The 144,179-nt window shown below is 42.9% G+C and overlaps 3 protein-coding genes across 9 annotated transcripts in view; all 3 read right to left on the reverse strand.

The window, feature by feature from the left end:
* Positions 1 to 4,014: 4,014 nt before the first annotated feature.
* ABHD10 (abhydrolase domain containing 10, depalmitoylase) lies at positions 4,015 to 16,606 on the reverse strand. Its single transcript, XM_075435110.1, has 5 exons — positions 16,457 to 16,606; positions 12,838 to 13,021; positions 11,891 to 12,002; positions 10,822 to 10,959; positions 4,015 to 9,735 (listed from the first exon to the last, which is right to left on the reverse strand). The coding sequence occupies exons 1-5, from the start codon at positions 16,599 to 16,601 to the stop codon at positions 9,394 to 9,396; spliced, it is 921 nt and encodes a 306-aa protein (XP_075291225.1). The 5' UTR covers positions 16,602 to 16,606; the 3' UTR covers positions 4,015 to 9,393.
* Positions 16,607 to 17,728: 1,122 nt separating this feature from the next.
* Positions 17,729 to 86,814, reverse strand: PHLDB2 (pleckstrin homology like domain family B member 2). 7 transcript variants are annotated; one of them, XM_075435143.1, is made up of 20 exons: positions 86,751 to 86,814; positions 78,026 to 78,135; positions 73,295 to 74,643; positions 63,727 to 64,110; positions 61,268 to 61,411; positions 60,256 to 60,393; positions 49,833 to 49,961; positions 46,029 to 46,184; positions 45,161 to 45,271; positions 44,325 to 44,414; positions 40,674 to 40,817; positions 39,585 to 39,758; positions 38,757 to 38,897; positions 38,066 to 38,165; positions 30,295 to 30,502; positions 26,951 to 27,041; positions 26,367 to 26,513; positions 23,622 to 23,841; positions 20,408 to 20,493; positions 17,729 to 19,662 (listed from the first exon to the last, which is right to left on the reverse strand). In XM_075435143.1, the coding sequence occupies exons 2-20, from the start codon at positions 78,072 to 78,074 to the stop codon at positions 19,522 to 19,524; spliced, it is 4,002 nt and encodes a 1,333-aa protein (XP_075291258.1). In that variant the 5' UTR covers positions 78,075 to 78,135; positions 86,751 to 86,814; the 3' UTR covers positions 17,729 to 19,521. The 7 variants fall into 7 exon arrangements, with proteins under 7 accessions (XP_075291258.1, XP_075291245.1, XP_075291250.1 ...); XM_075435130.1 differs by lacking the exon at positions 86,751 to 86,814 and adding an exon at positions 85,775 to 85,956; XM_075435135.1 differs by lacking the exon at positions 86,751 to 86,814 and adding an exon at positions 85,416 to 85,472.
* Positions 86,815 to 142,646: 55,832 nt separating this feature from the next.
* Positions 142,647 to 144,179, reverse strand: part of PLCXD2 (phosphatidylinositol specific phospholipase C X domain containing 2) — a 22,217-nt gene continuing 20,684 nt past the window's right edge. Inside the window, exon 4 of the mRNA XM_075435192.1 lies at positions 142,647 to 144,179. This exon is cut by the window's right edge and continues 4,188 nt beyond it. The gene's annotated coding sequence lies outside the window, so the exon portion shown is untranslated.

The following is a 144,179-nucleotide window of genomic DNA, read 5'->3' on the forward strand; positions in this document are numbered from 1 at the left end:
CAGTTTTAAAACCCTGTGAAGTACGTGATTACGTAACTCGGAGCACACTACGCGACGGGGACGCCACGTGAGCGCTTTCCGTCCCAGCAAACACGCTGTTGGAGGCACAGCAAACGCACAGGAACCAAGACTGCAAACCAAGCCTGGAGATCAGAGGAGCAAACTGCAGCTATAACAGTAAAAGGCAGTCCATGAATTTGATGTCCTTTCCATTCAAGCCATTGTTAAGGGCTTCCACTCTTTGGCCAGTCCCACAAAGAATAAGCAGCTTTATTTTGCACTTTCAGATCTTTCTGCGTTTTTCTGTTTAGAAGGGAGATTCCTAGGTTGCTTGGCTGTTTCTGGCCACATGATCAGTGCTCACTGGCAATGAGATTTCATGAAAACCTCCTACCTTTGCATCAGCCTCTGACCCCGTTTCCTAACTTGGGGGCAGGGATGGGTAATTTAACTCTCCTAAGCTGCAGAGCAGAGGTCTCCCCCTTCACAGATGTTGGCTATGCAACCTGTTCTCGAGGGACCGTTCCATACTGTGAAAGCTGAAAAGCAAGCTGGTCCATCAATATCAATTTTTAATAAGGCTTTGAAAACCAGGAAAGCTGCAGAGGATTGGAAAAATGCCAGCCCCCCCCCAACATTTCCAAAGCACAAGTAATCAAATTCTAAGCCTGCTTCTGTGCCATCAATCTGGGGAAAAACAATAGTATGATTTTTTTTTTTTAAAGCGATAGTGTTGATGCAATTTACTAAAAGCTCTGTTATACATTAGAGTTGGCTACTGCACAAGACATTGATTAGGGAACTTAACTGATTCTGAAACAACATGACACATTAAAGATACTAAAGCTGACTAACTCGTAGGTCCCATAATATGACTGTAAGAAAAATTATTCATGATTTATATTTTTATTCACAAAAATGTGTTCCCAGGCCTGATCTAGTAAATGTTATTAGAAGTCACAAGAAAAGCCTAGACTCCTAAGAAGATCCCAGTGTATGCGAGCTGTGATAAGTGAACAACAAAAAGAAAGCTCCTTGAAAGAAGTCTACCTGGAAGCAGGCAAAAATGTGTCTCACTGCAGCCAAAGTCTAGCCACTGTCAGAAAAGTGCTTTTTCAGAATGTAGCACTCTGTCCTACAAGAACAGATGTAAAAAAGTGCAGAGGGTGATGGAAGATAAGCAGGTGGGCACAGCTGCTGGGTAAGACACCGTGACCGAAGGGCTTGGCCGAGTAAAACGTGGGAGGTGCAACAGCAATGAGAATATCATATCCAGTTCTGACAATCACTCTTCAGAAAATGTGGTGAAAGAATGAAATAAATTCGAATACTCACTCCAGTAACCAGATGATTGAAAACTAGAGCCTTTACAGTAATCATTTCAGAAGGATTATCTGTTTAGCTCACCAAAACCAGAAGTTAAGAAATGGCAAGCACATGTGGCTACAAAGCAAAGAAGAACTGAAGGAACTCAAGTTCCTTCTGTTGGACACAAGCCTATTAAAGCCTGATGGGTAGAAATGTGATGTGGGAGAAAGGGGCAGGTTTTCAGCAGCAAAGGTACTACCATTAGAACACTTCACCTCCTGCTTCCGATACATTTTGTCCTCCTATTTTTCTTAGTAACACAAGACTGGAACTTACGACTAAAACTAGAGATGAAGCTTGAATATTTTAAGTAGGATTTTCATGCCTGCAAGCACTATGGCTCATCTCATGCTTTTAGATAATCACAATATTACCCTATAAATTTAAAAAGCTTTATAAAATCTATCAAAAATGCTGCCAACAACAACAAAACCAACATTAATTAGCCCACTACTCACGTTTAGATCCAGGGTAATTTGATAGCTTTCAGTGTCTTCCAACTGCACTGACACTCCAGTCTGTGGAGCAAGGCAGCTCCTATGGCTGCCATGACCAGAATTCTTAAGTCATTGACCACCCTCCAGGCAGCCTGCCAGCAGAAACAACTACCACTTACCACTGGAAAACAACTCCTGTCGATACAATTGCTAGCATTCCCAATACTCAAGATGACCTTGGAGGTAATTTGTCCATTGTAATTCTCAGGACATTTTAAGTCTTGTGCTGGATTGACAGACTCCTTGAAAGAAAACCAACACATTTCATCATATCAATTTTTCATCTGTCCCCAATGAAACATGTTCTGAGAACTACTCCGGTTTGAAAATTACACATTGCAATATGTATTTACCAGAAGAACAGAAAAGAAGTAACATCTTTATTTCACTGCAACAAAAGTCAAAAAAGACAGCAAGATTTACAAACAAATAAAAAAAAAAATCAAATCCCCTAACTAAATAAATGCTGCTTCTTATGATCAGGGATTCAGCTTTGCTGTCGGGGACTATTTCAAAGAGTTACTGTCCTAAGGACTAGCACACCCTGGCACACCTTCTGCCAGCAAACCATATTCAATACAGAAGCAAAGGTAAGGATCTCCTAAAGCCCAGACCTGATCCCAGGCAGCCCACGTCCTTCAGGGACTGCTTTTCCAGGATCAAAGTCTGGGCAGGCCGTTTACATCACTCCAGTCTTTAAGTGTGCTACTGTTCAGCATACCTTTTCCACAGATACGAGCACCTGCTTCCACCCTGACAGGGAGCAGTGACCTTCTCATGTTGCCACGTGGGAGGCAAGTGGACAAAATGGTGCAGGTCAGAAGGCCCAAAAAGAACACAACCTTTCATGTGCTAGCTAAAAAAACATTTTAAATTTGTACCTTAGTTTCAGAACGAAGTGACTGGAAGTTTTAGCAGCTGTTAATTGCTTTTCATTCCAAACATAAATGCAGAGCTAGCCGAAGCTCCTTGCCAAACACAAAGTAAGACACTGTAGCAGGCTGAGAACATGTCTATTCCTCACCCATGAGCAGATCACAAGCTACAATTACTGCGTCGTATGAAGGACGCTCATTTCTCTTTAATGGAAAAGAAGCACTGGACTATGTAACATACATATGCAGGGCCTGAAAGAGAAATACAAGGTCAAGCCTGCAACTAGACTGCAACAGATCCTGTAATTTAGATTTATGCACAACATGGCCAAGGCTGTAACTAACATTCTTCTGTTCCAGGCAAACATATATTGAAGAGAGATGAGGTCCTACAGTCACAAAGTGAATCTGAGCTATATAAACTGATCTGTGAGCAGTAAATCTGTGAGCAGTATATTTTTGTCCTTCATCTCTGTCCCTTCTCCCCAACGGTTATAGCAATCTCTTCCCCTACAAAATACCTGCCAGGAGAAAAGCAACACGCACAGTGACATTAAAACCACGTATACAGCAAGCTCCCTGCTGTTAAACAGAAAAATGGAGTTCCTTCTGCCTTTCCTATCCCTGCTGGGCTTGAGAACAAGGGCAGAAGGGCAAGAGTGCGCACTGATTTTTGGTATTGCTCTATTTCCTTACACAGTTGTTGAATTTTCACCAAGCTTTAGTGAAATTCTGCATTCTCACACATCTGACTGAATTTGTACATCAGCCCAAAGCAGAAACTGCTGATCTTAAGAGACAGGTGAACACATAACCCTCTTGTATTTCCAGGGAAGCCTTTATCTTTAACATAACTTTTTAGCACTGCAAAAAAGAAAAAAAAAAAATCTGAAAGGGTAAGGTAGGCCTCTCTATAACAGCACAACTGAGTAACCTGCAGATCAAGGAAGTTCAAATCTCATTATTTCCCTGAGACCCCCCACCTAGAGGGAAGGATAGGGACCCAGGAGAAATGACCAGCACAGAGCTAATGTAGTGAGTCTGGCTAAGGCACTGGTTCAGAATATGTTTTAACTCTGTATTGCAGTATGACTAGAGCATTGAAAACATTTGAGCAGCTGCAGACACATAGCTGGTTGAAAGTTTCTCTCTGAGCACGTTTTAATTTGATATGAAAAGTATGGTACCATAAATCTCTCAGCCTCATTGAATAACAGTGTGTCCAGGAGAGCACGTAATTTAAATTAACATTAAAATGAAACAGCAGGAGGCAGTTCTTCCAAGGCCTATCCAGCTAGGCTTTTTGTGAATATTGCTTTATTTGCATTTAGTGTTGATGCAAGAGAAAATAAGTTAGCTAAAATGGAACTACATGAAACACAACACCATTATAACTCAAAAAAACCCCAAACAATTCAGCTGAAGTATGTAACACGAAGCAAACAACAGAAGAGACAGAACAAGTAGAATACTTGACAAGATAAAAATACATGTATATAAAACTGTATTAGTACAGCTCAATATACACCGAATCAGAGCAACTGTTTATTAGGAAACAAGTTGAACAAGCTTTAGAGGCTCTTTCAACACCTACTGGACTATTGCAGAGTCTAACCCAGGAAAGCATGCCTCACCACTTTCTTCCTTTTTAGCAGGCAGAATAGTTTGTTTCACAAGGTAAGTCTCATTGAGTTTGATTTTGAAGCAGATCTGAAACGAAAATTTTGGTAAGGACTAGGGACAGTTGAGGTCAGCTGGCAATGCTTTTCTTTCTTTTTAATGAAAACTATTACCCCCTTCTTTGGTATTATATGCTAATCAAGCTTTCTGCCTAGCTACAAAAGCTTTTTGTCATTTACTCATGAAACTTGAATAATTCCTCAGCAGGAGTTAATGTAGTGTAAGCATTACATATAAGACAAATACCTCGAGGTGCTTATTCAGCTAGTGTTGTTTGACCAAAACCATCAACACAAGCAGCTGAGTTGCTTAGTTAGTGTCCAGAGCTTACTTGTACTGTGACAGCAGTGTCAGCCCCAACATGTCCGTACTACGCTCTGTGACAGATGAGACCAGAAGCCATTTCCAGACCTGCCAAAAGTGAAAGACAATGACAATGCTAACAACTTAAGCTAAGAGTGCTACTGAAAACAATGAAGTGTAGATTAAGGTAATCGGAAAGAAACAACCCTCCCCCAGCAGCACAAGACAGAGTTGGTCAATTTGAAAGCAGAAGACACTGATTATTTCACGCGAGTCAAGCATATTGTTGAGGAAATGTATGTCATATATGCACAAAACACACTTTGTATTTGGCAGCAAATTAGAATTGTGTAAAAAAAACCCTAGAACATCAGACTTCATTCTAAAGGATTTTAAAAATCTGCACTATGCAGAGTTTTCCAAATATGTAATACCCTAGTTTAATACAGTATTTCTACAGAGAAAATACATACCCGTTTGTAAACATGACTAATACTGAAAAGAATTCACTATCTAGGCATCTACTGGCAAAGACAAAAGAGATGCCACAGGCATTATAACTCAGGGGACAAAACATAGCACTGAATAAAATCAGAATGACACCATAATATCTGAATATTACATTATTCAGGATTGCCAAAACTTCCCGATAAGTCAAGAGCTAACCATGGGTAGGATGTAAATCTCCCTGGTTATCACCTACCCCTTCTTTCAGGCATCTGAACATGCCAAGTTGACAGTAATGAAAATGCTGGCAATTTCCAGCATGAACAAAAGGAAAATGCTATGCTTTCAAAGTGAAATACCAATGGAACCACCATGGCAAAGTTAGCAGAAAGTTATGCATAAGCTCTGCCTCAAAGCCACCTCTTCGTATTTAAGAAATACAGACTGAATTTAGAAAACAGTAAATGAACGCAGAGAGAAGGGCACTAGAATTTTGCGATTCAGTGAATGATATCTGGAATACTGTCTCTATGAAGAAAGTATCGCCTTTGCCTTTGCATCTCACAGAATCACAGAATGTTAGAGGTTGGAAGGGACCTCTGTGGGTCATCTAGTCCAACCCCCCTGCCAAAGCAGGGTCTCCTACAGCAGGCTGCACAGGACCCAATCCAGGTGGGTCTTGAACTTCTCCAGAGAAGGAGACTCCACAACCTCCCTGGGCAGCCTGTTCCAGTGCTCCGTCACCCTCAGAGGGAAGAAGTTCTTCCTTATCTTCAGACAGAACTTCCTTTGCTTCAGTTTGTGCCTGCTGCCCCTTGTCCTGTCGCTGGGCACCACTGAAAAGAGCTTGGCCCCATCCTCCTGACACCCACCCTTAAGATATTTATAAGCACTTGTAAAGTCCCCTCGCAGCCTTCTCTTCTTCAGGCTAAACAAGCCCAGCTCCCTCAGCCTCTCCTCGTAGGAGAGATGCTCCAGTCCCCTCACCATCCTCGTAGCCCTCCGCTGGACTCTCTCCAGTAGCTCCTCGTCTTTCTTGAACTGGAGAGCACAGAACTGGACACAGTACTCCAGATGGGGCCTCACTAGGGCAGTGTAGAGGGGAAGGAGAACCTCCCTCGACCTGCTGGCCACACTCCTCCTAATGCACCCCAGGATGCCATTGGCCTTCTTGGCAGCCAGGGCACACTGCTGGCTCATGGTCAACCTGTCATCCACCAGGACACCCAGGTCCCTCTCCGCAGAGCTGCTCTCCAGCAGGTCTGCCCCAAGTCTGTACTGATGCATGAGGTTGTTCCTCCCCAGGTGCAGGACCCTGCACTTGCCCTTGTTGAACTTCATCAGGTTCCTCTCTGCCCAACTCTCCAGCCTGTTCAGGTCACACTGAATGGCAGCATAGCCTGCTAGTGTTATCCACCACTCCTCCCAGTTTGGTGTCATCAGCAAACTCACTGAGGGTACACTCTAACTCTTCATCCAGGTCATTGATGCAGAAGTTGAGTAAGACTGGGCCCAGTACTGACCCCTGGGGGACACCACTAGTTACCAGCCTCCAACTAGACTCAGCGCCGCTGATGACAACCCTCTGAGTTCTGCCATTCAGCCAGTTCTCAATCCACCTCACCGACCACTCATTTACGCTGTATGTAGCAAATTTGGGGTGTACCTGTAATGTAAATGCTACCACTAATCTCCACTTAGCAAGCAGAGAATGAAAACAGAGAGAAATGCAAGTGCCACGCAAAAAAAACCAAAGCACCAGACCTCCCTAGGATTAAGTTTCAGTAATGCTGTGGTTTGAGTAACTGATGCTGCAGTTTTGTATCCTCAACAATTGTCAACCATGCTGTGCGGCATTCTCTCACCTGTAATGTTAATACAACAGAATAATGGGAAAAAAAACCCACAAAAACCACCACCAAACAACAAAAAAAAACCCCTTACTGTCACAACTGCTCCCCTTCACATTTTCAGCTATCTTGCTCTAAGGCATTGTAACAAAAAGACCTTACCCATAAAGCATCAATTATTTAATAAATGCTATGGTGAAGCTTTGAATGGATACAATGCAATTCTGCCCGGAGAAATACACAGCTGCAGTTTATGCAGACATATAAAGACTTTTCCCTGTCTGAAGTATCACAGAAATTGAAAGTTTATAGGTGTAACTCCCAGTTTAAAAAAGTAGCTCAAAACTTTTCAGTTATTGAAACAACTAATGCATGTGAACAAAAAGTACATCTATCACAACTGGTAACTTTGGGCCTTAATTCAATTAATTTCTTTGGATTTACTGCAGTCTACTTTTTGCAAGTTTTTCTTCCATTAAGAGACAAAGCAATCTACGAAATGTAACAGAATTGGATTAAAAAATTGTCATAGGTAAGCTAAGAGCAGAAAGTTCTGAACTAAATTTTGATTTGACTTTAAAACTCACAAAATCTATTTTTCAGGTTTTATCGGATGCAAATCATGTCAATACACATAAAGATGCCAATTGTTTAACAATACATAAACACGAACACTGCTTAACCTCCAGGAGTGGAAGTAGCTGAGCAATTTGCATAAGCTATCTGAACTAATTTTTGTCACAAGTAAAAAACACATTCAAGAGGTTTTAAAGCTTAAGAAAGTCATGAACTGCACATTCAAACAGACAGAAAGAAGTCGACTCCAGAAACAGGAAACAAGATTTCACAGAATGTTGTAATTCCTCAAACAAGTATCCTCAGCTAGATTAACTGAGTCAGGGAATCGGTACAATTGAATTAGGTCTGCATCTAAACTAGAGCCATCTTTTTTACTCTGAGAATTCAAAATTTTTACATCACATCTGCTTGGTTTTCGCAGTATTGAAGCCTAAATCAAACTGTACTTCACAGGAACTCATCTGAAGTTTAGGGGTTTTTTGGTTTTCGGTTTTTGTTGTTTGTGGGTTTTTTGTATCAAAACCCACTACCTTGGCAAAGCTTTATACAATGCACTTCTACTGACAATGCCAACACTGAAACAACAAACTCTTTAGAAATACCTTACTGCCAGGAGCTTCAGTCTTTTAAGGTAGCAATAGTGATGCCATTTACACTGCTTAAAATAATAAAGCCAGATACAACTGTATACTTTTGACTGATGTTTCATATTAAAGCCAGCCTGAACTAATTCCAGCCTCTCACCTAAGTTGTTCTGTCTCTCTTTCAAGTGTACGAATGGCACCGTATTTTTGGACAAAAACCAGTTAACAGTCACATTTGCAATTAAATCCATTTACTCTCAAATTTGATGAATTTCCATTACAAGCATTACCCAATTATCAAGTTTCATTAACAAGTTTTCAGGCTTGTACTCGTGCACCTCAAATTCCTAACTCTGAAAGACGCTGTTCCTAGTAATCCACAGTTCTGGAGTCATAGAAAAGAGGCAGTGACGCTCTATGGTGCTGTACTCACCACTTTAAAGAAGTTACTGTAAAAATGTCACTGTATTGATCCCAGTTTCAGTTTACACCAAGATTATATGTAGTTCCTTTAATAGCAGGCCCACAAATTAACTATTAAAAAGAGACAGCCTGGAAAAGAGGACATAAACCCCACTCAAACGCAGATAAAAGACCTCTATCTGCACTTTGAGGCCCTGCGTTCTTAGAAGTTAACTTCTTCCTTATGTAGTACCAGAAGTACACCATCAGGGTGTGCCTTCCACATTTCAACAGTACTTAAGAACAGTATAATGCTTTATCTGAAGTCTGTTTGCTATGATTTGTATTGTTCACTATTTCTAACAACAATAACTTCAGTAAACACTCAAGTTGTATTTTCCCTTGCACAGATGGTGTCAGGCATAAGATACAAGAATGTTACACCAGAAGGACAAACTGAGAAGGTGTCAAAGACGTGAAATTAAAGTTATACTGTACAGGCCAACAGTAACAAAAATGAATCAACATTCCAGTACAAAAGCATACAAAGCTTGTGAAAAAAGGTTTAAGTGGTGAAGGAGAGGTTCTGAACACAACAGCAGCACTCCTTCGCATTTTGGACTATCTGTGCAAATGCAGCATTAATAAAATATCTGTATTTACAAAACAGAGATAAGGAAAAAGCAGATAAAGCTCAGTTCCTACTGTGATAGTCACAGGCCTGGCATGATCTTGTTCAGAACAGGGCTTCTGATACACATGGAAAAGAGTCAGGTGTAGAGTTCATGCACTTAGGCTACTCTGCAGCTTACACTAGTGTTGCCAGCTTGTCAATTAAATCATCAACAGTATTAACAAGAAGTTTTATATCCTTCTTCTCACTCATCCGATGTTGGCCAGTCTTGCAGAGGATAATATCCACATCTTTGCTCAAAACACGGTCAGCAACTTGCATAGAGATCTGCCATGGGACATCATCATCCTTCATGCCATGAATAAGTCGTATGGGACATGTTACAGGAATAGGACTATTTAGCACACAGTGATTTTCCGCTTCTCTGATAAAGTCGTACGACAAGGAGTAATACCCCTCCTCATTATACTTTGTTGGAAACTTCCATTCACCTTTTTCTTCTATTTCTTTTTGTGCCTACCAAAAAAGAGAGCAAACAATAGACAAGACAGATGTTGTGAGCTCTTTAGAATCCCTCGACTTACTTCTGTTCTAAATGCAGTAAAACTTCCCCAAGCGTAAAATTTCACTTTGTCCATTTTCATTAGCAGAGGGGGTATATTCCTGTTCACCTTCCAGCTTTTGAGAGGACAAAACCCCTGCTATGTCACAAAAGCTACACTGCACGTCTGTCCTGCAAACGAATCTAGTCAGGATTCACCAATGAAATTCAGTTTCTCAGACAGAATCTATCAGAAAGAAAAAGATGTACAGCTACAACGAACAGTAAGTCTCTCTGGCTCCAATCAGTTCACTGAATCTCAAACAAGGACCATTCTAGGAAAAGGGAATTATCCAGTGTCTATCTTTCCACTCTTTGCCATAATAGCTGTGTCGAAATACTGTATTTCCAGAATCCTACCTAAGTCTTAAGGAGCAATACTGACTAGTCTACAGTGTCTTACAAAAAAAACTATTCATTAAAATATTTTAATTATTCCAAAGTATGAGTTATTTATCGCCATGTTTATTTGTCACATTATGACACCTGATCTTCTTTCCTGAAGACTGGACATTATCATCACCACGGAAGCAACTCAGAAAGACACTTCCCACTACCTAAATCTTAGTCTTTACAAATACACCGATCTGAAGAATTCCCCTTCTACATACACAACCTGGGTCAGATTCATTTCATCCAATGTCATCTCAATTACTTTAGCAGCTACTTCTCCATCCTTGAACGCATAAAGATCCAGTTTGAATGCAAATATAAGATATTCAACACTGAAATCTAATGGACTGCTCAACTGCAGGGATCTTGCTTTATGTCCTATATACCACAGTAATAGAAACACAGTCTAGGTAGTGCTCACACTAGCTTCTGACTAGAAGCACAGTATCATGTAGACTTTAGATTTAACGTAAATTTTCAGCTTATCTCCACCACAAACATCAAAAAATTACTGGAACACTTGCAGGAAAAGTACAGTTTGAACAACAGAATTTCTTAAACGCTTGACAGACTTTTAGATTGCACAAAAGCCAAACATCAACATTTACCTCAATGGAAAGCTTCTTAAAAGCTGTTACAAGATGGTCTGCTGCTACAGCTACTCCAACTAGAGCAGCCACTTTATCTGGGCGTGCTATTGCAGCATGAAGCATTAGCCATCCACCCATGCTGGAGCCCACCAGAATCTGAAAAGAGAGAAAATAAGATCTTATTTTACAGGAAACAGCTAATTTCTTTTCTTTCTTATTTTTACAAAGTATCAAGTTTTCGTTTAGTTTAACTAAACTTAAAACTTAACTAACTTAAACTTTGGGCATAATCCTGCTGTCCTTACTCAGGCAGAACTGCTGTCACTTCCAGTGGAAATTTTGCCTGAGTAAGCAACCACAGGATCTGGTATTTTATTATTCTTTTTGTTTGGCATGGCTGGCTATTGCTGTCTGAAACTGAAACACTGTAAACAAGATGAGAGTTGAAATAATTCAGTATCATATGCATACTTTATGTTTCCTTCTTAAAATAAAGGCACATGGTAAATGCTCAGTGCAGTGAAAGAGGTCAACAAAGCAATTCATAATACAAAATTGTTTTAAACACAATACTGGGTATTTCCAGGTTGCAGGAGGTTTCAAGTTTCTCATAGTCATTTCTAAAGTAACTGAAAAAGTCAAGTGATCCTTCCGCTGATTTTTTTTTTTTAAAGATATTTTATCATGTAGAGTATATTAACTTCTAATGTGCCTACAAATCCTTTAATTAATGCATCAGTATTGGGACAGTGACACACTTTTTCATTAAGAGGGCTGTGCCGTACTGGAACAGTTCCTTGCTCCCTATCAGGTGGAACCTCCACCACGAGGTGATCTCAGACTCCCAGGGACAACAGCCCTGCTCTGAGCAGGAGACTCTAATAAACGACGTCCAGGAGGTCCTGCCAAACCACACTTCCACAACTTTGTGATTTACCTACTTGTAAGAGGTCTTACGAATATGACCTCTCGAATGATTCAGTCTGAAAGTGAGCAGGTGAAAGCTGTTAAACAGAAGCTATATATTTTTGATTAATGTTCTACCTTGAGGACAGAAAGCATTTTATATTTAAAAATAAAACATAACCTGTGGTCCATCTGTAAGTTCATCCAGTATAGACAGAACATCTTTTCTCCACTTCCCAATTGTACACTCCTCAAATTTACCACCTGAACTTCCACATCCTGTATAATCAAATCTGAAAAATTAACCATTAAAATGAAAGTCATGGTACTGTCTACAGTAACACAAAAGCTAACTAAACAGTACTGTTTAATCAAATTAAGCAGGGGACAAGATACTGCATACTCACTTGGTCCTGCATATATATCACTAGCACCAGAAGCCACATGAAAAGAAGTTTAAATACAACAGATACAACTAAGTGGATGCAGCGTTCTCTTGTCATTTGATATACTGATACCCAAATTTACCAAGATATTTCCCAAGTAATTTCCATTACAGCCAAAACCCAACATACTTCAATTATAAATGTATTTTTTAAAAGTACAAACTCTTTTTCAAACAATATTCCCAGCTACAAAGACTTAAGAAATTCAGCATTCAACCTTGTCTGTCAAAGGAGAGTACCACCAAGCATGTGCATGTTCCTCTAAACCCACAGAAGGCACTGGATAGCTTTGTAAACTTTGGCAGTTAAGAAGCACACTTATAGTGATAATTTACAGAATTCAGAACTCCAGGTCGTAAAAACTAAAATTTCTAAGGTCGTCTTTTTCCTTTCTTTCTCATTTTTGTGCCTATAGCTTTAATGTAACACATAGCATTGGCTAGACTATAGAAATTTACCAGAGAATTTTCTGAACGACTTTCAGAATACATTCTCCTGATTTACCTCAATCTCTACAGACAGAATGTCCAGATCTGAAATGGAAGAAAGACACTTCTTACCTCGTGTACATCACAGCACACATGCCAATCCAAACGCCAAAGTTTACATATTTTTCTTAAAACCCCTTCCCACAACCCATGATACTATTTTCATCTTCTCAAGAACAACGCTCTATATGTACCTGATGAAGGCATGACCTAGAGAGTCGCAGAAATCTTCAAGGGCAGTTGCTTTCCGACCACTCATGTTTGAATTCAAGCCTGGAAGGAAAATTACCCCTGGATTCCTGCCTTTTAGTTTGCGATAAGCAAGATTTGGTCGATCTGGTCGAGTAAGAAAGCTGACCGATGATTTCAGCCTGCAAGCTGATAAATTGAGCTATTCAGTACAACCATCACGATAACCTTGGCAGAAATACTGGTATTTTATAAAATCAGGATTCAGTAAATATGGGCATATTATATGAAAAAAAGATACTTTAGCTCAAAAGAAAAGAAAAAAGGTATCTCCTATACTCTCCAGTGACTGACTAGTATTGATCACCCTTGTAGGGGAAACTGATTGTGATTCATTCTCAAATCATTAAATGCCAACCATGTAAGGAGTTCACTCAGCAACCTGGCCAACTGAAGCCATATGCTAAGATTTCCTACACTTCATTTGTCCTCATGTTTTATGCCATCTTGAATACACTTACTCCTTTCACATGAAATAAGATTTTTCATCTGCTTAAATATTTGTTTTTCCAGATTGAATTTCAAATAAAACAACTCTGGGACTAAAGCACTGTGTGCAATGGTAAGTTTACCAGTACACGAGGTGACAAATTTCCGATTAAACAGCAAAACTGAAGGTCAAAACTTCACGTGCATGAAACCTCCAGATCAAGAAGATCTACGAAGGCGATGCACAATGGGGAAGTTCAAAAGTGGGAACTGGGAAAGAATGATGTGACTAACTTCTTCAACATGAGGAACATAAAACAACTTTAGCATTGTTTAAAACCAAATGAAATAAATAACATCTAGTCTTTTTCACCCTATCATCCACAGCTATTTCTGCTTAAGCTAAAGATTACTGCCAGGAAGACTGAAAAAAAAAGCTCACCACCATCTTAACATCAGTCTTCTTCTCAGATATGAAGCACAGAAGGTAAAAAACAAAATAAAGCCACATTTTCTGCAAATACTGAGCAATACATTAAACACATCCCATAAGAAGAAATAGAGTTGATCACTGCAGAGCTCTGATTTTCTTATGCATCTCCAAAAGAGTCACAGATATCCCATTACATGGTTTGGTGTATTCTTGCTGGAGACGATACATTCTTCCAGTACTCATTTATCCACAATGAAATAGCACACTGCAAACCTAAATATTTTGTAAATATTTAAAAAATGAAAGATTGTTGAGTGCAACTTCTGTCAAAGTGATCAGCAACACATTACATGAGAGAGAAGTTTTCCTATCAGCATAAACTTAAAATTATTTTGTTTTCGTTTAGTTCAAGATAACAAACCAGACATAACTAGAAGGCAAACATGAGGTTGGACTCTGTTATTCACACTAATAACAGTCACAAAAATTGAGTTGGTTTCAAAAAAAGGATTAATAAAGGAAATGTTAACTAATGAATAACTATGCTGAGTCTCGACAGCTGCTGCGGTATTTAACCTAAGTTCAGCAGTCAATTGTACCTCTGCTGTGGGTGAGGGCAAGTGATTCATAGAGGGGTGTTATGCAGAATTAATCCACTCCATTGTCCCACTAAGCAATACAACTTATTAAGGTAAAAGCTTGGTCGAAAATTCTAAGACTTTGACTTCTTAGATTAGAAGAAAATTGGTTCTTCAATACTGTAAATCAATAGTGGTGTAAAAAAAACTCTGCAACCCCAAACACACCAGGACTTCCTAGTGGTATAATAACTGGATAAATACTGCAAAAACAGGCCCTGGCAGTATCACACCACTTTACTGTTCTGCAGCTTTGTGTTCTCTTTTCTCACTATCAGAGAGATTACGTTCAAGGGGTTGGGGGGTATTTGTTAGTCTTTAAACTTGTATGTACATGAGTTAATGTGGATGCATAACAGATGCAGGATACAGCTAGTATCCAGCGCTTTCTTACAGTCTAACAGAAATTGTACCGCTTGAACTATAGATCAAAACCATTAAATCTTTCCTGAAATGATGGGACAGATCTTTATCCTATTGAGGCACTAGCTATTATAAAGGGGAATAAATTCCACAATAAAGGTATGTTTATTCAGATACATTCACACTATGGCTTTTAGTTTGTGTCTGTCTCAATCAGTAAGCCAGTCACTTCCTTCACCTGGCAGTAACAGTGAAGACACACTGAGAAGTGCTAAACTTGATAGAAAAAGAATTAGAAGTATTTTTCTCCCCCTTAAGCCCTGATAATCATTTCTGAAGTAACTGGTTTTCCATCCTGCAGCACTCTGGAGGCTCCCTCAAACCACTTCAACACTGGGCAGGGTTTAAACTGTACTTACAAGACACAATCGCTGTCTAAGCTATTCCACAAACTAGTATTCCACATTTAAGAAGTTACTCTAAGTGTACCAGCAGCAATCCTACCCTGAATAATGCAAAGCCCTAAAGCAACAATGCCAGCTAATCCAAAAGCAAGGCTTGCTGGAGTCATGCTCTCAGCCTTCCCTTCAGACAGACAAAAACATCAGTAACTGAGCAGCTACCCAGTAATTTCTCCTCCTGATTTCAGCAAAAGACCTTGGTAAGAGCAGGGAAGCACTTCTGAAGAGTACAAGGTGGTACTCCGTATTTATAAAAACAAGTTGCAGACAAATGGAGCTAGCTACAGGAAGACCACAGCACCCTTACCTGATGCTATGGAATTCTCTTCATATTAGAATCACTGTGCAATTTTAATTGCGTTATGACCAACAGAAACTGTGATTAAGGCCAGTGCTACATGTCAAAGCCAAAGAAATCCCCCACACAACTTTGGGAATGCTCCAACACCGTGACCTACCCACTGCCAACAGCAGGAGCAGATCAACACGGCTCTGGTAGATAACGGGCTCTGCTTTGTCCACACCTCGTTCCATGCAACTGCCGACGCTGCGGGAGGCTACCAGTCCTGCTCAGCCCAGTCTCAGAGCACCCGACGGCACACTCCATAACCAGCTACTCTGATCACACGGGATGTCGAAACATGAACGAACCACCACTGCACTCGCGTCCTTACGCAGACACAAAACGTTCACGCTTCGTGGCAAGGACATTTCCCTCACTTGCACACCCAGCCACCGCAGGCGAGGTTCATCACCTCATCAAGGGGAGCAGCTGCCCGTCACATTCCAGGCAGCCAATAACCCCAACGAGCACCGAGCCTGGCTCGGCAAGGGGCACCGTGCGTTTGGGCAGAGGATCACCTCACTCAGCAGCGGGTGCCAGCAAAGCTCTCCCGGTGCATGGCGAAGCCCCGCACACGGGCACGTTTCACGACCCGGCCCGGTCCCTCGTGTTCCCGGCTCCCGCCGAGCCGGTCGCAGGCCGCCCCGCAGACCCGCACAGGGCCGCGCACCGCCTGTCCTCCCCCGCGCACACCGACCCCCCCCGGGGCTCGGCGGCGCCCGTCGGACGCCCCGGCCCCGCGAGAGGAGCGGGGTTTGGCGGCCCCATCCCCGCCGCGGGGATCGACCGAGGCACGACCGACTGACTCGCCCTTCTCCCCGGGCTCCCCGGCCGGCGGAGGAGGAGGAGGAGCAGCTCTGGAGCGCCGGCGGAGGTGCCTCGGCACCCTTCCCTTACCCGGCAGCCCCAGGGCCGCCCTCAGCGGCGACAGCAGCATCACCACAGCAGAGGCACGGCGGCGCCCGCCGCCGCCCCGCACCAACCCCCACAGCGAACCCGCCGCCGTCATGGCCGCCGCCGCCGCCGCCATGGCCGCTGCCATCGCCCCTAGCGGCGCATGCGCCCTCCCGCCAGGCCCCTCCCTGCGCATGCGCCGTCCGCGGGACGGGGGCGGGGGCGGAACGTTGGTTCTCCCGTGAGGGGGTGGCGGGGCCGTGGGGTCGGGTCGTGAGGCGGGAAAGAAGGCCTGGCCGGTAAAAACAGGGGGAGGGGAGGGGGCTGTGCTTGAGGGCCTCTCTGTACCGGGCAACGCCGGTGAGTCCAAGTTTGGAAACCCCCGCCATGAAGGTTGCCTGTGTGTACACGGGTATAAACTGTTACCAAGTACGCATTTTGATATATATATATATATCTGTAATGTAATGCACATAATGCCCTGGCCCTTACGGCCAGAGAGGGCACTGGAAAACCCCTTGCCCCTCCCTCCATGGCCTCTCCAGTGGCATCGGGCCTTGGTGGTCGCTTGGCCTGCAGGGCTGTTGAAACAGCTCTTACCTCCCCGCCACACCCCCTCGGCCTTGTTTGTGTGGGCACGGTAGCCAGAACCTCGTCCCAGGTCAAGGGGCGCAGCGGCCGAGGTTTTTAAGACACGGCCTACACGGTTTTCAATCGGCCTGAGATCCCTCAGGGTTAGGGGGTACTTGGCTCCCGTGGGGGTAAGCGCGGAGGGCTGGCGGGCTGATAATGGTTTGCTTACGTTGCCTTGATGTCCGCCACCACAAAACCTGCCACGCTTTGTGAGTGTGACAGCAAACTTGGTGAAAAAGTCATAAAACTGCACGGGCTTCTACAGTGAGCTGGTTCTTCCTGCAATTTAAGCCACGTCCAAGTCAAATATTGGGAAAACTGGGAAACCCTTAAACTTCAGCAATTTGTGTTTTGCAGTTAAACAAAAAAATTATCTATATCCAAGACTGGCGATAAATTCTTCAAACAGGGTCATAAAAAATAAGAAAGGTATTATGTGCACGCAGTAAAAAGACTACACTCCTAATTTCACTGCCATCAGAAGGATTATTTTCCATACCTCTTTTATCAGGAAGCACATGTAACGGTTAGATTAAGCATTACTAAGAAATACAAAACTGCTTGCACAGCTGCATATGACTATTTAAAAGACAAGTAGAAATGTCTCACGATGAAGCACCAAGTGGATATTTAAAACAAGTGTATTTTTAAAAATGTTTATTGAAATGCCTTCATTGCATCATGCAGGATACAAAAATCATTATTAGAAAACCTTTATAACCGTACTTAGGAGTAAAATCAAGATACATCAGGGAAAAATAATAATTATATAAACCAAAGCAATTTATTTCTGATAGTGTTTTAAATCATTAGATTACAAGCTGTGATCTGCACAGATGATAACAATTATCTTGCAATAACAGTCCCTTCTTCCATAATTCAAGTCAAAACTGATGGTCATCATGCTAGAGCAACCGTATCACCTGTGTACACCACAAAAAATTCAACCTGTTCATTAGATACAGGGTTTAAAAAGAATGACAAAAATATTCTGCCAGCATACCTCTGTTCTGCTTTCATTTTTTTATTTGTTCCATCAAAAGCCATTAGCTTTTCATTGAGAAAAAAAGAAAGGCTAATGTGCTTTCTTCTGTTACACAAACCACATAGCACATAAGCTTGATTACTGAAATAGAACCTCTTTAAAGTCATAAGAGACTTTCTTGAAATCCAGTTCGATTAAATAATTTTTTTTTTTGCAATATTACTCAAGGACTTGGAAGAGATTTTAAAATGGGAGACCACTGCACCCTCAGTATTTTTGTTGTTTTAGGAATCTCAGTCTCTGCTACTTAAAATTTTCAGGGTTTTTTATTCATACACTGCTTAGCATAAACTCTTAGAACTTGCCTCTTTTTGTTCTATTTGACAGCATTATTCTGTGCAGATACACTTAAAAACCCAACTCTCCGGGGCTGAAAACTTGGCTCCAAACTATTTAGATAGGTAGAGATTTTGATGCTGGTTTCAAGGGGACCAGCATTTGAGAGGTTTCTGTAGAGCATTCACTTGGCACAGAGTAAGGTTAGAACCATACTAGGACCTTACTACATAAAGGAAAATTGCCGTAGGGTCTAGAATCAGCTCATTCTATTCAACAGGGAAGATTACAAAAAGCCCCTCCTGATGAGGAAGTTAATACATGTGTTTCCATTTCATATCCTTGTGGAAAAATGCATCTTTACAAAGCCATCCTTCTCTTTTTTTTGTTGAGCTCCATAGATGCAAACTTTAAACATGCAGTTGGTGTCACTGGGTGTTTGAACACACAGAATATCGTAACGTTTTAATTTCTTTAAAAGTCATGAAGGGTTTTGGCACTGTCCCCTTACAGAAAGTTACGTACAAGTAACGTTTTGAAAACATGGTAAGGGAATTGTATGACTCTTTGGTTCTGTTGTAATACTGAACTACTAAGGCAAGAACTGCGTGTACCTTAGGGTTGCTTTTTTGTTTATATTTTTATAAAATACTTGTCTGAAAGTTTTAAAAAGTCACCTCATCATCTATAAATGTCAAATGCTGCATATTAAAATATATGCTTGTTACACCTTTTTGTTCCATTACTAGAATTTTTGCATACTGATGAGAACACACACATTTGTAAACTGTTTAGTATGAGCTTATGAAAACATTCTCCGTATAAGAGAATTAGTTGAAAATTATCATTGAATCAAGATGCTGTAATTTAAATTGCCCGATTATTCATTCTGGAGCTCTGTGGTTCTCTCAACAGCTTTAGCTCTTTCATTCCTATAAAGATCAACTAAAACAAATAACAAGCCCCCCTTTTCAATGCATTTGTAAAACCATCTCATTCTGAGGTTTCGGGTGCACATCATGAGGAGGACATTTCAGAGTATTCACTGGCTTTCACTACATATGGCTAACTTCATATGTTACGTTATTGCAGTATGCCCTCTTGCCTCCTTTTATTATAACATGAAGTGGGTGTAGCCTTCTGCTCCTGTAACAATAACATCCATCCATATCCTCATGGCTTCTGGCGAAGGAGCAACCATATAGTATATCCGGTCATGTGTCTTAACACTGAAAGTGAGCAACGGGTTGGGACTCTGAAACAAAATAGAAAGAAGGATATCAGAAGAATGAAGCCAAAGCCATTTACTGGCACCAGAATAAAATTACTTACAGGGAGATTTCTGATAGGGTTAAGGAGAAAGATAAAATGCAAAATGCCGTACCACTGCATCCTGCATTGCAGCCCTGGAAGCAGAGATGTGTTTAAAGTGCGTCCAGCACAAACACTTTTTACGACACACTTCCGCTAGACTATTACACAGTAGTACCGGGCCCCAAACTGTTGTTTCATGCCCAAACAACTAACTCTCCCACTCAGTCCAGTGGTCAGTGCCACTCTGGCTTTCGCAAATCCACGTGCCGAGGATATATTCAGCTTGTCCACAGCTCATTTAAATTACAGATGAGAGGCAGCGTGTGCCACGAGCTGTGGGGACCAGTTAACCCCCTCCTTGTGACAGATGCATACAGCCATTCCTTGATTTGCCAAAGGCACTCACTTCAGTGGGCTCGCTGCTGGACTAAGGGATTCCTCACAGCAAATCCCATGTGGGACCATCACTCTGCAGGTAGACGCTCTCTTATCTCTGCTTTCATCAGTATAAAAAACCCCAGGTCCTAATCACTGATCTGGCTTCATCTTCCTTTTCCTCTGCTCCAGGGTTTTTTGTTTGTTTGTTTGTTTGTTTGATGTCAGCTCTCCCTTTGACTTTACAGCAGGTACTATACTTTGGGTACTGCCATATGATACTCAGTTAAAAAAACAGTATCAAAGTTTACCTTATATGCATTCTTTAGATGATCATAATAGACTTCTTCAATAGCTTGAAAATATATTACACCTTTTAATTTAGTTTCATGTTTGTCTAAAATGGAAAAGAGAGAATGACTTTTGAGAATCAAAATAAACAGTACTTCAAGAAACAAAAGCTTAATTCACATTTCCATATGTGTTCAGCTGATAAGTAACTGGATTAACACTTCTGCTTGTGAAATTCCACAGAAACCTTCAACCTTTCTTCCTAGTTGTTCCATTTTGTTAGAGATGCATTTCCTGCTTTAATATGTTTTCTTTTCCACCTGGTTTCCAAGGAAATAAAGCTTTTGCAATTTCTTCATCTATTTGCAAGTCATTCCCTTCACTGACGTATCTAATCATTATGGCTGGTATTAGCCAACAGAAGGACAGGTGTCTCTGAGATACATCCAGTCTTCCAGTTCCATGAAAGCCAGACTTCACATAGCTTGCAGGCTAAGACTTACAGTTTGCCTTCAAAGGAAAACTGTTATGATAAGCAAATTTGAAATACAATTTGATAGCAAAAGCTTTACATTAGAACATCATTTGTGCTTGTACTTACTAAAAAATGCTTCTTCCCATTTATAATAATCTCCCTCAGTCTCAAGCTAATACTTATGATTCAAATGTGAGGTTAGCAGATCGTAGGCAAGTTTCTACGAGCTCCGATACATGGGAAAGATTACAGGAGGTTAGAAGTTCCTGGGCACTAGCTGCAGCATCATAATTGTCTGTCTGGTCTCTCCTACTCTGACAGCCGAGGTAAAAGCCAAAGTGACTAGATGCAGTTTGCCCCTGTTGCGAAAGGGAACTCCCCATTTGCTTCAGTGTGCCCGAGGTGGGAACACCTGAAGGGATAGTTACTCCAGGGAGGCTGCTAACAGGGAGTAGGTTGTTATCCAGTGGTACTGTGTTTCTGGTACCAATATCCCACTGCAGCAAAGCTGAAATACAGGGTGGGAGTCTTACTTAAGTTTTGATTTCTACAGCAGAGACACAGCTGACAATATCCCTTTAAAAGCAATGGAAAGCAACAGATGCTCGCAGGGGGTCACTTCTAAACTATTTTAGACATCTTCTGATATTGGCTTCTGGCAAGGAGGATACAGACTGTGAACTTAACGTCTCAACAGTCACAACTATAATGTTTCACAAGAAAAAGGAACAGGGCAGATAAGCATTTATAGTACCCTCCATTTTCCTGCAATGGAAGAGAAATTGTTAAATAATCCTGGAGGGTGTTAAGAAGCATCACAACTGCCTGTGACACTGAAGGGCAAACTTCCTTACACTCCCAGTACTTCTATATTAGGGGAATATAATGCCTTCTGACCCCAAGTTAGTATCACCTTAACGCTGCACAGTCACACAGAACATCTTTATCAGTCCCATGAAAGATTCTGCTGTCATTTTGAACACTCACGAAACTCAGCTTACATCCTATCGGTAGCTGCGGGCAGTTTCCAAAGCTTCATATGATGGCAAAAAGAAATCCCAGAGACCAAATGATACAGCGCTGGGAATCTCCCTGCCAGTCCCCAGGGGACCAGTAGAAGTACTGAGGTGTAAGATTACGACGTTATAGCACACATTATACTAAGCTAAATACAATACTATACAAAGTGTACTGTCTATGCAGTACAAGCAAACAGTGATCCACTCTCCTTTCAAACCCCACCTGGCATTTGGCTTGCAAGAGCATTTCAGGTGTCCACAAGCACCCACCACAACAGTCTTTCTAGAGATCCCTGTGTGCTTCAGGTCAGAAAGCGCAGATGCTTCAGTCGCTGCACTAAATTATCAGACTTCAGGGTAAGTTCTTTGATCAGTACACTTGCAGAACTAACACAATATCCCAGTATATTCACTTAGAGTTCAATTACTCTGAATTTTCAGCACCAATATTTATTTTGGAAGTCTACTATATATTTAAAGTTCTATACAGATCCTCACTAATACAAGCATCTGCATTTTTGTGCCACTGGTACAGAATTCTCATGAAACCATGTTTGTTGGCTGCGTCTTTGAGACATTATGAAGAGTTTTCTTTGGTAATTAAAATTGCATTATGGCAACTGTACTGCACTCAAAACTGAAACTGTTAACTATTAACATAACTACAAAAAAAAAAAAATTAAAAATCAGTACCAGATGGGAACACTGCTGTATCTTTTAGTCCTTGCTAACCAATAAACCAGATGTTGAGAACAAAGTAAAAAGAATGTTTGTCACATTCTTCATAGTATTATTGCAAACAAGTAGAAAATACTTAGTGGGTATGTAATGAACAAATGTAATGAATTCAAATGTGTGTTTTAAAAAAGACGGACTGAGCAATGCATAACCCTACCATCAATTTTAAGTTCCTTATGAGTTGCTGGAAAGCAGTAGTGTCATGAAAGGAAATGGAACTATTTGGGTAGGTTTTGTACTTGATGTTTTCTTCTGCTTCTTAGCAATGACCATCCTACCTATGCCCCTGTCTGGCCTCTCCTAACAACAAATATTCAGAACATGGAGTCATTATTTTTCTGGCTTCCTCTGAAGCTTCCAAGTCTACAAACATGTAGATTTGCACAGCAATCAGACACACATATGTTCTTAAATTCCAAATTTCTGGGTTTCCCCTAAGATAACAAATTAATGTAATGCTTATCATATAACACAGTGTGCAGAATTTAGAGTATTCGTGTTGTTCATCTGAAATTGCTTAGACTCTCAAAATATGGCAAACTCAAAAAGTCTACTCCTGTATACTTTCCTGAAAGACTTTTCAGCACATCAAGCAACAGGACTGCAGAAGCATTCCATTTAATTTTCATGGTAAGTATAATAAATTATATTCTTGTATGAAAGGTATAAGAAATCATTCTGTCATTGGGCTAAGTATATAATATTTAAAATTAAATTATGTAGAGCCATTATTCTGTGTACTAGGAACCTGACGGACTTCCATTTTTTCCTCTTGCCTATCCACATCTCTCCCTGTGTCTGTTATGCTCATTTCTCCTTACCTGGCATCAGGATTGAATGCTACAGGGAAAGGATTGCATGCACTCTAAGTGCATGTGCAAAACACCCGACAAAATGGAAATGTAAGTTTTATTCAGGACTCCCTACGTGTTCGTAACTCAGCTCAGGTTGACAGGAAAAGAAGAGAGCCACATGTACCCTAGTAGTGACTCTGCAACCTACCTGCATAATATGTAAAAGTTCTCTTGTTTCTGTCAAAAACAAACCATCGCTTTTTCCATGTTTTAATTTTTCCTCCCATTTTAATCAGAAAGCCTCGGCAGGTCTTCTCTGTGAGGGAGACATGGTAACAGGTCTCTATGTTGTGACCAGCTGTTTCGATGTGACTTCGTAGGTCAAAGTCTTCCTTTCTAATGGGCAAATAGCGAGTCAGGGGACGGGCCTACAATAAAGAAAAGAAAATCATATTATTTTTAACAGCAGTCTTAACTTCTCCTTCACTCTTTCTGCTGCAAACTGCCCACAGATTCTAAGAATTAACATAAGAAAAATAAAGAGCTTTGCCTGCAGCCCTGATTTTCTTTAAAAGGAAAACACTTAAAACTTGTAACTTTACAAAGTGTTGGATAACAACACCAACAAAACAACAAAAGTCAGATTAGAGCATAGGCATTTCCTGAAATCATCAGTTGATAAGCTGGTAAAACAGGGGGCACAGCACAGCAAGGTTGTTTTATAATTAAAACATTAATTAAATGTAAAGGTGTGTTGCTGCTTTAGATGAAGTGTAAGAACTTCATTTGCATGATGTTAAGCATACCCTTTACTTCTCAGGGCTAAACACTCACTACGCATATCTCACTCATTAATATTTTACTGCTACAGGTATTTTAATGCAAAGTATAATATAAATAATAAGAACATGCTATTACGGGAAAAATTAATAATGAGAGTGAGCTGTAATCCCTAGTTAGTTTCACAGAGATTGCTGTGAATGAAATTCAGAATTATTCTGAACAAATTAAATGTGGTATCTCGTTCACAGTTGGCAGTATGGCACAGAGAGCCAAAGCGCACCCCTCTGCAAGAGAGAGCAAAGCAGCACAGGAAACCGTGCCCCGCTCTGGGTCGCAGTTCAGGACTCTGCATCAAGCCCAGACGATGTAAGTTGGGAGAACAAGCAGGAGGATGTCGTGATTTGGGACCTCTGCTAGCTGAGGGAGTATGCTTGTTTCCTGTGCTTGGAGGCTCTACGCACAGGCCTTCCCCCCCCCCCCCCCCCCCATTTTAACCACAGAAGACAAGTCACCCAAGGCTCCTGCTGCCGTCAGGGCAGACAGAGGCTTCATCACAGGGCGATTCAGAGCACAAGCTGAATTTAGGTGCTCTGAATGACCTGTGAAAGGAGCACTTCCCAGTCTCTTCCTTGACTTCAGAGAAGCCGGTGACCTGGAAAATCTAATCAGCCATGCCTAAAGTTAGCCTGTTAAACCCCACTGTGAGTCACAAATCAAAGGGACTTTCCCTTATTGCATTCTCAAGAACCTCCTGGCACAACAAAAGCTGTGTTGCCCACACAGACTCTTAGCACCCTTCTAAAATTATGCAGTCCTGTATGATACAAGCTGGCATCAGCTCTGGCAAGTGCAAAGTCACAGTTCCTTCCCCTAGTTCATGTTTCTAAGTGTCAGGAAGTGCTGAAAAAAATTAAAAATTTGGTCTCACTGTACAAAGGAGAGAAAATAGTTAATGTATCTAGTAACGTATCTAGTTTTTGACAGATATGTGTTGTGTTCCTGCCAATTCAGTCTTCAGCCTCTCTGCCAAGTTTGCCAATTAGCAGTAAGTGATAGGACATTCCATTACAACACATGCGTGCTCCAATTTGGGATAAAGATATAAGTGTGGCATTGTTGTTAATGCCATACTTGAGCTGTCATTAAAGTTTCTTAGGAAAAAAGAAGGCATTCAAGTAAAGTATGCATAAATTTTAACATTTGGTAATTACATTTTATATAAAACCAGAGGAATGGATATATTTAACCAGAAACAACTTAAAGTTCATCTGGGGTTGTCCTATTGTTGTGATTTAGTGTTGTCAACTAGAAAGGCAAGTCATGTAGGAATGTTCGTAAAAAAATACAATAGTAATTTATGAAACAAAGATCTAGCAAAGGTAGCACAGATAAAAGCAGAAAGATACTCAAATATGATACGGAATCTTCTGCACTCAGATACCTATATTAAGATGGAGACACTCTCTTGCTATACTATACTAATGATAAAATGACTGCCTAGTCTATTTGCTGTACCATGTAGATCTTATTAGTTGTGGTGGAATAAACAACTAGGTAAGATCTCTAAGCCTAAAGAAAGCTCAGGATACCTCTAAGTCCTAACAAGAAGCAAGATGATGTAGGAGGTAATGCTGTTTTAATTCAATAATGTTTCTCATGTTGTATAGTCCCAGTAACATTAGGAGAATACTATTTCCTCTCCAGAGCAGATGTGGAGCTGGAAAAGCTTCTTTTTCTGTTTTTTTTCAGTCAAGTATTTAGAAGTGACAATTCACATTTCAAGATATTTTATGTATTAAAAGAAAGGAAGAAACCCACCAATGGTTTATTAAAATAACACACTCGCAGATTTCTGTTGCTCAGGCTAAAAAATTCTGCTCTGCCCATACTTAGTAACAAACCTTATAGGATTAGTATTTGTACTTTAGATATAAGATGCTAAATAGATATCTATGCTATTATTTAGCTTTAAGTGAATACCCAGAGATCTATCTAAGGCTCCAAGAGCCCAAACATAGTTTTAGTGGCACAGTTACACCTCAGAAATACTAAATCCATCTGTTCAGCTGAAAGCACTTCTGTTTACCATTGGCAGAAATGCACTTAATCCCTTCTGTATATCAAGGGGAAGTCTTGCACTTAAAAACCATTTCATGTCAACATATCTCACCTGTGCTCTTTGTTTTTCACGTATTTTGACTTCCTTTTCAATTAATTTTTGCCTCTGGCTAGTTTCTTCTTCCAATCTTTTCTCCAGTTGCTCTCTGCGGCGCTTCTCTTCTTCCAGAGCTCGTTTTTTAGCTTCCATCTCCCGTTCCTAAATACCACAGCACATGCAGAGCTTCAATTATATGTGAAACTATAGCTGATAATGTAATTACTAATGCAGGACTAAATCCCTTTTTGCCTCTTAAGTAGGCAGAATATATATCCAGCAAAGTGAACCAAGAATTGGAATCAAAATTGCAAATATCACCACTTTAGAAATTAATGTTCTTCTTAAGCAGCTCTCCTAGCAGGTGTAGGAGCAATGCTAACCTAGCTTCTGATGTGATTTTACCATCAACTCACCCATTGAGATAGCAGCTATTGCATATGTACTCAAAGATGTAGCATGAGGGTGAAACCAGACAAAACTAAGGGGGGAGAGGTAATTTTTAAAGTGTCTATTGTAAACTATTTAGGGTCCAATGCTGCATTTAGGAGGATACTAACTAACATGCCACTCAGTTTTACTCATATAATTATGCTTACCCTGGTCTCAAGCAGCCTAGTCTTTTCAGCATGTGCTTGTTTCAGAAGTCTCTCCATCTCTTCTATTCTTGCAACATTTGAAGTGCTAGCACTGCACAAAAAATCAGTTATTTAAAAGAATACTTGGTATTTAAAGACATACTTTACCATCCAACATTAGGCAGTTCAAGAATGAAGTTGATACTGTTCCAATCCAGTTCAGTGCAGTAGGCACTAACAAAAAATGATGTATAAAGTATATGGTACACTGTCAATGTATACATTCCCCGTGCAGAGCTGTGAAAAATGCATACTCGAGTGCCTAACAATGCATCTTGTCCCATGATCTGTCATCTTCTTCTAGATACCAGAATATGGATGGAGGTGATTACCATGTCTTAACAGCACACAGTACCGATCCTCTGAGCTGGCATTAGTAGCCATCTGAATACCTCTCTCTCTGGCTGTAGACTGTCTCTGTTCTGTGTCTCACTGAGCTCATCATCAAGAAATGCTCAATAAAAGAGAGGAGTAGAAGGTCTGCATAAAGGCCATCCAGTGACAGAGCAGTGTCAGGAAGGATCTACTAAAGTAACCGGCAAGTCAGAGAAATAAGAGTAATCACAAAGAGTGCTAGATCCTGGCCCAGCACAGCACAGCTATCACCTCTGCCTGTCTTTTTTTCTTTTGTTTCTTTTCTCCAATACAATTTCTTTGTTTCATCTCAATTTAACAGCCATTTCAACTGTGGCACTTCCATGGCATGTTCTCTATTTTGTTTTTCATCTTAGGCTGTTCAAGAAAAACAGTTGATGTTAAATGTTACTGTATTACCATTAATAATGCTATTAGACTAAAGCACAATGCAAGGAAATAGAATGGATTCAAAGGTTTAGGGCAGAGAGGCACTTGACCTGGGATTGTACTGAAAACGCTATCTGACCACTGAAGAGGAAATGGGTGTCAGATGGCAGGTTTATTCATGCTACTTGATAGCATACAGACCAACTGTGAAGGGACACAGGTAGAATGAAAGCAGTGGAAATGTGTGTCCTGGGCAAGGGGAAAGAAAAAAAAAAAGCAAGAACAACATTCCTCATTTTCTGAACACACCTCTGACGCTTAAGTCTGTAAGACCAGGATTTTTTTCAGAAACATGACAGTCTTCAGTAGACATTTCTCTGTCTGATACTGCGGATATGTTTCTTGAGAAGATACCATTCAATAAAAAAATAAAATACCTCATTTAACCCAGGCTTGCAGAAAAGGTATAATCCATCTGAAATCCAAATGAGCTCTAAAAGCTTATTGTTTTGGAAAAATAGGGGGCCACTGACTTAGATGTCTAAGCCTAGTTTGGCCACACTGTGTTTAGTTGATGGGCCAAGATGGGTCAACTAACTTCAGTAAGAGCAATGGGGCCGTAAATCAAGTCATGTGAGCAACCTGGTAGATAGTCAATTGTATTAGGTTTTCCCACATAAAACTTGCCAATACTTCAGCTTAGTTAAATTCTTTCATCCTTGATTTGCTTATCCTGCTCACAGAAATCAATGCATAGCAGAAGATCATAATCGCTGACACCTCAACCATGAAAAAAGAAGTGCTAACAAATCTTTAAACAACTACTGTTTGGCGAGGCGATGAATGACTACAGTGGTTCTGTTTCTTCTGTAGTTTGAGAACAGACAGATTTTATGCATTTCCAGAAAAAAAAGGTCTCTCTTACCTTACACAAGGCATTATAGACCTTATATATTTTAAATGTGTCAGAACAAAGCAAGGTAAATTATTTTCCTTTAAAGTCTGATATGGCTAGAAAAGATTCTCAAACACTATCTAAAACAATCTAAATTCATTTTGCTTAAGGGAAGTTTTGCCAAGGAAAATTAACTGCCTATCTTCCAAGACTTATCATCAAAATCAGCCCACGCTCTTTTCTTCCCTCACCAATCTTTGCCTTGTGGGAAACTGAAACGTCTGTTGTAATGGGTCCTTTTCTGGTTTTTCGATTAGTTTAGTTTTTGGGGTTTTGTTTTGGTTTAGGTTTTTTTTGTTTGTTTTTTTTTTTCTTCTGGCATTGGCTAGAAGCTGCAGAAGAGCCAGAGGGAGACAGACGGGCATACAGCATCAGTGAAATTCAACAGCTGTTGGGGCTCCACAGTCTTGGGCTAGAGGTCCTATGAGATGGCCTCGAGGTAGCTCAGAGACACACCATCTTCCTCCAAAATCGTCAGAGCAGCAAGTAAAAGAGAGACAGATTTACAGATAACACTGCCATGTCAGGTTACTGCAGAGATAAGAGTTAGTTCCCAGCCTGTCTCCAGCTGTCAGAAACTTGCCGACTGTGTATCTATTTAAAACAAACATCCTCAAAACCTGAGTCCTAATGCTTTTACTTCAATAAAAAAAAATAACCCAAACCAAACAAAAAAACAGCCAGCAGAATCAGCACCACTGGTATTTTCTGAAACCCTTAACATTGCATTGCTAAGGACTACAAGAGGAAATCAGAGGGCTGATACCCTGTTACAGGAAACAGATGCTGAATAAAACACAACATGCTAGCCAAAAAAGCTCTCCTTGTGTTCACAAGGGATTCTTAATCCTGTGACATTGTTGTACTTTATCGGCCCTCTCTTATGCTTGTGAAACTGCTGGGGCAGGACTGTTAGCAGAAATGAAAACACTATCATTAAAACCAGACTGTCAGAAGAAAACTGTTCGCACACAATTTTGAGACCCAGCTGGCCTTTTAACACAGATCATTGATGTTCCTTTTATCTGATGAGTGGTGCCTGAGCTGACAGCCTCTGAGGATGAGAAAAGCAGCCGAGGGCTCTAAGCCTTTCAGTGTCACCTCTTCGTTTTCACTCACGCAGAAAAGGGAGGGGAAATGGCAAAAACAGATCACGGGATGAGCCCTAAGTGCTTCAGCATAAGGCTTTAGTAAGTGAACATGCTGGACATGCAGAACGAGTGTACTTTGTTGCCAGCAGATGCCTTTGAGAAATTTCCTGTCACAGGAAGTCCCTAGTGACCAGGGAAGGAAGCTCATGTGTTACCCACTCCAAAAAAAGCATCAGCAACTTCAGAATTCCAGTTCAGGACTGACACTGATTTCTCTGTGGCCTTCAACATTACCACTTAGCCTCTCCATATTTTCATTTTCCATCTTTAAATAATGATAGTTAAACCTGATGATGAAGGGCTACACGAGCACAAAATATTATACCTGTCTAATGATCATATATTTTCTTAAGCAGTTAGCAGCATTCACATTACCATAGCATCAACATGCACATATTCTCTTTTTTCATGATAACCCTATGACCATTACAACATCAGGAAGAAAGATGACTTACCTGGAAATGTTATCTGGTGAGCATGCCGATATGCTTGTCTCCATACTGTCAGAGCTGTCTAAGCTTAGTGTATCAAAGGCATGGTCCTTGTAACTACGATCTGGGTAACGGAAACTATTCAAATACACATTTGATTCAGATGCTGTCCTGCTGTAGAATTCAGGAGACTTCTGCCTTTGGCTTTCACAGATACGCTGATGGTTATACCCTACAGAGTACAGAGGAAACATTTATTTTCCACAGAGATTTTGTGACCCAAACATAACGTGTTAGCAGCACAAGCATTTTGAACATCACCTCAGTCTTAACTGCACTGTGACCAAGGTAGTACAATATTACAGTTCATTTCACAAGTTAATAATAACTGATTTAAATACCTGTTTTACCTGTGATGGACACAAATATATGCAGATTAGTATGGCTGACTTTTCAATACACTTGTATGTGTATTATGAAAATTTGATTTGAAAGAATGAAATTTTCATTTTGAAATGAAAATTAGGCCTAATCTGGAAAGCAATGCAGTTAAATTCAGGGATTTAGAAGAATTTACACTGATTAAAGAGAAAAAACAAAAGTCCAGATATTCAATGGTCTTGAGTACTTGTTTGGTTGATTTTACTAAATGGGGATTATTTTTTTGTCTGTTTGGGGAACTTTGCCTTCAGGTAACTGCAAGTTGGGCTTTTAGTTTCAGCTGAAATAATATAGGCTACTTGTCCCATTATCATAGTTACTAGTGTAGAGGTACTTTCCTGGAGTTTTGAAACTGCCGTTTACTCTATGTGATTGAAGCAGGTCCCCATAGCTCAATGACTGTAAAGAAATACAAGGTTTATTTAAGTTCTTTGTGCCATTACTTTTCCACAAAATCAGCCTTTCTGAAAAGCCATCCTTCGTGAACACAGGGAACTTATGTTTGACTACGTCTCCTTTAAAAATTACTTCTTCAGCATTATTTTTATCTGATGTCTCCACTGCTCTTTGTAAACAACAGTATTTATACAGACTTATGGAGAGGTTGTTGAGCTTCCCTGATGAAGAGGGGAGTATAATGGCAGTTGTCGTTTTAACTGCTGAAGTTATTTCACAGTGCCCTTTTAAGGTTGGTTTAATCTACGTGATTACAAATGCAACTGCTCTGCTCATCTTTTCCTTCAATCAGTGCAAGAAGTGAGACTTTCTCACAGCTCTGATGCTCAGTCAAGTTGATAATACTCTGCACATTCCTGACCCAAAATCTGAGCTGGTGGCAGAGCTGGAGATTAGGAGAGACTGTTAGACTACATGGAAACCTCCTATTTGTACAGGAAGGTAGCCACTGACATTCCACATATTTAAGATAAACAGACACAGGAGAAATGCTGATAAATGTACAAATGCAGCAAAGTCCAGGTTAAATATTTACTAGACACCATTAAGACACTGACATTAGGAAAACATGCTTAAAGTGGGAATGTTTTCCTGTGTTATTCTCTGTCTGCACATACAAGGCTACTGTCTGGTATTTTTTGCCAGGCTGGAGAGGGGAGAGTCTTAGTTCAGGGAGCCAACAACTGCAGGTCTGCCTTGGAAAGGCTACAATATTCTCCAAAATGTATCTGAAAAGCATGAATGAAGCTGAATAATTAAAGCATATTATTAAGGAAATCATGCCCTACAAGCATTTCCAAGGCAGATAGCTTCCTCTTTCCTCCTCACTTCCCTCTGTACCATGCAAAGGTTTCTCACAGACAGTTAAAGCTGGTTTCTAAGGAACTAATAGGACTTTACTTGCCATTTGAAAGAACACTAAATTTCAAAAAAAGTTCAATTGCACCGATTAGTAAGAGCGACAAATGGGACACAAATACACCTCAGCAGTCATACATAATAGCATCGCACAACACAGGTGTTACTGATTCACATGTGCACTTTGGGTTTTTCCCATTATTGTGGCAAATGCTGCTGTTCTTGCAGATAAGCAATTACCTTTCATACTCGAACCTTTGGAATGACTAATTGCTCCTGTGAAATGGTTATCAATTATTCATGATGGAAAGAGAGAAAAAAATAAATTACTGAAAGAACTTTATTCAAATGCGTGTTTTTCTACTGAGCCCTTTGCAAAACCTTGCCTACTCAGAAATCTTAATTCCGTATCTTATATTTCACTGAAGAATAAACCCATCTTAAAGGCACAGAAAAACACAGCATTTTTACGAACACTCTCCTAAAGGAAAGTCAACCTTCCATGAAGATAAAGAACCCATTTTTAAGTAAAACATTTATCAGTTAGATTTCTGTAATCATGCAAACGTTACTAAACACTGCAAGAAATATACAGTTGTTAGGCGCATTCACGGAAACAAAGCATAACGCGATGTTCTCATTCTGTCACAACAGGCAGTTCAAAGCTCAGGGTCGGCTACGTACTGACACCAAGAAGCCTCATGACCGACCTGCCTCCGTTACAGCCCCACTCCCACCTCACACAGGCACAATCTGTTGCTTAGGGAATTTTTAACTGCTCAGGTGCCTATTCACAGAACATGCACTTAAGAAATATTAGACTCCTTATCAGATCCAGTGTTTCACTAAAAGTTTCCCACAAGCCAAGACTTTTATCAGCCAAATCTCAGCTGATAGAAGAGCTAAAATGTTTTAGTTGCATTGGCTTGTATTCTCTGTAGTGAAACAGTAAACTTAACACTGTTAACAGCCATACTGTTGAGCAAAATATTGCAAATTTCCATAAAGCCATACCGTTTAAAAAAAATAAATCCAGAAGAGTTATTGCAGAATCACAAAAGCCAGATATACCACCACAAAATTATGGGGAGGTCAGAACCACAGGTGAAAGCTGTTATTAAAAGTGGCACTGTCAAGTCTGTCAAAAAAAATAGTCCTTCATAAAAAAAGTCATGGTACAACATTTTCTTTTCTTTCCATTCTTTCTTCTTTTTTTAAAGATTGACAGTAACATGTGAAGATACATTTTTTGGTATGGAAACATGCCAAAGTGGGAAGCACAAGTCTGACTACCTTGTCATTGTCACCCACAGATCTGCAAAGATTTCTGAATTTTCTGCTCTATTTGTGTGGCTATGAGCAAAGAAGCAAAAATTAGGCCTGCACAAAGCTGCAGCTCTGCAGATATTAGCATTAATCAAAACTTTTGTTGTGACAGGTTATTTCACAGCAGGAAAAAAAGAATTTTTGAAGTGCTATCATTATTTAACAATTATTTAAAAGTTTTCCAAGATTTTGGGAACAACTTGACAGTGCTGATGCAATTGGTACTTCTGTCAAAACATGACAATGATAGATAGGGCCAGGTAAAGGGATGTTTTCATACCTTTTCTGACTTTTCCTGAGTTCGATGAGAGAAAGTTTTAAAAAAAAAAAAAAAGAAGGCAAACTGCTCTGAAAAGCTTGTAATTTATTTGTACAATATATCTTTCCCTCAGTATACTGTTTTTTCTGGAGAGCTTACAAAGAATACAAATACTGATCTTACTGGTGCCTAACTTCCCTGCCCCAACAGTTTTATTCCCAGTGCCGTGTCTGGTCTCACATCGTAACTCCCAGCTAACCGTTCCCTTGTGGAGTCCACCCTGCAGACCACGGGAGGGAACTGGCTCACCCTCCCTCCTGGCTCCTGCCTGTCCTTGGGCAGGCTTCGGGCACCCAGCGCCCTGTGGGAGCTTCCTGGGACCGAGTTTCGACCGGTGCAGAGTGAGGTCTGTAGACTGTACCCAACAGCAGCTTCTTCATTCTTGTTTTCTGCACATGGTTTGCTTCCAAAGGCATATACACAGAAGGTGAATTTATAAATAAAGTCCTTCAAAAATACCTCATGAATGGCTGCTAACAAGTCACTCTTTCAACTAATCGTTTATATCAAAGATGCATCATCTTAAACATTTTGTAAGTGGCTCTTAACTCAGGCTACGATTCCCGACAGTGACTGTAAATTCCAAGAACAATTCTTGAACTCCGATGACTGACTAAACACAGTTTTGGTAATCCTACAATAAAGAATATTTAGTACTTAAAAATCTGTCCTAAAATATTTCCTACTGGATCTGACCTAAAATCTATTCACAGACATTACTTGTTCCTGTGCAGAGAAAGAGATTGAAAACCATGTTCAAACTCAAGTGGCTGGTCTTCATTTCCTGACTTCATTATTTACTTTAGATTTTTTCATCTCAGACTTTTACATTTACCTTTCTGGACTGAAATTAGAAAAACTGGAGAAAGCAAATTAGAGAAAACTCATTTTATACTATTACTAATTTAGTGGTGATTCTCAGCTGATATTTTCAAACTAGCCGAGCTGCCACTTCTTCCTCCAGGCACGACTGAATATACTTTTTTTCAGCTGTATCTGAACACGCTAAAACATCTGGCCTAAAAGTTTGCTCAATGCTTTTAAGCCCTAAGGAACGCGGTAAGCTACTAATAGTGCCTCAGGACAGCATCATGCTCTTTGTGTAGCAGTTTGTGGGACACCGCATGATAGCCAGTGCTCCGGAGTGGACAAAGTGGCATTTATCGTGTGAGACCCTGGATGTCCGCCGAGCTGAGCACACCCAGCCCCAGTGCACCTGGTGCAGCTGCATGCTCAAGCTGAGACTCCCTTGTCGTTTGCAATACAGCACCTTGAACACAGAAAACTGATGGAGTGAAAAACCTGTCAAGTGGGAAAAGAAACACAAGGAAAGCCAGCAGTGGTTCAACACATATGACAAGGCAAGAACACTTTTTATTCATCACCTCTTGTAGGTGAACAACTAATTTTTGGAGCAGGAAGAGAAGTGAGCTCATATTTATCAGTATAAGCAGTATTGATACATTTGCAAAGTTCCACTAATTTGATAGAAGATCTTACTCCTCCAAAATATTCACTTAGTCCAAAAAGACAAATCTAATCTACCTCCAGAACATTTCTGTAAGAAATACACTGTATTTATTGTTTAATAAACATTCATCACAGAGTGATGGAATAAAAGAACATCACCAAAGATGTCCACCGACATCAGATTTGACTTAGTTTTCAATGATGTATTTAAGGATGTCTGCTGAAATTAATCTTAGTTGCACAGACTCAGTCTCGCTGATTTTAGTGGAAGCCACATAAGATTTCAGAATTTTAATTGACAATAGTATTCCATTTCAGTTGTACTGTGTGATTTGTTTAAATACTACACCACGTTCAAAACATTTCCCAAACCTCACTGTCCCACAGAAACGCAAGTCCTTCACTCATGACTTGAAAGAAAAGCTTGTTCTTCCTCCGTGCGCTGAGCGTGGGTGTGAGATGCTAGGGAAAACCAGAAACGACACCAAGTTGAATGCAGAGCTCTCCCTGCTCATACCACGACATTCACTAAGGCTGTGCCTGCAAGGCTGAACGACAGACGCCCGAGGATTGTTCCCCCAGCCTGAGCTGACGCAGCCTGGGCTGGCGGCTGTCTCACGGCGTAGGGCTGTCCCCTTCCCAAACCACATTTGTTGTGGACAAAGCTAGTCAGGGCAGCCCAGAGCAGTTGGGGGCGGGGGGAGCAGAGGGGAATGCTGACAGACAGTTACACAGTGTGCATGGCCATGTGTGTCCAGCACGCCCTGGCCCTTTCGTACAGCTGGACAGAAGTGCTCTAGGATCTGATTCTAGCCACCTGGCTTGGACATCTCTCTCCTTGCTGAGTTCTGCACTGCAGTGGCATACCTACGTGCCAGCAGAAAGAGCCATGCAAAAACGTTTGTGGTGTGGTACTGAGACAAAGAAACCCAGAAACCAACAATGGCACTTAAGACCAAGAGAATGAAGTTATAATCTTCAAGCTCCTCCAACAGCAAGAAATTCAGAGCTGCATGTTGCATGCAAAGGGAATAAATCCTTCACTAACTACTATGAGAGGTAGTCAAGCCACAGATAATCCTTGCATTCCTATATCCTTCATGTTTTGACTCTATCTCTTACTTTGCAAATCCTGTGAGAGTTCAAGGAAAGCACCTGTCAGCAGCATCATTTCCCTTTGACAAAGCTGATGTTTCAGAACAGGCCATCTAAAACTGTCTTCTTTCCCAGTACGAATTAATCCTGCAAGCCTCTCTTCATAACTTAGTATTTCCATTCAAACTGTTGGATCTTTCAAAGAATAATGGTCATCTTGTAGTATGGCAGGCAGTATAGCACACATGATTCTTCATGGAATATGACAAGTACTGTGCCAAGTGCCTTAACAAATACATCTCTCTCATTCTCCCCTGCCTCTCTTCACTGTCAGGCCATAATTTAGTTTAGGTTTCTGGGGTTTTATTTTCTTTCTCACTCTTAAGTCAAGAAATCTACCTATACTCTTAGGATTTTCTTAATTGCATGCTGACAAAAAGAAAGAACATCAAAACTGTTCAATTTATTTTTAAAACTCTTTGCTTATATTAGGTTTGGTAATACATTGTAATTGTGTTTTAGGTCACACACTAATGCTCCTTCGCAACCATTTTACAGAAGTATTTCCAGTTTTAAACACGTGATCTCTTGTCATCAAAGTTTCCTTACTGACTTTCAAATTGAAACAAAGTGTTTTCTGCACAACGGCATGACGATGAGTATGAATGTACTTGCAAGCAATTCTGCCCTCACAAACACATTACATTAAAGAAGATTTCCAAGCCAAGCATGAAGCTCCTTTTGTATCACATTCGGAATACTTCAAGATACGTTAGCCACAATGTGGTGGGTTTGGAAGGCCTGCTGCATAACTAAAGCTCAAAAAAACCAAATCATAACTAGATCAGCTCTATAAAGTGAATGTAGTAAGTCATGATCCCTTCTCAGCGAGCTTATTCCATCCCTGTATTGAGTCATCTTGGCGCATATGGCTGACCTCAGTCGGGCTCTTTCACCTTTAACATCTGCTCGCTCTGACAAGTCCTGTAACAACAAGATGGATCCTATCGCAGCTCAGGCTTAGTCAGTGCAATTCTGCATAAGGACCTCTGGCACTTCTATTGATAACAATGCTGCAGATGCCAGAAAGAAAAGAAACTGACAGATGGCACTGTAGCAACTCTGTTTGAAGACAGGACACTTATGAATAATGCATCTCGTTAAAGCAGAAATTAAGTGTATTGACTCAAGCCGACAACCAACAGACACAGAATGCCATAGCCTAAAAGCTCATGTTTCAAAGATGTAACTTCCTTCTGGATCCAGACTAGTCATGTCCCTGTTACAAAAATGCAGCTATCTATCCATGATAAAACACCTCTCTCCTTTCCTATTTTGTAGCCCAAGACCGGTGACAATAGCACAGTTACAGATCCTCAAAGGTAAGTCATGATACTGAATCTCTGTCTGAGCAATTACTTTGTCCAAGCCAAAATATATGCCCATGATAAACAATTTTTAAGATCACAACGTGAAAAGAACTACTAAAAAAAAGGAAGAAAAAAGAAAGCAACAAGTAGTATCTTTAATACATTGCCTCAAAATCACTCACAAAATTTGCCCAGTTAACGCAATGTGTATTTTTCAGTATCCTTTTCTTGTTTACTTCATTATATTTGGTGACCACGTAGTTCAAAACTACATGTTCAAAACTAAGTCATTATCTTAACATCTGATGTCTGCAAATTACATTTAGAGCTGCCTTTTTTCACCAAGAAGGAGACTTGTATTTACAGCTCTGTTGATTATAGCAACACCAGTTTCAGACTGATTTTCTGAAAAATTCAACACTGACTTTTAACAGCAATGAATCAAATAAAAAGGTCTTACCTTTGTGCATCCTTCTCGACTCTGACTCTTTGGTCATGGTTGCCAGGCAGTGAGGAAGTACGCTGCCACAGCTGTTGCTCTGTCCCAGTGGTAAATGTCCCTGCAGGAAATTTTGTAAATGTGTGATTAAAACTACTGTTCAAGACTTTTTTTGTATCAGCACCTAATGGTAAAATAACTTGCTTTGTCATGGGTATTAATGTCACATCATATCAGCCAGACATGGGTATTTTAGTTGTGCACAGTCTCTAACTGACCAAAATGTTTTCAAAGTAATATCTCCATCTTGCTGCTGTTTGTTGATTTACCATGTCACAAACAAAGAGTATTTTCACTTTATACACAACTTTAGAATTTAGAGGCCTTAGTTAGGAAGGAAAACAACCTGTTGAGTGTCTACAATGAATTTAAACTAAACTAGCCTGGAAATACAATCCTTGAGATACATTAATCCAAATGCAAGATTACTGTTACAGCATGGCATTTCCAAAGGTCAGAGTAAAGGCTGGGAGTACGGAAGGCTTTGTGGATATTCCCATATGTTAATAAACTCGAATTTCTTTCCAAGTCATTTTCAGATGTGAATTTAGGGGGTTACGTAATGCTTACAGTGCTACCCAACCTTGACTCTAACATAATACAGGTTTTTATAGAGACACTGGAAGGCTATTAATAGCATGCAACTACGTACTTTAGACGCAACGCTTCGTCCAAGCGTAGCACTATTGAAGTGCGGCGATACAGACGGAGTCGTTTTCTTGCGAGGTAAAGTATCACTCATGTACATGCATTCTCTGTGCTGCTTCTTTCGCTCTTCCAGATTTCTGAAATGCTTCAAATGTAATTTGTTACATAGTTTTGACAAAATGAATTGACCTACTTGCTCAGTTATGCTCTATATGGAATACACTGAAGGTGATAGTCTGGGAACTTCACTGGAAAGAACCAAATCTAAAATACACAGTAACTCCTGCTTCACAATACTTTCCAGGATTTCTACAAATATCACATTAAAATCATGCTGATTAAGAAAATACATTAAATTCATGTGCACATTTTGTGCACATGTCCTTGTACTAAATTTTTTTAAAAAGCTCAAGTCTGGTGTACAAGTGGAATCCAATTACACAGCAAAACATTTATTTACAAGTTATTGTAACGAACTGGTGGCTTAAAACTGATACAGCTTTGGAGAGCATTGTTCAAAAGTGTATGAAAAATTAATTTAGGATTTCAAACACAGCCACCAGTTCTTCATTGCTGCAAGTCTTGTGATGGTTACAATGGCTCCTAAATAGTAGTATTTGCCTCTGGATTGTTTATATTAGGAGAATTTTTGTTCAGTAACATCGTATAATGCATTGTGTTGATTTTTAAATGAGCAAAGCCTTTAAGTGCAACACTCTGCAAGTACAATCAACTAATGATCTATCATATTACACATAAATCAACCTCATGGCCACCATAACAAAGCCAAACAAAAATAATAATCCCAAGTCATCAGCTTTGAATCTGTTACCTGTTGTTGCCTGCGGTGTTTCTTAGCTGGTAGAGGTGGAGGTGTATCAGATAAAGGAATAGGATCTACATGAGTAGCCATGACCTCAGGCCAATGGACTGATGGAAGTTGAGCAATAGAGCGAGGAGAAAGAGAGTGAGGAAACACAAATCCAGAACAGAGAGGTGATCTTAGCTTTATAGAAAAAAGAGAAATTACACACAGAGTTTTCTTTTTGGAATTGCTCAGAAGATACGGCACATACAAGCTGCAGTTTTAGCACTGAGTTTTGTTCGAGCGTTTAGCAGGAAAGAGATGGGTTGTATTGCAACTCTCAAAGCGTACTTAACTACCAGAAGCAGCACAGAATGCCAAACTCTAAACCAGTTGCAACACAAAGATAAGTGGCTTTACATTCATGAGATTATTCCACTCCTTTAAAAGGGGGTTTATTCAAAATTTGCTATGGTCATTACAAAGTCAATAACATCGCAAAGAATGAAGAAAAGAAAGAGTAGGCTAGAAGACACAGATTGGACAGACTCTGTGAAATAGCTTAGATAAGTAGAAGCTACCCATCTCCCCCAAATATTCAAGATATACTACTTCTACCACCTCACAGGAAAAAGCAAAAAAAGCTACAAAACATACAACATTAACCTCCAAGCACCATCAAACGAGTAATCATTAAATGTGTCCACGGTTCATTTCTCCAAAGGTGCATTACATCATAGTGTTTAACAGGTAAAGATTGTCACTTATTGCTGCTTGGGTCATAAGCATTCAGTTTTTCTGGTCTTTGAAGTCCCATCTACATCTAGAGTCATAGGTTGGAAAAGACCTCTAAGATCATCAAGTCCAACCGTCAACCCAACACCATCATGCCCGCTAACCCATGTCCTGAAGTGCCACACACAGTTACAACTGGAGCAGGCCTTCAGCTTTACTCTTAAATCATCATCTGTCTCGGTAACTGGCAGACGGCAGTTTGCCTTAGGGTCAAATCGTTACATGTTGAATTATCAAAAAATGGAAAAAAAAAAAAAAAGAAAATGAAAAGGCAGCCATGAAAGAACAATGCAAACAAAGGGAAATGTCTCTCAAACAAACCTCTTTATTTTGTGGCTGGCTGGTCAGCACAGCCGTGGAAGGCTCAGTGGCAACTGCTTCAGCATCTGTGGGGGGCTGAGTGGAAGGGGATATATTCGTGGAATTGCCATACAGCTCACTAATTTCACTTACACTGATATAGCCCTAAAAGGAGGAATTCAGAAGTTAAAAGGAGCAAAAGCCAAAGGACGTGCAAGGGTATTAATGTATCCAGTACGATGAAAGTTAGTTTAGAGCGATACAGCCAAATATTAATCATTGAAATACTTTATCAATACAATAAAATTATTGTCAAGCTTATCAAATGTTGACTACTTAAGATTCTGAAAATTGTTCTTCATTTAAACAAATACATTTGTGTAATCAAGAAGCAAATGTACATTAAGTGACCAAAAGACTTTACTAAAATGTAAAAACACTTTAGAAATTAAGTAGCTCTTTCTCAGGAAAGCAGATTGGGGGAAAAGGAAGAACAAATCTTATTCACCCATCTTTTTATTCCCTAAATTTTGTTTTGTCCATGTTCAAATCAAATAACTTACCCTGACTGGTTTCTTGCCTAACTATTAAGCTAGTCTGAGTAAGCCAAATGACTAATAGAACTGGGAAGAACTTAGATAAGGACCAGCCATCACTATTCTATAAATTACACTGACACTACACCTTCCATTTACATTGTTTGGAATTCACTTCTAACCTTCAGGTGTTACCAGGAGACTTGGGTAAGATGCTGTTTTATTTTTTAGTCCTATAGCCATTACAATTTGCCTCTTTTTTTTTTTTTTTTTTAAACAACCATACAGGAGACGGACTGAGGAAAGTCACGGACATCAGAGTGTGCTTCTGCCTGTAAAGAAGATTTATGCAGGAAGATTTGAGATATAATGGCCGAACACAATTATTGCATGTGTTCTGGTGTTAACTGAATAAATGCTATTTAAAAAAAAAAAAATGGATTCTAACCCATAGAGTATAGGGCACCAGACTGTAAAGAGTCAAATGTGCAAACTTCTTATCCATAGAAAGCCAAGCTATGCGAAAGGAAGAACAAATGACTGTTGAAGCAATGTCACAAAATGAGACAGAAATATGCTTTTTTTTATATCAAGATGGTAAGCTGCTTTTAAACTGAGAAGGTGTTGAAGGTGTTACGTTTCTACTACTGTACCCGCACATTGACGTGCCAGTATGTACGCTTCGGCAATTCAGTAGGAGAAGCCACAGACTGCTATAGTATTTCCTCTTTTAAAAAATGCATAAATTTACCAAAGATCACAGAAGGCAGGTTGAGAAAAATACCAAGTTATCCATTAGCACAATATTCAATGTATTTTCTCAGCTACTTCAAGCAGATACACAATTCTGGAAAATTAAGTATCATACAGTGAACACAGCACTCTAGAAACAGAAGGTGAACCTTGACTCAGATACCATGTGATGAACTATTAAATGAGAAGGAGACTGGATAACATACGAAAGTCTCCCTCCCAAAACATGTGGCCATATTACAGTAAAACAGAGTCCAGCATGATTAAATATAAAACTTGCTTAACCATCTTGTAGTAGCAGTGTACCAGCAACCAAAACTTGGCAAGTCTATGAACACAGTGTCGCATTCATTTTTCTAGATGATAAAAGCACCTTCACTATTACATGAAAAACATTCAGTTCAGACTCACAACCCCAACGGGGCTTCACCATGGGGTTAAAAAAAGCAAACGAATGACTTCACTGTGCATTAGCTCAGGGCCCTATTACATTAGATTAAATAAATGGTCTCAAGTCTGATGAGGCATCTTTATCAATGCTAGACTTTGAAACAGCATTGATCTTCCTCAGCTATTTAAGTACTAGGATAAGCAGTAGGCATCCTGCCTCCCTGCGTGGGGCCGTGTTAACTCTCTGTTGCTGTGCACGCAAGGAGTCAGCTCCGCGATGGGTGGGAGGGTCACAGACGTGTGCTTTGGGGAGGAGGCGCTGGGAGATGTTGGGGCGCAGGCTCGACTGATACATGAGCAACTCTGTGGCTGCTACATGAGCAACTCTGAAATTAGCTTCTGTGTGCAGAGAGTCTGTTTAAGCCTGTGGGCCGTTTGGTGCCTGCTTTTTAAAGGTGCCTGAACAGTCAGAGAAAAATAAAACTGAACCGAGACAAATATAACATCTGGCAAGGAAAGGCATTTCTTTTATAGGAGGGAGCCTATGGGGACACTGAGCTTAAAACAGATAACTCACGCTGTTCGTTCTCTCATTTACCTTAGAGTAAGTCCTAACTGACTTCTTTACAGTGAACAGAACATCACTGCTGAATAACCCATTTCAATAAAAAGAGTGTCAGGCTCACTTAATGTAGTTGCATTTTGAAATATCTGATTAAATGAACCATTATGTGGATACAAAGATAAAAATCGGAGGTAGCACCCACTCTCTAGCAAGAAAATGAGCAGATCCATCTCAAAAGAACAACAATGAAGCTTAGACTTGTCAGATGTCCTGGTGGGAGGCCAGATGTCCAGGTCAGAGCGCAACCTAGGACACTGAAAGTCTAAGCATCTGCAGCACGGCTTGCAGTGAGGAAGGGTGCTCAGCCCCACTGGTACTTGCTGGAGGTCACCTGGGTTCACTGGGAACTTCGAGGCCAAATAAGCAATATCACATTTCCCAGATGCTGAGAGGACACGTGGTTACTATAGACGTCAAGATCCCAGCTTCCCACGGTGACACCTACATCATTAGATGGGGCAGACCTTGCTCAGGGCTTCAACACAAGCAGATCCAGCAAGTCCAGTCAGGTCACTTTAGCGAAGGTTAATGAAGCAGCCACAGATACCCATCAGTGTATTTTAAATGCTAGATTTTCCACTTCTCCATTTATAACTTCATGTTTATCTGCAATCTGCAGATTCGTCGAGTCAAGCCAAGAAGATAAATATGGGGAGTTCTTGCTAATATCGTACGTGCTGACTGAATCTTTGCAACAGGCTGTGGCTTACCTTACACTGACTCTGCTCCTGGACCTTGAGGCTTAAAGCTACGATGTCTTGGCAGCTGCAGGTAAGCTCTAGGTCTCATCATGCATTACCCAAACTCAGTTTTTTCAGCTATAAATATTTGACACCTCGAACTATTCAGAATCGTTAAACAAATAGCTCATTAGGTATCTTAAACCCAAAATAGCCTGAAGTCTTGAATTCAATACTTTTTGAAAAGATCAAAATGCTTTACTGTAGAGCCTTAGAATAGAGGAAGGGAGGAGATGGTAAAATCTACAGTGCAAAAATAAGACTGAACTGTATTCGCACTTGAACAGAGTTATTGCTGGACCTCATTCTTCTTCACTTCAATGAGGTTTAATTGTCTATTTTGAGAAAATTACACACCCGCCTCCACACAACCCTTCACCTCACGTAAAAACAATCATTTTTCCAGGGCAAGAGACTAAGGCAATACGAGTCACATCTGGGAGAATGCCAAGAGAAGCTATTTTTGCTCACCCATGCATTTGGACTTCCATGAATAGCTCTACAAAGTAATTTCATCACATCTCAAAGAAATTTGTATGAATAGGATTCACTAAGTACTATAGTGCTTTTGTATGAAGTGTTATTAAAAGTTACTTATGGTAAAGTAAAAAGCAGTGAATCTTTTTACCTCTTTTAGACTATTGGGACTGACAGGAAATCCCTTTCCTCCTGAAAGCATGGAATATTTCTTTTCCAGATTACAGAGATTCTCTTTTTCCTGTTAAAAAACAGATATTTTACATTAAATACCAACAGCCATGTAGTGAAAATAATTGCTAGCCATTTTCTTAGGCGTGTAAAGAAACACGCTGGCGTAGAAGGTTAGAAACTGCACAGCACAGCTTCAGCTTCTCCCACTTATAGCGGAACTGACAAAAAAAAAAAAAAAGGAAGTACAGAATGAAAAGCTAGTGGAAGATTTTATTTCATAACCACAGCCAAACCAAAAGGTTTTTCCTTCATCATTTTGAAAATGCTGGTTCTGCTTAGTGAACGAAACATGATGTCTCTCACGATTAAAAGCAAAACATAAAATTGGTGCAAAAGGTTCATGCCAGCTTCTTATTAAGCAGGTGTTAGCTGATGTCACGTAGCTCATCTTGTGACCTAGTACAGGCTGTTACAAGTAAAAAATCTCTGCTGCCTGAGCACACTTCCAGCAGCCACACAGGGAGCGCAGGCTTCTACCAGGTGCCTCTGGCTGAGTGATCGGAAGGGGGACACCTCTAAGACCCTCTCGATTATCAAATGCCACTAGTGTTTTCTTCTAGGAAATCTGCTGATTAATCACAAAATATTTCTTTTTTATTTTTTAAAGGTTAATGGATACCAAAGACTTCTAAGGCATTAATACCTTGCTAGCTTCTGCACAACTGATGCTCTTCTTGTGCTCTACGTTCTTTTCTTCTATGAAACACTTCTTTATTACATGCTAAAAATATTTGAAAGACAATGAATACTTACCCTTTGCAGCATCATTATTAAGTTGTTTTTCTCTTTTACAAAATGATCTTGTTCTCTCTGCGCTTGTTGGACAATATGATTGGCTTGTTTTTTGAGCGCAGATATCTTTTCCTAATATAAAAGGAAAACAATCACAATTTACATGTTTTATTTTCAAAGCACAAGACAACCTTCAGCAAGGATCCTATTCATGAGAGTTCACTCACTCATATGAGTGAAGCAGTAGGAAAAAAAGTTTTTACAAGACAGCATACTGCTCTGAAGGAGATAATTAAGATTTAGGCAGTAAAGTGGCAATTTCTTCAAGAGACGAAACAAATGAACAACTGCACATGTTCTTTGATAATATGGTGATTAGCTTCCATGTACTGAACAGAATGGGTTTAGAGATGCAACATCTGATCTCTGAAAAAATGGCATTTAATTGGTGAAGACAGGACCTTTACAACTTATTTTAAAGATTAAGATATTTTCTTAATCTGGTATTATATTACTAATTTAACAAAATCATTTAAGATCAACACCTATCATTAGCATAAAATAACTGTATTTTTGTCCACAGTGTACGATTCTCCTTTTTCAACGAAGAAAAAACAACGTCTCGGTACTTTTTGTAGCAAATTTAAGGGTTTTATTTTCATATGCAAATATAGAAACAGGGCATGGAATTTTATTGATTTACTTCCTTTTGGAGAAGTGCCTGATTTGATGTATGTGGGATGTTACTGGACCATCACCTTTGCTCTGCTGCAAAGGCTTTTTCAAAGAGGGAAATTTTGCATTATTTCTTACAGATAGGCAGGTCATAGATCCATTTCATGTCCTTCAGGCTCAACAACAAAGAACAAAGGAATGGAGTGTTATTTACCTTTCTGCTGACAATGCTACGCTGGTATTCAGCTACTTCACGCAGGAGCTGTTGTGTCAGGTTTTCTTTCTCTTCATCTAACCTGCTTTCATGTTCAAGCTGCTGAAATTCCAGGTCTTCAAAGTGTTTGCTTTCTATGTCCAAGAGATCAGCATCCTTAAGCAAAAAAAAGGAAAAAAAAAAAATCATGCTTTCACTGACACCAGAGTAGAGCTACTTACAAACACACACAAAAATCACAGTCTAAAATGGTATTTACATATCTCGTACAACATGTTCAAATAAAAGCTCAACACTTTTAACGACCTGCTGTCATAATGAGAGAGCAAATAGGGCTAATCATTATTTTGATGCTGCTTTCTCCATCACTCCTACTGTCCCCCCTGCTGAGAAAGACGAAGCACCTGCATGGTGAGGGAGCTGCTTTGCAGGGTTTGGAGCAAGCTGGAGCCTCTCGAGCCCCGAGCATACCCTGGCTGGGCAGATCACTCTGCGGTAGCCTAGCTGTGACGCCACCAACAACTCAACCCCTTTGGTGAGGCTGTCATGTGCTAACCTGCGAGAGCATCTGCTTACCAACCAAAAAGGACAGAAAGTAGCATCCCAGTAACACCGGAGGACTCCACACTGAATTAACTAACTACGGGAATACACATTCAGCTGAAGGAGTCTGAACTGCAGTTAGAATTTCTTCAGGTCTAGCCCAAGTACCGGCACTGTTTTTAATAACAGATGTACAGTCAGATAAGATGAAAGGTATGGGGAGCAGTGTGCCACTAGCACACTGCCGTCACCTCAGAAGTGATGTCCAGCCATGCCAGTTGCTCAGCCAGAGGCTGTTGGTGGACCACTGAATTGGAGCTGACAGTTTGCTCCCTGTGCAAACACACACTCAAGGACTCCAGCCATCCACCCTAGCCAGCAGGTGCATGACTTCAGAAAGGGCATCAGCCCACTTTTATGCATTCCCCTAGACCCATGAGAGGTTTTGTCAGGAAAAGAGGTGGAGTGGTGCAGAAAAGACCCAAGAAATAAGAATGCACATGCCTTCCACGTAGGGATGATGAGATAAAACTTACAGCGCTGTTCAGCACAAGAACTAAATGCTAATCTTTCTCCTGCAACATCTGTGTTTTCGTAACACGAATCCCTACTTACAGGCTTCAAGCTTCTGAAGAAAAAGGGATTTTAAATAATCACAGTATTATTAAATGCTAAAGCTCTCAAAAATAGGCACATTGTACATAACTTGTTACATAAAAATACCTATACCCTGTAAGCAATTTATCATTTTCAGAAAAGGAAAACTTAGTCCTTTTCTTATTTCAACCTAAAGGTTAGTGACTGAGATAGGCAGATAGGTCTCTGTGAAGGCATTCAAAACCACTTTCCAGGGTACCAGGGAATGCAGAAGCTGAAAAATCCAAGTTACTATACAAAATACCAACATCTTCCCATTGTTATTCAAAGACGTGCCTTTCACTTGTAGGAGATAGTGAAGAGATCAAAATATAGAAATGCTTCACTCAAACCAATCAGCCACCTTCAGCATTCAAAACAAACAGAAGGACTTTGTCTGGGCCATGAAAGGCAACAAATTCAGTCTGTTTCATACACTTAATTGCTACTGAGGCAGATAAACAGACTTCAGAGAAGGCAACCGACAGCCACAAATGCAACTGGTAGCCAGCTGAGCTCACGAAAGGCCATATTGAGAGGTGCAACATGGAACAAGAATTTCACCACATTCTGTACCCCTGTGTCCACTGGGGAAAAACAAACATGCCTAATTCAAAACCAAGTCCGTTTGCAACTTAAAAACCCTCTGAAGGGTAAGTGGCAATATCTTAGCTCTACCACTGGTTGCAAGCGCGTTGCGGTGAGATCACCAGGCAGGCAGGCCCACAGGGACCAAGACCCCGGGCACAGCGGCAGGGGCACGAGGTCTGGCTCTGAGCTGTGCCCACAGAGCCCTCGCCATAACCTTCACAGGAGTCCTACTCGGCAGCATAGGATTTGTGGGAGGATAACTGTTGTCGCTGTAGGTAATGGATTCCTAAACCAAGTAGCCAGCGTATTCCCTCCCTTTTATTAAAACAATTGACATCAAAATACTGTAACTTATAATCTATAACAAACAATCTGTATCTTGTTAACAAACAACAGACACAGTGTTTCCATATTGGATTTCTAAACCATAAATTTCTCTGGCATCTCCATTACTTCCGTAATGGCACTGGAAAAAATCTGATGGGAGAGAATCTGGCTCTTACACTTTCGGATGTGGTGGGAGGTCCATAGGCCCACAACACCTGCAAAAATTAGTAGAATTTTATCTGAAAAGAAAGGCATTTCCTAGCACTGGATAGTGTCTTTTTAGGACTCTGCAGGAATCCAGGCATCTACTCTCATTCTCCTTTCTATGCGTATCTCTATAAACCCAGGCACACGAGAACAAGCAAGCTTTTGCGCTTGCACTTGGATGAAGAGTGATAATTAACTTGAAATAAGCCATCAGGAAGACCAGTGCTTTCCCTCAGTGCCTTCCACAAGCCCCCAGGTTCCACCAGTCTCTGATGACGTGTGCTCCCTGCCCCACAGGGACCGCATATATTCGTTACAGACGCTGGGAAGCAGCAACCCCTCAGCAGTCCATACAGAGTTTCCTTTTAATGTGTATGAGACATTACATAATACTGATTTTTTTTTTTTAAGGTTACTTACAAAAATTCTTATGTCTAAAACCCAGCAAACTTCTCAGTTAGTACAAAAGAATTTAACATAGTTATTTCCAAAGTTGGACTTTCTAATTCTTTGCTTCTTGAAAAACAAAATAGAATTCTGCAAATAAAACAAAATCTAAAGACTTTTTCCTGTAAAGCAAAAAAGCCTTTTTTTTGGTCACTGCCATTACAGACCTTATTCTCAATATGAAGACTCAAGCCAGAAAAAAAAAATTCTAGCTTGACTTTCAGGTGGCCTCTTGAGCTTGCTGTACTGATGCTTTGAAAATGATTCTCCCCCTCAACTAAAGTTAGCTATATGTGCTGCAGAACCCACTTAGCGTTAATAAATATGAAAATCTTTCCACAGAAACTAACTGTATCTTCACAGACAATATTGTTCTATTGTTGAATATTCTTGTAACAATACGTCGGTTTCAAATAATGCAAAATAAAGTTACAATCAGACTTTACGCAAAGGTTATTATACCAATGTGCAACTGTTGAAAATGTAGGAACAAATAAAGCTATTAAAATAAGTGATATAGTCTTAAAAACGAATTTTTCGAAGCACAGTTAAGGCTAACAGCTAAGTTATGTACTGAAACAAAAAGAAGTTATCCACAGCCTCACTGAGACAGCCACTTAGAGCATTGCAAAGGAGGTGTACACAACACGATCAGACGACAGTGACAGGAAAATGCTGCTAAAATGGCTGATCCCACCGACCAAAGTTCAATTCCTGTCTCTGCTCCACTGTCCTTCTAAACATCACAACAGCTTCCACACCACCCAGCCTGCCGAAGGTGCTAATTACAGCCAAGTAGCCCAAAGCTTTAAAAGACATTCAACACAAAATGGTTTCTAATCCGCCCATTTGCACTCTACTCCTTTGCCACCGTGCACATTATCTATTACAAGCATTCCACAAAAACACATAACCCTCGTGACTATTAACATTTATAAGTTGCAAATACGTTCAGACACTGGATGGATACTGGAAACAGAATATGTTACGCTTAACTCTATTAAAAAAAAAAAAATAAAAAAAATTAGTGCAATCTTGAAACTTGCTACTGACCCTCTTCAGCTGCTGCTGTAATTGTTCCCTCATGGACTCAGGGCAATTATCAAGCTGCGTCTTCTGCTCGGAGTAAAGCTCCTGAAGCCTCTCTAGTTTTTCCCTCTCAGCATCAAGTTTTAATTTTTCCTGAAGCATGAACCAGAAAATAAACACAATTACCTTCAAACCCAAGCAGTTGTTAGTGATTATGACTGTGTGGCAAAACCTTCATGAACAGTGGAAGCACGAAGGTCAGAGACAGAAACCTCTTGTTAGTTGAAATGCAATGGTGGGATGCGAAATTATCAAACCAAAACATTAATTGTTTTAGTGCGGTGATTAATTCTCTCCCTCATCACTGTGTTTTGTATCCGTGCCTGGATGACGCCATTAAAGCCCACTGCCCAAACACTTGTCTCACCTAATGAAAAAAAAAAAAGAAAAAAAAGATGAGGAAATGGTAGCCATGTTAGTGAGGTAACTGATGAAGGAGAGAAAAGAGCAGCTTTCAGAAAGCAAAATGGATGGAAAATGACTCTAGTCTGGCAGTGAGGGGAAAATGGATCTTCCCAGGAGAACGAATTACATGCCTATGTGCCTCTGTACAGTTAAGTACATCTAGCAAGCAGTGAAAAACCAGACCAAGACAGCGCTTTATAAAGAAGTAACTTGGCCAGGAAATCCTCTTGCAGCAGAAACACCAAGTGATTTAGCAAATTAATTCATTTGCTTCAGGGTATGGGAACTGTAACCTGTTCTCAGGGATCAAAGGGGACTGCTCGACCTCCCTGGTGTCCTCCAAACAGTTCAGCTTTCCTCTCGCTCCACTCCAGGAGCAGTACTTGGCACACTGCTTCTCACCCTCAAAAGCCTTTAACCTTTAAACCTTTGTAATAAAATACTACGTGATTTACTGTGCAGCACTGCTCTGAAGACTGGTGTAGATCACTTAAAACTACCTTGTAGACTATTATTTATCTAAACTACCTTGTAGACTATTATTTATCTACGGACCAAAGTTTGAGAATGAATAAATCAGAGTGCAAAGAATTTTTTCAATGCCTTTTACTTGCATCTACACTGCCAACATAGCAGATGCCTTTTCTTCAACCAAGCAGTTAATAACTGGAAGAAACCAACATGCCTGATATGCCAGGCATAAATAATCAAGTGAGTCCCTGAAGCCCAGTGCTCTGCTACCTTCTAGTGTCACACTGGTACAGTTCCCCTTTCCTACTTGTTGCTCTATAGTTACACATCTTCTCTCAGATGGTCTCTAACTCTCTTAATACTCAAAAATTAACAGTATCAGCCCCAGAATTTCAGCTTCTATTGAATGCTCCAAGAACAGTTGAATTCTGTCACGGCATCCACTCGTTTGTCCTCTTTCCAGTCCCAACTATTATTCAATTTTAAAATCACATGCATGGCTCGGCAGGTGCTGTATGATCAGACACTCTGCAGCATCCTGACGGCTCATGCCGTAGAGAAGAAACTTCTTTTAGTATACCATCCTTGCCATTTCAACTGTGGGATGGCCTTTCCCCAAAACCTTCTCTTTGTTCCTGACAAGGTTCTCAAACCCTCACATGTGGTACAGGAACAATAACAAACAAGTGTTAGCTGCCTGCTTTCTTTATGGTTTTATCTCTAAACTTGAGAGGGATCAGCAGCTGCGATTTCATTTTCCCAGTATTTAAAAAAAACAACAGGAAGCATTCTCATCAAAGCCCAATGTCAGCCGAATTCCCAGCTCTGTTATTTTCATTTACACTTGCAGCTTCTCAGCTCACAGAATCAGATGAACAAAATGCTGAACACAAAAGATTATTTATTTTTTTTAAGCTTGTAAAAATGAGCAACTAAGCCAGCATATTCAATTACCCGGATTTCCTGTACTAGCCTCTGTTTTACAACAGTAGTGGCAGGGCTCAGAAGTACGGAGGATGCAGCACGTGTAAGCGGCACAACGAGGGAGAGGCATGCAACTCTAGAGAGGTCACCTCTAGACATCTGCCCCAGGGGACCCCACTTGCCCAATCATCCTTACTTCTAACACGGAAGGAAATCTATGAATAAACTGGCAATTGCCCTCCTCGCAAACCTTGCTGTCCATTTAACATTCATCCTACAGTCTGCCACATTGTTTCTCGCTTTTCTTTTCTGCCCACCTAGCGATCTAAAGCAGCAAGGACTGCACTATCGTGCCTCTGAAGCTATTAATAGCTCTCTAAATGTCTATGCGCTGTCATAAATACGCTCACTCATTAACAAGCAAGTCCAACCTGAAGTGTGAGGAGACATCATCAGCAAGCACAGAACTCCCCGAGAATCCTGCCAGAGATACCGTTACTTCCCTCAAGAAATTAGAAATGTACTCCTCTGAGATTGAAAGTGATACTCATCTGGTCTATCTATAGTATCGGAAGTGCTAACATCCCATCAGACCGGCTCCCTTCAAAACGTGCAGTCTGAGCAGGAAATCTCCCTTTCAGCGAGGAGAAGCATTACGTGTTCTGCAGCTGGGGAGTTCAGTGCGCTGACATCTCTGGCTGCGCATTGGTAAAGTCCATTTAATTCTCAAAAGTAATTTGACAAATAAATGAATAATCAGAATTTTTTCATACGGTCCTTTCTACGAACAGATCAAGGCAAGTCCTTTCAGAAGGGAAAAGATTAATAATTTTGCAAGCTACGTGGGAGGCGCAGCTGAGGCGAGCCTGCGGCTGACTCCCTTGCGCTGTTCGCTCCGGAGCAGCCGTGCTCCAGCTGCTCATCTTAACCATGTGAGCTTGTACTTGTTAAACATTTCCCTGCAGACAAGCGCTTCCCAGCCCCAGTGCTGACTCCAGAGTCGCGTTCACTGTTGTCTGGCTGAATTCTTAACATCCCGTTTCCAGAGAAAAGAAGTACAGCTCAGTAAGGCATAACATCTGATCTTAGCCTACTGCCCGACTTGCACTGTGGTCTGCTTCTAGACAGATGTTAAATGAACTTGGGGTCAGCTAGGATACAGAGCAGGACTGACTTGGTTTTCGATGATGCTGGGGCACAGCTGGGATCCGTGTTGGAGGATACCTGAATATTGTGAAGGACAGCAGCAGAAAGAATTGATGTGTCACACTGTCCCCAAGAGCACAGCCGCAAGATGTCAGCAGAGCACCCACGGTGTGAACACAGGCCATAAGTGACCGACGTGGGTCACAAAAGGAAACCAACCTTTAGATCTGGTAGAACTGATTTGAGGGCAAAAAGAGATAGAAAAAAAGAATACATATCCAACATGTCTCATAGATGATGAGGACACAGAGGAGGTAAAAGGACAGTATTAAAGACAATTGTAACCCCTAGAAGAATGTGAACAGCAGAAAGAAAGAGACCAATTGCCCCAGTGTAGTCTCCTGTGGTTAAGGATGCCCTATGCCTGATCAATACCGCTACTTAAAACCCCAGCAGGTCCCCACATCCCTTCTGCAGAGAAATTCTGCTTTTCAATTTGTTGTTCATCACATTTTGCTACTGCAGGTGGGCAGGCTAAAACTGTAGAGCAGCCTATGTCTGCATGTGTCTGCGCCTTCTGAACCAACCTTCCAGCACAAACTGGTAGACTCTGCAGAAATGAGTCTGAGTAAACGCAGATGGAACAGAGAAAGCCTCTCAAAAATCTAGATAAAATGGGAAAAAAACATAGCAAGAAACCTATCATTTTTACCAGGTCTCTGTGAAATGGATTGTATGGCTAGGTGAATTGGGCTCACTCTACAACCTTCCAACCCCATACACCACCCCCCTAAAAAAAATCAGAAAAAACAAACAAGCCAAAAAAAAAAACCCAAAGTATGTGTTATTTTCAGAGAGAAAGAGAAACTGCAAAGAAACCTACAAGCCATAAACAAAGAAAAAAAAAAATACTGAATGCCTTCCTATCCAACAGGCTCTTATACTTTAAACGTTCCAGTCTGAAGTACTCGAGTATCTTCCTCAGTCCAACTCACCTGCAAATCATTGTTCTAAGGTAGCAACACCTCATTACCCACACCCAGCTTCAGACGTGCACGCCCTGTCTCTCAGCATGGAATCCGCTAGTCTCACAAATCTCACAGGTTTCTGAGAAACAAGCGGAAGCACTTGCAGTCCTTTGTTCTGAATAGCTTCTTCATCTCATCTTCATGCTTTCACCTCTAGCCAAACTTTATTCTTTCACACTCCAAAAGAACATCCCTCCCCTTCTCCAAAATAATCTACTGCAAAAGCTAGAAGTGGAGGAGAAAGAGCAAACTACAGAAATGATTCCTTTCTACCGGGAGGTGATGTGATGCTACAGAGTTTGTGCATTCAGTAAAACATTTTGGAGAATAAGTGGAAAACCAAGAAAATTTTACTTTAACAACTCACTGATGGAATTGGCCTAAGCCTTGCCACAAATTTGTACAAAAATAGACAAGAAAATAGTCTAGTCCCTAACAGAAAGCAGGCTAGGAATTGTTATCTGCTCTTCAGTGGTTACTTACTGAAAGGGGCAAAGGGTACATGTGGGGAAAGTGTGAAACTTGAGGTCTACCAACTCTCCCAGCGCTCTTGCAAACCGAAAGCATTTCCAGTGCTATGGCTGATACAAATCAGAGCACATACAACTCCGATTAAAAAAAATACTGTTGAAATGAAGCAGATCCTCTTGTGCACAAACTGTATGCGCTCCACTTCTGTATCTTTCAGACTACTCTTTCTGGCATTCCTTGATCTTTTTAAGGATAAAACTTGTCATGATTTAGTTATTTGTCACTAAATTCCTGTGGGTTTCAAGAAAGAATCCATTAAGAGAAAAAAAAAAAAAATGCCAGACATATGAAAAGGAGTGTAATATGATAGAAGAAGGTATTTTATAATAGTTCTTTTTACTATATGAGTGGTAACTAATTTATTATATGCATCATAACAGATTGTATACAGCGATGGCCTCTGCGTGAGAGATCTCAATGGTTTTCTTTCACATGCATGCATAAAACTAATGTTAAAAAACATTTTAAACCAGACTAAGCAATCCCTCTGCTGTAAGTAAAAAAAAAAGTCACAATAGCTGGACACATTAACTTGCTGCTAAGACAACTCAAGTCTTCTGGAATTTCTAAACTCTTTCTTCGACCATTGCAATGTGTTGCCCTAGTGAATGGGGAGGCAAAAGAAAACCCTTAAATCTAGAGCACTGTTCTTTCATGAATGTGGAAAAAGAGGAAACAATCCAAACCATTAAAAAAAAAAATTTTTCAAGAGAAAATTAAAATACTGTATAGTCTCCAACATCTAGATGACCATAGGAGGATTTCCCTTCGTGGTAAAACCCATCCTGCTATTGCTCCCGTGACTGTTTTCAAAGAAAGCTTGTGACTTCAGATTTTTCTCCTTGAGTCTCCACAATCATCTTTTTCCTCATTAGTGTTCTCTCTACAGGATATGCTTATGTGGATATACCAAGCAGATGCAGATTCCTCGGAACATTTAATCTTATGTATCATGTCTTAAGGAGGTTAATAACGTTACAGACATGATAACTCATCCATTTAAAACACTCGCTTACATCTTCCTGAACTGGAATCTCACCAGGAAAGATTTCAAAGACTATACTATGAGGCATAAATCTGCCAGATTCATCAGGACCAAAAAACAACAGCAGGAATTTTGAATCCAGAAGAGAAAGGACTGAGGAGAGACCACCATTATATTTAACTTCCATTGCTGGTGTCCCCCTTCATACAGCTCATCAGACAGCTGCTCTTTCCTTGGCTCAATTCATGCAAGTCTTTGCAGCACTAATTCAGTAAAGAGGCCGAGATTCCAAACGTCTTGGCACGTCTGGGATATTCTGTTAATGACTGAAAAATATTTCCACAAAAGCATGCGGACAAAATTAAATGTATTCCAAAAAAAGATGAGTTATCCGCTGCCAGCTGCTCCCGATTTCTGCACTCGAAAACGGACAGGAAACCCAGTTTGATAAAAGAGTCCCAGAGCATGTATTTCCACCATGGCATTAGGCAAAGGTCCTCCAGAAAAAGAGGAATAACCTCCCTCTCCTAAAATGCAGTCTAAACCTTTGCATAAATAATTGCTTTCAAACTCTCTGCCAAAACTCCCACTTAGCTGTGATTACCTCCCACAGCACTTCTGCTGAATTCATTACTCATTTTCAGTTATTCCTGTTTATTCATGCTCACTGATTTATTCTTTGTTTCCCCGGCTATGTTGTTACTTTCCACCTCATGCTTTAACCTGGAGACATCAGGCACAGCGAGTCATTAATCACCCTTCTCCACATACGCTGGACGGCACGTTTGAAAACTACACAGACTAAGGAAGCACTGTATGAAAAGAAGGAACTTTGCATATCTGGATTACATTCAGTCGGGTAAATACTATTTTCTCCAGCTTCCTTGTAGACAAATGTCAATCCTGAATGATGTCTCGTGAGCGAAGAGTCATCGGGAGGAAGTCATCATCATAAATAGCCCCGGGGAGCTGAGGCGCTACTCCACTGGGAACAATAGCGTCACTATTCTACACCTACAGTACCGTAACACGAAGGAGTGCCGCAGTAATCACGGCAAGCTGGGTCGGGTGGCAGGGAAAAAAGGAGATGGCTCACCTGCCTGCGTGTTCCTGGGGACTGCCCAGCTCGGCTCCCTCCAGAGCAGGCTGCGCTCTGAGTAATTCTGTCAATATCTGTAGCAAAGCTCTTTCCTGGAGAGTTTCAAGCTACATCTGTCGAATTGTGTTACTAGTGACTTATCAGGGCTGTCCCTGCATAACTGGAACTTGCAATTAATAGCTTAAATGCTGCTATTCAAATACATAGTTGGTCATCTTTTTCTGTATACAAACCTGCAGTGCATGGTAGTTAAAAAAAAAAGAAAGAATGAGATGATCGTAAGCTGTGCTCAAGCACGACCATGGAGGCAAAGCTAGGCCTTCCTCCATACACTGCCATGATGCCCAGCACAGCTGAAAGCACAGGCCATGCCAAACAGCATTCCCATTCCCCAGCTCTGGACGTAGCTACCCCAGCCCGGACAAGAGAGCCCTGTCAGCACCTGTACCTGGCAGAGCTGCACCACAGCCAGAATTACAAATTACACAGAGTTCTGCAATGGTGCTGAAAGGCTTTGTCATCTTCTTTTCAAAACAGCAACTCCTCTTATTTCCAAAACCCAAGTAAATCAACACCAATTGCTTCGTTCCTTACAATGTGTGGTGGCATACACACCAAGGCAAGGGAAACGCTTTCAACCCACCACAGCGTGTGCGCTACATTGTCTTCCCCATCAATTCGTTCCTCTTCCTCACCGTCAGCCCTGCCACGTGGTCAGGTAGGGCTGAGCACAGGACTCAGAAGAGACCAGGATGCAGCGTACCATGTAACGTACAAACCCACTTGCAAAAAGCACTCCTGATTTACAAGCAAGATGTTGGGACACAGAGACACGGTACCACAGCAAAGAGCACACTGGCACAGCCTAAAACTGAACTCACAACTCTCTTTGCCTTCTGCCTTCGAGTATGTTTTCCAATCGATTCTCTTGCCTCACATGGACTAGAAACTTTTTAAACTGTGGCTTTAAAACTGTGCAAAAGTTGGCAAAACTTTTTGTCCTCATCTAAATGAATTGTGCACAGGGCATTAAAAAAAAAAAATCAGGTAGAACATAGCACAAAAACTTCCAGTCTATTTAAAGTACTTGGGACGGCACAGTAATTCGCTTGTGAAATTCTTAAAAAGAGAGATCATAAACTGCAAGTTTTTCAAACAGGTGCATGGGTAAGGATGAAATACAACCAGGCAGGGGTTTCCTGTCCAACAGGTGCCAAGGTCAGTGGCAGATTCCGGCAGACGCTCAAGTCACTCCAGAGACAAATGCCATCCTGGACACCACTAACGCCCCAGCATCATTCATCAGTGAAATTAACTCTCCCTCTCACCTTGAGACAACACCATGCAGTGAATTCCCTTACCCTGACGGAAATGTAACCACTGTCCGAGTGGTGGCACCTGACAGCTTCTTGCCAGGAAGCACCACCGGTATTATACTGGGACACTCGTCCTTGCAACAAACACCACAGAAAGTACCACCAGCAGGGTAAGAACTACCGGCCAAAACCTGAGCCTCAATGCTGTTGAGGAGGTCCTAAGTGTCAAACTATTTCAGCAACAAGGTCCACCTAGCCCTTCCCCCCAGGCACCCCTTCTCTGGTCCTGCACTACTACAGAGCCAAGATGCTGCCTACCTTGGATCCGATCTGCAGGGCTGCAACCTTAAACGGACAGACACGCAAATCCAGCTTCAAAAAAACACTGTTGTTTCAAGTCAACCAGAACTTTTATTTGTGCATACGATGAGTGCCATCTGTTTTGCTGGCTGACACTACTTTCTCCAGAACACTTCAGCTGTCACTTTGCATCTTGCCTGTCTGCAGAAGCTTGTCTCCCATTTCTTCTTTAAACTTTCACTTTTATGCAATACTTTCAGACATCTTCCAGAACAAAACCTGTGGGCTCTCTTAGAGTTTATTTCTACAAAGATAATTTCAGTATTAACTGAGCCATGGCTTTAAGTCTAGAGCACGCATTCACAGCTGGGTTTTTTGTTTGTTTGTTTAAAAAAAAAAGGAACACAGAAGAAAAGACAAATAAATATTGTAAGTGATCTGACTAGTGGCATGACTCAACTGAAAAAAATGTTTTGAGTGAACTTGCCTTTTAAATAACCAAAGTGCTCTTTCTAGGCTGCTTTCCATGTTTCAGTTCAACTGAAAATTTAAACTGGACCTGGCTTTTAATTTTCTGACTGCTACACACTAATGTTCCATCACATGATTGCAAGGAAGTTTAAACAACCTACAGGTTTTAGAGTAATTTCTGTTAGTTTCATTGAACTTTCAGGCTACTAGAGAACAAATATAAAAGGCAAAAGATCTGTTGAACTTCTGGATATGTTTTTTGTTACCACCTACCAAGCAAAACTCCTAGCAGCGTCCTTTCAGAGGGTATCTGCTTGCACTACCCTATCTGCTCTTACCAACTTTAAACTCATATTTATACTAAAAACCCAGTATGAAACACATTCCACGGACAACTTGAAACGCGACCACAGGCAGCACCAAAAGCTGAAGGATCACAGAGAGGTACATGAGAGCAAGGAAAAGTGCAGGCAGGAAAGTCCACAAAAGTCCCAGCTTAAAGTGGATGTCTGTTGTTACTCCACAGGGCAGAGAGGTGGGAGCACCACTCTCCTTCCCAGGCACAGGCTTGATGAGTACAGCCACAAAACAGCATTCAGGCTTATGACAGGGTTGGCAGAAACTGAAGACAAAAAGCTCAGATAAAACAATGCCAGCTATAAGGCGTGAATTAAATGGGAACTGTGAAAGAGCTAAGAATGTGCAGCTTGTCTAGGCAAAAGCAAATAATGCAGAAGACTTCCAGACATTTCTGGAAATTTTTTTAAAAAAGGGGGGGAGACTAGCTAGAGTATCTCCATAAGCGACAGGTTTAAATTATGAGGTAGAGGATGGAATTAAAAAAGGAAGCATTACTGGCTGAAAGCCCTGGAAAAAACTTCCTGACCTTGAGATACTACGGGCCGTGGCACATGCCCCGTGGGGAAGGGACCTGCCCGCCTGGCGAGGCCCATGGAGAGACTGCTGGAGGGAACCAGCGCTCCCTGCTTTGAGAGGCACAGCTTCATCTTGCAGGCCGTTTGCATTTCTGCACTTAAAATCTTATTACAGTGCTATCCTATTTTGCAGATATATGCTTATATATATTTTCTACGTATTTGAGAGCAGTGAAGTATCTGACTGTATAGGAGAACTAATTAATACCTTGGACTTGATCACAGAGAGAATGTTCTACAGTATTAAAATTGTCAGTCAGTAAATATAATAAACCAACATAATTACTTTAAAATTACATAGTTGACAGACATCTTGTATAGCATCCTATATAGTAATAGATAAAATCTTCTTCTGAAACCACAGATGACTTTCATTCTGTGCTTTTGCTGAGATTTTTTTTTTTTTTTAAATTCAAAGTATATAACCTACAATGGAGGGCAGCAAAACTGTTCAATTAATACTGTTTTTTTTAAACAACAGATAACCCAAATCCAATCCCTATATAGACTTTTTTATTAATCAAAAATATCTTCACAGTTGGCCAGGTCTTTTTACTTATGCACACTGTAATTTGATTGTCAATCACACCTTGGGAAACAAGACTGTTACAGGGAGATGATGACGAGACAACTATTTTTTTCTTCCATATTTGTCAAGTAAATTTACTTATAAATAGTACTTCATAAAATAACCTCCATCAATATGTTAATCATACAAATGCATTTTGAAGATCAAGATGAACAGAGCACACAGCTAGCTAGGATAACTCGGTTACCTTTGTCTTTTCACCAATAACATTTCTCTCCAGCTCAGCTATTTTTCTGTTTAGATGATCCAATATTTCCTTCTCTTTCAGCAGCTCTGTTGTTTCAGATTTCTGTTCCCCATCCAAAAGGGCACATTCCATATCCAGCTAGGAACACAAAACAATTTTCAGAAGCAGTCCAGATTAAGAAGAAATCTTGATACACATTATTTTCAGGGGGAAGGGGAGCAAGTTAGTGATTATTCACAACAGAGAAACTTTTTAAAAAGAAAAAAAAAATTAAGTTTTACTCCGACAAGAGAAAGTTAAAATAAAAGAGATCACAAATCTGAGGAAAAGTAAAACTGCCACATAAAATACTGAAAGATAAAGTCCAAACCAACTTTAGTTTGAAGATTCTTTTTTCCAAAACTTTTTCTTTTCTAACACTTCTCTGTGCTTCCTCCTGTTGTGATACTGTACCGACTCTCTGTGCCCAGGCTCCGTAGGAAACCCTTCTGGAACAGCTGTTTCTTTCCTGTCGCTGATAATTGGAGCAAGCACAACCCAAATGCCTGGCCAGCTTAGTCTGCAACTGTGAGATTCCACAAGTCAAGAGGGTGCCAACATACCCTTGCCACCGTAAAGCCAAGGAGGTTTGAAAGGAAGTTGTCTCACTTCCTTTCTCTTTAAACGGTCACAGGAGATACCACCATAAAACTCCCAAGTGACACAAGGTATTTAGATCAACTGAGTGACCATTAAACAAGCAAGACTGTTCTAATTCCACTTAGGGGTATAATGGTTATAGCTGGTAAAGGCTAATCCGAACATCACATCCATCTCCTCTCTGGGGAAAATTAACCTTCTTAGTAGGACACTGCCAGGGTCGTGATTCTGTGCCTAGTCCTGGTGAAAAAGCACAAAATATGAAGGCTACATACGTCCATGAGTTCTCTACGTCCTTGCTGAACCCATCAGACTTATGCTACGTAGACATACGCGACAAGAGAGACATTTAAAATCAAAACATATTTCATACCTCTCTTGAGGATTCATCCATCTGGTCATTTAAATCTTTGATCTTCTGCTCAAGTTCTTCCAAGTTATTTAGTATTACTATGCGCTCCTCCTCCAGTCGACCAAGCTCTTGCCCTCTTTGCTCATCGCTTGTGCATTCTGGTATCTGCAGTTGCAGGTTACAAGAGGGTCATCAGAAAAAGAGTTAAATGTTGTCTTTCCTTCCCCCTTTCACATTGTGCTCATTCTCGACATGTATGGTGCTGCTGGTTTTGAACCCATTGCACATTTCATATCTACTATATTGCTATTGCTAAATTTAGAAGGTATACAAGAGAAACAAACATGATACTTTACTTCCAGTGCCTGGAAGTAAATACTATACTTAACAGTAAATATTATTCATGCTACAGGAATTATTAACACCTAAGCTTTGAGAATACTTCACATGCTGTGCTATTTAGGTTGTAAAAATCCAATTTTTCCCTTATCAAAATAACACGGATAGATGAAGATTCTTTTTGTGTAAATTTCATCTGTTCCTATAATAAAAGCCAAGAGTTAGGACAGGACATTTTTGTCACCAGCCATTAAAATGGGCAGCCTCTGTAAACTAAGCACAAGAGTTGGTTCTGTCTGCCCAGCTAGCACTGAGGAAGTAGTACCCTTAACGCTGTTCTTTTCATTGCCACTTACTGACTAGATAACTGTGCCAAGAATTAAACAACGTTATTAAGAAAATACCTGTGATCGTATACCAGCAAAGGCTTGATCAAAGAGCATTGAGTTTCAAAGGTATTCTTCATGTTCATCTGACCCCAGGGGCCTGCGATCCCATTACTCTGGTCAGGCTGCTCGCTCATTATCCCCCCGCAGAACTAGAAGTGGGCTGCGTGCAGGGCTTCGCGTTAACCACTGGACCACGCAGCCTGGCTCAAAGGAGGCCCCGCTCGGCTACCGCACGGCTATTCTGAGAGCAGGCATTTTATCCTGGACAAATCCCATCTCGATATTTTAAAACAATGAGCTGTGTCTCATTAACGCAGTTGCTTGTTATTGCTTTTCTCCGGGCTTAGCAGAACTCCCTTTACAATGAATGAATGAATGGTATTCCTTGATTAGCGTTAGTAATCCCAGCAGGAAAGCCTCTTTTTGTCCGGTATCCTGTTCAGATAATGCTGACATAACGTCTTCGATTTCAACTTCCTAATAAGAATTTAAAATAGGATCTCTGACTTGCACGAAGAAAGCAACAAATGTGAAAGAAATGCAAGACGACAGTAACTTGTAAGTGAAACGCCTTGCTGCCTTTTCAACAGGGAAAGGCCAAGTAAAGCCAGAACAGCACATTTCTGTTCAACATCATTTCACACCGAAAGACTCAGCAGACAGATTTCCAGAGAGATACCCCTTTATAAGACAAAATGTTTTTCTATCGCATCTCTCTCTTCTTTTACACATACACGTTTCTGTTGACTATGAAGGTGTATGTAAGTTAAGCAGAGTTTAAATACCATTCACGTTAGACATATAAATGTGCTGAAGCTTAAACAGTGTGTAAGCAGCAGTAAAAATGAGAGAGACAAAGTATTTTGAAGGTGTGAATTTGTGAAATAGAAGCCTGCTTTTACGGCTTTGCTTGGTCCGATTACGCTCCCGATTCCAGCTCTGGAACAGAGTTACTTAACACGCTGCCTGTCACCAGGGTTTGCTGCCCTGCTGGCCTGGCACACCAGAGCCTAGGCACTGACCCAAGACCACGAAAGACCCCTGCCCCAGCCCAGTGGAGGCTGAGCTGCCCTGGCTGAAGGAAATTCTTAGGAATGCTGTTAGCTCAATTTTAAGGGACAATGTCCCTTTGGTAACGGAACAGCAGCATGAAGTAGACGGGAAAGGAGCTGCAGCTTATCAAAAGCAGGAGTTGGGTTAGAGCGACTGGAGGCTGGCTGCTGCTGCGCACCCCATGAGGGGCAACAGCGGATCTGAGGAGTGGCTCAGGTCCAGCCCCGGGAAAGGAGACAGGACAGTCAGCTCGGCTCTGGCAGCTCCTCTTCACCTCTCGTGCGACTGTTCTGGTTTGCACACGAGAAGACATCCTCTTCTTACAGAAGACAGGAGCCTCGGGCTGGGAGAAGACAGCAGAGCTTCCCTTCCCTCCTGCATCCCAGCACAGTGCTAAGCAGGGTTCCTGAAACCTTCCTTATTTAAGTAGCTATAATTGTTCAAGCAGATCCTTCTCCCTCAGAAAACCTTAAAACTCTTCCTGAAAAGCACATCCCTCTGAAAAAAAGACTTCCTGTACCAACAGCTTCCACAGAAAACGAAATAATCATTTGCTTGCTGCTAAGCTGTATGAGCTCCGAGATTAATCCTCACACCTAAGCCACCCTAACCGTGGCCCCTGCCAGGATAGCCGACTCCTGGAGGAGGATTTTGAGCAGTTGGACCTGGATTGCACTCTTCCCTCCCACGAAGTGTTACCTTTGGCGAGATGCTTAGGTAGGACGACTCAGTGGCGTCCTTCAGGAAGCCGGGAGCAGTGAAAGGCGGGGGCTTGGCGCCTTCATTGAAGGGCTCGTCGGCTCTCAGCCCTCTGGAGGAGAGGAACGGAGTGGTGCCGCGACTGTGGCTGCTCAGCTCCGAGAAATCCGAATCGCTCGCGGATGATTTCAGGTGGCTTCTGAACCGCGTTTCCAGATTCATCTGGGAGTCTTCGAACACCGAATCCTCGTCGGAGAGCTGAAGTTTTTCGAGTTCTTTGTTGATTTTTTGAACATCAGCAACTGTTGTAGCTGCAGCAGGGTCACTGTCAGATTTGGAGTATTCTGCACACAGACTGAGGATTGTCTCCAGCCGCTGTCGTTCCTAGTTTGAAAAAAGATATTAGCACTAAGCGTCACATGTGAGCTAAAGTAAAGGTTAAGTTAAGAAAGATTGCTGGGTTTTTTGGGGGTGTTGGGTTTTTTTCAAGTAAAGGATTAAAGCCCTCCAGTTCCATGTATGTCTCTAGTACTTACAGATAATAGACAGATATACATAAATAAATTACAATGCAAGATGAAGAATCAAAGTTAACATGGAAGAAGAACTTAAAAAATTAAAAGTACATTTCACAGAAATGAATAGCTACTTAAATAAGACGTTCTAACACTTATTTATCTTTCCAATATATAAAATTTTAATATTAATATCTTTTATTCAGGTTGTTGTAACCATACCTCATTTGTATGTATACGTGTCCAGTGAGCTGACTGTATAAATCACTAATTGTTCCACTTTACAATTAAGCTATACTCCTACCAAGCTGCAAAATATCGCACAGATTTTCCATGAACTCACTCATTCCTGACTTCTTTGGATTTCCTGGTTTGTTAACTTTGATTCCCTTTTTTGGGGGAGAATCAGTCCACATTTCGAAACACACAGTTTTAGGAGCGCTAACAGAATAATGAGGCATCACACCTAAAATACAACAGATGCCAAATGCACATAAGTGGGGGAAATCTTTACTTACCAGTTAGCTCAAATTCCCTATGCATTCATGCTGATGTTTCAAACTTGAGAATCTAAACAGCTGTGCCAGTTTGACCTGACATGCTTCAAGTTGCTATAAACATTTAATTCATGAAGGATTGCTAGATCTCCATGATACTTTATAAAAGTATCAGAAAGCTATATTTGTTTTATTTTGCTGTATGCATAGCTTCCTGTAACTTCTGTTTCAGATTTTTTTTACTTTTTCATTTGTAAGAGGCAATGCTTTTATGTAATTTCTTGTTTCTTTTGCTAAAGAAGAAAAATAATGTAATTAAAAATTGCTTACCATAAGCCTATTGAAAATTCTGCTGGAAAAAAGACCACTGTGAGAGTTCCATGCTTGGCATTAATACCTGCACTAACAATCTCATTTCTGATTTCTAGGAAATCCTTCCTAATTTTAGTAGTATTTAAAAAGATAGCCAAAACCCCAAATTCCTCAGCCTCCTTCCCCAGGAACCACTGCAGACGTACTCACTTTCCGAGCTCTACCTGGCATTACATTTGCAGATAGGATTTGCAAAGCAGCTATTTCTGACAGTCCTAACACTCCCTATGCCCAGCACCAAGTGACAGCAAGGATCGAGCAAAGCAGTTCGAGCAATGCCCCTTGCCTGCCCCTTCCCTGCAACAAGCCACTGGAATTTTATGAAAACTTAACACCGGTTTACAAGCACCCAGCTCTTTATACAGCTACCAAGAGACTACCCGGTTCTATGTACCACACGTACACATCACCCCTCAGTGAAGAGCTGCATTTCTGAGCTGGAGAACCCATCTAAACCCACCCGCTTCCCAGCACTACCCAACCGAGAGCACACCGCGAGGCAGAAATTTTGCCTTCAGGTAGCTTATTCCCAGGTTCCCCTGGCAGGTTTCCTCTGAAGCCTCCCGTAATGGCACCGGCAGAGACGAGCCGCTGAAAGAACGGAGCTCTGGGCAGCGGCAGGGCAGCGATTGCAAGCTTGTATTTTCCATGAAATGGGTCCAGCAGATTCTGCAGACATCCCTCAACCCCAAATGATCGACATAATTATAACTCCCCAAAGCCTTGTTCCCACCAGGCAGCCGCTGCCAGACCCTAAGCCTCTTCCCTTACCCCTCCAACGCCGCTGTCCTCCCTCTTACTAAGTCTTTTGGCCACGCAACCCAATTCCTAAAGCGCTGTGCAAGTGCTGGCTGGGATCGCCGGTAATTATGCAGCTCTCCCTGTTGTGAGGGCACTGGGCCTGGCCCCTTCACACAGTCGCCGTAATGGTTATAGATGGGAAACACGGCAGCAGGACATGAAGTCCCATCCTTCCCTGCAACAACAGGGTGTATCAGATTACCCTGTGCCAAGCCTCCATCCCTTCAATAATAATAGGAAATGGCAAATTTCAAAGCGCGGCCACTGCTCATCCCAGCCTAAGCACTCAGGTAAGGGGCTCTCACTGCAACCTGCCCTTTGCTAAGCAGTCAGAAAAAAGACGGATTCTTTTTTCCCCAAGTCTCAGATGCTCCGGAAAGCTTAAAAATTACAGGAAAACCTCTGCCAGTCTTCAGAAAATTCCTGGTGAACTTTCAGACACGTTACAGAAATACCGGTGTCTCTCACTTCTATTTTGACATGTGCCGAGAGGCTTACGGACAGGAAGCTCTGTGGTTATTTTATATGCTCTATTCTCATCATTTCATCTCAGCCAGCTCATTCCAGCTCCAGCACACCTGCATTTAACTGTTTCCAGCATAAATTTCTGAGTCACACAGCAAGACAGGAAAGCACCCCTGCGATGAAAAGTGCAAAAGCAGCAGCACATGGAAAATCCAGTCAATAAATCGGCACAATTATCACACAAGTTGAACACACACAGCAGAAGAGGGATAAAAAGGTACATCAAAAGAAGGAAATTGGTTTAAAATTGGCTCTGGCAGGAGGGAGGGGTGTTGAATCAAGCCTTGTTAGCCTTTCAGTGCATTTCCTAAAACATCTCCATGTATTTTCAGTGGATCGCTTACCTGCTACGGAAAGGGGTACGGGGGTCTTGTGTGCTTTTTGCCCGAGCAGTTTCACCACTCCTGGCTTTGGCAAAGCTACACACCACCTGTGGATGGCTGCAAATTCAAGTGCTGAAGGAGAAGGGTGGGATAAAGGGATGATAACCCTCCTCTGTTATTGAATAACAATGACAATAAGAGATATCCCTGGCACACTGTAACGAAAAATATTCCAGAATAGCAGAGATAAATACCTCCTACTTTTTTTAATGTCAGCTATGTCAGTGATTCCTGGATTTGTTCATCTGCTGCCTGTCACGTATACAAATTTTACAAATGCACAGAGGTCATGCTATATCTAGATATCAAGGCAAGACTTGGTTAAGCAGCTGTGGCAAGCAGGAAGCTTTTTAGATAAGAGCCATTAGCAACCGGATAGCCCCTGATTTCATTAAAAATACATGTGCAGTCTACCCTTTGTGACCAGCGCTAATGACAATTCTGGCTAGTCCGTGCAGTCAGGGCTCCTTTTGCCTGAAGAGGCTGTTGCTCTTTTTGGGTACCAAAGAACAGCACTCTTCCACTCTTGCTCTTTAAAAATCTCATGGGCAGACAAACAACCAGCTTCACAGCAAAAACTTGGAGCAGCAGCTAGTCAAAAAGGATGAGGGGGAAAGAGGCAGAGAGACCGAGGAAGAGAGCAACAGAAATTCCCCGAACTTTCTTTCTTACAACTGCATTCGGTACCGCACAGACAAGAGGCAGGAGACAGGTTTCTCCTTCCTGCAATTGCTAAGGAGCTGGTGATCTCACACCTGTGAGGTACCGAGAAGCTTACTTCGAAGCTAGACTTCAACTGGATCTGAGAACAGCGTGCCCACCATTCTTACCCTTCCCTCCAGTTTGCACCAGTTTCTCACTCCAGCCTCATTTATCTTATCATTGTCAGTCCTTGTTACCCCCTCAGTACAGGCACAGGAGAAATGGACTGGCGAAAGTGGAAGAGGTCCGTGGCACGGAGTGGGGCCGGCCTCCAGCGAGCAACCGAGCAGACAACTTTCTGCAGAATTAGCTGCTGTATCTGCAGGCACATATGCAGCTCCCGAGGAAACGCCGTCGGCTTCCAAAATAACAGCGTTGTTCAGACCAGTGCCCTTTTGCCCTGACAGTACCTCTGCAGACGCTCCTTTTCAAACCACGGTGAGGGCAGAAGGAGCCTGGAGACTAAAGCTCTAGTGCGGTACTGAAGTTCTGTAAATGAGAACGGGTCTCCTGAAACTGATTTCTTCCTGGCCCTTGCTGTTTATCTGCATAAAACATACAGCTGCAAAAATGAAGCATATGTAACCTATACTTTGGATTATTAAAGATCCCACAGAAATGTTTTGGCATACAATTAAAATTGAATGCTCCTGAAAATTTACTGAGTTGCTAGTATTAGTTATATTCTGTGGGGGAGTTTTATCCTATTATACGGCACTTGTTCATTTACTAAACTGAATTGATGTTAAGTAGCTATTCTGTAACACTACAAAGACTGTCAAATACTAGCGGTGGGAAAAATAACCTTGATCTAGCCTTTGTCTACTTGGCTGGGGTTCCTGTAAGAGGTAAGTCACACTTCTACGTACAGTGTGGGTACTTTATGTTTAAAGGGTCTATAAAAAGACACAGTGCCAATATAAATTTATAAAACAGGTATATGAGGTTTTTCCAAGCTGTATGAGAGATTTACATAAGCTCTATTAACCATAATTTTAAAGCAGTACCACCTTGAAAATTCCAAAATATTTTCATTTAATTTTGCCCTCACATGGGCACATCTGCAAACCAGGCACAGAGATATTCTGCATTATTTCCTACTTGCTGAATAAACTTATTGAAATTCAGTGCTTTTCTGACTGTGAAAAAGTGGACTGTGGAACAAGCTCCTCGAATTTTATTATTGCTTGTTCGGGCATCGGTCATATAAGCTGAAATCTCTCCCAGCACAATTCCTGCATCTAGTAAAACTTCTTTGACAAGCATATGTCATACGTCTACAGAGCCGTACAGACAGCTGGACTATGGAAGGTATCACACAGATACTGCACGTGTAATTTTTAAGTACCTACCACCATCTAGAGGAAATACATTGTACTGCCTAAAAAACAGCAGTAGAAAAATCAAGTTCAGTGCTATTCAAACGAGCGGGTATCAAAGAAAACAGATGGCCTCAATATCTATCTGACTACGCTGCCTGTGCCGTTCCACCCCCGACCTCTCCACGGGCTGAAGACAAAGACTGCCTTTCAGCTCCAGCAGCTACCACAGCTGGGCTTTTATCTCAGATAGGAAAAAAAAGAATGAATTTCCTCTTTAAAAAAAAAAATTAAAATTCAATAGCTAACTGAATCTCACTGAATATTCTCAGATCACAGCGATAAATTCTTCCCCTGTTTAGAAGGCTCCTGGGCTAGCTTCAGCAGTACCTAACTCTGACTTGACCTTGTGTAAAGCCGGTGTAAAGCCCCCTGCGCCAAGACATAATGTCTTGGGGGCGGAGAGTAGGCAGGAGCAGCTTGTGACCCCCAGCCCACGGCCTGGGCAAGCTCCAGGAGAGCCTCACGCCATCCCCCCGCTCCCAAAGCCCCGCGGTCCCCAAGGCGGTGGCAGCAATGGGGATGCCAGTTCCTCCCGCTCCTCAGGTCTCAGAGGAACAGGCCTGGCACGGCAGAAGTGGCACCAGTCTTCAGCCAGTTTGGGTGAACCCAGCCATGGAAGGCAAATCAACAGAGAGAGAGAGAAGGAGAAACACTAAATCTCACACAAGTACCTACACGTCTTCTCTGTTTGGTGCATGAGAACAAATTAAAACTCAGACATTTAAATCATTAAAAAAAAAAAAAAAAAAAAAAAAGCCTGCAATGTGTATTTTCACTATTTGCACCACTTTTTTAAATTCTCTGCTTATTTCTTTGGGCGATGGCAGCAGATCATTTCGTTCCATACACAGGCCATAGGAGCAGCTCAAAATGCAAACTTCCGGAGGAGCCTCTGTCACTTAAAAAGCAAACTAAGCACAAGTAAAGCTCGTAGAATCATTTCTATGGAAAAGAAAAAGAAAAAAGTGAAAGTTGAAGAGACCAAGGGCAGATGCTAGGTCAGAATAGAATGTGTGCATAGTAAAAAAAAAAAAATCCAGAGATGAACAGTAGCTATCAAACACAACACCTCAAAACTGCTCTGTGCCAGCAGGACAGATACAGGGGCAGTGCTGGTGCAAACAGAGATGCTCCCCACTTTGTATCTGGGCCACAGAGCAGTCTAAAAAGGAGGCTTATGTTTCTGTTGAAGTTCTCCAAGTAGTCTTTCATTTGTCTTCTGTCTACTTTGCTTCAAAAAACAGTATGGAAGAGTCTGACACTTTTGCTAGAAGGACTATGTTCCCCCTGCCATTTACCTACCAGCTACTCAATCTGAACTTTTACTCAGCACTGAAAACCCAAAGCACACAGTTTTGCTGTCCATGGGTGCTTGTTTAGTTGGGGTTTTTTATTCACACCTTCCCCCATCCCCATAAAAAGAGAGACCTGAGCAGACCCGGGTCTCTAATCTTTGTCCATCTCATGGCACACAAGGTCAGACAAAACTGGTCTTTGGAAGCTCCAGCTGGACATATGAACGCCCTGTTTGGATAGGTCCATGACTAGGATCCACACAGAAGGACAAAAATAAAACAAAACCAAAACAGGACAGGACCTAATGTACAAAGAGCTGATGGGCGGATTTTTACTTTTTAAAAATATATTCCTTCTCAAAGATCTAAAAATCTATTTATGGCATTTTTTAGACTCTCAAACTACTGGAAGGAGGCACTGTCCTGATACTCAACTCTTCGACCACACAGCTCTAACAAAGAGAAAAAAAAAAATATTGGGCAGGATCCTGAACAGAAGATGAACTCAAGCAGGAGGAGGTTCCTTCATATTTGAATTATATACAACCCACAAAACACAGAATCATAAAATCATAAGGTTGGAAAAGACCTCTAAGATCATCAAGGCCAACTATCTGCCCAACACCACCATGCCTGCTAAACCATGTCCCGAAGTGCCACATCTACATGTCTTTTGAACACCTCCAGGGAAGGTGACTCCACCACTTCCCTGGGCAGCCTGTTCCAATGCCTGACCACTCTTTCAGTAAAGAAATTTTTCCTAACACCCAATCTAAATCTCCCCTGATGCAACTTGAGGCCATCTTCTCTCGTCCTGGTGCTGGTTACTTGGGAGAAGAGACCAACACCCACCTCACTGCAAACTCCTTTCAGGTAGTTGTAAAGAGCAAGAAGGTCCCCCCTCAGCCTCCTCCTTTCCAGACTAAACAGCCCCAGCTCCCTCAGCCGCACCTCGTCATACTTGTTCTCCAGACCCTTCACCAGACTCGTTGCCCTTCTCTGGACACGCTCCAGCACCTCAATGTCCTTCTTGTAGTGAGGGGTACGCACAAAACATTATTTGCTTTCAAAAACTTTAACGTGCTTGGAAAAACAGTAGGCAAATTCTCTTTTTAAAGAATCAGAACTTGAAGGAAGTACTGTCTGGCAAGAAAAGAAACGGGAGGGGGGGATGTAGTCATTATATCAAAGTATAAAACCAGAACAACTTTTAGCATTACCGAATACTGAAACAACCCTCTATCTTCCATCCCTCACCATAAAAAATAAAAGCTGTTCTCTTTGAAATACAAATATGCTCTACTACGTTGTCTTTTATGACCGATTATCTCAGGTTTTACAGCATGACTGTCTGGAAAATCCGCTGATAACAGGCAAACACCACTTTGCACACACAAAACAGCACGACTAGGGAGAAGGGAGGAGATCTCTGAAAGGAGTGGAGGGATGGCAGGGAGAAGGCAGCAGGAAGAGAGGGAAACAACCCACCAGCGTTCCCGTTGATGCTTCCCAGTTTTGCGTGCACAAGTGTAAGAACCTCTCCCAAGCCACCCAGTCACCTCCACTCACAGCTGGCCCTCCTCGCCCCGGGGAGCCGGTGGAGGTTTCAAGGGGCAGAGGGGGCACGGCAGGGCCGGGGCATGCACACCCTGCTGCTCCCCAAGGGGGGAGAGGGGCAGAGCCTGCCGCCCCCCATATCCTGACACCACAGGCCTGCCTTCGAGCAGGCAACGATGAACACCGTCGCCCCTGGCAAACCAACAGCGTGTATCATGGGGACCACAGTGCCGAGCGCGCTGGCGGTGAAAAGGCAGGCTCCTGCCCACAAAAGAAGGTTCCTCACCAATTTGCATGAAGGACATAGGTGAGATGAGAGGAAGACGTCTGAATGGGCTGCAAGCCTTCAGCTGGACCTGCTGGCAGCGCAGCTCAAGATGGGAGCGGTGGCCCTGCACAGGCGCCGGGCCATCGCTAACGGTCCCCCACGGGCAGCCCCCGCTCCTGCACCATCACCACCACGGCACCCACGTTGTCCTCCCCACGGCTTTTCACCCCAACCTGCCCGGGAAGTGAACTTGCCTGCAGGCTTGCTGTCTGTGTGCGCACTGGACAGGTTTAAGAGTATCCTATCCCTATTTTGCTCAAATGCATAAAGATTCGAAATAAAGCACACAAATGTAAACATCTCAAATCTAAGACTCAGTAATACAAATTGGGCTACCTAACAACCTCAGTTGCTATGTGGTTTCTATGTTTATTCTATGATAAAATCAGTACAATATGAATGCATGTTAATAGAGTCAGACTCATGTAGCCACTGAGAAAATTTTTTGCAAAGCAATACCAAGTACCCTTTCACAGACAGTTTCAATAAGAAACTGTCAACCATCTTTGTGCGTTCTGAAGACATTTTTTTTTCCACTACCCAAAAGATGCTTCAGTAATACATAAATTACATTTTACTACCAAGTTTAATCCTAAGCTGGAGCAGCATGCACTGCTTTATGTCACCTAGAGACAAAGAGCGAAACTCTTTTCCCCTCTGTCACTCTCCATTTTGGGAGAGGGAGAAGCAAGGAGGCCTCTATTGTCATGAAAATACTCAGAAGGAAAAACAACGACCAAGCAGAGAAAGCTCTGATGATGAATGTTGAACCCACACCAGCGTATACCTGACTCCGCGGGCACACACGGCGGAGCAACTTATAACAGAGTCTCATTGATTTTTTTACCCACTTACCACAAAACAGCACCATCATCTAAACCGAAAAGTGCTGGATCCCTGCAGTGCAATTTGTGGGTTTTATGTACGTAGACATTTTAACGGAGCCCGCAGGGTGACGGAACGCAACTTACATGGGTTCCAACATTTAAGATGGCTGAAGGGTATCGTCTATCAGAGCTGTCACAGCGGCACGCTATTTAAGCATTAGCTTCACGGGCTGTGATAATAACAAGACATCTGAAGCAGGCAACATCTGAATTTCAAAACATGGCAGCTTGTGCTGTGCTGTACCCTCCTGATGGCTAGATCTGGGATGAACATTTTGAAAATACTAACTGCCATGAAAAACTAAGGGGAAGAGAAAAAATTACCAGCCGTTCCATCTCCTGCTCCCGAAGCCGCTCTTCCCTCTGCCTCCTGTGGTAGTCCATAAGGTCTTCTCTTCCCGAAATGGAGCTAATGCTGTTCTTCCGCTCTCGCATGGATGTTTGCAGTGAGTTTGGCGTCTGCCTGTAACTTTCCAGATCTGGGTCATCAAGTTCCACGGAACTGGTGGAAAGGTTTCTTCGGGCAGAGAACGACCTGTCAAAATCCACTGGGGAGAAAGAACTACTGGGACTTGTTCCTGAAAGTCCAAGTCTATCGAAATCATCGGAAATATATGGGGAAGAAGGTGCTAAAAGCATTTTTTTAGCAACTCGAGGGCTTGGAGGAACGCTAGGAGTTGAACTGACATAGGGATTATTCCCAGAGACAGAGTTTGCATGTAGTGAAACCCCTGAGCTGCAAGAAGAAAAATTCAGGTAATTATCAGCGTCTAAAGCATTCTGAGGTAGATCTTTTTCTCCAAGTTTTTTCCTTTTAGTATTACCCAGAGAGCTTCTGGGAGGCAAACTTAATGGCACCAGCTGGCTTTCTGCTGATTTGTAGAGTCTGGGTAGGGAACGACTGTACATTCCCATATGACTCAGAGATGCACCAGAGTATTTCCTAGGCCGTGAACCCAGAGTCTCCATCATCACATCCTTGTGCTTAACTGGTTTTATATGAAGGGCCAGACCGTCTTCAATATTCATCCTCCGGCCTTGCTTTGGGCTAGAAGGCATGCTGGCCGCCCCCGAATTGCTAGCAGGCGAAAGCATCAGCTCATTGCCCGAGCTTCCATTCCACATGGTCAGAAGGGAGCCTGACATCTTCCTCGTCTCCAGCATTCCTGGGAAGTAGACGTTGTCATACGATTTGTTTTTCTGACTGTACTTTGAGTAGTGAAACTTCTCCGTATGTCCAAGGGATTTTTCATTTTCTCTGCCGGCATGAATATCAAAGTCTGTCCTTCCTAAACTGTACCCAAGGAGTGATGGAGACGTGCCTGACACAGAAGCCAAATGCTTTACAGACATGCTTTTATCTGGAAGATAAGGGCTTTCACAGGGGAACTGCTTGCCTCCTTGAATTTTGGTAATAGAGTGTGTATTTTTAACACTGGAAGAAGGATTAGCCTTAACTGGCATAGGCTGTGAAAGGGTTAAATATGAGCCAGCATAGTCCCCGTTCGTTTTAAATTTGAGACTCGATGAATATTTCTTTGGGTTGAGGTTTTCCATAATATCCTGGAGACCATTTTCAAGGGAATTCGCCACAGAACCCTTTCCCAAACTAGCATTTTGTAATTCCATCTGGTTTTGCGTGTGGCTATACTCAGCCATAATCTTACTGGAATCTGCAAGGAAGAGAAAACAAGAAAAAAAAGTTTTTAGCAAGTAAGTAAGCAGCCTCTGGCATGTGCATGCCTGCACATTAACTTGAAAAGAACACTTTTGTAGTAATTACTGTGCTTGTAATAAATGTTCTCAGATCATTAAGCAAAGGAGGGGACGTACAACTTTCCCATCTCTGTTTTCGCAGAAGATGGAGACTAAAAAAGAAGGGGCAGAGGGAGATCACCAAAATCATGCTACAAATCAGCAACGCAGTTGGAAAGAGCCTAGACCATTTCTTTGGTGTCCTATCCATTGCAGGAATCTGTGGCTCAGCCTTTATAATCCTGAGCCTCCTAAGATGTCCCTGAAGTAAGGAAGCATTACTGTCCTGATGTTTCACAGCTGAGGAGCTGAGGTGCAGGGAGAAGATGCAAAGCAAACAGCAGAGAACTGAACACAGGTCTCCTAGGGCTCAGGATACAAACCATGGAACACTGCTCTGGACCACCTCTTCTTTTAACCTGTGCAGCTGGTGCATCCAAGTCCCAGTATACTCACGAGCTCAGTTCAAAGCTCAGCAGGAGTTTGTCACCCTTCTGCTTACTCTGTGGATGGTCATGCAAAGCCTCACAGAAAAGTACAAAACCCAGGCCCATTTTTCAAGGTGTTTCAGCTCAGTGCTTTAAAATACAAAGCTGTAACTACATCTGCAACGAGCACTTTAGTTAAAACATAGCCTTAAGGAAGTATAACGCTAGGCTCCATGACTTCATTCAAAACAACAACAGAAACGCATGACCATTAAAAACACTGACAGGGGTTTAAGGTTCCAGGTCCTAACTCTTGTACACAATTATAATTTATATTCTGGAAGAGGGTACCGACCAAAAAAGCCTTTGCTGTGCTGGTTGTTATTGTTCAACGACGTGTCAAGCTCCAGCTTACAGTTCTGAGCCCCGCTTTGCCAAAATCAAAGAAAGGAACACAGCTCCTGACAGCGTCAGTCACTGCAGGAGATAAACAGGACTCCCACCAGGCTTGCACTTAGACCTCAGCCGATGTAGAAATGGCACCATTAACATTTACAGCAGCTCCTTGGATGTGCTAGGCTGTGCTTCGAACTAAAAAAGCACTCTTCAGTGTCAGCTCCTGCAGTGCCAGCGAGCGTTGCTTCTGAAAATAAGGGTCAAATCTGTGATTTACTCTTGGCTTAGTCACATTTCACCTGTGACCTCAGCCACCTAGTGAGAAACCAAAGCTCAGCTTGCCACTCGGCGGGAAAACCTAACATCCAGACGTGTGAAGTGCCTTTAAAATCCTCGGAGGCAATACTTTAATCCTCTTCCAAGTACCACTTCAGACAATTATATGAACCTATACACAAAACTTGGATTCCTGCCCCTCACCAGAGCCTATCTGATCCGGTTTCACCGAGTATCACTAGGCTCAGATATCTAGTGGAAGGTGGCAATGCATTCTTTGAGTGGGTCCTCCTTCTGCAACCTTCCTTGCTAAGAAGGCAAAAAGCCCTGGAATTCTTTACTGTCCAGGGCATCATTCAACAGATCGCTGTTGCACAGCCTTCCTCTACGCAAACTGTGGTAAGTCTAAGTGTGTAACAACACATTCTCCTCAATTCTTAAGGAAAAAACCCATACGTTTAACAATAAAGGTAACCATCATTAACAGTGTCATTGAATAGGCACAAAACAAAAGGAATCAGCATCATGGGGCTGGGGGGGGGGTGTGTAAAAAAAAACCAAAAAAAATCAAACCCCTTCTTGAGCATAGTGGACCTGGCTAAGCACGTGTTAATTACAAGCCACTTGTAGTGGCCAAAAACATTACCTTGCAGCTTCAAATTCAAGACTCATTTTTACCCCTACACAGTATTTAGTATTTTCATGCTGACAGTTATTTTATTTGCTGCAATTTTACCACGTTTGTTACGTGATAGAACTATCTAATTTGCCTTTGAACCAGTAAGTTCACAGAGCTTTCCGTCAGACCGTCACCGCTGTGAGCAGTGAAATTGCAGTTTCTTATAATTTGACATTTTACTTGACATTTTTTAGTTATTTTCACAGCTTTGGATCGACAGCAATGATGAATTTCAAATGAACAAAAGGAGCGACATGACCCATGTTCAACAGAAATCTTGTCAGGACAAGACAAAAATCAACTGGAAAGATCAAGCATTCATCGTATTAGTGGTGTTATAAGGAAGAAGAACAAGATCTGTAAGTTATTTATGAACACAGATATAAAGCGTAACGTATATGCCTTGTATACTTAGCCTCCCATTGTGGAATGGAATCTAATTTCCACCCTCATCTCACTTCCTCCTTCCCTCTTCCAAATCTCTCTTTAAATCAAAAGCTAATCTTGTATCAATATTGTACTGTCCAAATCATAACTTGAACACAGCTGAAGTTCAAATGTTTTTGCATAAATTCCACTGGCTCCTATATAAATAGCTTAGCAGACACATTAATGGGACATTAATAATTGTTTATTAGTCCCTTGCAACACCAGTAGGGCACATTTAATCCGACAAAGACGGGATGCTTTTGCCAAACAGCAAGTTAGCTCATGGAAACTTTCAGGCCTGGTCACCACAGCAATGAAGGGTTCATTGTACTTGAAATCCAAACAAGTACAGTAAGAAAAGGTCATGATACCTTCATGTAGCCACTCGGATTCAACTTTTCTCTACTATACCTTATGGCAGCTCTTCTGCGTTTTCGGTTCCAGCACCACAGTGCCCGCAATCATATGGTAAAGTCCCAACTGGATGGCAGCACATGCTTAGCTGAACCGTAGCTGCTTCCCACAAACCAGATCTTGTTTGCTTTGTTTATTTTTAGGGTAACGTTTGGAACGAGACTTTATACATACGCCAGGATGCGTTACACATCCTGGCTGATGCTGCCTTCGGATGCAGCTATAGGGACTGAGGCCGGGAGCTCCGGCTCGTGGCGTGCCCTGAACCCACCCTGCACCCAGGTCAGCCCCAGCTTTCGCTTGGTAACCTTCAGCGCAAGGCTCCTCTGTTTAGCAAAATATTTGCTGCCTGGAGCGATACAGAAGGAAATTCTTCCTTTTTATTTTTTTATTTTCTCTTTTCCCCCCCTCATTCCTTTTCTTCCTTTCCCGAGTTGTTTAGCTGGGGGTCGCAGATCTCTGTTCCAGCCAGACATTAAACTGAAGGGGGAGGGTTGGCTGGCTGCGACGTCTCCAGCTGTGGCTTTATTTTGGCTGGTAAATGGAGTCAGAGGTGGAATAAGAACAGAGTGTTGATTTCACCCATGTGTCAGGAGAATTAAAGGACTGAAATCAATAACAAATTCTGAAAGATCTCCGTACATTTACAAACAAACTTAATTTTTATTAATTGATTACCTGATCCAACATTCTGAAACGAGGACAGGTTACTTCTATTTGGCATCATATTCGTCTAATACAGGATGGTTAAAACAATGTTAATTTGAGTGAACTAGATAAATTCTGACCTGCAAATAAAGGAACAAAAGAAAAAAATGTTGTGTTAAGAACTGTATTCTGAGCACATTTTTCAAGTGTACAACACAGACCAAAATTGGCTTTTCTTATGGTAAAATTTCCAGAGACAACTCTAAAAGAAATGTTTAAAGATATTTGGAAAGGGCACTCCACATTTAATGTGGAGACTGTGAAAAAACCTGTCTGCAGTTGTTTTATCAGTTTAAAAGTCCATGAAACTTGATTTGATAATCAGCTGTTATCTATGATACTGACTCTGTGCAGGCGGTTACTAGTCACAGCTCCCGAGTTTTGTCTGCGATCTTGTGGCTTCCCTAAGAAATGATTAACAAGGTTGGACTTTTCTGCTGAAGATTTTATTCTTGAAAGCCCATAGCTCAATTTCATCCCACGCCACACCAGCATCCCGCAATCATAAAGAAACCTATGCAAAAACAGGTACACGATCCAAAATACAGAAAATGTTTTGGCATGCAATGATTTCTGAGGTTCCAAAGAAGCCAGACAAGGAATGCAAAGACACTCTTTAAAGTTTATTAAAAAAAAAATATGAAAAAATTTATATGGCTACAAGAGAGACTTGGCTTAAAAGAAATGCCAAAATTAAATCCCAGCCACTAAAGACTAAAATTAAATCTAAATCCAAACAGAAGACCTCTAGTGAGTTGCTCTATTAAAAGGTTTATTTGTTTTTTTATATGCACATCTGTTTTTAAAAGGTTGACAAAAAAGCTTTAAAAAAAATTGCATCAAGTGACAAAATTAATGGTGACCATCTGTAGGTCCTCTGGGCTTTAACTCTGGACAAGCAAATAGAAACGCGGCAGAAAAACAAGTGAAGAATGGAGACAGATGTCCGGGGCTGTCTAGAGACGAGCCACCTATTTAATTAACCGCAGTCATCGCAGCCGCAACGTTTCAGGTCCCCGCTGCGTGGGCTTTCCATGCCATGCTTTTCCCCGTTCTTCTTCAGGGGGGACGGCCCTGGCAGAAGGGAGCTGGCTGCGGAGGGAGGCTCCTTTGCCCAACCTCTGTCTTCTCCCCACCAGCTCTCCCCGGGGTGCCCTCCCGCAGGGTCCAGGCCCTGTCCCTCCTCTCCGCTCCCCCAGGAGCCCCTCTGCGCTGGGCTCACTTCGCAGGGCTTTTTGTTTCTCTGCAGAGGTCATTTCTGAATCCATTTCTGACTCCCCACTGGGCACCTTTCCCGCCTCACAGAGGTGACAGCCTCCTCCAAAAGCACGCAAGCCACCATTCCCCAAAAACGGCAGGGCTCCCCAAGGAGCCGGGGTGAGGACGGAGATCCTTGGTGTGCCATACCTCCTGGGGGGACTCACCCACCCTCTCTGCCCTCTCCAGCACCACGAGACTGAAGCTCTTCAGGGCAGATGGCGGGAAGCAGTCCGGACAGCAGATAGCTTTTCAACCCAAGTTTCACGCTCAACAGGTCACGTTGTTGGCATGAAACACTTACCATCCTTTTCACCCCACTGAGTCTCCACCCCATGGAGAGACTCCTTCCCTGATTCCTTCCGGCTTGTCTTGCATCCTCCAAACTCAAAAGCCACATAGCACCCCAGGCACCCTCCTCACCAGGAGCGGGGCTGAAGGCTGCCTGCAGACCCCCCCCGGCAGGGCTGCGGCCGACAGGCAGCCGGCCCCGGCATGAGGGAGCAACGGTTCTCCCACTGGTCAAAGAGGCTCTCTGCCTTTTGCCTGCCTGCAGAAGGTGACAGAAGTCCTGCTAAAACTGCCGCTACATTGCCGTCTTGGCATATCATTTGTGTAATTTCTATCAAAAATGCTTCAAGCCCAGAGCTCCCCAGAAAAGAACAAAAGACTCAGCTTTTCAGGACACGTTCAACTTGACACAGAAAGCTAGCGACTCTCAACATTTCACACTGGTCTGTAAGAAAAGTGTAATTATATCATTGAAAACTAAAATATGGACAACTTGGAATTAAAACACAGAAGAAAGGGTTGCTTTAAAAGAAAGGAAAAGGTATTGCAGGATTTCCTGCGTCTCTAACATGGTTGCTTTATGGTTACAATAACTGGTAAGATCACCAGAAAAAATCCATCCTTTTTATCTCATAAGATGACAGCTACCACTTAATCAATGTGACAAACGTTAAGGAGAACAGCTGAGAGGGAAGGGTTTCTACGTAATTGAAAAGTCAGTCTTCAGTTCAGTTTGGTGAATACCTGGCTTTGCTAATAGCTGAAAGGAAAAATGTCTTTAAGGTTAAATATTCATACGATTTCAGTTCAAGTTTGAGAACTCATTACACATCTCTCTTCTTTGAGGATGAGAGATCAGAGAAGTCATCACCTAGCAATAATTGGATTTTGTGGGGAAAGAACTTTCTAAAACTCTCCATTGTGAGCATAAAGAAGAAACAATTAATGAATTGATGAGCTAAGCACATGAACAGCTCAAAATCCGCAGTTTATCTGCTCTGATGAAATCATATTCTTTCAGACAAGGGTTATGCACGGCCTCATCCAACAACCAGCCAGGCTGACTCTCCTCACACAGCACATGCCGCGCTCTCCCTTGGCTGGAATGAAGCAAAATTATTTCATCTGGGATTTATAAAGTCATCTGAAGTGAATGTATACAGCATTACCAATCATGTTTCATCTCCACAGTGCCCAGGCCAAATTAAGTTTTGTTTCACTAACGACCAGAGGAAACAGTGATTCATGACTCAAACAGGCGGCGAGTCAAACAAAGGACTATGGTTTTAAGATATTATAACACAGAGTGGCTTTACTGTAAAATCTCTTTCCCTTGGCACAGGAGCCTAGAGCTGCAGCTCAACCAAGCCGCAGGTACAGCTCTACCCAGCATGACTAAATTTAGGGTGACATTTTCTCAGCACATGGTTTCTTGCCCCTTCCTTTCCTTCTGCCCGGGCTGATACCCACCTCCCTTTAACGGAGTCCACTATGGCACCCGCTTCACTCTTACATTACCAAGTGGGTTGCAATGCCTCAGGCATTGCTAAAGTGCTCCTCTGACAGAAGAGTAACAGTTGATTTTAAACAAAGCTCTCAAACTTGGCCATCTCTCCTTTAAGGCTTTTTTGCTCTTCATTGTTTCTTCATTTTCTGTTTCACGCAAAACACCACCAGCGGTTCCCGGCAGCTCCCGTCCCTTCTCCTGTCTCTGACTCTTCTCTTCAGAAACTCCTACAGCAGCGTACAGCCACCCACAGAACACGGAGGAATCCCCATGTGATGGAGGGTGAGGACAAAAACCCACCATTGCCACTGTCAGCACAACACCATTAGAGTTTAATTTGTTCCCAAAACAACAAGGTTTTCAAATGGTTAGGATCTGTTTCAAATGTTCCAATAAAACAAACACACACTGTTTTGGAAACAAGAAAGCCTCTTAAATTTTTACACCCTGAACAAAATTTGGTGAATGAGTGCTGATGGCTTCAGTGCCCAGAGACTGAACTTTCCCATGGTAGAGCACACCTACGTGCACAAACGGACTTCTTCATTCTCAAATTGATTTACCTTTTTCCTGCATTATCTGAGGACAATGTACATGCTCCCGATTATATCAAGCCTGTTTTTTTCCCCTGACTTACTCTGCTTATTTACAAACAAAAGTCTTGATAGACTCAAACTGATGCGAAAGTAAAACTCACCAGGATCTATAGTTTACCTCTAAAAACATTTAAGTGTAAATCCATCTCCCCCCAACCCCTTAAAGCCTACTGTGACACTAAAACAATATATTCACAGAAATGCACCTGCGTAACTTGGTGGAGATTCTGTGCCCGTCAACTAGCGAATGGACACATCCTTAAGAGCGAGCACAGCCATCTCTGCCAAAAACCGGGCAACTTGGCAAGGCTGTAATCTAAAGGTCACCTTAAACATCCTTCTCCATTTCCTCCTCAACACAACACACTAGACCTAAGCTACAGCTAATTTCCTGCCAGCACAGCCCTGAAATCTGCTCAGTCCCTGACTTTCCACTACACAGGTCCTGCAACACATTGGTCCCACAGTGCAAGTCAGCATGAGGTCTGGTTAAAGGCATGGGGTGTTTCAGTTCCCAAAGCTCACAGCTTGGCACCTTCACCAACACTAAATAAATTAAAAGTCAAGTATCTGTGAATCAGATTTGACTAAGTCACTCCCTCGTAATCCTGCAGGCTTCCGATGTGGAAAAGGGAGTGGCAGAGGAAGTCGCTGCTACAGCTTATCTCTTCCTCCGAGAAATTATTGGATATGGGAGAAAGATCAGAAAAAGGGCAATGCAACAATGACAGAGAACAACCTACATAACTCTATTCCCCTGATAAACCACATCTGTTTTACCGGAATAGCTATCCCAACTACTCCAAAAATTGCACCCAAATACGACATTTTTAATTATTCTGTCCTACTGTACAAGCATGATTCTCTCATACTTGATAAGGATTAGTGTTGTAGGCATTGTCAAATCAATTGCTCTTTCCAGTAGAGGGAAACTATGTAATCATTTTAATCAGGTCATGACAACTGACAATTATAAATGTGCATCAAAAATGAAAACGTTCATTACCATGTAAATACTATAGTTCAGTGACTACAGATTGAGATTCAAACCATTGACATAAGAGACACTGACTGCTGAGTGCGTCCAAATAAAAATGACAGTGAAAATGTTGAAGCTTTATAACTTGTGTGCCATAATAGCTACTGTTACCTGAAATTGAAACTGTTAAAGTACACATTTCCCTGAAACTAATTTCGTTCCTATGCATTCGGTAGGACAAGAGATTACACCACCTAATCAAACCGCATTATTTTAACGGACACCACTGCCGCCTCCTTATTTTGCCGTCACACAAACCACTGTTTCATCTGGCCTAGTTCACTGAGATCATTTGAGGTAAGAAGGAGTGTTAATTCTCTTCTGCCCAAAAAAAGCCACCAACAGGTAGAAATGTATTAGAAGAGATTTCTGTTGAAAAAATTAACTCCTTTCTTCATGCAGAAAAACAAGGCTGGCAGAGGACAAGCCAACCTCAAGTCATACTCCTCTTTTCTATCTTGGTACCTTTCTGGTAGATAAGCTTAAGAGCCAGTTATCTGACCCAATGACTGGTTCGTTTCACACCAGTAACAACAAGCTCCCTGGTATTATTCTGACACTATTTCATTAACTCCTTTCCTATTAAAAATTGGAGCATGCTCAAAAGATTTGCAAATCAAGACTTCAAAAATTCAGATAGACATGGCAAATAGAAAGCTCTGCTGGTGGCTGGTGGGCTGTGTTTGCTTGTATCACATTGTTAAGACTAACAAAACCCAAAACAAAGATAGCTGGTGTAGAAATAAACGTACATAAATACTATAGACCAAAATAATTCTCACTCCTGAAGCCCAGGAAATACTGACTTTCTTCATCTAAAATTTCACGAACGGGGTTGAGTGAAAAACAATTATGAAGCCAAATTCACACTGTACAGGAGCAGAAATTCTCACTGTACAAGAGCAGAAAGACCCTAAAGAAAAGTTTCTCCTTTCCCATCCTACCTGACATGCCAAACTCACCTCTAGGATGCCTCTCACAAAACGCCATACACAGCAGGTAAGTCCCAGAAAATCTAAGCAGCTAGAAAGCTAATCAGAACAGCTTCGGAGATCACCTACTCCCTTTTTCTTCTTGTATTTTTGGCCTTCTCGGATGTCCTTACCAGTTTTTTCCTGTCTATTGCATTTTCCCACTCTCTCAGGCAACCTTTGCCCACGATCCGCTTTCCTCTGTGCCGATGCCTTTCACTGCCACTGTGCGCCTGTCACTTCCTTTCGCTAATCGGTTCCCTCCAGTGCCCACTTCTTCTGACAGTTTCTGTCTCTTCTTTTATTTGTCCATTTCTCCTCAATTTGTCTCCTTCCCGAGATGCTTGCCCCATATTTCCAAACGTCCCCTCCAGCCCTGTAACGCTTCTTCATTTTCCAGCACTCTCCGGGCAGCGAGCATGCCCTCAGACTAAATGCTTCTCGTCTCGCTTGCTTGGCAGGCCACATCACGACAGCGACAGCTCAGCCGGCCTCCGCCGTGGCCGTCGTGCTGCCACACACACAGGGCAGCATTTATCAGCAAGTCCCACGACTGCGTTCCCTCAGGTAGGGAATGCAGGTACTATACCTGCAGCTACACCATTCAGTATCATCAAGGAAGTTAAATGAAATGGTTCACTTAAAAACTGATCCCACCTGCACGAGATTTGGGTAAGAAAAAACAAGCCTGGTCACAGAGTTCACACCTGTACTGCAGTCTCCAGAGGGCCTTCTACAGGGGGCATCTCCCCTCGGATTTCTGTGGCATCTTGGATGTGCCCCACCGGTCTGAAACCAAACCTAAACGAACAGCATCTGCTCTGAGCACCGAAAGCAGGGCAGCATCCTACAGCTGCTTAGTTATCAAAGGGAAACACCGATTGCTACGCTGGCAGTTACTACACATCAGAAATGACTGTTTTAACAAACGGAAATGAGAGAATACACTCCACGCGCAGTGAATACAGCATGAATTCCTGCATAAACAATCACCAGCACTTTACCCCTCCTCTCCACACACTTTAATTATTTCAGCTTTTCTCTGGATCTTCAAGTGAAAAAGACAGACAAGATCTTCCTATCCAAAACCCTTTAGCCCTTCTGCTCCAGCTCCAGCCTCAGGGTGGACCCGCAATCTTGACCTCACCCATCCTCTGCTTCCTATCCAAAAAGAAAATACTCTATAAATTTTTCATGATGGACTTGGTTCCTTCCCAACAATGGTCAACTGGTGTCTTTACATACCTGCAAGGAGCTGGTTGCTAATTGTATCTGATAAGCATAGACAGTAACTGATAAGGCAAAAATGGAAAAAAATAACTATTCTTCCTGTCCTGGTTGCTGCCAAAGATTTCCATTCCATGAGTAAACACACAGACACACAAAAGAGTCAATTTAGCATTTGTCAAAATGGAAGGGAAATAAATTTCTGCTGTGGAAAAGGAATTGCGTAAAGCAACCGAGAAAAGATATCACTGGCTCTGGAAACGATAAGGTGTTACTATTTGACTGCTCTAAAAGTAAACCCTTCTCTGTTACCCCCTTTGTTCAGCCTAACCCTCCCCTTGACAGCAAAGGTGGGCACTCTTCCGTCTTCTGATAACTTCATCTCCTTTCTCCCCTACATTGCTTCCTTCTGTTGTGGGAAGCAAGCCCATCCTCCTCCTTTGCAATTCCATTTGGCGCTACCATGCCTTACCTCCTCCCATCGTCTCTTCCTTTCCCACGTTAATATCTTATCTTTGGGGACTGTATCTATGAGAACACAGAGAAAGAAAGAAAAAAAACCCGAGAACTTCACCAAATGTGAGAACTTGCAAAATCACATCTCTCATCTCCCTCTTCCCCTGAAGGAGAGGGAATGCGCGGCGAAAGATGACACGCTCACCGCGTTCCGACCCGCAACACGCTCTCCCAGCCGCGCTGGAGGTGCAGACACGGAGGACGCGGGCGCGCAAGACCAGACGCCTCGGAAGACGCGTTGGCCAGGCGAGCGTGTGGGGGACAGGGAACCGGGGGCACCACGCGAGGGCCCGGCGGAGGGAGCGGCAAGCCCACCTCTGGAGCCCGTCTCTGGAGCCCTTCTGTCGGCACAGCCCGGTCTGTTGACACTTCTGCAGGCGGGGACATTCCTCCGGCAGCCGCGGGGCGGGAGGAGAAGCGGCGGCCGGTCCCCAGCCCGCTCCTCCCTTCGCCGGCGGGCAGCAGGTCGCTTCCCGGAGCGGCTCCCACCCCCACGCTGGGTTCGCCACCGAGCGCGGCCCCGGCTGCCGGCAGCCAGGGACGAGCGACGGCCTCCGGACCCGCCGGGGAGGGAGAGTGGGTCGGGGGGACACCGAGCCCCGAACCCTCGGTCCCCGCCAGCCGCCCGGGCGTGACGCCGGGCTCCTGCCGCTCAGTTCCGCCGTTACCGAGCCGGCATCCACTGCCGGCCCGGCCCGGGGAGACGCCCGTGCGTCCCTGCCGGGCACCGCAGCCCCCTCGGGGGAGGAAAAGCCGCCGGCCGAACAAAGGGGCGCGGACAAAGAGCCCCGTCCTGCGCCTTGCCCGGCGCCAGGTAGATCGCTGACGGCGGAAAACCGAGCGGGGCCGAGCCCCGCGGCGCCTCCCCCGCCTCCTCGGCCCACGGACGCCCCCGCCGCCGCCCCCCGGGGCAGAGGCTTTGTTCGCCGGCGGGGAGGCGGCAGCGCCGGGGGGGAAACACCCGGGCGAAGCGGGGGAGGCGATCGCGGCGGGAGCCCCGTCCCCGGCAGCTGCCGGACCTCCGCCGAGCCGGGCGGCGGGGGGGGGGGGATACCCCGCTGCCACCCGCCAGAAACGCGAGGGGGGGTGGGCACGAACTCGCCCCAAAGTCGCCAGAACCCGGGGATCAGCCGCGAGCAGCGAGCCAGGGCTCCGCGCGCCCGGGAGCGACCCTCTCCCCACCCCGGCGGGGCGGGCAGCCCCGCACGGCTCCGGCCCCGGCCCCGCCGCCCGGCGCGGGAGCGCTCGCCCCCACCCCGCGGGACGGCGCTTCCCCCGGCCCCGCACTCACCGCCGCCGCTGCCCCCCGCGCATCCCGCTCGCCGCCCGCCCGCTGCCGCCGCCGCCGCCTCCCGGAGCCGCCCCCCGCGCGGCAGCCAGCGCCGCCCCGCCCCCCGGCGAGGCTGGGGCGTGGGGCACCCCCGCGGGAGGAATGGTTCGCTCCCCTCAGGCCGGGGTGGCGGGAGCGGGGTGGCCGAAGGGGAGCCAGGACGGGGGTGGTGGGCAGAAGGTGGGAAGCAGGCGCAGAGATACCAATAGCGCGGTGGGAGGGGTCGCCCGACGAGGCGGCGGGGTCTTCGCCATCCGTAAATACGAACCGGGAGGAGATTTCCTGCCCACCGGACCGGCTGAACGAACAGGGCGGCTCCGGCGGGGTGCGGGCCCGCTTCTCCTGGCCTGGGGGTCCCCGCCGCTCGCCCCAGCCCGGGGGTTGCGCCCCGCCGCCGCCTGCCAGGAGCCCTCCTGCCGTTGAGTCCCACCTGAAACCATACGTGTGTGCGTACGTGCTTATATAGGTGTGTTTACACACCCAGGGCCCCCCAAAGACCACTGCCCAGGCCCCACGCGTCGCCAAAGGACGCAGGGATGGCGTCGGCTTGGTCAGGAGAACACCAGCGATGGGAGATGGGAGCCAGCACCGAGGGCTCCGCCAGAGCATCCCGGAGAGAGACCTCATCTCGTGCCCCGTGGCCTCGTCACTCCACCTTTCTCCTCGTGTTGCCCAAAGAGGACAACCCCGCGCCGTGCGGGGGTCCTGCGAGACGAGGCGCAGCACGCCCGGCGTTGGGCAGGTGTAAACCCCAACCGCGGTCGCCGGCTGTTCCCACTCACCGTGGGGAAACGGGGTTCGGGGTGGTCCCAGTCCTGCCTTGCGTATTTCAGGGGATATTTTACTTGGGTGAAACAGTTACTTTACCACAATATAAACTTTTGTAATAACTCATTAACATCTGGAATCTGTGTAGTAACACCCACAGTACCAGAGACTATTAAAAAAAAACCTCATAGAATCATGGAATGCTTTGGGCTGGAAGAGACCTTTAGAGGTCGTCTTCTAGTCCAGCCCCCCTCAGCGAGAAGGGACATCTTCAACTAGACCAGGTTGCTCAGAGTCCCGTCCAACCTGGCCTTGAATGTTTCCAGGGATGGGGCATCTGCCATCTCTCTGAGCAACCCATTCCAGCGTTTCACCACCCTCACTGTAAAAAATTTCTTCCTTATATCCAGTCTAAACCTAGCCTCCCTTAGTTTAAAGCCATCAATCCTTGTCCTATCGCAACAAGCCCTTCTGAAAATATTTTCCCCATCTTTCCTATAGGCCCCTTAGAAAGAGAGAGCCTTGGCTGTCCTGGTGTCCTAGTTTACATAGAAAAACCCAAGTTTTTGAGACTAGTTAGTAGGCCAGAATCTAGATGAGCTCTTCTTCTGTGATGCCCCCACAAATGTCCAAGTGCTTCATATACTCCCAGTGTCAAACCTGGCTCTTCTGTTTTATTCACTGAAGAAGCAAGAAGGACTACATGCAGTTGAAAACTAAAGGCATACAGGTATAAAAAATGCAGGATTAAGGACACGCTCACAGCTGGAAGAGGCGAGAGCAATTTTCAACCCTGCCACGGCCAGAACCAAAAGCAGCCAGCCTTCCCTTCGCCTCACATGATCTTCTTTTCCCTTTTAAGTGGGAAAACTGTAAGTAACAGACTGCAAAAATCTCCCTAGGGAAAACGATGCCTAATAGTACGGAAAGGGGCAACTTTGCACTTGCAGTTAAACTGTTACTCTGAAGGACGTTCAGCATGCCGGCGTAAATGCTCCGTTCACTAGTTCCAACACAGCAGGTGAGGTGGCAGCAAAGCTGGATCAGGCAGAACATGTGTTTCCCCTCATACGTGTATGCTGGGAAAATTTTATCTGAGTCAGTGTCATCTGTTTCTTGGCAGCAAAGAAATGAAAAATAAGGAACAAAGCTTATTTCTAAAATAACAAGAGGGACACAAAACCAGCCATAGTTGAGGCGTTAAAATAGCTTGATAAGTTGGAATGTCTAACAGGCATGAGTCTGGCAATTTAAAAGCAAAAAAAAAGCTCTCTTGGACATTTCATGAGCAGGAAATACTTAAAAATTAGCACACAAGTGAAACTCCAAAAGCTAAAGAGCTGAAAACTCTTGTTGGAACAAAAGCAACAATACTACTATTAAAGAAAGTCATGAAGAAAGGTATGGAAACTTGTGCTAGAGCTACACCTCGTCGATGGGTTCAACAGTCCACCCAGCTAGCTTTAACTGTTTTCACAGCAATTCCACAGCTACATCGACTGCACTGCATATCATAGAGGCTTTTAAAATTCTCCGCCCCCGAGCATGCAGGCATGCCCAATAAAAGTTTAGTTTCCATGGTAATTCATATAAGTGGAAATCAAATGTTGGAATGTTTGCAAAAAGTATGCTTTAATCAGGAGCACTGAAATTGTTAATAAAACACTTCAGCGCCATACTTCTGTAACAGGGAAGGAGAGATCTCTTCAGCCATTTCAGAACTGAAGTCGCCTCTGAGCAGGCACCCGCAGCCACAGCCTCTGCGTTGCCAGGTCCCTTGCCTTTACAGATTTTAACCACATCAGGTGTGAACATGACTGCATTTCTGCCAAATGAGCCAGAGTCCACAGCGGGGAGTTGGTGCAAGCTTTATGGTGCCTGCAGGAGGAGGGACAATACCCGGCCTGACAAAGTCAGCTGAGATAAAGCTATCCATTGATGACTGGGTGTAACTACACGCAGTCTTTGGTGGCAAAACTGGTCTGGTTTCTTCCCTTTCCTGCCTGAACTATTCATTTGGGTTGCCAATCTGTAGTTTGTGACCTTCTTTGGTGGGCTGATGCAGTTATTTGTGAAAACCAGATCAAGAAAATGACCCAGGTGAAACCTCTTCCTTCCCTGCAACTCTCCCCCTTCTGGAAAAGGTCCAACAAGTAGTTGCGTTAGAGGAGTTGATGGGAAGAGGAATAACACAGGTCTGAGCAGCTGTGCTTGAGACCGAGCCTGTTTCTTGAACTGGCATCACCAACACAGCAATGGATTGTTAAATCTCACCCTTTTTGAACAAACGTGTGGCAGCAGATGGGGTCGTAAGGATTCAGTGCTTTGCAGCATGCAACCAGCGCACTTTGAACCACCACCGCAGTGAAGAAACCCAGCTGTTGCTTGCCGTTGCAGAATGAAACTACACAATTGTTTATAGCTTGAAAATAATAATGATGGCCACAACCAGAACTTCTGGTGAAACTTCAAAGGAAGTGGTAATTCTTCTGTTGTAACTTCATCAAAGACATTTTGAGGCTGGATTCTACGTACTGAAAGAAGCTTGTTTTTTAAGGCTCATTGGGAATCTCTGTGAAATAAAAAGGCAACCTGGAGCGTGACTGCATCCATCAGTACCATTCCTGTGAAAAAAGTCACACCCAACAGTCACACTGGTCGTCCAAGTTAAAATATCAAAATCTATTAATGCAGCACACAGTACAGAGGTATATCAAACAATAATACTATAATGCAAGCTGAGGTTCAACCAGTGGAGTGTTCTTGTGACTTGGCCTGAAACTTTCTTAAATTGTCACACAAGAGCTATCAAGAAGAAACTACCTGGGGAAAATAAGTTACATGAGTAATCAAATCTCATGCTCCAGGGCACAAGTCAATTGCTGGAAGGGTCAAGAACGGAATTTCCTCACTCTCTTCCTTTGCACAGTTGTACACAATTAACTAGGCTGTAATTGCAAGGCAAGAAAGCGGTTAGGTTTTGCATTCCTCTGAATCATCGAGTGCTGGCTGCTTTTGCAGCTGAATTCAGGGCTGAAGGTACACACCTGGTACGGTGGGTTTTGTTGCACTTCTGTGAGGCCGTGCCGAGATTTGCAGTGCAGTGGTGAGCTCTGTTCTTCCTTCGATGCTGACTGCCTGGCTCAGGGTATGGCTGCACTGCAGAGCTACCATTAAAGTGAGGACTCGACTGATTTAGGAAGTTGGTTTTCTGTTAATAATAAGTAGTTACCTTAAAAATGTCTCTGCCAATTAACTGCACAACTCATAATGACTCATTTAAATAGTAGCAATATTGCAGTCGTAATGGCCTAAGGATATAAACAAGACAAGATTTGTTGGAAAGGTAACCATTTTTATTAAAGCAACTAGACCATTTAGTGCAATAAAAGATCATAGTATTTCTTCTTTAAATAGAACATTTTAGTAATCAAAAGGGGTTTTTGCTAACACAGGCCAGACGTTACTCTGCTTCAAATCACAAGAGCACTATCCTATTAGCTTGTGTATGGCTGTCTGTCTTTGCAGCTGATTAATTGCTTCCCTTTGCTAGAATCAGCATGCTTCTGTGCACGGGGGTGGCTCAGGCTTAATTAGCCAACTCTGATACTGCAGCTAAGCTTGCTACAGCGTCACTAAAGGTTTTCTGTACACAAGTACATTGTTGATATGTGATCTGTGAGCAAACGTTGAAAACTCCAAGCACTAGGTCTACAGGTAAAACCTTGGTCCACGCTCCTCATACGTGTTAAGTCTGGAGGCAAATGGTTGGCAGAAGACATAGTGCAAATGCAGAGCTACACTGGGTTATGATTACAGTCACAGATTAGGGCTCCAACTCATTTTGTACTCAGTGGTTGGATACAAAGGTATCCTCATTCTGCAGCTGCCCCTTCTACACTTATCTTTTTCTCAGCAAGCAATAAGCTGATCCATAAGTTCCCATATGCACCTTAGTTTGGGGTCTTATGATTTGCCTCTGATGCCAAGCCAGGGAAGTTTTCTGTTCTTCTTTGGTCTCTATCAAATCTGGATGCAGAAGTCTTTTATATATCTAACGATGTGGTGGGTCACGTCATTGAGATAGTACCTTTTTTAGTAGGAAATTAGAAGAAATCTAAAAGCGTTTAAGCTGCTTATCCAAGGTTATACAAGAAATCTCAGCAGGAGCAAGACATTGAATGCAAGAACCCAAGGTACTACTTTAATTTCACAGTTAACCTGTGTAAAGATAGATGTCTGTGTTGAAATAAATGCTAATACAGTTTCTTCCTCCTGCAAAAAATACTCTTTCCCTTCACGTGAAAGTCAATTAATTAGTGCAGAGTAGAAAGAGGTAAAACAATGCATTTCCACCAAAAGGAAAGATGGTTGTCAAAAGTTACTTCATTCTATTCAGAGCCATTTGCGCTGGAATCGGTGTAGTGGCTTTCATAAACAAAAAAGCTCCGCCTAACAAAGTTTAGATAACATATATCCTCACAACTTCACTCGTGAAGCTGCCTTGGCTGACAAGTTTTTGTATGTGCATTGAGAAGGTTGTAGAGGTTTTCTCTCAGCAGATGGCCCCCAAATGTGGAATTAAGTCCCATTAGCAGCATGAAGGATGACACAACATTGCTGCTACTTTCCTGCACTAATAGGGGCAGAATAAGATGCAGAGATATATTTTAGCCTCAGCTTTCTGAATTTTTTCTCCAAATAGAGGCAGGATTAAAAGCAACTCAAAAATATAAACGTTTTCTCCCTATGTAGCCCTTACTCAAAACTGCCTCGTGCTTAGACAAAATATACGAACCCCAAAGATAAACATCCTGAAGATGCACTAATACCCCATGCAAAATCAACCTAAACCATAACAGTAGTCAAGTGAGAACCCACCATCTAACCTCCCCATTGCACTTGCACCCCCTTCAACAAAATCCTAAAAATACAGCAGGGTGGGGGAGAAGGTCATAGAATCCAATACTTTTGGGTCCTGTCAGAATGTGCAGGGGAAGGGGGGAGATGGGCCAGCATATTCCCCCAGGTTTTTAACTGGTGGATGCTGTAGGAATCTGGCTCCTGAGGTCATGACAGCTTCTGTACCAGAGAGCTTGCTGGCGTGCAAGGCACGATATGGCACACGCACCTCGCACATGCCCAGTACCAGATTAATCCGTATCCTGTTCTTCCCTTCCTCCTTATGCCAGGTCCATTTTGGGTTACCCTGGGGAATAACAGGGGTCCGAGCCCAGCCATCCTCCTGGTAACGCTGTTTCCCTGTGCCCGCTGTTGGATGTGCCACCTTCCCCAGGGGATCTGTCGGCATGCCAGCGATGGATCAACCTCTGGCAGGCAGGGCAGGGCACGGGATGAAGCTCCGATGGCCTCGCCCTCGGCGCAGGCTGCAAGCTGCTGGGAGAGCTGTGGGCACCACGAGCTTACGCTCAAGAAAGTAAAACACTCGGGTACCTGAGATTAAAAGCTCCCCGTCTCTCCACCTGCCCAGCCTGCGGTGGCTAAGGCCCCTGCCTTTTAACTAGAAGCTGAAGCTTTCTTTACGGAGCAACACGTCAGCTCGGGGAACGATGTTAAACTGAAAAGCAAACAAACAAACTCAGCTTTTCGGAAGTTTGGAAATGCTGCTTTACAGGAGCTGGAACGTGTAAAGCCTGCTGCTTTATGTGCGTATTCTTGTCTACGCCGCTCATCTGAGAGCATCCGTCCCTGCCCCGCGGCGCTGCTCCCGGCAGGCTGGGCAGCCTGTCTGCGAAGAAGCCCTAGACATGCTCTGCAGTCTGGGCTTGCACCGCTGTGGCCACGACATCACGCGCTTCCAATGAAATTCCCACTGACTGATGTAGGATTAGGCCCACAGGAAGCAATAAAATATGTTTGCCAATCCCGGACTATCACAGGATATTAACATATGACAATCTTTAGCACATTGTTTTAATAAATCATAATTTTGTACTGTAGTTTAAAGACCACTGTGAAATCTGAGATAGGAAGCTCGGGGTGCTCTCGCTTCTTTTTCATAATGCTTTGTTTGCACGTTGCATTTTTTTTTTCCTTCCTCTTTGTACTACTGAAACCTTAAAACCGTTGGGGAGGCATCCCAGTGTTCGTGAGCAACCACACTGATCTTGGTTGCCAGCTCCCCAGACCATCCTGTAGACTAGAAACCCATTCTAACCAAGAAGAGAAACGCACTTAGTGATACGCTTTGATGACAGGATATAAATAAGGCAGCATTATGAAATGGGGACACAAAGGAAGCCCATAGGAGCCAGGCAACTAATGCATAAAGAGAGGAAAGGGCTGACAGCGGATCCTCATTAGACTTAGGAACAGTTTGTCGTTTGCGTGCTTTTTTAAACCTCAGAAGCTTAACAGGAGAAAAATGTTTCTTAATGCCTCAGATCTCCTCTTTAGTTAAGGGAGGTTTCAGGTTCCCCCTCCCCCCTTCTAGTTCTGGAAAGGCTGCCAAGTTTTCCCAGAGCTAAAAGCAACAACTTTCTGTTTAACGTTACTTCATGCTTCTGGCATTAATCTAATAGGAGGCTAGATGAGGAGGAGGGGGAAGCAGCAATGAAAGCTGATTTCCTGCCATGCAGTGGGAAACCCATAGAAAATGCAGATCTAACCCTAATTTTAACAGCTGGATGACTGCTTTGGCTTTTACTTGCCATAGGAACATGCAACTGCATACTTTTTTTGTTGTTATAAAAAGAAAACAGACGTCAAGCAGAAGGCAAAATAAAAAGGCTTGCAATTGTAAATACCCTGATTAAACCATCCTATTCAACTATGCTAGAAGTATCAACACATTTTGCAAATTGCCCCTCATTTCTGTTACCATTTCTAATAAGAATGTTCGTGGAAACAGAAAATATACAAGGAAATCGTCTTGCTAATAAGCACTTCAACAAATATTTACTTGGGAAGTGCTCCAGCAACCACTTTGAAAAGAGTCAGCGGGTTTGAGAATCACGCAACTGGGACATTGAAAGAAAACTCCCTGACAGAGGTGAAAAAACCATAGCAAAAAGAGCAGACTGTGAACACTCAACGCAGAAGTCAGAGGTGATAGTCCTGCAGCAGTTCGTAGCCACGTACCACACACACCGAGGAACTGTTACCAGCACCTCTCTGAAGCACGCAGCGTGCCGTCGGGCAACTGCTTGTCATCAGCCTCCATTCTCTGGAGAAGTTCTTTACTGGGAAGGGCTTGTCTATTTATTCTGACAATAATCACCTGGAGGGTGATGGCCACAAGTGTAGCCCTTTATCTAGACTATTAAAAAACCACGGTTTTTTCTGCCTTTCATGCTTTTTGCTCAGCCTTTGCTCCACCTGTTTCTCACACACCGTATGGCTCAAATCACGACATACTGCAGAAGTCAAGACTTTTTTGTGTTGATGCAAAGAAAGCCTAATACAGTACACATGCTGAAACTGAGCCCTGTTTTGTAGATAAAGCAGGGCTATAGCTTGTTTGTGCATGCTGTGTGTACTAGGAAGCGCCCTTACCGCAGATTATCTTGGTTGCAAAGCTTTACCTGCCCACTGCTGCGTGTGACCAACCGAGCGAACGTGGCAGCTGGTTTTCTGTCACTAGCTGCAGCCGGCTGTTAGACTGCAAGCGTTAATAACCATTTTCATCGGTCCCAGGCTTGCATTAAGCAAACTGGAAGACTCAAAAGACTCTCAGGGGTAGCGATGGCAGAAAAACCCCAGCAGCTAACACCCAAAGCATGAAGTAGCAGCTACGCTATGTGAGCCGGGAGGCTTCTCGCGGGGCAGATAAACACAGGACTGGAACATTTGATAGCTTGAAGTACTGATGGGCAGGAGAGACAAAAAATAAAAGCCTTGAAAACACATGCAAGAATGAGAAAAGTTCCAGTGAATAGCACGTTAGAAAGGAGTTTAAAGAGATGGAGCTTCTTAGGGGTGCAGTATTGCTGAAAAGGCAGATGAGTCTAAAAAGAAAACTGTTTCCAGTTTATTTTGTGTTCTTAAAAAACAGGATCTTATGCACAGTTTTTAAGTCAACAGGACCATTGCCATTGCTCCCTCTGTACTCCAAAAATTCCAGCTGGTATCAGGTTTTCCTTGTAATGGAAACAAGCTGGCAGAGCTTCAAAGACTTGATAACAGCCTATACAGAGAAAGGACAGAAATAGTGATACTTCACTATTAAAAATGTTGTTTTCACTTTTTTTTTTTTTAAGAGAAGTTGGATAAAATTTGGCAATGCTTAAAATGGTGCCACTTGTATCCGCTCGCAGCTCGGGAGGAGAATGTGAAAATGTAGCTGTGCTGGAATTTGTTCAGGAAAGGCTATCTAACAACAGCTGAAATTCTGTCAAATATGCCATGTCCAGGGGCTATGAGTACCATGAAATCTCTGAGCTCAGTCGGACAGCTTTTAAACAACTGAAAAACTGAAATGGGGGTTTTGAAAAATAAAGATGTACGAGTAACCTATTTATTTCTTTATTTGAATGCACAGAAACAACTCAGCCCTGATAAACATTGTCTTAAGAGTATGAACCCTCCGAAGAACCTAGGAAACTGAGTGAAAAAAATGTTGAGTAAGTGGAAATCAGCTTTTAAGTTATAATTTGATATATCAAATTATGAATTTGCCTTTCATGGATGAATCCAGTTCAAACAATTCCCTTTCAGTCTTAATGTCACATCTTTTATTTTCTTTTCTAATTTTAGACCAAAGTACGATTGTAGGTTCAGTTTCAAGACTGTCCTATCTTTCCGTGTAGTGCCAAATGGCATCTGTACTACGTTACAGTGATGTGCTCCGTGCCATTTTGCAGAGATTTAAGAATTATGCTGGGGCTCACAGTAACCAGAGGCGGAGTATCTACATAAATGAGGCATTTTTACTTCTCTGGAAAAAATGTTTCTCTCTTAACAACATTACAGTCCCTCTTTTTTTTTTTTCCTCCGCCTCTCCTTCTTCAGTGGTCAGATGCAACTGAAGAAACGGCCTTTGTTAGTTTTTCTGAGCTGGCAAGAAGCCTAAAGATCCAGCTGACAAAAACCTCAACTCAGCAAATCCAATGGGAGGAATGTCCTTTTCAGAGCCCCCGTTTCACAGCCTCCCTGTCACGGAGTCTCTCAACAATGCCACACAGAAGAGCCTTGCGTGGCCTTTCCTTACAAGGTGAATCATCCTTACTCTGTTCCTTGTGCTTAAGTAATTAGCTCTTGTTACCCACCCGCTGCTGCCCAGCGTTTGCACGCTGAGCTCTGGGGGAGGCTGACGTCAGTCCAAAACAAAACTCCCATCAGTAGGTTCAAGGAGCTATTTCAATGCTCAGCGGATGGGCTCCTGGTCTCTCCCACCCCTCGTTACGCCTGTAACGTGGCATCCTGTACTCAGAGGGAAGCGGCTTGAGAGGGCTAGGTTAGCCTAGACAGTGTATGGTCAGCAAAAGGTCCCCGGGTTAAATACGCGTGTGCTGCTCTAAGCCCTAGTCCGCTACCGGATCACTGAGTTTCCACCAAAATTTCTAACACAAAAGAGTCAAGGACTTCACAGAAGCTGCTGGTTCACAGTGGTCAGTAGTCAGAAAAACAGGTGCTGTGAACAAACTTAGGGGTCTATCATCTCATGCGTTAGTTGAATAAGATGAATTTTGAAATTTTTTCCCCAAAGGAATTCAGTGATTTTTAAGAAAAGAAAGCACACAGTAAATAAAGACTTTACCAGGCGACACAGCAATCTGCACTACAGCTTTGCAGCATGGAAGTGGCTCATCCTGTAATCAGAGCACTTCATATAACATCCAAATAAGCACTCATTTCTCACGCAGTTTTCTTTCCTGAGCCTTTCCTTAGCTGACACAACAAGCGAACGCTGTTCTTTCTCCTCCCTTTTCCTCAGTGGTCCTTTGGTATTTACCTCCTCTCATTTTGGATTTCCTGTCTGCACCCTAGGGAGAGGATTTTCCTGTGAGAAACAAATGTCACACTGCTGATCTCTTTGGACGCCAATAGACCAAGTCTATCCTCCATGTGAAGCAAAGCTCCCATCTACCTACTATCAAAATAGTACTACCCTCAGATTATTTTTTTTTCCTGACACATTTTATTTGGAACTAGCTTTAGAGAATTAGCTTTCTGGTCCCTAGCAGAGCTGCTATTTCAATGTATTAAGATGAATGCAACTGGTTTGGGTAAATGAAGACCTAAACTGGACTAAATCTCAAAATTAGAACCAAATATCAAACATTTTGAAAACATAGCTTCTTTTTATAGGGTCCTGCTTAGCACATATCTTTTTGGTTCCTGTATTCGATGCTTTGGTCTAAGAGGGGGAGAAAAGCAAGTCAGAATTCTCCGTATCTCTTCTGCACATGTATCCAGAGCAGGACACAGCGACTCTGCCAGAAGCATGCATATCTGGTTATATTAAACATACACAGCTGTTTCTGAAATTACAGAAGGTGACTTTTCATGAGGGAGAAATCTTCCTGGCCGTTCACACCTTATTCATGGAAATGAAAGCCACCAGCAGGACATGGGAGGAAAAAAGGCTCTGCATCTGAGCAGCGAAAGTCACAGGAGATGTGTCTGATCAGATGGTTGGGGCTCAAAACTTGCTTCACCAGATTAGAGCTTTTGCCTTTCCCCAGCAATCAAAGAGACCAGTAAAGCTTTAGCCTCTGGGCTGGATCATGGCCAAGGCTGCTGAGCCCCTGGGGAAGCTTGCTGACAGGCTGTGGAGGTGCTTGGGAAGGGCAGAGGTGCCACCTCTCTTCTCTGGCTCTGCAGAGGCCAGAAGACACAACCCAGCTGTGCCGTAAAGACAGAAGAGTCTTTTTTTTTCACTGGGCAATGTGTTTATGTGCATGCACGCTCAAGTACAAGGTGTGCATGCTATCTTGAGCATATATAATACCAGCAGAGTGCAAACGCCTGGCTAAAGAATGCAGGAGGATATGTTGCTTAGTGTAGTTTTGCTTAGAGATCTTCAGGGTGTTTGGTGCTCAGGATGTTGAAAATGCCTTAGATCTCATTCCTATCTTCTTGTGGTATGTTATAAGAGTTGCTGGATCGCAATGACTGCAATAGCTTGAGTGCGGCAAACAACAGTCTGTGGCTTTGAATGGGTTGTACTATATATCTTCAAGATGTTACAGAGCATTGGGGAGTGTTTTGTGGCTTGTGGCATGTGCAGAATGGGTGATTTGTAGACCTTTTGGGTCCAACCAGCTATTAACCCTGTGCTGGTGAGGCACTGGATTGGATGACCCTGGTGACTTATTCCATGTACAGTGTGTGGTATCTGACACTGCTCATTATTTTATGGGAAATAAATAATTGCCTTCATCATATTCTCACTTTGAAAGGTGACTAAAAACTTCTTTATTACATATGAAATGATTTTTGCATACAAAAGTCTAGAGGTTGAACTCTGCGTTTTGCAAATGGAAAGCACAGAAAAGCCGTACTCTGGCTAGTGCATCGCCAGAGAGCGAGCTGGGGTTCAGAAGAATGCAGCGGAATTATGTAGAGCCTTGCTTCAGTTTTATCTTAAGCCCATTTGCTTTGCATTTTCTGCAATGTAAGACTAAGAAGAATCTAAATCTACTCTTAGTGATTGTTCATGGGACTAATGAAAGTCAGATTCAGACAGTGCTTTAATAAAAGTCAGACTCAGTTGTACAGGAAATTACATGGAGCCTGCAGACACTTGAAAACCAGAGGAACTATCTGTGGAAGGCACTGTTTAGATAGTCTTGAACTTTGTCTCAGTTGCAGCCCAAACTCATAATGTTAGAAATCTCTTAAGGTCATGCCTATAAATAGACTGTCAAAAGTCTTTTTCAAATAAAGACATAAGGGACAACCTTTCTGTCACAGCCAGACAGCCCATTCACATGCTAAATCTAGTCAACAAAGCAAACACTGTGCAAAAAATCTGGTTTCTTCTAAGCGATATGTGAATAATGAAGTAAAAGCTCATTCGAGAGAGAGCATGGGGGACACTGTTGTAACCAGAAAGATGCGTAAAGGTTAAATGTGATCAACATGACTGTATGATTGAGAACGCAAACTTCCAAACCCAAGTGCAATTCTCACTTCTATAAATTCAACTCTGTAGCAAGGAAATATTCCCATGTGGAAAGCTGCAATAGAATCTACTTAGGCCAGGCAGGCCTGGTTTGTGTTTTATTCTGACCTGGCCTTTCCCTTCTAATTGATGTCCATTTGTATTTTCCACACTGAAATCTGAAGTTTCATCCCCTGTAAAACATTCACTTGCTTAACTACAGCTAGAAGCAAAGATACCTGCTTCTTTGCCACTGCAATAACGAGGCGATCTATCACAGCATTACCACGTTCTGAGCTGGTCAATATTTCTGCATCATTTCTCTCTGGCAGGTGGACAGATGTTGAATCCCGGTACTGCATTTTTCTGATACAAAGCCTTCTGATTTCAGAGCAACTCCTTAAACACAAGTTCTCACATATCAGTGAGAACTTCAAAGCAGGTAACACCTTGCTTGCTTGGACGTCTGGGTGCCTGACTCCTGAAAGCTCAGCTTTTCTTCAGTCAGGCAGACAGTATTTATTTTGCTTGGACTTTCTTGATGCCTTCTCTGTGTCCTGCTCTGATATCTTTCTGGTTTCCCTTCCACATGAACAATATTCAGCCACCTGCATGTTCACTCCGCCTGTTATCAAACCCTCCACCTACACAACACATTCTTAAACAGCTTTGTACGTACTCTTGTTTTTGGGGTGGTGGCTCCTATTGTTTCAGCTATCTATTCCATAAAGCTTAATTGCACTTTGCAGTTGACTCGAGTAAAGGGTGGTTGTTACACCCACTACCTTCAGCAAGACTTGTGCATCACAAGATGTGCATTTTTAGTACCCAGGCAAGCCATTGCATTTATGTCCCTCAGAACCACTCAACAGGACACTAACCCTTGACAACAAGTTTTCTCCGACACACAAAACTCTTCCCATAAAAATTCTGCAGCTGCAGACCACCTTCTTCTATCTTTCTACAGTAAAGAAGCCCTGTATTAATCACAGCAGCTCCCTTTTCCTTGACAAAGGTAATATCCAAGTACTACAGGAAAACAGCCTGTTCCACTCTTCCTCCTGCCCTTTAAATCACTCTTCTCTCCCCAGCTATTTCCCTTTTCCAGTTAAATCTGCCAACGGGTTCTTCTCTTTGCTGCAAGACCTGGATTTTCCCTTACTGTACATTTATAACGTTGCGAAACAAGACTCTACACATTTCAGAATTAACCTGTATTGTCAGCTAGGCTCAATGTGGTAAGACACAGTGTAGCCAGAATATCTTAAAAAAAAAAAAAAAAAGGTATTTTTACCTTTCAGTCAAAGCTGGCATTTTTGGCAATGAGTAGAAGCTGCTTTTGTACCCTGGAGAGCTCTTGGCAATGGGACACTCACGTTCAAGTTCCTGCTGTAAGTTCCTGCTGTGTTCATCTGAGAGAGCCTGAAGTTAAAAACCTCTTCTCCAAGTTAGGCAGCACTACCGCTTTAAAGTGGGGGGGATCCTGTGTCCCGGTCAGTGTCTGATACCGCAAAACAATTGTTCCCAAATTAAAACAGCCCATTAGCATCCAAAAGCAGACATTAACACAACAGAGTTAACAAGAAAAAATGTAAGTGCAAAAAAGAGTAACATTTCAAACAGTTCTCCTTTCCCTCCAGCACGGAATAAACAAATTTCAGCCCTCCAGCACTGCTAACGAGCAAGCATCGTACCCCAGCAGTAACACAACCGCAGTGCTGGTAGCAACAGAGTTCAGGCAGAAACCTTTAGGCTGCCACTGCTCCTATGGTATTTCCCAACGTTTGGATGGTGCTTCAGTCTCCTAGGAACTGGCCTGTGCCAACTTAGCTCTCCCCAGCTTGTGAAGGTGTTTTTCACTGCCTTTGCTTGCTGGGCGGACGTGGCTGGATGATGGAAGGAGCGCGCTGCCCCTTGCAGAGCTCGGCAGGGTGCGGGACGGTGCGCTGGGCATGGCAGCAAGCTCTCATCCTGGGGCCACGGGCCCTGCAGTGCGGCTTGTCCCGCTCCGCCATCCTGCCCCTGTGCAGCCATCTCCCCTGGTCCCCCTTCTCCGCTGTCCTGCCCTGTGCAGCCATCTCCCCTGGTCCCCCTCTGCCATCCTGCCCTGTGCAGCCATCTCCCCTGGTTCCCCTCCTCTGCTGTCCTGCCCTGTGCAGCCATCTCCCCTGGTCCCCCTCCTCCGCTGTCCTGCCCTGTGCAGCCATGTCCCCTGGTCCCCCTCCGCCGTCCTGCCCTGTGCAGCCATGTCCCCTGGTCCCCCTCCGCCGTCCTGCCCTGTGCAGCCATCTCCCCTGGCACAGCTTCCAAATGCTCACCTCTGGATCGGGCCAGTTCCCAGGCCCAGGAACAATCCCCGTCTACCTAACGACACCATCCGGGCCTAGAACAGGGATGTCCCTTCTCTGACCCGTTCGACACCGGAAATTTATCAGCTTTGGAGCTTTTCCACTTATAACAGAGAGCCTTGCGTGAGCGCCGCTTGCCAAGACCTGCTCCAGGGAGCACACAAAGGAGCGCAGTGTCATGGAAATAAATGAGCCGCTTCCTTGCACAAGCGTGGTGGTATGCTTCAGCCTGGCAGTCATGCCCTGGCAGGAACCTCACCTGGCACCTATTTTTGCCAGCCAACAGGTCATAACCCGGAGGCAGCACGCTGCCGAGAACAGACACAAGATGTTCGCAGCAACAAAGAAAGCTGAATGCATGGGCAGGCTTTGGAAATCCCGTGGGATGTTTATCTGATGAGTGATGAGCAGATTGCAAAAACGCTTAAGGACTTCTGGGAAGTACCAGATCCCATAACTGCTCCATCCCGGGAAATGGCCTCATCATGAGGCAAAACAGTCATGCTATCTCTTGCTTTTTTTTGCCGTGGCTTCATGAGTCTTCCTTCCTTTCCTGGCCAGATGAGGAATCCACATCCAACGGTAAGGTGCAGAGTGTCTCTGTGCCAATTCCTTCACTGGGTAAACCAATTGTTGTGTACACCACGTGTAAATCTGGGCTGCCTCGGGCAGGGGAGGAAGGTCATGCTGAATTGACACCCCTCGCTTTCTGGATGAGAGGTGGGCACTGCCAAATTCGGAAGAGAACAGCAACCCCCCCATGCAGAAAGAGACAATGCAGGTGCCTGAGCCCAAGCCATGAATCCCGATTTCAAATAATCCCTTATTTCAAAGCTGTGAGCATGCACTCGGCCTGGGACAGCACAGGAATTATTGAAAATTCTTTTTGCTCTTGTCAACAGCGTATCCTTTGTGGTGTGCTCTCTCCAGTAGGCTATGAAGCCCCTTTTTGGGCACCTGGACAAGGACTGGGAATTGCAGTATCACAGAATGTTAGGCGTCAGAAGGGACCTCTGTGGATCATCTCGTCCAACCCGCCTGCCAAAGCAGGGTCACCTACAGCAGGCTGCACAGGACAAGTACAAGGCCTGGGTTTTTAAAATGTATATTTTTACGCACTTTGCAGCCCAGTGTTCTCAGCAGTGCCTGAGTTGCTGTCGTCTGTAACGGCTTGTGCTGTGGTGCAGAGCCGCAAAGGATTCACACAGGTGACTGCCAGCTAGGAATTTAACAGTCTCTTTTAACAAGATTTTAAAACCACACCTTGACATGTTTCCAAAAGAAAGTTTAAAAAAGTATGGAAATGATATCACACAGAAACTTCAGAACTTAGTACAGACCTCTAATCCCTGGGGTTAATGGTAAAATACACTTGTGACCCAATGTCACGTCTCTACTGTAGGCATGAGATACTAATACTTCACTCTGAAAGGGTTCAAAGGATTTGTATCACAAGCATGTGCATTTCCAGCCTAAGTTCAGTAGCTTTCAGTGAAACATCTCATGAAATTCAGCATGAGGCATGTGTCTGCTGAATAGTTCAACCTTGGCTTTTGAAATTCATAGCATCCTAAACAATCACATTGAGCCCTTAATGTGTATATTTTAAAGTAGACCTGAATGCATATATTTGTACCTGCTCTTCCTGTAACAATGCACTGCTCCTCAAGGAATGGCTGACAACACATGGATCCTCAGCACGCTTTAAAAACAGGCGGTCTAGAAGAAAGTGAGCTTTTGCCATTCAGTCACGCACGGGCTGGCAGAGGAAAGGAGGTAACAAAACCAGCTGTTCTACCTAGCTGGCTTGTCAACACATTCCCCATAGTTGGCTGTGCCCTCTTCAACCCCTTATGAGGCCAGCTGCCCTAAGAAATATCAGCATCTCCTCAGAGCTGAAACGCGGAGAGTCCCAGAGAAGAGAAGGCGTGAGCTCACCTTCAGAGCGAAGCGGTAATCCTTGGGGCGAGCAACCCGCTCTCCTCATGGTTAATCGTCACTTTCCGAAAGCTGGGGTCAGGGCACAGGACTTCATCAATGAAGACATCCTGAACCTTCTCCTCCGGCTCCGAGCACGCACACGGAGGCTGCTAGAAGGCAGAGTCACCACACAGACGGAGCCAAGTCACACTGATATTGTATGGAGTCTATTTGGAGGCTTGGCCTCAATTAGCATATAAATGAAGTGATACACGCAGTCGCAGCTTGCCAGAAACCGAGACAGACTAATCTCCCCAATTTGGCAGCTCTCTAGAGCATTTAGTTTGTGAATGAAGAGCCAAGCGCACTTTGGAGCCAAGCTGGGCCCACAGCTTACCGCCAATTGACTTTACATGGCGAAAACAGGTCTTGAGAAGTCGTGAAGCAGACCAGCACTTTTTCTGCTCGTAAACTAAGTTGCTATTATAGGAAAGTGACTTTAAAGACACTCCTCACCGTTCCAGTAGCCTGATAGCATTTCGCCTATCGCATCTGCAGGCCCAGATGAGCTGTGGCACAGCCCTCCTGCTGAAGGCTTCTGGCCATTAACAGACTGCTTGATTTTATTCCAAGTAAAGGAGAAGGAACTGGAAGTTCACGGGAAAAATGATACGGAGGAGATGTGACCACGTAGCTGCTGAACTTAGACACAGACAGAATTTTTACTTACAGATCTTTGTTAGGGTGAAGAACAAGGAGACAAAAATAGAAACCAAGATGTTAAAAACCGTCACACAAGATCACCGAGGGAATGAGCAGTTCTATTTATTTGTACAGCCTATGCCAGCCTTTTAAGGTATTTCAGTTAAGACAGAGGGAAGAAGGTTTGTTTTTGTACAAATGCCTTTCACATTTATTAGGGTTTAGTTTTCCTTCTTTAAATATTTTCAATTGTCAGGGGCTCAGCTCAGACACAAGAGCAAGGAAATCTAAGCGCAAAGGCATGCAGATTTTTCCAAGAGCCGTGCAGTCTTGCTCCTGTGGCTACATACTCTACTTTGGGGAGGATCGAATTTCTAGGGGAAAAAGCAAAACAGATTTAAACAGAGGTAAAATGTAAAAGGAAAACCAGTGCTAGGCTAGAATGATCTTTTTTCTTCAGACATTTTAACTCAGATTTAAACACACTGACTTGAAAAAAAAAAAAAATCCATGCTCCGTTTACATTAGCAACCACAGCCAAGCCTAGCTTGACTACACATGTAGCTGTATCTTGTTTTCCACCCTGGTACAAATGCTCCTCTTCATTACAGGCTTGGAGTTACAAGAAAATCTTACAGGTCTCTCATTCAGCTAGCTTATAGTTTCTTTGTGCACTGAGTTTGTCCCTCCCCTTGTTTTTAAGCTCCAGTTTAGCGCTTTCCTACGACGCTGTAGCAGCTGCAATCTGGAACTGCAGAGATGACTCACTCTCTGCAAATGCCCCGGGCCTCCTCCTCAGCTGGGGTGAGGTAGGTGCTGCGCTCCTGCCCGCTTCGCCTTGTGGGTGTCTGAACACATGGGTTCCTGTAAAAATCCACAAAGTCACTACCTGGTCCTGAACTTGCTTCAGGTACAATCCCATCTGCTGCTTACAGCTGGGAGAGCCATGATCAGAATAACCACTTTCTTTCTCGATGACATATAATAGTCAAAGGACCTTAATGAAAAGCAGGAATAACCGTCTGTTTGAGCAAGAGCTGGGAATTTTAACAACTTGGATCAAAAAAATGTGTGACATCCAACTTGATTAGGTGCAAAAAAAAATTTAATTAAAATCACAAGACAAGAAACATCAAAATATAAATACATCTTGAAAAGCCCCCCTTGCCCATTTCATTAACGTTACCCACCCCTAGACGATCTGCTTTCCTGGTAAGCCATTTCTGGCACAGCTATTGCGCGAAGGGTGGTTTCTGATCTTGCACTCTGGAAAACATCCCATTCAAGTTTCAACAAGGGAGAAGTATTTCATTGAGGAATTAGCATTTGCTTAACCCACCCTCACAAAAAAAAAAAAAAAAAAAAGAAGGAGCAAAGTGGTTCGTCAAAAATGAATATAGCAGAACAAAATAGTCCCATGACTCAGGGTTAACCAGAACTATGATGCAAATCTACAAGTGACTCCAACTTGCATCTGTTCAAATTAAAGGGCAAAACTGCTCTAATCTTTCTAATCTTGTTAGGTCTTGCATATTCTGACAACACCACCTGAACTGGAACAGCAACTTAATTTTCCAGTTGTCTCCGCATTTTGCTTTCTTGTGGTCAGAACCTAAGAGCAGCCCTGACAAAAAAAGAGAGGGCTGCTTCCCAAAATTTTTGCTTTGTAAACACATTCCTTATTCATGCTTCTAGGCACATAACATCACCTCCAGTATCATGAACCTTCTATGACCATGACCTATAGCTTGGAAATTACAGTTTATTATGAAAGGAAGATGCTAGCTCTGTCCTTAACTCACCCACAAAAGGTCTTGCATGGATTACTTCATTAAATCTCCTCCCTGCCTCTCTTCCCCCACCTCAAAAAGCAAAGCAACATAGCTTAGTAGAGCAGCAATAATGATAATTACATGGAGCTTTTGCTTGGTTTGTATTATCTCAGCACTGCAAGGCCCCAGCTCCGTTTACAGGTGAGGAGTCTTCAGGTGACCAGCTCTGTTAGGCTGAACCCTTCTGTACGCTCCGTAGCGAAACGAGACGGTGCAACACAAGCATCATTGTATGGGCTTAAGCTACCTCTCTCCAATGAGTTAAGTAATAGGCTGATAAGGAAGTCTGGTAGTGAGCTATTGATGCTCTTTGTAGACTGTGTTACCAAGCACACGACTAATGACCTTCACCGCTGGAGACACAGCCCAGGGCCACGTGCACCACATGGGTGTTACACCATGGACAGGAGCCACACATGTCTCTCTCGTCTGACGTAATTTCCAGCCTCTGGCTCACCCCAATTTTAATTGCTTCCTTTGCTGTCCAAGGGCAGGGAAGCAGCAAAGGCATGCTGGCAGGACTCACACCCCCTTCCCGGGGACCACCGCAGGGGCAGCCTGTCACACAGCCACAATGGCCACCGACTTCCTCCGCTCTGCTCGATGGCTGCCAGAGCTGCACCCAGCCCTGACACCATCTCCTGCCTCTGCAGCAGCTTCCAGTTTGGAAAGTGTACGCAACAAACAGTTGGCAAGCCTTAACAAAGCACCAGCTGTTTTTATTGAGCCTTCCTGTACCTATTTCTTTAGAAATGAGCATTAAGAAAGGTCAAGAACAAGGCTGATTTCCCATTCGAAAGGAACTAATGTGCAAAACAAAGATCTCAGAGAAGCTAACAACCTTCTGTGAGGTTCGGCATGAACTACAGAGACCAGCTGCAAAATAACAGTTGGATTTCAGCTATAAACAGACTGAGTTTTACAGCGGGTTTATATATCTATTTCGGTGAAGTTATTTATTCTACAGGAAAAATGCTATTTGTAAGGCCCCAGGAAGGCAGGGGAACGACAGGAGAAAAGGAAGTCCTGCTTGTGTTGTTGGAAGAAGCTTCACTTCTAGACTCAGAAGGAGACTCTAAAATAAACATTTCACAAAGCTACAAATTTGGAGAGTCTTCAAGAAAAATCACACTTTTTTTTTTTTAAGAAAAAAAAAAGATCTCACAGCTCTGCCATCAGGATATTTAAAGCTACTTTCCTGCCTTTAAAAGCACACCCTGTTTTTTGTTTCCTGGCTGAGAGTGGGGAAAAAACCCCCCACAGATACACAGAAATTACAGCCTGAGGTAAATAAGAATAGTATGTGTTTTAGTATCTGTGTGAGGCAGTGAGGTAAGTGGAATGAAAACTGGACTGCATACAAAGAAGAGCAGAAGACAGACATAAACTGCTCAGGTCAAAGAATCTTTGAAGATTCAGATTAAAAACTGCTAAGACAGGAAAATTTATCTCAAGATGTAAATTCTTTTCAGGCTTAACATAAACTGTGTATTTTAAAATAATTCATTTCATGCAGTAAGTTGCTGTATAAAGTCCATACCGAAACAAGTGTGGCTCTAACTGAAGTAGGCTTCTAAATGAAAACAAGCACTACCTGTCATCTTTACCTAGCGTGAAACAAGCAAATACTAAAACATGCTATTTGTTATGCTATCCTATTTTGTCCCTCAGAGAAGTCCAGCTTCTTCCACAGATAAAAATGAAAAGCAGGCTCGTTTGGTTTCTGTAAAAACATTTCAAGTGAAAAACCAAAGATGAGGTATTTCATCTTTATTCTCTGATTTCGCCAAAACATGAATAAATATAAAGTGATCTGGAAATCTAATCATGAGTAACAGGCACCCAAACAGCACTAAGACAGGAAAGATTTCCAGAAGCTCTCAGGCCTGTAGGACCCAGGTAAACCAGCACAGCTTCACTGAAAGACCTTACTCGTTCCTTCCAAACATGAGTTTTGGGGTACCAGAAGCCACGGGTTGTAAGTCTGAAGACTATGCCAGCCACTGATTTGTGAGTCACTTTGTTTCCTCCTCTACCATGAACTATTCCACAGACATTTTATTTGTCCTTTCATCTTTTAGTCAGATTCAACAGTAACACAATAGGAGTGAGGCAGTAACAATGAAAAAATATAGCATCCTTTGCTCAAAACGTCCTAAGAAGGTGCTGTCACCCCAGTCATTCAAAAAAGCCAGCCATCTATTCACAATGCAAGATGAGCATGACAATAAATGTGCATTCCCCTCTCTGAAAGTTGTTATGAATAACCACATTATGAACATACGACACGTTGCCCCCAGGTGAAATTATACCAAAATTAAAACTATCACCATGTCTTAGAGTTTACTCTACAAGATACCAGGCACTCTGCTCATCTTGCTGCAGATAGTTACCTGGACCTTAATGGGGAGGAGACTAAGTTATGTTTCTTCCTCATAACAGAGTTTTTAATCATGACTGTAGAATTTAAATTACAGTCTGCATAACTACAATTTTAAGTAGCATATTTTGTCTTCTTAAGATCCAATGACAGACAATGACCAGTAAAAGTCCTATCAGCTTTTTGCTTTCAGATCCCAGTTTTAACAAATGCCCCCATATTTTCATTGCAGAAAACAGTGAGCACAAGAGCCTCTGCCAAAGGCAGGAATAGTTATAGCAAACTAGGCTCACAGAAGTTCTCCACTTTGTACATTCACAGACTCAGTGCCACAAGCAGAGGTCAAAACATAAAATCACAGAAATACTGTGATTTTGAAATGAAAGTGTAATGATCTTTACTGGCCAATAAAAACGTTTCTCTGTCTTTTTCTTTACTCTATACTGTCATTTCTCCTGCACAATTACGTTATTTCTTCAGAAGCTAAAGCAAGCTGTGATGTATCTCCTGCCTTCAAAGCGCCCATGCAAAGAGAGGCATAACAGCTATGTTGTTGGAGGAACACAACTGGGAGCCCAGTGAGAAGAGCTCTGAAGCTTCTACCTTGCAAGAGTAGATGTGAATGTTGAATTTGTCCCTTGAGAGGGGTGGGGGAAAGAGCAATTTAGGAGATAGGATTTGCATTCAAAGAATTTAATATTCATTTAACATTAACTTAAGCTAATATTTAATAATCTAATATTCTTTCCCATGATTCTTGATTTTATTCTCTCTCCTGTATTAATCATGACTGAAGTTTTTTTCTTATTTAACACACAATAAATACCATATAAAAATTGCTTTATCTTGCTATTTCTGTCATTTGTATTACATACTATATTTAATAATTTGACCAAGGACCATGCTCTGCTCCCCTGCTTCATGAAATCTGCTGCACAAAGAAAATTATTTTCTTACTCAGTATTGGCAAAAGAAATGAGTATTCTTGTAATATAGTGACAAATGTATTCACAGAAATACACGGGTTTGTGGGAAATAAAAGTACAAATTCAGATCAAATTTGATAAACCATTTTAGGCCAAATACAAAAGAGCACAAGGACCAAAAACTTAGTTTGGTGTGCTCCTCTGGGTGGACTCTGGATGCATGCTATTGCAAAGAAAAGCAAACCATGGAAATTTTTTAGATTTACTTTCTAGAAGGCAAATTAATGACATTTTAACACTGCCTAGCTCATTCAGAGTCCATTAGAGTCACATTTCAGATGGATGAAGTTCCATATTCGTATCTCCAGCAGCAAACCTCTCTGGTTTTTATTACCTTTAAGCAGGAACCATTCACAAACACAGCATTGATGCACACCACCCTAACAGCTTTATTTTCCACACACAGACTGCCCTGCACTGTCTTTCAGTGTGAAATGATAAAACAATAAACATATATTTTAACACTAAAGTGAACCTTTTAAAAGCTTAACCTGAAGCAATTCGTCTGAGACAACTGGAAATTTTTATCAAAGTTGCAGAAAGTGCCTGAGCAATATTCAGCTCACTTGCCTGAACAGCAGTGTAAATATGGTTTAGGTATTGGTTTCCAAAGAATGCTTATGGATCCGCATCAGTCTGAGTTGCAAATTTTGACCTTATCATCAGTGTAATGAAGTCAGAATAATTTTCTATCTCTGCACAAAATGTTTTCTTTTCCCCATTTAGTCTTTGGCAATTAACAAAATGTATTTTAATTCATCCCAAATGTCTTTGAAATATTGGTGGAAAGCCAAAAGTCTTTTCTTTGAACATCTTGTTCTCAAGTGTCACATCTGGAAAAGCTAGTATTTTAAAGTCTTGCTACACTTTACTTAGATTTTGATTTGTGATATACAAGAAACAATCTAGATTTGCAGAAAAACATTGCTAAATGTCACTATTCAACCAAACTTCTGATACCCAAACCAAACAAAAGCAAAGGCTAGAATTTTCTCTGAATTCAGTCAAACACCTTTTTTAAAAAAGGCTATGATTTTCTTTGCATTGTAAGAGTTGAAGTATTATAGTGCTTCCATTGCTATGATACCCACAGTGATGGTAACGAAACTGAAAGACTGACAATTTCTATATCAGAGGTGATATCAACAGAACTATTCTGTAAAATTAAGAGGTGAAGAATGAATTTTTAAATATTCCAGTCAACGTTTTCTAAAGTAACTGTGAGTTTGGATCTCTCTGATTCTGCACATGCAACACAGAGCAGCTCAGAAGGCTTTGGTTTTCACACAGCATTGAGGACTTCCCCTTTGCAAATCCAGATCCTACTTTTAAGAAGACACCACTGGGAAGATCACATGAACAGTCACTTTGGAAAATCATGCCATGCATTTTCAGCCTGTGCCTTCAGGAGAGACTTTGCTGTAGATCGCCCGTGACCCAAATGCATGTTTCCGCCACAATGCTCAAATTAAATTTTAAACAGCTGTTTTCATTGCCAAAGGAAGGATGGGGTAGTTGCACTATCCAACCGAGGGACCTACCACAAGAGGTTATATTACAGGACCTGTCTCCTCATGCACCCTCTTCATCTTGTATCTTTCACATCAGGGATGTATAAGCAAATGGTGACACCAATAAACCTTTGGAGAAGGGACAACAGATTATCTAGGAGCTGTGTCGTGAGAATCCTTTTTTGTTTCCTTCGTGAGCTGCCAGATACCCATCCAACCGCCCCATGCCACAGGACAGGGGCACCCCTGGTCTAAATGTAAATTTAATTCCCTGGGGGGAGCAACAGCATAAGGTGGCTGCCTCCGAAAAATTTTCATGGCACAGGTTGCCTGGGGCAGCGATAGCCTGAACCCTACACGTGAGCCCCGTGGCACTGCTGGCTGCCATGAAAGCACTCACCCCTGGTCAGCTGCTACAACAGCTACTGGCTGCCCATCACTTCTAGGATGTTGGGAATGGCCAAGTTTTGAACTGAAGCAACGCTCCTGCTCCAAGCTGCCTGCCTGAGGAAAGGCTTTCCCATCCTTGCCCCACTTTTTAGGTGGGCTGCACCCCTAAGTGCCTGAGCTCCTGGCACTCAGCTGGATGATGTAAAATCCCTGCAGACATCCAGCCCGAGTCCTGGCTTTTCGGGCCAGTTGACATTTTCCTTCAGGAGTGCAGTCACCGACCATCAGAGCATCCAATGTGCGCAGGGATTTCCTGGGTATGTCAGCCTCTCGCACCACACCTCACATCTGTTCTACGTTCCTGTCCTTGCAGACACTTTTCCCATGCCCACGTCCTTCAAAGTGCAGGAGGAACCGCATGGCTGCAGAGAAGCTGGGCACAGACATGGGTGAGTGCATCCCTGCAGTGTCTTCTCCCAGCTCAAGGACCCTAGGGCTGTCCCTGCTGTAAGCTGGGGTGGCAGGGGACACTCAGCCATCTCCCTTTCTCAGTATACCAGGGCTGCCTGTGTTCACTGACATCAACCAGGAGTCCAAGTAATATGGTCACACACACTGAAAAAAATCAGGAAAACCTTCTGGAGGTGCAGAGAAGGTAGGGACGCAGAGTGAGACAATTTGGATGAAGAAGATAAATATGTTACAAGTGTCAGTGTTTAAAACTAGCTAAACTAAAGAATGAGATATAAAATTGAAAACAGATCTTGTATAAGCTTAAGAACTGGTCCTCTGCGAAAATCATCTGTCAGCAGAAATAGCCTCAGGAATGTTCCTATTGACTCAAACCCTAAATTGGCTATAGGCCTTATTCAGGTATCTTAAATTCTTATAAAATTGAAAAGAGTGCTTTTCTGACTGACTCTTTAATCCTAACACATGTGTTTTTTTTAACTGATCAGAAGCAGCCGCCCCTAGAGGATGGGAAGCACCAGGCAGAGGTTCTGCTTGCATACACCGAGGATCTCAACTTTTGATAGGTACCAGAGAAGCCCAAGCCAGTGTAAACAGGCAATACCTCACAGTACCAGACTGAATCCAGCCATACTAGAGTCCATCCTCACTCTTTTCTTTAGGTTTTACTTTAATAATGAAGAACGATGACAGACTAAACAGCCTCCTCCAGTCTATTTACTCCCCGTGCCAGTCGCAAGGCTTTTTAAGCTCACAAACCAAATTGTCTTGGAAACCCATCTTCAAATACTATCTAAGAAAGTAAAATAATCATGTACCTATGCCAAATGAGTCCGCAAACACACGTGATTCTTTCCAAGAAGTAGTCATGGCTTGCCAAAAGGACATACTCTGGTTTAGGTAAGTTCTACTGCTTATTAGAGACAGGCACATATGCAATTATCAAAACTGATGACATTGGAAAGATTGAGACAGTGATGTAATTGCTTCTGGATACCAGTGGCTCTGTGAGGGATGGAAGATTAATTTTTTCCCCTGTGCTAATAATTTTCTCCCTCAACCACATCATATACCCTCACCAAAAGACTGCTACGGCCTATATATCCCTTTGCCTTATTTACCACCTGTGGCTGCAGCAATATTCAACGTGAAACTGCGGCAATTTAACCCTTGTGCTCAATGGATCATCAGAGTCTGTTTGCAAAATGATCCATTAAGACAAAGCATTGCTTTACAAGATGAAGAATCACATGCTTAATTGCCTTCTCTGAACAAGCAGAGGTAATTGCAAAGTATCCTGTATTGATGACACCTCTACACATAGGCCCAAAAGTAAGAATGAGTCTGAGATGTATTCAGTATGGACTACACAAAGTAGTGACTCTGCAATCAGAGCTGTTTTTCTTACATGAAAAAAAGATTACTCAAACTGTCAGAACTGGTTAAGAAGCAAAAAAGATCTTCAAGGAGCAACTGAACAATACGTGCAGATGAATATTGTTGCATTCCAGTGGGGAAGAGCAAAGTTTTACTATTAATTGCCTCATTGTACAATTTTCCCCTGAAGTATAGCAAACCATTTGCATGGACCATCCAGAGACGGAGCTATTTGCCTACAGCTGAGACACAGCAGGAGATTTATTACGCTCAGGTACATCAGACATTTCAAACACATCGTGCAAAGCTGTAGAAAGATCCAAGGAGCTCTCAGCTAGGGTCAAATTTCATTTTGTTGCCTGACATTATAAATCTGTATTTTCCTCCTCGGATCAGAATAGCTGTATTTTCCTCCTCAGGTTAGCAGGACCTAAGAGCAAAACTGGTTTGATTTCCAGAGGCTACCAAGAGACTTATATAATTATATATCATGCTTATCTTGTATTTCAGATAATTAATCCTAAATTCTAAAAGCCACACAAATAAAACAAACATCCCAAGAAGCTACACAGTTAAAATTATTTCAAAGTTTTGAACCTGTGCCTCTCTGTTGCCTGTTCCACTCCAAATCTCCTTTGGTAGTCATTAGATCCTTTACTTGCATGCCAAGAAGGGATGTGCAAGACAGATGTCACTAGTTTCTTAACTTTTTCAAGGATTCAAGAAAAGTCAAGAGTATTTTGAGCTATGGCACCAAGAGTGAGAGCTCACAGCTGAGGCTCTAGGGGTAGGTCCGTCACATCTCCTCATCTCCCTGCAACCAGCCACAGATGACCAATGCTGCAGGACCTGAAAGGTCTTAATTAGGGTTTCCTAGACAAGTTGTATGCCAGAAACTTCACATGTTACCAAAACACTGTCGGAGCTGACGACCATCTCTTTCTGCTCATGCACAATGCACAGAGCCCAGAGCTGCTGCCAGCTGCTGCTGTTACCAGTGGCAATACTGGTGTAAAGTGATTTTGGGGACCATGCTTCTAAGTGAAACTCTAGCATCAGCAATGAGCGATCAGGAGATGGTGAAGGGTAGAGGGATTTACAGCAGGAAGATAAATGATTTGTGTGGGAAGCCTACCGGCACAAGGACCATCAGAGTGACTGCCAATGCCAAAAAAATGCATTTCTTGCACTAAGCTGAGTTCATGTAACAGCAACTGAAAAGAAGCCAGTGAAGAAACTGTGAACGTGGCCTTGCTTACAGCAGAGACCACTAGAGCGAACTGCTGTACAGCAGCGCAGCAAGAGAGTTCCCTGCCTCATGAACCCAAAGGCTTTTACCCTCCTGTGGAAAATGATACAAACGCAGACCTCTGTGGCTAGCAGCAATTTCCTCAAATACAGTAGTATGGGAGCACAAAAGAAAGCTAAAAATAAAGCACAACTTTAAAAAAAACATTAAACCCGCAGCTCATTTTGTGTTCGTTTGCCAGACCAGACTATTCATTGCTTGCAAATATTTGAGGATTGCCAAGTATTTGTAATAGTGTTTGTCGCTCCTAAAACATCGATCAATATTAACAAGATTATGAAATTTAGAATGCCCAAGTGCATTTCCTTTCTTCCCCTAATGCTCTCTCCAGTGTGTTTCAGCCATGTAGTGGAGGAATAGAAATAGCATCGTCAGGATTACTAAACCAAGCCCAGAGTAAGAATAGCAAATAATCCAAAAAATATTAAGCGAACTATATATACACCATACAAAAATGACTAATGCCACATACATCTGGAGGAAATTAGAGTTAGTTTGAAATAATGAACTAACCAAGCAGGACCAACTTCATCATTGTTGCTTTTCATGGTGGTCAGCACTAGCAACAGTCAAAAGATACATCCATATTTGTACACTCCATTTTTTATCTGTCACTGCAGCTCTGCATAATTAATTCTATCACATCCTCCATCATCCAGACATATTGCCTAATATGTAAATATAAATTGCTGCATTTCTTCTTGTCTCTCTCCCATCCAAACCACAGGTATCTGCCATATGCAGCATATTATTAAAACTTCGACGAAGGCAAAAGTTAATAACTGGTTTCTCCATAGGAAAACATTTTATGCTACAAAGGGATTTATTATCTGAAGTCACGCAGGCTGCAAAGTTTGCTGATGAGAAACAACCCCTCCACCATATTCAACTGTTTTGACAACTGTTAAATACAAGTGATGACACACTTGAAATACCTAGTCTGAAACAAGATAAGATGAATACTTCATATTAAAAGCTTTCTTGTACTAACTCCTGTTTTTGCATGTATTAGCACCAATAGCAGAACAGCACTTGAAACAGATGAAAGCAGAATTGGACTTGTAACCTTTAATATGAGTCAGATGTGATTCATAGCTCAAGCTATGTTGTTCCTACCTGTACTCGCTTAATTTATAATAAGTAATAGACCCCTTAAATACTGCCTAGCTGGCCTGGGATCCACAGCCTTGCACTTCCATCATGGCATTTCAAGCCTAGGACAGGGCATGAAAGAAAGAAGCTGTTGCTGCTGGGTAGCGGGGCTCGGTAAAGACACCCCAGAGCCCTGGCTGAACACACAGTGGGCCAGACACGAGGCTCTCTCCACATCTCCTGGCTTCCAGCCTGAAGCTACCTCGTGTCCTCCACCGCCTTTTTCTTTTTGAGTAGCAAAGGCACTGAATTGGGTCAAGTGGGCAGACTGGAGGCTCAATGTCTCTTCAACTCATGAGTGAAAATCCCTGCACTCAGAGACCTACCCAGAGTGACGACAGCTCTCCAGCACCCCTCCAGAATTTCCTTAAGGACACAGCAGACTGGGAAAAAAAGTCCTAAAACATCTCAGTGCACAGACTTATGCTTGAAAAGATATTAATAGGTCAAAAATGTGATAGAAAAGGGCAATATGCAACCAGAATAGAATGTGTTTGTAGGTAGTTTGCCAACAGCCTACACAATAGCTTGTATGAAGTGAATATTGAAAAGATAAGAAGTTTGTTTTCAAAGGCCAGTGGAAAGTGTATGAGAAAGAACAAGAGTAAAGACTATTAGTCTTTACTACTCCAATGTATTTGTTGTGTAGCATTTTATAGGCAGGTGGAGAACACCATTCTGTCCTAGTATAGGTCAACCACATATTAGCAGCCCACCATGCTAAAGCTGTTATTTTTTGTACTGTGTGGATTTCTTTAAATCTAGCTTCCAGGCTTGGCTCACAAAATGGGTTTTTTTCCTTTGATGTGGACTACTGATATCTCATGCGTACTATAACATGTCCAAGCCCGAGCAACTGCAAGCAGAGTCAAGTGCTTGCAAGCAATGACAGCAAACAAAACTATGAATGTTGGTATTTGTGGGATTTGTCTCTCTAAAAGCAATCTCAGAATGCCAGCGCACTAAGATGAAACCATGCTGTTAAAACCAAAACGTTTCACACAGCTGCTTCCAGAGCAGGGCAGCAACACTTTTGACTCTCTAGAAAACTACCATAACCAATTTCTGTATAAAACTCAAGTGCTCAAATGGCAGCACAGACTCAAAAGAAAGGTTATCCAACCCCAAAGTGAATTTCCAAGCCTCACGGCGTCGAAAGTACTGGTGTTAGATTAACAGCAAAGCACACCGGGTTTTCTATTAGTCAGCACTAGAAGCCTGTTGGGGCAGGGTAGGGGAAGGAGCTCCAAGTCAGTGCATTGCCAACTGAAGCCCACTGTCGGTACTATTTTCTGTACTTCTATAGACACACCTGTATCTGTGTCATTTAGACATGGCGTAAAAACATTTATTGGGGTAAAACTGACACCTATTTGTCAGTTCAAAGCAATGCCATAAGGCATCCCCAGTTCTGTTCTACAGAAGACAGAAGGGGTTGTCTTTCCACATCACTGCTCCTGCTCAGATAGAGCAGTGTCACAACTATGCCAAAGCAGACACAGTATCTTGTCAACAGTTGAAAAATGAAAGAAAGAGGTTCCCGTCAACTTCTCTCACAATGTAAGCAGCAGGCACACTCAAAATAGATGAGGTTACCATGGGAAAAAAAAAAAATCTGTAAATGCAGGTTAATTCACAGGCAGCTGCACTCCAACTTCTGTGGCAACTAACAGATGTTCAGGTAAAGCTAAGATAAGATTGTGAACATATCTATGGTTTAAGCGGTTATGATCTGCACAAAGCCTGCCACCAGTTAAATGTTCATTTCCAATGAACTCATTTCCAGTTTGTGGGGGAAGACTAACATGTCACTCATTTGTCCTCTATAGCAGCTGTTGTCCATACTGAAGACCTGTATTAAACCCCTCCTCAGAGAATTTTAACACTTATTTTTCATCACATATAAATCTCAGTAAGTAAATGGAAGAGGACTCTATTTCTGCCCTGCCTCAGAGGCATGCAGAAGCAGCTTTTGGTCTTTGTGCCTGTTTTGCCCTCCCTCCTGCAAGCTGGAGCACCAAGCCTTTCCTTACAGACCCTCAATTCAAACACTGGACAAGGGTAATCACATTTCACACTTCATGGTTTAAACTGATCACCATATGGATTAGGAAGGAAACTCTATCTCACTGCATATGCAACTATCACACAAGTTCATAGCTCTCTCAGTGGTTTCTTTGCTGCAGTCACAAGAATTGAGTATTTGCCACAGTTGGAGACGTGGATGCTGAACACACGCATCTTCTCCTTGCTGCTTTCTCTTGTTGGCTCCATATTTTTGAAACTTGTCCAGAGCAGAAATCATGACAACGGTTTCGTTGCTCCGAGCTGAGCATACTTTGTACTTATTTAACATGTTGCACTTTCACTTACTAATAATGACTTGCTAGGGAATTCCCTTGCTGTGCTAGTTAAACTGCACCGGAAGAGTGGCTTTGATCATCTTCAGAGCTATCCTCCTGCATTTAGTCTTTGGGACAGATTTATCACTTCAGATTAAGACTTACCACAGTCCCCATTAAAACCCTTAGCCATTTTGGGGGTTTTGGTTGGCTTTTTTGTTTTGTGGTTTGTGTTTGGTTTTTTGTGTTTGTGTGTTGGGTTTTTTTTAAGCACAAATTTAGCATTTTAAAACTATTCTTAGGGAAATGCAAAATTTTATTTTAAGCAATTTTTTTCTTAATTCCCTCACAGTGTGTCTGCCCAGGTGTCTGTCCTTAACAGCTGTGAGACACCCACTGGGTAAGAACATCTGGGCACCTTCTCAACAATTCCCACGATTTTGGCACAGAACATAACTGCGGTTTCCAGGGCCTGAATCCCCATTCAAGAGATGCCACACCTTCAGCTGCTGCCAGGCTGCAGCAGTAACAGCAGCAAACCTGTCTGACGCAGGGCAGGCGATAGGAATAACTATGCCATGTTTCTCCCCGCCAACCCAGAAAGCGGATTTGGCAGGAACATTCTTCAGAGGCACACAGCAGCAGAGCAGAGAAACTGCAGAGGAAAAGGGCTTTTGGCCCATTTCAGACAGCTGTGTATTCTTCAGTGCTTCATCTAATCAGCACCCAAACAACAGAGCTGCCACCCCTTTGGAGAACATGTACAGAGGGAGCCACTCGGCTTCATACCCTGCATCTCTGGCTGCTGTATCTCACCCCCCCCCTAGCAATTATTGTTCAATTCTTCTCACCTCAGAAACTCCAAAGACTCTTCTCCAGCTTCATCGCCCCTTTTCCTGACAGATTTGCTTCTTCAGCCCTCTTTCCCATGGCTAGATTTTGTGCTTCCTTCAGGAAGGCTACACAGACATTTCACACAATAGTTGCCATCGCCATGATGCCGTGTGCTGTCCACACAAGGAAGACCTGTAGACTTGCCACATAAATCCTACTGTGTAATTGATTTGCATGCCAGCATTTCTGGGTCACAGCAAGCACTCGTGCTTTGGGGAGCCTTTCATAAGCAAATGACTTCAGATTGCTCTGCTCTGACAACGGTTGTTGTTTATTCTTGAAGCTCCAGTCAAAACTGGAGCCCCAGTGATGCCAGATAAATAGGCAGGTAAACACAGCCCCTGCCTGAAAGGACTTGCTGTATAATTTATGTCAACATGCAGTCAGACCAAAGAAGAGTAGTCCAAGTTCAGGATCTGGAAGCATGGGGTTGAAGAAAGGTAGAAGAAAACATTGACCAAAATGTTGCATCACCACAGGTTAGGGGTTTTTCCCCCCGCCACCTGACTGCAGAAGCACGGGGCTGAGTGGGACCTCACGAGTTCATGCCACATAGCCATGACCCCAAGCAGGGTCAGCTGCACCCATTGCACTCCTGGCAGACGTGATCTACATGGTTTGAACAGAGATGCTGCGAGATGCATATCCCAACTACTGTTACTGTCAGCAAAATCTGCTAATGCCTGTTCTGGCCACCGTGGACCAGAGATCATTACTTTTGTCTTTGCAGGCAACTAATTTATTTGAAAGTTTTAATTTCTTTCAGCCATACTTTCCCTAAATTACACAGTCCCGTGCCTTTCACTTCACAGCGTAGGGCCCTGGTCTTTCTTCTTATTTCTTTCAAGCCCCTCCAGTTCGTCTTACAGAGGAATTGCCGCTAATCTCGACATGGAGTACGATCACTTTGCATGTCCTGTCACCTCTGTCTGTCTAGCCTTGTGGAATAACTGGCTTTTTCACTATAATATATTGCCTCAGTCATTCATTTTTTGGTCTTTCTCTGCAGAACTGCAGCCTATCCTTGTTTCCCGCCTTGTGACTAATTGACTGATTATTGTTACAATGCAGAAATTCACATTTGTCTTCCCTACACTACAATCTATTGTCAAACAATTTTTCCAGTTCCTCTCAGTTATTTTGAATCAGAAGCTTCTTACCTAAAAGTCCTGAGCCCCACCTCCTAGCCCAAATTTTGCATTATTAAATACATCAAATCATGAATCACTGTTCCGCTGCCCAAGTCACTGGGGAAAATATTGACTGACTTCAGGCCTTGTGGATGCATTCCTTCACTTGGATAATGATCCCCTGAGAACTACTTGAAGAGCACTTTTCTGATCCACTCTTCTATTATATTGCATTTCCCTAGACTTATCCAGCAAGATAACACCAATATTTAGTTAGATTTTATCAATAAAGGACATATTCACACTGGCTTTATCATGTTTTAAAAACTGATATAAACTACTCTTGTGTTGAAAATGAACTGCCAAAATGCTTCCCTCAGCGGAGTACTGCCAGAAAATAGGCAGATTAAAACATCTTCAGGAAGAATGGATTTACCAAGCAGAAGAGGGAAAGTGACAAGTGTCCCATGTTCTCTCTCTGAAAACACAGCCACCTTTCGCCCTCCCTTCCAAAAACTGATCTCCTAATATCTGTCCCCAAGCCCTCTCTGAAGCAAATTGGGTTAGCCATTGCTCATCTGTTTCCATCACCCCGTTGAAAAACAGGCCTTGATACGCTCTTCAAGAGGATCAGAGAGGCTTGGTTTGTTGCTGCATCAAACAAAATCCCCTTTTTTCCCCAGTTCAAGGGATTTTGGCTGACAGCAAAGTCCATGCTAACTTCAGACCAAGGACACGTCTGTGGTGCTCACGAGGAGCAAGCCAGCCTCACAGGCAGCCACCGCTCTCCATTGCACGCCAGGTCCCGCTCCCCTCCACACACGCACGGCGAGGCCGTGTCTGGTGTTTGTGCTGGATGGAGCAAAGACATATTTTTCCTTGCTGCACCCTGCAGAAGGCAGAGTGAAAGAAGAATTGCACTCGTAAGCGTAAAAGCTTAGGGTCCAACCAGTTTCAACAAAGTCAGGATCCAAAAAGAACATAAAAAGAATAGGAAAGAAACAGCGCCAAAAATACAGCATAGCTTAATTCAAAAAGCATCAGCTGATAGTGTCAATGATCAACATGGTCTGCACGTGCTCAGGTTTATTTCCCATTAATTTCCAAGGGGCATGCAATAGCATGATGAAACCAGAGATCTAAGAGGCCTGGACGTAAAATTATTATTTGACACCTCAAAAAAAATTCCATCACCCAAGCCTCAGAGAAACTCAAAATTTGGATTTCCTAAATGGCTAAACCATTTTGCAGCAAAATTCCATTTTACTGCTCTCAGTTGTACTATTCTCTTCTACAGTCAAGCACGACATTGCAGAAACTATTCCTTGTTGACTCTAATAGCACCGTTTCTCATTAACACTGGTCAGTGGATCTTTCGGTTTGAAGACCAAAGTGAGTAGTCATTTAATTTGCGTGAAAAACGGTTATCTTTCCATTCAAAAGGCATTTAAAGCTGGAAATAAAGAGAGGCACTTTGTCATAATGAAAATATTTAGAACATTACAATCAGTTTCAAAGAGATTTAAAAACTGCCTAATGCAATTCCCTGTGATTTTTTCCTTTACTTATAAATTCCAGTGTTTCATAAATCTTACTGTTTTGCTAAAGCCAAAAATTCAACACCATTACATATTACTCCATAAAATAACATCACTTCCATGGTATAGGAAACAAACTGTAAATCAGTAACTTGGTCTTTATGAGAATCTTTTAAGAGAGCATAGCTTTTCCACAGCAAAAACTATCAGCTGGAAAACTGCCATATACACCGTACTGCTGCTTTAGCAGGATTGCCTGCAACAGCAAAATATTCCTACTTTGGCCATCACCAGGAATATGCAAGCTCTGCTTGCTAAAGGGCAGGCTTTACAGTGTTTCATAACTCATCCACCGTAGTATGGGATACTTTAAGTTCACTCTTGTGGAGCGTTGTCCCAGCACTGTCATGTCCCACCCTCGCGCAGGCTATAGGACACTTCGAAGCAGGTTTCTTGCCTGCAAGCACAAAGATGAGACTTAGATCAGCCATAAGGAAGATTAAGTATCAACACCAGGCTCATCATCCAGCACAGAGCCTGCTCCACACAAACTACCGCAAGCTTGCAGGAGTTATTTTTCACTCCTCCCAAAGAGCTGCCCACTGTCACTGAAAATTTGTCGTCACATATGCCACCTGAGACCAGGCACAGCCAGTCCCCATGGCAGGAAGAAACAAGTGCTCTGAAACAGAGCACTGCAATGAGATGCTGGAGAATCAAGATATGCAGGACCTCTAAACTGCACCTCTCCTTCGCAGGTCCAGTGAACAACTCCACCGTCTAGTACTGGGAAAAGAGAACCAGAAAGAGTATGCACAAGCCTGTTACAACTTGCACCTGTGAAATGCAACCTCTTTTGCAGCCCTCCGTTCCCATTTTCACACATGTACAGAATTTGTAAAGACAGAGGTAGCCTTAAACCTAACCTCAAAGTATGGGCCACAGAATTACTATTAATAATATTCATTAACTTTGTAATATGCTTATATTAGAAGACTCTTTCAGCAAGACACACAGACAGGTGGGTCTGTGATTGCAGACAGCAAGCAGTGGAGAGGCCAGCAGGGTCTGTGCAGTTTAATAACAGCTTCATACCCTCATGCAACTGTCCCCAGGGTGGGGATTTGCACGTCTTGACTTCACATTTGTTACTAGAGGCACAGTTTTTACCCCCGTCGTGTTGCTGATAGGAGCTCAGACACCTGAGCAATTTTAGCTCTCTGTTCATGGTAGTTTAGGTCTGTATTAATTCTGAGCTTGTAGGGAGGTGACAGTGCCCATTGCCATACCCTTGGACCTCCACCCTCCAACAAAACAGAGCTCTGCTCAGCACGTCATCATGTGACCATCCCACCAGCTACAACTGCCCCCTACAAATATTTTCCATAAATACACTGAACAGTAGAGCCTGCCCCCAGTACAAAGCGTGGAAGTAACTGGCTTCTTCCCCCTCCCCACTGGTGGGGTGACAAGGTGGTGGTACGTGTGTGGAGCCACAGCCACAAGGGAGGCAGGCAGGGATAGCAACAGACCGACAATACACACATAGCTACTTGCTCTTTAATTGCTCCTTTTTATTTGCTTTTTATTGCTGTTTTTTAATTTCTTTAATTGCTTCTTTTACAAAGCTTTATGGCATCTCTGTGTCTCTTCAAACACTGCCTGTGCTCCCCTCTTACTGCACAGTGATCTCTTAGCTGTACCAGAAGCAGCTCCCAAGGCAGTGGGGGCTGATGAAGCCCAAGGGGGGGACAGAAAGCTCCCAGTGTGGCTTTCCCTGCATTCATAAGGGCTCCCCTGCATGGATTCTCTAGTGCCTACGAAAGGCTGCAATCACCTCCTGACTCTCTCTGGGGGATCAGCAATGGCTTCTCCATCCTTTCATTTGCTTTCATAAACCTTGGCAAAAGTTAATTATGCTGAGTACCATTCTCCTTCTATCATTCTTAACCAAAGTTGGACAACAGATGCAAAGTGTTTTCAGGCAGAAAAAGTCAGATAGAATAGCAGGTCTGATCAAACAGCTCTATGTCCTTAGAAAAGCATGTTTGGGTTGTTCTTTTTTTTATTTTTTTACTTGTATTAACCCTCTTTTTGCTGCCAGTTTACCTTTTAAATTTCAGTGGTATTTGGCTCTTCCACACAGCCTTGCTTATTTCTAGGTACTGTGTAAGAATCAGTGCTTGATTCACATCACTTTGCAATGCCAAAACATGTTTAAGAATAACTGTGTACTAAAACCTTTCCTTTTACACAAAGGCTTATAAGCCATTCCTCCCATTTTAAAGTTAAACTTAAATTTCAGATCTAAGCAGTTCTAAGTCACATTTACAAAAAGCTGGTACATGTAAAATATGCAACATTGGCTGCAACTGGCTACAGACTGGTGCCAGTTTAGAATACTTATGCAAGACAAGAATAGACAGAGGGAAATAGCTCTCAAACCCCACTGAAGAACATGCCCTTTCCCAGGCCCTGTGTTTTGCTTAATGCTCTGTCCATAATAATTTTCCAATCTGCTGGAGGCTGGTGGCCCCGCTGCTGGGGAAGGGGCCTCCACTGACTCCCTCTGAAGCAAGGTATGCCAGTCAGATTTCTCATTTCCACTCCCGCTTTGTCTCACACTTCATTTCCCCATCAAAAACATACTTTGAATCTTTTAGTCTCATGCTTTTTCCACTCGACCCTGGTATCCTCCCAGACTACTACAGCATAACCAAGCATCAGCATCCTGGCTATACTGCCTATGTTTCCGAGGACAATGAGCATATGAAGTAGGCAAAGAGGTGTCCATGAACATGATAATTTTTAAGTATGTTCCCCTATGCTACAGGAAGCTACTAAGGAGACTCCTATTCACATTCATCCCTCTTCCCCAGCAACACCTCTAGCAGACACTTGCATTGCTCTGCTGAGGTCCAGCTCTGGAAAAGGCTCTGCTCTCCACTAAGGTTGCTGCTCCCTCTGCTTTCAGCAGCAAAATGTTCACAAAGCCTAAAATAACAGCTCCATCCGTCATGAGCTGCACCTTGAGGTCTGTTCACAGGTCCCCTGCATTAACAACAACAATAATATAGCTATTAACTTCTATCTTCTGTGAAAAATGGCATTCGGAAGGGGAAGGCAAGTCGCGGACCCGCAGGGTCTCCCATGGGTGGTGTTTCAATATTCACAGCCACCTCCATCCCTCTTCCCTTCTTTTGTGCCCACTGCATCAATGAGCCCTATGAGACATCACAGAGTGGGTGGACCCACCGGCAACGGCAGATGAGGGGCCCAGGACATCCAAACATCAGTACAGTCACATGGACAAAAAGCTACTCGCACTGCCTGCCTCTCTGCGATCCCTAACACAGATGTGAGGTTTGAGCCTGCACAGCTCACCAGTGCTGCACCATTGTTTTTTTCTTCCTAGGAGTCTAAACCAAGTCAAGATTAGACATGCTGGGTGATGTTAGGCTGGTTATGTCTCCTCTGCCTGTTCCTTCGTCCCACATGGTGTGATAAGCTCTTGGTGAAATGCTGTGGCTGGAGAAGGGGGTGCTATTTAAAGCTTAGACTTTAATAGCCTAAATTAAATAACTAAAAGAATAGCATCCTGAAGGTTCTTTAGTAATTAGGTAGATATTTGTATTAAATACTTCATTGTAGATAAACCAGTCAAGAATCAGTTTCCATTCTCAGAAAACTTTCTGATCTTTAAGAATAGTTTAGTCTTAACAGGAATGAAAGGCTGAAAATCCCCAAGTTAAGACCAATAAAAATCTTTTAGATGCAAATTTCTGATTTCAGTAAAGAGAACCATTGTCTTAAACATTCTTCATTTTCAAATGTCTTAAAATATCAGATGCAGTTTGGTTTAAGTATACTCTCTAACAAGCCAAACGAAGCACAATATCATCCCAAAGCATGACTGATTAGACATAGACATTTCATCTCAAAATGAGATATTCTGATTTTATCCAGTGAAAGTCAAATAGAGGAAACTAATCACTCCAATTTTTGCTGAATATTCTTCCCCCTCCCCGCAGATCCACTATATATATATATATATATATATATATAAATATAGCAAGTGTTTAAATTTTGGTACATTCTCTATCCTACAGAAAACCTTTTCAACAAAACTTTCCCAAGCATGTTGAGCTATGGCTCGAGAACCTTCCACTTGGGAAAGGCCTCATCCACGGCCACCAGCAATGCCTCCCACAGCAGATACCAGTGTTTGCTGGGAGCATTACGATTTCATCCTTAAACTGTCTGCATGCTCTTGGCAGACAGCTATTGTGTCTGCATCAATACAGCTGCTATCTGATAATCTAAACCCCACATTATTGTTTCCAAAGGAAAAGCCTGCTTCCCTTCTTTCTTCTCATTTCCTGAAAAACCCCTGTTCCCTGATTCAAGAATCTGACACTCATTTATCCATGGAGTTGTTTCAAATTAACTATTCTGCTTGGAGGTTATATTCTACTTTACTACAGAATAAGGGCTTTTTTCGTGTGTTGGACAAGATCTCATTCCCTAAGGCCACTGCTCATCCTGCAAGCCTCCCCCTCCACAGTTCCTCGCTGTCCTGCTCTCAGTTAGGGCTATCTGAAGAGCAAGTGTTGGGTCCCAACTCGGATATTCCCCTCTCCAGCGTCACGCGTTGGCTGGTGCGGCCAGCCACCACCAGCCGCGGCACGTTGCCTCCGGTTGCCTCAGGGAGATGGAGCCGTGCCCATCCTGCCAAGAGGAAGCCGGAAGGGTAGACGAGGTTATAAACAATGACTACCTTGTAATTAGCAGCAGCGCAACTACACACACAAAATACTGTGTTTGGAGGGGCTACATGACTGATTCATCGAAACCCTTACGCCTGTTACCTTACGTGCCCAGCTCCAGTGCTCTGTGGTTATTGATATTTTAAAACAGACAGTAAAGCAGTCTCGGTGTTATAAAGGAGCACTGATAACACACCATTCAAACAACTGACTTTGCACAGACACTTCAAACCGTTCACCCACGAAACAACATGTCAAAGGCAGTTTCTCAGCACAGGTCAGACACTGAATGGGAGGTACATTCCACCCCATAAACATTTAAGCCACCAGCAATTAACTTCTCAGAGGCTGTGAGGGCCCTTTGGCCTGCCAGCGCCTCCTCCAAACAGACGGGCAGTGGGAGTGGGTTTGTCGGCACGCACCAGGCATTTCAGGCATGGATCCCAGCCTTGTCCCAACATACCTCGGTGTGTGGGCACAGTCAGCCGGCACGGAGAAAGCCTTGCGAACCATCCCCACACTCTGAGAACGTGGGCAGCGCTCAGAGACAAAACAGAGGCAGCACGAACAGCAATAACATTAGTATTACAGAAATCTGATAACCACATTACTAAAACTCACCAAAAAGCCCAGGGGGCTGCAGAAGCTGTTGCGTTTCTGTGGCGTGCTTTGCCCAGGCCAGAGGAATAGATGGGCTCCTACTCGGGTCTTTCCCCTGTGAAATGCTACAAGCCTGCTGCATCCCCACCTTTGCACAGACACATAGTGCCTTGACAGCCTCTGAGTGTGTGAAAAGATACAGCTGATCAAAATCCTACAGCTTGTCTTTAGACTTCATGCAAAAGAAGAGTCACAATCACTAGCCTTGGGTACAGGCCACAGGGAGTAGAACAAGCCACCATTTTGAGGGGACTTCAATCATATTCAGCACTCAGTCCTTCACTCACCCCTCCTCCGGCCACCTCAGGACTTCTGTCTCCAGCAGGCTCCTTGACATGTCACACATTTCAAAGTCATCACTCCCATACGGCCAAGGGAAATCTGCCCTCAGCAGTCACCTTCTCCTAATATCAGCTCATCACCACGTAACAGAGGGGTAAAAGCAGCACCAGCTGTGGGGCAAAGTTGCAGCAAAGTTTCCAGGACAAAGGCCCTAATCCTGATGTGGAGCCTGAGGGGCCTCGAGCATAACTGGAGACAGTCCTGAACCATCTGTGACTCCAGCTAAAGTCATTCACTCCTGCAGATATTCAGGTACAAACCTGGGCACTGAAAGAAAAAAAACAGTGGCCAGTGAAGTTATATTGCCTTTGGACATGCAAATGCATGAGAGTAAGAAAGCCAGCACTTAGCTTTTTTTGGAGCTCTTTGTTCTCTGGTTTTCAAAACCGTTTACAAAAATACTGAGAGTGTCATTCAAGTCAAAAATAACAGAGGTTCTGTAACACTTCACATGTTCAGAGGTCTGCCGAGACTTTAATCCACAGAACGCTTATAAGAACCAATATTGTCTTCTATCCCACCACAAAGTACAAATATTCACAGGAATTCTGAAGGCAAGACTCCTTAACTTTAAAATCCTCCTCTTTTGGTGGAAAATATTTTGAATGGAGAGAGGAAGAAAACCCCAATGTAACTCCCCAGGAAGAGTTTTCCATTTTCATGTGAAATTTTTATTTTTCAGTAAAATCCTTTTCTGTGAGACTCTTCTCACAAGAAAATTTCAACCATTTCTACTCAAAACATTTGTACAATCTGGGTGGTAATATATAAACACAGGAGGATACTGTGGCAAGTTTAAAATGCCTTTCTCAAGAATAGATATCAAGACAGGGTTGCAGCCGTGGTGCAACTGACCCCCCATCTGTTTCAATTCACGATGCAGTTGCACCGACACACACCAGGTCATCGGCATGCCTGCAAACTCTTGCAGCTGTATTGATTTCAACATCTCTGAAAAACATTTTAGACAATTCATGTTTCCATCACCTGCATAGTAAGCTCGTGAAGCAAGTAAGCCCTTGAGATGCAACCTGTTCCTAATCAAAGTCTCACCAGGACCTCCCTCTCACCTTTTCATTGATGATTCACCTGAAGTCCCGCTTGATAGAAAAGTTTAAGCCAGTATTTGCTTTGCCATTTTTCCCAAATTTCTTTTATGAGCAGAGAGCCTGAGGCACACATCTATAAGGATTTTGGCCTGTAATTATTTGAGAAGCTAAATCTCTGTGCTAACTATCACGATGATCAAGCTTATTTTGTCCCATCAGCAGTGCCCAAGCAGTAAGAGCTGTTTCACTACCTACACCTTTTTCCCAACATCTGCTTTGGGCCTGACAGCTCCCTGAGAGCCTCTGGCTGTACTCTCCCCTTGCTCCTGCAAGAATTCCCCAGTCTTGTTGTTAAAGAAGTAGTTACACAGTTAATGATTTATGCAACACTTGCTGTAATGTGTCTACGGTTCTCCATTGCTGTCCACTTTACGCTCTTCACCTTGGCCCAAGCATCAACAGGTTTCATACCTAAGAAAGCAGAGGCACAATATTTTAGACAACACTTGTGAATAGGTAAATAAAGTGTGGAGCCAGCAAAGATTTTTTTAATCTGATACTGCTCCTTTCCCAAGAGCTACATTTTATAAGGCACACCTCAAACATATCACTTGACCAATATCAGATGTTAAAGTCAATATTTGTTCCCTAAAAGTATGCATATTATTTGGCCATCTTACGGTTTGTCTCCTTGAAACTATTTGTTCACAGGAAAAGGACTACAAAAAAAAGGGAAAATACAGCAAAAAGAAAAAAGATGATATACAGTCTCAGCTCACAAAAAATACTCAACTCTCATTCTCTGGCCTGCCTGGTTTCATTGAAAGCTGTTGTTTCAGACAACTCCAGCTACCTTATTTTGTTTTCAGGGAGTAGTTTGGGTACAAGTTTCACCACTGCCAAAAGTTAGCACATCCTAATTTCCCCTGACCTTCCAATACAGTCACTGTCAAAGTCACAAAGCTTGATTCCAAAGGGCCACTGTGTGTTTGCCTTTTTAACTTGCGGGACATTAGGAAGCTGTAACTCTGCCAGAAAACAGACTCATTTGTTATTAACACAGCCCATATTTAGCCATGTATCTCTGAAGTAAAAAGCACATACTTTCATCCTAACAAACCCCTGTCTCCTCAAAGCCGAGTCCCCAGGGACCGCTGGATCCCATTTTGCATGGCCAAATAAGGTAAAGTAAGAATTTGAAAAATGCGAACCTGGCCTGAAATTACCCACAGCTTTGAGGAGCTATTTTTGGATTTGTTAACCTTTTGATAAACAGAGGGTGCTGCAAGGCCTTCTTCTTCTTACTTTACCCTGAATACCTAATTTCAAAAAAATATTTTAGAATACAAGTAAGCTTTAAGGAGATGAAGTGATGGGAGAACAAGGCTGAGAACAGCAATGGGAAGCGATACTGAAGAAAACAATGTTAAAGCTTCATCCAAAATAAAAGTGGTGTGATTTTCCAACAGATACTGAAAGGACATTCTCCAGATTAGAGGCAAGTCTTCCATAACGTAAGTTTAATGCTGACTCAGCACCTCAGCTGACTACTAATTTTGGTGGAAGCCCCATACCATTTGAGTTTTCTCAGCACAGTGACTGCTTGTCTCATGCAGATATTGAGGAAATAGCCTACATCCATGCAGAACAAGCAGTTGAAGACTGCTAGGGAAAAGAAGCAGTTACTCACTTCCAAACTCCCATATTCTACAGGAGATTAGCGACTGAAACTGTTAATATGATAACTAAACCCTTTAAGCATTGTCATATTAGCATCACTTAGCCTACTTGCCCAAATTAAAAGTGAAGGAGCAGCTTTAAATGTTCTCTTTCTGAGAAAATAATTCAAAATAAAATTAGCAAAGTGGAAACCCAACAAGTTTAAAAGTGAGAAAGACATGCCTCTTGCCACATAGCGTACAAGACACAAGGGACATAGGCCAGGTTTATCCAGGATCACTGGGTTCAGACTCCCCAAACTGCAGACATCATCATACTGGTTTGTACCTGAAGCCAAGACTGGCCTACAGCAAAGAAGCAAACAGCGAGGTTGATCCAGCAGGACCGTCCAGGTTTCAAGTGATTAAAAGACTCAAGAGAAAACTCTAATCCAAACTCAAGAATTTTGGATAAGTCAGTGTAAGAGGAATTTGGAAGTTCTTCCTCTATGGAAAAATTACATTGCAAGTCATGTGAGCCCACTTGCATGATTTCTGTTGGTCATGCCAACACAAGAGTTTTGGAGTAGGTAAGAACTAATAGATTTTTAGGAAGCACGACAGGTTGTCTTTTTTAAAAACAGTCTAAATTGTGAAAACAGAAAGAGGCCTTGATCTGAACACTGCCTCATTTTGGGGGTCTTCCTCAGCCAAAACACTTTACAGTTTGAAAAGTACTGTAATGCTTTCTAGGCTCTCTAGGCGAAAATTACTATAATGATTTTAATAAAGCTATGAGTCTGAATATCATTTTGAGATTTGGAAGGCTCAGAGTTCCTTTGCAGCTGATTTCAGCCCTGTTCCACTCAGTGTGGGATTAGAAAACAGAGACACAGAAATCCCCCCCATCTAATCCTGCATGATGGGGACATCTCCTTCCTTCTGAGCTAATGCTGGTATGAAGCACCTGGTCCCAAGGGTCATACAGACCCTCTCCCTGCTGTTGGGAGCTTACAGTCTTGGCCTGCTGCATCCCCCCCCGGCAGGGACATAGCATGACAAATTGGCCAGGACTCAACTCTCCTGCCCATGGCCAGGCCGTTGACCTGCAGAGAGCAGGGCTCCATGGGGAGGCCCGAAAGCTGCACCACTGCCAGCTGGCTGACAGCCCAGGCAGTTCCCTCTCCTAGCCAAAGCAAGGAAATACTACGGAGGCTCCAACTGCAGCTTAAAACTACATGTGAAACTATAGAAGCTTCCTCTTGCTTCTCCACAAGGTTTTAAAATGTAATGAGGTCCTGTAAAAGCTCTTCATCTGGGTAAAATTTGTACTTTTGTCTCTAATGTAGTGGAGCTCAGGGGTGGAAATAAGGTTGAACTCATGACTTTGGTTTGCTGTGAGTTGAAACCTAAACAAAACCAGGACACTTCTTGTCAGCTGAAGGTCCCAGAGGTGTTTGAAAGCTTTAGCCACAGTCAACTCATTCTGGAATAATTTGTTTGTTTTTCTTTTTTTTTTTTTTTGAACTGAGTCAAGCTGAGGAAGACAACCATGCCATAAATAAGTCTTCATAATGTAATCAACAGTTGTTTCCCTATTTAGTCTAACTCAGGATTTTAAAAAAAAGGCCATGTGGAAATACAGATTCTTCATATAGACTTGGGAGACATGGAAAGAAAAGACAGATTGGACTTCTCCGGATATATCATCAGGCTCCAAGTCCAGAACAGAACTGGCCAAGGCTTCCAGCAGAACTGGGCTTCACGCAACCATGAGCTGCTGTTCTGGAAGCAGCCATGAAGGGGGAGCAAGGGTTGGGAAGCATTTAGGCAAGAAGCAGAAGAAACTTCTTTCTATAGCTGGTCACATCTGAAACCTTGCCAGGTATGTGCCACCAGCAACCCCACGGGATGTCCACAGAAAACTGCCAAGCCCAGTTCTTTGGCTTCCATTTCTCATGCTACTACATGACATACAACCCTCCCCAGGAAAACCACATCAAAACAGAACAAGATCATAAAAAAATCCAGACCAGTGCTAGTCCTACTTCTGCTAGCTGGAGTGAATGAAATTAAATAGATCTTTGTGTACATTTTCTATCTGTGTGCCTCAGTACAGCACAGAACAAAAGGCAACTTCATGCTTAAAATCTTTTCTATAAATCCTGTTCTCTTCATCAGGATGAAGGACTGGAGTGAGGACACATTTTCAAATGCTGCACTGAGACCAGGGCTACACACAGACAGAGTTCAGGTCATGCTCATATGACAGGCTTGGGATGTAGACCAACAAGTCTGATGACTGCTTCCCCATACCCAGGCAGGCTAGCGCTCTGTGTGCTTGGCCAGGGCCTGGACCACAGCGTCCAAGTGCAGGTCTTAAGTTACACAGCCAAAACAAACAGATTTGGGGTTTGGCTTAATGCACTGTCCAGGCTGAACTTCAGCTGGCTTTGCTCGAGGCCCACCTCCACTTCCAATTGCTCTCCAGGCTTAGTGCTCAGCCTCACTCATGGGGCTTGCGCTCCTCACCCTTCACATGCTCAGCCCTCTTCATCTTTGCATTGGGAGTTTCCAGCGAGTGCCCTGGGTAACGTCCCCACTGCCTGCCTTCTCCTGCAACTCATCACTGCAACACTCTCCAGAAGCAAAAGTGTTTGAAAGAAAACTATCCCTCCATAGTTTTCTGTCCATTCTTCACAAAGCAGCAATGTGGATAAAGGAATCAATCCAGAAAAAAGTAATAACACTAGCCAAGAGGTATCAAGGACAGGAAAGAAAGAAAACCAGGGAAACAGGGGAGGTAAAAAGAAAAAAAAAAAAAAAATCAACCCACATCCAAAAGACTGTTTCATTTAGTTTCTGAAAGCGTGTTTCTGGAAAAAAGATCTTTAGCTTTAGGATTGGAGTACATAATGGCCAACTCCCTACGTTTGTAAGCAAAGGGTACTCTGGGCCAGCGATTCTCACAGCCAGGGAATACAGAGAGCTGGTGGGCCTGTGAGGAGGCCTGGAGACCACACCACTGTTGTGAGGTTGGGAATTCAAAGCCCTATGACAAGGGACAACATGGGGAAAAGCTGCGGATTTAAGAGGTTTGCTGGTCCAAGAAGTTTGGGAAGCAGTGCTGCTGCGTGCAGCCATGCTCCTTCTGAGCGGCAAACAGGCACGCTTCGGTTTGTGGAGCTTCCCAGATGAACTGCAGTTACTCACATGCCAGTTTATGGGCAGAGGAAATCCTCCTTTTATGGTTTCCACCCTCCCACTTGTCCCTCCTCCCTAGCAGCTTTTCTCGGTTGAGCCAAACATCAAATGATTTCAATGTGTGGTTATGCTCCGAGAGGGCAGGGACTCTGGGGAAGCAGACGGGGGTGGGGAATCCACGATCGTCACCTTTTCTTTTCCCTGTGACTCAGTTGCAGGCTATTCCAACAAGACAAATTAACTACTTTCTATTCACAGCAATTTTTAAATGAAAAAGTTGTTCAAACCAAAATAAGTATTTCCACATTCAACTGCAAAAATTAAAGAAAGTAGTTCTTTGCTGGTCACCTGAATCTGTTTTACGAAGACATCTGAAAGGCATTTTATCAGCTGCTGAGCAGTATTTACTTAAGAAACTGTTCTAATTGCTTTGGAATGTGCACCCTGGCTGCTAGAACAGCTTGCTCCTGCTGATACACTGAGCAAAGTAATACTGCCTCATAGGACATGCCACTTTTACACAGCATTCATTCTTCGTTCTCAAGGTAAACAGCATGAAATTAAAAAAAAAAAGCAAAGACCTCAAATTGACTTTCATAGAGCTGCCCTACATGTTCACAAGAACATCAACTCATCAGCAAAATAAATCATCACCATGACTGAAATCATCACAGATCAGTAATTTAGTACTAAACCTATCTTGCAGCTGGAAATTGCATGGGTGAATTTATTCCTGGTGCCCCCTAAATCAGTGCTGGAATCAATATCTAGGATGGAAGGAGCAGTGTGTCCTGGCCACAAGCAAGCCTTGCCATTAGCTTGCAGCCTTGCTCTCTTAGTAGTTAAGCAGTGTACGTCTTGGTAGATCAAAGATAATCTACTCAATCTTGCCTTAATCTTCTAAAACTGACACAGAACGCTGGTCTGTATTACACATGCCCAGGCTCAGTAACCGCCTACCAGAAAAAAAAAGTAGTATCTCTATCTGCCTTTAAGAGAAAGCCATCCCAAATACTGAGTCACCATCTGGCAGGTGCAGTGGTTCGAACAGCTCTCGCTCCTTGTCTGTATCACAAAATCCGAGTGTACTTTACCCAGCAGAATTAGGAAAGCACAGAATAATTGCTATTATACATGTTGATGTATAAAACATGGAAAAATAAAGGACAAACCACCCTGATCCTCCTAGCACCTATGCAGAAGTGAACCCTTGCAGATCCTCTTGGCACATTCGCCAAAACAGCCACGCCAGTCCCATTGGCCTGGGTCAAACTTCGCAAACCGACTTGTGAACTTCAAGTGCTTTGAGCTGGTTTCATAGGAGGTGGGAGTGTGACACCCCCACACCAAGCCTGAGCTGACAGAGTCCTTGGAAAAAGCCGTTTCAGACAAAACCAGGCCAGACTTGGGGATGAACAGCCGCGGTGGCTGCTCAGAGCCCACGGGCCGGGCTGTGACAGCCCTCCTTCAGCACCGAGTCACCCAACACCAGGGGAGTGCTGGTGTCTGTGGCAGTGCCCTTGAGCTGCCTTCCGCAGGAAGCACTGCGCGTGCGTTGCAGTCTGCGCTTTGAGCACGATATTTGCTGAGGGGCAGGCAGGATCTCCACTCAGGAGCTGGCAGACCTTGGAGAAGGGCGAGGCAGGGCTAGAGGCTCTCGGCTGAGAGGAGCGAGGGCTCCTCTCATTTCTGACTCATCCAGCTAGAAAGCTTCTTGAGTTTTCTACCTGACATCACACCAGGGTCTCCTCTGCTCTGTGAGGGCACTGTCTACAGCTCTCTGCATCTTCTCTCCAGATCTGAGCAGTACAGGCAGTCCCCAGCCTCCTCGACAGCTGCTGCAGCTTTAGCTGCTGCACCGTCCCCCTCCTGCTGCCCATCACAGCCCACCTCTCCTCCTGATCGAAGCAGCAGCAACAGGCTCCTCTCCTGCAACCAGGGCAAGGGTAGATGTCACCTGATGTCTTGCTTTCCCCTGCCTTCCCTCAGTCATCCCACAGTTAACATTTCTTTTTTTTTTTTTTTTTTAAACAAGGGCTTGTTTGTTTTCTTATTGGAAAGCCTTTTTTGGCCTTAAGGCAGCATGAACTTCTCCTTATTTTCTCTCGCTGTGAGGGGACCTGACCCAGGGGAAGAGAGCTTTGAAGCTGCAGAAGAGATCTCCCTGGATGACCTTTTTAATCCTTGGCCTCCATTGCTTCAGTCAACACCGCAAGTGCCTTCTAGTATGACAATCTCCATTTGTTGCTTAGGAATTAAACATTGACTAAACACATCGTTCTGCATAGGCCATTGAACTGGAAGAATGTTTAGTGAGCTCAGCAGCTAAAGCTCTGTTAACCATCTCTAGTGACCTTCTCCTTGAGCAAGGCAAAGGCAACCCTGTGACTATTTCAAACCTTTTCCAAGTGCTCCTTCTGTAACCCACAGTACTCTTAAAGCTCTCATAACCCCACAAAAGAGGTTTGCCAGCAGGTAGGTGATAATTTCTCCATCCCCCCACGGCATAAAGTTTATAGTTCCATACTTCGTGCCGTTCCCAGCTCTCTCCAAATCAGTTTAGCACCACTCAGTGCATCCACTTCTCCTGCCACACCAGTGAGTTGGAAGTGCTGCACTCCAAGTTAAAAGGCAGATTGTTTTCCTCCCTCTAGCATGCCTGCAATGTTTAACAGTGCTCTAGAGCACAGGTCAGCTAAAGGTGTGTTGAAACAGAACAGCTAACAGACAGGACAGCAAATGGAGTTTTACAAACACCAGCAAATCCACTCATCCAGCAGGATAACAGGAGTCCAAAATACCCCAGGGGGAGGGTGCCTCCTCCCTAGGTATCAAAACTGGCATGAAATGTGTCACAGAGTAATTATATCCTGAATATGAGTCTGGAAAGTCTGCTAAAGTACCAGCTTCTTGCTCTCAGGCACTTAAACAAGCAGGGAGAAAAGTGACATGAGAATTCCTTGCATTTTCTGAATTCTCCTTTTCCTTTACTCAACACACAAAAAAGAAAAGCACAGGAAACAAGAGCCCACGCTTCCCTCAGACTCAGTGCTAATATATCCTGCTCTCATCAGACCAGGAGGGAAAACTTTGATGAGTGTTAGGTGGTCTTTTGTGGTTGTTATTCATGAACAAAGTAAGAGAACAGCTCTACCACCTTGCTGGAACTGGACTCCATCCCGTTAGGTGGCATCTTGCCAATGCTAATAAATTAGTAGGACTGCTAAGTGCTTTTGAAACTAAAAGGCAGCTTTTAAAACTAGGCCTAGACCAATCAGCTCTGGAAAAAAAAAAATAGTCAGTCTGAACACTGTCTCAACCTGGAGCCAGAAAGCCATACCTAATCTAATTAATGTTTCTTGGGGAACACAACTACATGTGCCAGCTACCTCTGAGCCAGGAAAACCGCAGCACCAACATTAATGACAAGACCCATCGGGCAGAGCAGACATGTCCTGACCGATGCGAATCCAGCAAGACAGAGACAAGAGAGGTCTGAGGATGGGCTTGAGATTCCCAGCATGAGAAGCTACCAATTTGCCTCTCTTCTCCTGTCTTACCATGCACAAGAGTCTTCAGGAAGAGAAGAGTAAGGTGTGGTGCCCTGAAATGTTAGAGATGGTATCTTGGAGTATATGCTGGAGCCTAGCTTTGACCCCGGGGGTCCACATTCCCCAGGGAGGAGTGTCACACTCATGCCCGCAGGAAGAGCCAGGCAGGACACGCACCCCTGCACCTCACAGAAAGCATTCTTGAGTCCGTACGTGGGAGTTCGGTTTCGGTCTGCTTAGCCTAGAGCCTGTGTTGGTCTACATGTTTGCAGTCCTTGGTACCACAGCAGGAGTGTCTCTCAAGCTTCAAAGAATGTAGTGCAACACCTCTGTGATCTGGGCAGGTATAATGATCACCACTAATTTTCAGCATATTAGAAGGCAGTCATATTTTTCTTCCAAACAAACATAACACAAGTGATTTCAGTTCATCACTTTCAGAACTTTTCTTAATAGGCAAGGCTTGAAACCCACAAAGGAAATCCCACCTGCCAGTTCCAAAGGCAGGAAGAATGCAGGAAGACAATTGTAACAATACAGACGCAAGCAAAACAAGATGCTGGGCACAGAACAGGGCAACCACACATCTCTAAGAATGAGAAAGTATGTGGCAGGGACCTGGGACTACACATTGATAAGCCTCTGGATCTACCAGCCAGGGCCCCTTGGGAGGCACGAAGGAACAGCAGTACATACTTGTGTATTAAACATTACTTTTTAGTGGGCATAAGGACAGTAGAATGGGTTTTCCTTCTCATCTTTTCTAAAGCACCCTAGCCAAACACTTGCAGCCAGTGGGGCAGGAAAACATGGATTTCAAGTTGACTGCTTGTTAGCCATCTACACAATCACACGCTTGTAGAGGGAACTCCAGTGTCCTCCGGAGGCTCGATTGCCAGCTCGTTTCCCTCATTCTCTGCTAAAAGCATTGCTATAACAGCTTCTACAGCCTCTTCTCCAAGAGTTTCAGTATAATGATACAGCAGAGAACAGATTCACTAGCCAATTCTCTTTTGTTTCACTTTTGGGTAAACAGAATTTCACTATAACCATGATCTTGAGAAGCCAGTTCCCTGGTGCACGTTATTAACACTGCCTGCATTATCCTTCAGCCTCAGAAAGGGAACAAACCTAGCCCCAAGTCAGGAGAAATGAACTAAATGCAGAAGGGAACTTAAGCTACTCAAAAGTCCTTGTTCCGGGTAATAAATGCAAGAAGAAAAGATTGCAGTTAGCTAGTTTATTGCCATAAACAAACAACTTTCTAGTAGTCTAGTTTTTAGTAATTCTTTCCAGGAGACTGAAGTCAAATAACCACCTGAAAATGCAATCCCCCTTGTGCACAAAATCCAGGTGGCATGAAGATGGCACTGACAAATCTCTTTCCAGATGTAGTACTACGAAAACAAGTGATTACCTGGTAGGAACTACTAGGATCCTCCAAATTGTATTAGCTGTTGCTAGTGTAAGCTATCCTTACAGCATCCTTGCTCTTCCCTCGTAGACATACCATTTCAGCAAACCTATGCTAAGTTTTGGATTAATTTTGAATCTCAAAGCCTGATCTTAAAGCCTGTAAAGACTTGTCTGGTTTCAAGTGCTACTGTCAACACTGTGCATGGCTGCACAGTGAACATACCCAGCATATGGGGGGGGGGGGGAAATCTGTCTTGAGAAATCCCACTTCCTCTATAAACGTATTTGCGTTGTGCAACAAAGGCGGTAACATCGTGTGACAGCTTGTGTCATTCATTCTCAGACAATCCTGTTACCGAGGGCAGTTTTCAAGACAGATTTATGGAGGACCAGAAGGGGATTATCTTTGTGATATGCAGTTTTGCTTGCTTTGGCGATGACCAAAGCACATTTTCCAGCAATAATCAAGTCTTACACAGGACGAATTGGCTGCTTATAATGCTTCAGAGTTGAAATCATGATTCCTCTAAGAAATGCAAAATTAGAGAAAAGAAAACTGTTGGCATTTGAGATATTTAGGCTGAAATACTAGCGATTGTTATTTTTCTCAGAAGAAATGCCTGGCACATTGTATTTTATTTGCTGCCAGTGTAGTCTTTCCAAAGATGAAGTCAAGTCAAATTGAGCACTTTTGTAAACATGGAGCTGCATTTAGCAGATCACATGAACTTTGTACTGGATGCGATTCAAAGAGTGAACTTCGTGTAATAATTTGTTCTGTCTCAAAAAAAAGGCCCCAAACCAAAAGAGCTTTATTTTCCATTCCAAAGGGCAAGTTGCAGCACCATCTCTACCTCATACCTTTCCCTCCTCCCTTTCCACTGCTTCAGCCTCTCTGAGGATGCTTTTTGTTTTTCTTGCACTTGTGATTTTAGGTTTTGCAGTTTCAAACTGGAAACAAACCCCAGAATACTGAAAGCCAACCCTTTGCTCAGTTGCTACAAGCAAAAGGAAAAATGAACACTCAGCAGCAGAAAGTTCAAGAAGAAGTACTTTTACCATCTTTAATCCTCATTTACACAGAGCTCACCAAACAAACAACGTATGTTTTTCTCCACCCAGTCTGCCAGATGATGACTTTGATGCAGGGACGAACATCCCCTGAGGCAGTCTTATTTCCCTTTTCTTAAAGTGTATTCGCAAGAAGCAACATGATAGAAAACAACTCAGCTCTCAATTTCTTCTGTAACCTTGCATTCCCAAATTTTCAACCCAACAGGAACTGGTCTGTGAGTCACAGAAACTCCTGAAGCACCAAGGTGCTGTTTGCCATACAAAGCAAGGGGCCAGGGCTGCTGCTTGCCTGCCCCTCCGCTGAGCAACTCAAACAGCATCAAAACTGCCTCGTGACTCTAACAGAGGTGAAACACCAAAGGCATCCACAACTCCGATCAAACACAGAAATTACCCTCTCAAACCCAAGCATGAGATACCATCTGGGCTCTGCACACACTAGTCAAGCTTTTAAGCCGTTTCAGTGAAACCTGCAAGTCTTTGCATGAAGACCAACTCATGCATTGTTTGGCATCTCCTGAGTCACCAGGACTCTTTCAAAGGTTCATCCAGCAGGTAAGGTGTCTGCCTTAATCAGAGGGACAGTCTGTGCCAACACTGTCTCATACAATTTCCACTTTTTGCAACTACCGGTTAGCAGTACAGCCTTGGGCACCGCCGGTCATCTCCTTTCTTCCACCGAGAAGCCACTCGCTACAGACACAGCAGCACAAAAATCACCCCCGCACCAATTCTGCTTCTAAATTAGATACCAGGCTAAGCCATGGCATCTTGCAAACAAGTTTGGTTTATTTTTGAACTACTGAAAACAAAAAATTACAAGGTAGACAACAGAAGCATTCACCTCTCTGAAGTACTTACTAGTTAATCCCCAACTGCAAGCAGTTCCAGCCCATAAGTTATTACGCTGGAAACTTTTTAACTCACAAATTTGGCTGCCTACACAGTTCTGCCACAGGCACATGTTCTCACTGGTCACTGAAAGAAACGGTATCTACTCACAGAGGTCAAATCTCTGTTGAACCTGCAGATGTAAACCTACACAGCTGCTGTGTCTGATGGTAGCCTCTCCCTCAAGCAGCCCCTGCATCACCCTGCAGTTCTTCCCCCAAAGTATATTTATTTCTACTGCAGCTGAGAGATGTATAAGAAAACATAAAAACAGCCAGCCATTTTCTACTCTAAGCAACCTTTGCTTTTCATTTAAAGCAAATCTCTAAATTGAGGGGAAGTTGATTTTAAGCATGATTATCTTAACAGTTTATCCATACAGCAAGTTACCTGTTAATGATCCTGGCCCCTCTCACCACATTCTCCAGAAGACTCCACTTCGTCAGGACCCAGGCAGTGGCACCGCTACCAGTGGTGCAGAGCATGAACAAGCAAACTTTGGATCCCCGAGAGGAGCAGCTGGACTCACTCACCAGCAGCAGTTCAAAAATCACTCGGTTTCTCTCTCCAGCATTTGCTCCCCTGAGAACCTGACAAACTGACCCTGCTTACTGCATTTAAATTGAAGAGGGGCTTTTTGGCCAAATGCTTTTCTAGTCTACGCGACTGGCTGGTGTGTCACCTAGCAGATCAGAGGAATTGGTGACATTACCATTGCTCAGCTCCAAAGCCTGCTAGCATTTTGCTCACCTTCCAGCTACACGTGCTATGAGAGCAGCTGGCAGTGTACACCAGGCTTCAAGATGGCTTTCCTTCAGACAGCATGGAAGAGTTTATCTTCCACTCCTAAAAACCTGCATGCAGGTTCAGCAGTATCTCCTAAGAGACAAATACTAAGCCACATGCAACTCGGGAATGACTCTATTTGAACAGCTAATCACAGGCTTGTGGCAACAGCAAAACTAGGTATAGAGGGCATGCATAAATTTGCCGCAGAACAGGCATCTAGTTATTGCAGTCTCATGATACGCTTCATAAAAGATATCTACTTTGTGCATATATGCATATGTACCCTTGTGCAGCATTGCTGAAAGGCACATAACGAAAAAAAAATCTAATAAACCCCCTAAGGAAGCAATATGATGAAATCACACTCACTCCTGTGCCCAAAGTCCCCTCTAAGTTATGATTCCTGGCCTGGAGAGGAAAAAGCAAAAGTAACACTGCTACTGCAAGCTATTTACCCATCAGTGCTTTTACACACTGGCAACTTATGCTACTCACATTAGACTTACACTGCATAGCTATACATTCTGCAAAAACTAGAGGCACACTCCCTGCCTACAGCACATTTCAGACTACTGAAACCATTAGCTAGCTACGCACGCGAGTCACTGTTAGTCTAGTCTGGCTTGTAAACACCTCCAGGTCTGAGACTACAGGTAGGGACAGCAGTGATGAGGGTCTGAACTCCCAGCTGTACCTTAAGGATTAAAAAAACCACCCCACAAAACCTCCAAACACAGAACCCATCAGTTACCAGTGTCTGAAAACACAAGGGAATCGGTGTCACCCCCTCTACCCCCTTCTCCCTGCGCCCAGTACTCCTGCATTCTCAAGACAGGCCAGCTGAAAGTAACCTGAAAGAAGGGTCTTGCTGGGTTACAAGCATCCAGCCCAGGCTCCGGGAATCATTATCAATATTTTGTTTTGTGATGGAGTGTTACCATGGAGCTTCATCACCTGTATCACAGTCATAGAGGCTGCACAAAAATTGTACTTGCTTTTCAAGACAGAACTGGATCCATGCACTAATATGCTTTCATCCCAGTGTGTTCAGGCAGAGATGCAACCGTGCACGCACGCGAGTGCAAGCACATACAGTTTTCTAATCACTTTACCACTTACACAGAGAAGTTCTCAGCACATCCTAAAAATAAGCACGTTGTCCAGGTCTGATTACCCAGGGGACACAAGTGCAGCAAGATATGGCACTTCAAAAAACAACAACTTTCAATGACACCATTCTGCATCAGAAAAGTAACTGAGCTCAACTGATGCTAATTGACTCACAATGTAATCATCATGTATCAAAACAACGAGCAGTAGAGAACACGCAGTAAAGATGATTAATTCAAGTTGTACTTTTATTTTTCAGGATTAAAAACCCCAATGATACAGATGCAGAGTAAAGCACAACAAAACAGATGACAACCCAAGTTAATCTGCAGCTCAAATGAGGTATCCTGGTTTCACAAAACTGAATTGGACAGATGGGTAGAGCACAAACTGCCAAGAGAAACAAGAGAAACTGCACAAAATATGAATTGAGAATAGGTAACTCCTCTTTACCTGGCTCCCTCTGGCCCCTTCCACAGTATAAATATTACAAAAAAATTCAACTGCAAAAGACATTTGACATTGAGCAAAATCAAAGAACCATCAAAATTGTTTTTATATAGCATGTACTGATCAATACTTTTTTCAGAATTAAGAATACACTGCCATTCAATTTAAGTGAGATAGAGAAGTAGTTACCACAGGTCTAACAAAAGGTAAGAGAAGTACTGTTTCAGTGAACAACACACAATACATAAATATTCAGGAACATAAAATATAATTAAATTCAAATAGTTGTAAAGCTGAAAATTCCTATTCCAGTCCCTACAACTGAAAGTTAAAGCTTGTTGACTTGATAAGACTCTTAGAGAAATAAATATACTTACAGAAGTACACACATTTTCTTCAACAAGAAAGCCACTGAATCAGTGGGACTCATTTTTTTAATACAAAACAGACTGATTTAACAACCTAAACCAAAAAGCTAACAGGACTGTAATTGGAAGGTGTGACTAAGTAAATCACTATACTCTTATCACAGTTAGCTCAACATACATGTCCTTAGCATAAAATTTACTTGCTCTTCAGCATATGCTCTGGCTCCTCTTCCCGTCTGTTGAGTCAAAAACCAAAGCTGGAATAACAATTTGTCAGGCATAGAAAAGAAAAAAAAAAAATCTTCTCCACTGCTGAAGGGACTACATCTTAACCTGATCTGGATTTTGAATGAAGCTTTGGGTCAGTTCTGTTCCTCACATTAGACAATTTCTCTGTGCTTAAACACCCACTGAAAATTTTCCTGAAGTTTTGTCCCAAACAGTGGTCCTCTGACTGAAGAATTTGCTTATTAGGGATAGGTAACAATATGCTCAAGTCTAGATGAAAGTCTTACTAAAACCGCATGTGGACTGTGTTAAGTATTGTATATTCAAGTAAACCTCAAGTCACTCACGCTCTGACTCTGGTCAGACTTCCATAGGTAACCCAGTTTTAAATCAAAACAGCCATGTCCCCTATTTATCTATACAAGTCCTAAACCCCAGTCTACTACCTGATACAACAATGAACTCCGACACCTGAGACAGGTACGCAAAGAAAAATATTTCCAAAGGCTTAGCCAGATGAGCACAACAGATGAGCATCTTGGCAGATGCCCTACTTCTGTTTGAGCCAAAATCCCTGCTCAAAAGTGCTTCTTCAGCTTTACATCACAGGTGCTTTCTAAATGCCAACATATTAACTCAGTAACAACACAGCAGAAAACAGCATGTGTCAGGAGCAAAGATACCATTTTCCTGTTATTTCTTTCTTCTCCAAAGAGT

This window comes from Opisthocomus hoazin, chromosome 1, assembly GCF_030867145.1.
Source record: "Opisthocomus hoazin isolate bOpiHoa1 chromosome 1, bOpiHoa1.hap1, whole genome shotgun sequence".
Taxonomy (NCBI): Eukaryota; Metazoa; Chordata; class Aves; order Opisthocomiformes; family Opisthocomidae; genus Opisthocomus; species Opisthocomus hoazin.

Excerpts from the sequence above, each read along its gene's own strand:
- ABHD10 (XM_075435110.1), bottom strand. The coding sequence starts at position 16,601 with ATGGCAGCGGCCATGGCGGCGGCGGCGGCGGCCATGACGGCGGCGGGT. Across the intron at positions 12,003-12,837 it reads CTAGGTCATGCCTTCATCAG|ATTTGATTATACAGGATGTG; the intron begins GTACATATAGAG and ends TTAATTTTTCAG. Across the intron at positions 9,736-10,821 it reads TTAAGAAGCTTTCCATTGAG|GCACAAAAAGAAATAGAAGA; the intron begins GTAAATGTTGAT and ends CTTTTTTGGTAG.
- PHLDB2 (XM_075435143.1), bottom strand. The coding sequence starts at position 78,074 with ATGATGCCAAATAGAAGTAACCTGTCCTCGTTTCAGAATGTTGGATCA. Across the intron at positions 74,644-78,025 it reads GTTTCAGAATGTTGGATCAG|ATTCCAGTAAGATTATGGCT; the intron begins GTAATCAATTAA and ends TCTTCCTTGCAG. Across the intron at positions 20,494-23,621 it reads AACTTTTACATATTATGCAG|ACAAACATGAAACTAAATTA; the intron begins GTAGGTTGCAGA and ends TTTCCATTTTAG.